Raw genomic sequence first — 144179 nt, 5'->3', positions numbered from 1 at the left:
CCACGTACAGAAAATAGTCTTCCTCGTGGTTGTCCTAGGGGAAGAGGTAAGACGACGGTTTAGAAAACATAGTCACATTCATCATCCCTAGGATTCAGAGCCTCACACAACTCTGTAAGGTAGGCAGAGGAGGTACCATCAGTCCCCATTGAAAAGAGCATCGAAGAAGCAGCAGAAGTGGCTGGGATTCAACTCTGAACTCTGAGTTCACAAAAACCTTCGTGGAGAACACCATACACACCAGGGATACAAACATGACCCCTAAAAGGCTCACTCTGGCAAGGGGAACACAGATCCAATGTAACTATAGGTACTGGAATAAAAACTAATAGAGAATGTATGCTGTGGAATAAAAATGAGAGGTTATTAGAAAAGTTTGTGCAAGTCACTAATGGGACACAAAAAGAAGGCAGTATTGTGTGAAACCCTTTAAGGAATAATAATGCAGTAACAATCTTAGGTGATATAGCACGATAAAGTCCTTTATTATAGTTTTCTCATCAGATTCTGACAGTTTACCAATTAAACCAAATAAAAACACTCAAGCTATTCCCTCCAACTGAGTTTATCTGTGAAGACAAATGAATCCATTTACAGACTGCCGTAATTTTAAATTTCATTTTATCTGGAATTTTTGCAGTCAGAAACCACTTCCTGCTGTTTCAATAAAGACGATCCAATGTTAAAACACTACAGCAAGGCAAAACTAAAAAGAGAATTCAAAGGGACTGAATCTAGTGGGCTGCTCACTCCGTAAGGGACAAGTGGCATCTGATCTCCCAGAGCCTGACACGGCCTCATGAAAGGAACCTGATAAACAACACCTCCTGCCCCACTTCCCAGGTATGTTGGTAACACACCTGGGATGTTGATAACACACCTGGGACAAAAGCTAGAGAAGGCCAGACTGCACAGTATTGTCACCAGGACCATTACCTCATACAGCTGGCCCATGGTCGCGCTAGTGGGAGGGATGGTGTTGTTGACAAAGAAGAATAAGGCGTCTTCGGGTCTCAGGTGGATCCTCTTCCGGATTAAGAAGTAGAACTGGCCAACTAGATGAAGGAAGGTTTTAGAAAAGGAAGGAAAGGAGGAAGAAAATGAGAGGTTAGCAGAACGGTAAGATCCAGAAAAAAAATCCTACTGCACCTGTTTCCAAAAGTACCAGACTTACGTATCACCTGAGCAGAGCCCAATACCGTCCTACAGCGTTAGGAATAAAAAGTGACACTCAGAGAAGCCTGCATATTTCTTGACATGCCATCGAGGAGTTTAATTCCTCAATCCTTCCCCACTTTACTCAATTTCAGACCTAATGTTAGCATATCCACTCAAGGCCTGAGGACACCTCTGAGGGAATACAACGTGTCTCCAGACTGAAACACTCCCATCATTGTCTAAATTGGACTTGAAACACACTTCCAGGGAATTCCCCGGCAGTCCAGTGGTTAGGACTCTGGCCCTTTCACTGCCAGGGCCCGGGTTTGATCCCTGGTCGGGGAAATAAGATCCTGCAAGCCACGTGGTGCAGCCAAAAAGAAGAAGAAAAAAACAAAAAGAAAGAAAGAAACACACTTCCCACTCCCACCTAAGACAAACTTGTGACGGGAAGCGGTCTAATAGACTGCAGTAATCTCAGCACAATTAGTCACCCCAATGTTGGGGCAATGAGTGGGGTTCCATGCGTTACCCTTCACTGAGCACACTGGAAGATTTCTAGAAGGCTGATATGCAAATCGAATAACTCTGGAGCAAACACATCTACAAAATCTTTCCAAGTGCCTCCTGGATGCACTGGTTACTCCATTAAGAATCAACGTGAAGAATGAATGTATCCTATCCAAACAGTATCTACAAGATGTATTAACAAAAAACTGTAGCTTGAGACAAGGTGTTCAGCTGAGAATCTCTAAAATGTGATTCTCCCAATAAACTAGTCTGGTTTTCCTTCTGGAGTAAATTGGTATCACAATAACAAAGCTGAATTTTAAGCGGTTTAAATAATGGACGTCGGATCTCTTCTTTCAAGCTTTCGTACTTTGCTGCATCTAAATCAAACAAAGCACTACCATGGGAAACGCTTAAGGAAATGGGTGATGGGAAAGAACTATGACATCACCGTTGCTGAATCACCTAACTCTCAGGAGAATCCCACTCACTCTCTTCAGTTCTACTTCCTCTCAATCCCACAGTCGCACGCACACAGGAAGGACTGGGAATGCTTTCCCATGGGAGGAAGTTGTCCGGGGAGGGAAGGAGCATTACCAGTGAGGTCAGAGGGCACTAGGTACTTCCTCTTGTCCAGATCAGGCACCCTGGCCTTGGGAGCCTTCTCCACGATCACCTGGGAGGAGAAGTAGAAAGTGGGGATAAAAACTGCAGAATCCAACCTAGTATTTTCCCCTCTACATCCTACAGTTGCCCTATCTGAAGTGAGTTTGTCTGGGGCCGATACAGCTCTTCCATTTCTTATTCCCCCTTCCCCCTTCCAAAATGTATGAGAAAATGGACTTTCGTAATAAGGTTATGGTTTTATTACTGCAATAACAAGAGGATGAGGAGGGCATGTTATGAAAAGTAAAGATTTTAAAACCTTGATTTTAATTACGAATTACCTGTAAGGTATACTATAGGATATATACTTTCTGGTATTTAGTTAAAGCACCAAGAAGATTGTTTGAATTTTCTCAGATGGTCCTGAGTACCTATTAGTTTTATTCTTTCATATAAATGCTATTTATTAAAGGTACAGATAATGTGGTTCAAATTTTATACTTTATCAAAATTTTTGAGAACAGAAAAAAATATATTCAAGACACTATTAACTGAAAAAAAAGTATTAAAACAGTACTTATATTCTTTAATATGATGTCAGTACAATAACTAACCCATTAGTCAATACTGATTATCTGTTAGGATTTTAAGAGATTTTTCAATGTCTGCATTAAATATTTCTATAATATTTCAAGTTTTAGAAAGATCATATATGGCTGTAACGAAAAGAAAAAAAGATATGTAAAATTTAAAGACTCTTTATACATGAAGATTTATAAAATAGAAAATATCTTATAAATAAATTTTTAATATTAATTTAAATATACTTAAATATAAATATTATATAAATATATTTACTATTTATATATTATATGATATAATATTTAATTTCATTTAAAAATATTTAAAATCTATTGTAAAACCATCAGCTTTAGATTTTTAGTTTAGAAAATATAATCACTCTAGGCAGAAGATATGGGAAGTACAGAAAATTTAAAGAAATAGAAATATACACTGGACAAGTATCCCTAGTAGCTTGTGACCTTCAACAGGTCACTTAACCTCTCTGAGCTTCAGCATTCCAACAAGTAAATGGAAGACGATAACTTTCAAACACATCTTTTACAGAGGCATGGAACTGATACAATGAACTTGAATAATCCATAACATTTTAAGTGGAAAGGCTTTGTAAATTACAAAGATCTAAACATAAGGATTGATTTGGAGAAATCTGAAGCTTTTACATTTAAGGGGAGAGAATAACAAGTGAAAAACCTACTGATTTTTGCACAGAAAAAGAATCCTGCACCTGGAAGACCAGAAGGACGTGATCACACTTAACAATAAAAATAAATCCAGTTGCAAAATAAATGAGTCACAGGTACAAAATGTCTAGTGTGAGGAATATAATAATAACTAAGTAATATGGTGACATACCATAACTAACTAGACTTATCACGGTGATCATTTTGAAATGTATAGAAAAAAATCACTACGTTGTGTAACAGGAATTAACACAGTGTTGTAGGTCAATTACACTTTGAGAGTAAATCCTAAGAGTTCTCATCACAAAAAACAAAATTTTTTTTCTACTTCTTTAATTTTTTATCTGTGTATGAGATTATGGATATTCACTCAACTTACTGTGATCATCATTCCATGAGGTATGTAAGTCAAATCATTATGCTGTACACTTTAAACTTATACAGTGCCATATGTCAATTATATCTCCATAAAACCGGAAGAAAAAATAAATAAATAAAAATCAAAACTGCAGCAGTGATATGTGAGTCAGAAATTAAAAGAAAAAGTAGGAAGAGCACAGGAAGAGACCAGTGATGGCGCAACAATGAGGATGGACAGGAGGCCGCAGGCACATAAAATCAAAGGGAAGGAGGCTGCCTTGTGTCACGCAGGAGCTCTGAGATGACGTGGCAGCTCCAGCCCGGATTAATAAGACATGGAAACCATGTGGAGGGAGCAGAAAAAGAGAGCGACAAAGCCAAGTGCAACTGTGACATCGGGAAGAGAGGGTTGGATGTGGAGGAAAAGGAGGGGAGAAGGAATCATTAAGGCCTTCGCTTACCAGAAAATATTCAAGTTCCCAGGAACCCTTCAGTTACAGTGGGCCCTGGGCCTAGATGCTTTGCCTGTTTGGGTCTCAGTTTTCCTCCTCTGTGAAATGTGACTAATACTCCATAGGGCTGCTCATGAATTTCAAAAAACAGGCAATCTCTTCCTAACAGTTTCCTGCTATGTTGCAGGTTTTCAATACACTGTAGCTAGAAAGGTGACTTCAAAATCCCATGAAACTCTGTCTCAAGGCCCAAGCACGCCTATTCTTTTGGGTGGCAGCTACAGATGTGCTCAGGCTACACTCAAGTCACGTAAGCAGTCAGGGCACGCGACTGCTTTAATGACACCAATGGTCTAGGGGGAACGGGCTTTAGAAATCATTTAGTCTAACCCTCTTCTCCGTGAACACAACACTTGAGCACAGCAAGATTCAGGGCTCTGCCCAGAACTTGCACCAAATCTCAGGATTCAGAGGGTAGAGATCCTTTTGCAGCACAACTAGAAAGAAGGCCACAGGCTGAGCACCTAAGGAGCAGCTAGAGGCTGACCACTGGTTAAAACCTAACTGGAGGAATCATGAGATCTAAGTGAGAGTCATAATGGCTTACAAACTATCACAGAAGTAAAACATTTAACACCAAACAATGAGCAGAACAAAAATAGGGGGGATTAGCTGAACTATTCTGGGTGAATGCATGTAAATGACTGAAATGGAAAAGACTGTTTTGAGGAAACGTATGAGAATTTTAACTAGATTTAGGAACAGGTACAATTCTGAGTTTGTGACTTATACGGAGCTTCCTGGAACAGAGCCTCATACTTAGCGTTCTGAATAAACGGTAGTCATTTTGCCGACTGGGATGCCGTTCTGGCATCCTACTACCATCTGTGAACTCTCGAAGGCAGCAACAGGTGACTTCTCTATTTCCAATACCTAACGGTGCGAGGCACACACTGCACACTTAAATAATTCTGTTGAACAGAACTGCATTAGAGATTGAGAAACAACATGACATGGAGGGCCCAACAGCCAGGGTCAGAATCCCAGCTCTGCCACACAGCAGCCAGGTGAAACCTTTCAGGAAGTTACTTCAGTTCTCTGTGCCTCAGATCCTGCCTCTGTAGAATGGGATTATAACGGTGTGAGGACTAAGTGAATGAATATAGACAGGGAACTGAGAATACTCCCAGGTACATGGTAAGTTATCAATCAAAGTTAGTTGTCACTTTCAAATATTACTATAAGAGAGTAGGAATGGGTATCACCAAGATTTGGGGGAAACTTTTAAAGCAGTCATGCAAGGTCCACAGACCAAGCAAGCAATCTGTCACGAATCCGTCAGTGGGTAATAGGGCTAGCTCTCCTTTTTAGCTGAAAACCCTTTTGTATGTAATTCCTGGGGAATGGAACAGCCCTAATATCTCCTCTACCCTTATAGGAAAAGGACTGCAAGGGGTTTATACGACCCAGGTCGCTTTTGGCAGCTGTAAGAACACCAAAGTTAGATGAGGTTTGGAAAGGAATTCAAGAGTACCTCTCACCATCAGATAATGGCAATTCCTTTACCTGCAAATTATCTGTAATATTTATCCGAATGCCCCTGCCCGAAGATAAAGGGTCTTCGGGTCCTTAGGGTCTCTAGTCCCCCATCGCCAAAGCTCACTGACTGTTCCCTCCACCACACTTTAAAGCCTTCTGCCTTCCCATCCGGCTGCGTAGCCCACAGTAGAGAAAAACCAGGCAGGAGGCGGGGGAGGGGGAGAGGGGGAAAGCGCCCGGATGCAGCAAGATACCTTACTATTTCTTCCCTCCTCACTGCCTGCACTAGTTTTACATTACGTACGCCAGAGTCCAAAAACCCGAGAGAAAAAAGGTCTCAGTCCTTCCTTATTGTGTCCAGGTACAATGTGTTCAGAATAAATACCGGAGGAAGGCTGGCTACAGCCCCACACGCCCCGGAGCCAAGAATGATGAGGCAACTGCGCGGAGAACGTGACCTTGTTTTCTGGGCCAGGCCTGTCTTGGGGCGCCCCCCATCCCCCCACGCCCGCTCCCTAACCCTCAGAGACAAAAATAAAGGATCCACTGGCTTCCGAACATTTCCCTCCCAAACCCAAGGCTATAAGGGCCAAAGTCAACTTGATTAACGGAGACCCACCTAAGGAGAAAACTGATGGGAGCAAATCCACCGCATCTGTTATTCCCAGAACAATTTCCATGCAGTCTTAAGGGCAGCAAATGAGTAGTCCCAACCTAATCATTCTCGCGCAAAAAGGCCCACATTTGGAGTACATCCCAGCTCACACATCCTCTGAATACTGCTGAGTCACTCAAACGTAGGCTCCGCTCTAAAACTGCGGTCAGCTCTAAAGATGGGGACGGGCCCTGGGGATACGGGTTTTAAAGGGTCCGCAGTGCAAACGTTCCTTCCACTGGCTCTCTCCGTAGTGAAGGGCGTCCAGGTTAAGTACTTTTAGGGACCACCTTTCTGTGCCTCTGGCAGCCATCACGACTCCGCCGCCCCCCCCCCATTCCCTCCTCCCCCTCCCCCTCCACACTCACAGGGACCCGGTCCGGATATTTCTTCCGGATCTTTTCTCCTTCCTTTTTCCGATACTCAAAGGGATGGTCCTCCTTATACTGGAACTTCATGATGGACCGCAGGGTTTCTAAGATCCCCGGACGGGGCCTGCCTCCCTCGCGCACGAAGGCGTCTCTCCCGTCTTGATTCCCTCGGAACAAATTGCAATGTGTCTCAGACCCGCTTCAGAAAGGCCAGTCCCCGTCGCACTGCGGCTCCGCAGAGCTTTCAGATGGGGTCTCGGGGGCCCCCAGTCCAGAGGCACGGGAGGCCCAGGTAAAGAATTCCCGGAGGCTTTTCCCGAGACTCGGGAGCACAAAAACAACACGGCGGCGCGTTGGTCCTGTGACGTCACGAAGCCCCGCCCCAGGCCCGCCCCCCGCGACCCGTGGTCCGCGGGATGGGGGTGGGCAGGAGCTCTGTCCATTTCGGTGTTTTCTCATTCCATCTAAACTTTCCCTGCATAGAGTTCACTGGGACCACGAGCAATTTTCACCTCTTATTTTATGGTGACTGTGACATTAAAGGTGTTTTTCAAACAAAAAAAATGTTCTAATAATGTCTTCTTCCCTCTCCTTCGCAGTTTCTTGGTTGGGCCCCAAAACAAATACAGATGGCGAAAATCCAGCTTTTTTCAGCCTGTTGGGATCTGGAGTCTGGGAACAGATGGGATGGGGGTCCTGGCATTCCTTTGGCCCGTGCAGAGGTGCCCCGTGCTTGCCTTTCGCCCTTCGCTCGTTGGATTGCACTCGCCCGGCGCCTTCGGTGCTAGGCTGGCTGCCTCCGACCGTGACCCCTCCTTCACCACGTTGGCGTCATGTTGTTTAGGTCCTGGCCGCAGGCTGCTCCTAGAGCAGCAGCACAAACAGAGCATGACTAAGGGGTTTGAAGAGACGTATAAGGTGAAGGGCAAGAGGTGTAATCAAGGTCCAGAGAAGTGATGTCAGTCCCGACTACTAAGGGCTTCACACACATTCAGATATAGAAATGATTTACTTTCTCTTCTCTTAACCCAGAAGTAGGATCTGTCTTCGGAAAAGAAAATATCAAGAGATTCAGGTGATTAACTCAGTAGTCCTCAAACATTTTTTTTTCCCCCTAAGGCAAAAATTCCCCGGAGAAGAGTACTCCTCTCCTCACCTGGATACAAAGTGCCACCGGAAGGGCTGGTGACGGACTGGAGGGTGGACCTGGTGCCAGTGTCGCCTCCCTCCGGCCCTCCCCTTTACCTGCTAAGAATCCGAGGACAAAAGGCCTTTCCAACCACTACTAACGACAGTGATTCCTGGGACCTGTAGGGGAGGAGCAGCAGAAATTGTAAAATAAAAAAGAGTGAAGAAAAGATGAAGAACGAGGGGCTGCTTAAACAAGGCCCGGAAGTTCTGAAAAATGTATCAGACAACAGCGGCCCCAGTCACCTGTCTACTTCCAGCAAGGTCTCCTTATCTCTGATTTGAAAAACAAACCCACAAAAGAAAAGAAACTAAGTTTCATTATTGAAACAACGAAAATGAATTGCATAGCCTTTGATGCTCATTATTTTTCTCTATGGCATTTTTCAATCCTTCTCATGTATGAAAATCCAGGAATTCTTTTATCACATTGTATGTTTATAATGTTTAGTCCTTATTCTCAAACTGAACATTTTAGCGCATTTGAGCTTTGACCCAAACATAGCTAAATCTCTCAAAGGAGTACTTTAAAACCAATTGAGAAAAGTAATTACGATGGAGATTAATATTTTTTAAGAGTGTTGTTTTCCCATCAAATCTACTGGAAACAATCATAGCTAGTTTAAAGCTGATTTTAACTTTTATTTTAAAAATACCTAACCACAGTGGCAATTTATATATGAAAACTAATTTGGAGATGAAATATCAGTTACTCTTTCTGCCTTACGGCTTCTCTAAATGCTAATACTTTATCTTAGACTACCCAATCCTTCAACTCCCACAGCTTGCTCTCTACCTTTATTTGTAGCAGAACACTTAAAATATTATATAGGAGGTAATTTTATAAATTAAAACATTCATTCAGATAAAAATATTTCCAAATCCCCCTTTTAACCAAAGGCGATATTGAAAATTTCACATTTCAGGAACTTTCATTCATTGCTGATGAGAGTGAAAAATGTTACAGTCGCTTTGGAAGATGGTTGGTCGTTTCGTAGAAAACTAAACATACGCTTACAATAAAATATAGCAATCAACCTCTTGGTGTAGGGAGAGCAGAATTTGCCACTCTAAAAATATCTCTGGTATATTAATTATTTTAAGCTGGTTGTTTTCTAAGAAACAGCACACATGGGGAAAACTGAAAACCAAGGAGTTACCCTTTTGTAAGTGACATTTGTGTTTGTAAGGAAAATCTCCTTTATAAGGGTGTCTCCCTTGTTGCACCTGGAAGAGGACTGTGGCCAAATCTCTAGAAACTCTTATCAACAGAGAAGCCAAGGACTTAAATCTGCAAAATAATACCCTTGTTTACTGTGTTTTTCCTGGTAACTTCCCATAACTGACTCTCCCCACCTTCAAACATCCATCCTCTTTTGTCCTTAGCTGAGGAAGGTATTTAAGGTAAGGGCTTCGGACATTTTGGTGAGTTAGTTACTCTGTTCTCCTGGGTCTCTCCTGTGTATATGTGTTATTAAACTTTCATTTGGTTTTCTTCTGTTAATGTGTCTCATGTCGATTTAATTCTTAGACCAGCCAGAAGAACCAAGAAGGGCAGAGGGAAATTTCTTCCTCCCCGACATTAGCATTTACCCAAAGAAGTAGAAAACTTCTGTCTACATAAAAACCTGCACACAGGTGTTTATAGCAGCTTTATTCATAATTGCCAAAACTTGGAAGCAATCAAGATGTCCAGAACCTCCTTGAAAAACTAAATCTAGAACTACCATATGATCCAGCAATCCCACTCTTGGGCATATATCTGGAAAAAAACATAATTTGAAAAGATACATGTACCCCAATGTTTACTGCAACACTTTTTACAAGAGCTAAGACATGGAAGCAACCTAAATGTCCTAAATGTGGTACATATACACAATGGAATATTACACAGCCATAAAAAAGAATGAAATAATGTCATTTGCAGCAATGGATGGACCTAGAGATTGTCATACTGAGTGAAGTAAGTCAGACAGAGAAAGACAAATATCATATGATATTGCTTATTGGAATCTTAAAAAAATGGTATGAATGAACTTATTTACAAAATAGAAATAGAGTCACAGATGTAGAAAACAAACTTATGGTTACCAGGGAGTATGGGGGTGGGGGGATAAATTGGGAGATTGGGATTGACATATACCCACTACTTTATATAAAATAGATAACTAATAAGGACTTACTGTATAGCACAGGGAACTTTACTCAGTACTCTGTAATGACCTATATGGGAAAAGAATTTTAAAAAGAGTGGATATATGTACATGTATAACTGATTCACTTTGCTGTATACCTGAAACTAACATGTTATAAATCAACTATTCTGCAATATAAATTATTTTTTTTAAAAAAAAAAGAAAAGAAAAAGATGTCCTGAACCAAGTAGGAATTACCCTTGGTTGGAAGGGTAATTCCAACCCAGATGGAAGGAATGTTAAAGAATTTGTGGACATGTTTTAAAATCACCATTATTACTCAAATCCATTCTTAGTCTTTAATTTTTATCTTTATCGTTTCTAGGAGATAGAGAAAGAAAAAGCTCACTGATACCAGGATAACTATAATAAAACCATATTTCACTGTATCATTTCTCTTCTTAATATCTTTCAGCGGTCAGAGATTCTCCGTAGTCTTTGGAAAAAGTTCAAATTCCTTAGTAGAGAAGTGGAGTACTTAGGATCCGGCTGACGTTTTTCTCACGACCCTCATCTATGGCCATCTCCTATTTTGCTCTCTCTGTTCCAGGCATACTAAGTCACTTAAATTACCTCTTTCTCTAATATTGCCCTCGTTTCTGGCCATTGGATATTCTCAAAGCCTCTTCCTGTGAAAACATTTTCTCCTATTTTTTATTTCTGTCTGATTCCTATCAATCATTCAGGATTTAGTACAGCATCGCTTTCTCCAGGAAACCTTTTTGATTTCACTTGCCTGGATCCTTTCGTATCCCTTCCACCGGCTTCCAAAGCACTGTGTGTTGTCATTGTCACAACGCATTTTGTAATGATGTACATTAGATAATATTATGCCTATTACTTCTCATTGGGTTTTTTTTGGGGGGGGTGGGGCGGGGGATATGCATGGTTTTAGAGGGAATTTCTCGTCCCACTGATACCACATAACTCTTCTAGTAGAATCCACCAATCATAGACCCTCACTGCCTTGACCATTTATAAGGCCAAGTAACTTTACACAAGACTCATCAGAATCTATCCTTAGAACTTCTCATTTGTGACGTTAAGAGAAGTGAGCCTCTACTTTGGAGATGAACTTTGATGATGTAAGATCACAGGTTTACAGGAGCCATGGTTTTAGTCTCCTGCAGTCCAAATGTACCAGTTCAACATAAAAGAATATCTGGGAGGGGTAAATTTCCCCCTCTACCCTTCATGAGTTCTTGCGGCTGGACTAATAAAAAATTGACACAAGGTTGAAGAACAGGAGAAAAAGAAACAAATTTTAGTTAGTGCACACAAAAATCTCAGAAATGAGATCTGAGAAATGGGCAAAGCCGTCATCTTTTATACTTTTTAGATAAGGAAAGAGCACATTTGTGAGAAACTGACAGGGCAAAGAAACAGGTTTGGGGTACTCAATTAACGAAGAATCTAAACAGAGTTTGGGCTTGCAGTGGTAAATTAAAGAAGTAACAAGCTTTGCTTACACAAGTTTCTTGTCCCTGAATTTCCCATATCTGGCAATAAAAGCGTCCTTCTACCTTAGATGCAGGGAGGGCACCTTTCACATGGGAGATTTATTTCCTGCTTTCAGGTTGACAGAGAGGAGGGTCAGTGTCCCTCTTCAGGTAGACAGAGAGGAGGGTCAGTGTCCCTCTTGCATCAGCTGCTTCTGAAGTAACTTTAATTCAAAATAATCAATATGCCATCGAGGCATATTTTGGGACGGCCTGTTCTGGGTTCCAACAAGAGATAGAGAAGATGATATTCGGAGAGGCAAGATATATAGGTAGGGATAGAGACAGATAAAGAGTTAGAGGCAATTCTAATGGCATTTAAGTCCTTAGTTTCAGGTAGTCTCTCGCAGTTGCTTCTGTGCCACTTAATGGCATGTTATGTGTATTTATATTCTCAGTACTTTGACATTCTTTTTTTTTTTTTTTTTGCGGTACGCGGGCCTCTCACTGTTGTGGCCTCTCCCGTTGCGGAGCACACGCTCCGGACGCGCAGGCTCAGCGGCCATGGCTCACGGGCCCAGCCGCTCCGCGGCATGTGGGATCTTCCCAGACTGGGGCACGAACCCGTGTCCCCTGCATCGGCAGGCGGACTCTCAACCACTGCGCCACCAGGGAAGCCCTCTCAGTACTTTGGATACAAAGTAAAGACTCAAAAAATGTGCAGTATGTGATAGTGAAAAGAGTAAAGGGTAGACTTATGATTTAAGATGGTAGATTGAAAAGGATATATTTATCTTTGCTGTCTCTTGAAATTCCACTAAAACAGGGGTCCCCATACCTCGGGCCACGGACCAGTACCGGTCCACGGCCTGTTAGGAACCAGGACCACACAGCAAGAGGTGAGCGGCGGAGGACGGGTGAAGCTCCATGTGCCACTCCCCACTGCTCGAATTACCGCCTGAACCATCCCCCCTCACCCTCCATCCATGGAAAAATTGTCTTCCACAAAACCAGTCTCTGGAGCCAGAAAGGTTGCGGACGCTGCTGTAAGCAACTGTGTCATGGGTTGAAATACATCCCCCCCAAAAATGTTAAAGTCCTAACCCCGGTATCTGTGAATGTGACTTTGGAAATAGGGTCTTTGCAGATGATCAAGTTAAGATGAGGCCATTAGGGTAGATGTTAATCCAATAGGACTGGTGTCCTCCTAAAAAGGAGGAAATTGGGACACAGAGACAGACACGCATAAAGGAAAGAGGATGCGAAGACATTGGAAGAATGCAATCTGCCAGTCAAAGAATGCTGGAGGTTACCGGAAGCTAGGAGAGAGCCAGGAAACAGTCTCCCTCACCACGTTCAAAAGGAACCAACCCTGCTCATACCTTGATTTCAGACTTCAAGGCTCCAGAACTGAGAGAATAAATTTCTGTTGTTTAAACCATCCAATTTGTAGTCCTTATGGCAGCCTGTGATACTGCGATTTATAAAAAGAAATATATATTTGGTCTTCACCCCGTCCCTGGCACAGAGCTCTGAAAACTCTTGGAATTTCCTAAGTGTCGAGAGCAATAAACGTGTCTTTTGTTACATTAATGAGTGACTTCTGGAATGCCCCTAGGTAACCTAAGGATAGGGGCTGGTCACCAGAGGAACCAACCATGTGATTGGAGAGTTGGAACATTCAGTCCCACCCCACCCCCACCTCCAGGGGGGAGAAAAGGGCTGGAAATTGAGTTCAATCACCAATAGTCAATGACATAATCCAGCTTGCCAGAGTGATGGGGCCTCCATAAATATCCAAAAAGACAGGGTTCTGAGACCTTCAGGTGGATGAATTCATGGAGGTGGCAGATGAGTGGCTCACTGGAGAGGAGCACAGAAGCTCATGCCCCTTCCCACATACCCTGCCCTGTGCACCGCATCCATAAGTAAACTGTTTTGTCTACTTATGGAAGAGTCCTGTGAGTCGCTGGAGAAAATCAATCAAACGAGAAGAGGAGGTCGTTGGAACCTCTGAACTATAGTCTATCAGTCAGAATCCCACGTGACAACCTGGACTTGTGATTGGCGTCTGAAATGATGTGTGTGTGTTGGTGGGGGAAGGTAGTCCTGTAAAACTGAGTCCTTAACTGTGGGATCTGGGGAGATAGTGTCAGAATTCAGTTGAATTGTAGGACATCCAGCTGGTGTACGAGAATTGCTTGGTGTGGGGAAAAAACCCACATATGGGAACTGGCATCAGAATCCTTCAGCTCTGCACATGCAGATGGCCAAAAAGCACATGAAAAGATGCTCAACATCACTAATTATTAGAGAAATGCAAATCAAAACTACAGTGAAGTATCACCTTATACCAGTCAGAATGGCCATCATCAAAAAGTCTACAAACAATAAATGCTGGAGAGGGTGTGGAGAAAGGGGAACCCTCCTACACTGTTGGTGGGAATGTAAGTTAGTACAGCTTCTATGGAGAACAGTATGGAGGTTCCTTAAAAAACTAAAAGTAGAACTACCGTATGACACAGCAATCCCACTCCTAGGTATATACCCGGAGAAAAACATAATTCAAAAAGACACATGCACCCCAATGTTCATTGCAGCACTACTTACAATAGCCAGGACATAGAAGCAACCTAAATGTCTGTCAACAGAGGAACAGATAAAGAAAATGTGGTACATATATACACAATGGAATATTACTCAGCAATAAAAAAGAACAAAATAATGCCATTTGCAGCAACATGGATGGACCTAGAGATTGTCACACTGCGTGAAGTAAGTCAGACACAGAAAGACAAATATCATGATATCGCTTATATGTGGAATCTAAAAAAAAAAAAGGGTACAAATGAACTTATTTACAAAACAGAAGTAGAGTCATGGATGTAGAAAACAAACTTATGGTTACCAGGGGATGGGGGGGAGGGATAAATTGGGAGATTGGGACTGACACATACACACTACTGTATACAAAATAGATAAATGATAATAACCTGCTGTATAGCACAGGGAACTCTACTCAACACTCTGTAATGGCCTACATGGGAAAAGAATCTTAAAAACAAAAAATAAAGAATGGATCTATATATATGCATAACTGATTCACTTTGCTGTACACCTGAAACAAACACATCACTGTAAATCAACTATACTCCAACAAAAATTAAAAAAAAAAATCCTTCAGCTCTAGAGAACAAGTACAGACTGTAAAGGAGAAAAGGGGAATCAAAAACTCACAAAGTCAAAGAGAAGAAAATAGAAAACAATATTGGTGTCTAAAAAGACTGACAAATAATAAACGACAGAGGAGATCTGAAAAAGGCCGTCCAAACCTGGTGCCAGGGAAAAGCTAAAGTTCTTTACAGAACTCAAAAAGATTCAGCCATCTTTACCCCCAGATTGTCTCCCCAGCCCTGCAGAGACTGGAGATTTATTTTTGCATGATTAACAAGGTCTGTGGACTGGGAAAGCTAGGGGGGAAAGTGGGCTTAGTAGAAGATGGCTACTGAAAACAGGAAGGTTAGGTGAGAACTTACATACTGACCATTGAATCCTCAACCTTCTTCCTCCTTCTGTTCCCAGAATTCTAGCAGCCCAGCTGGGTTTTTGCTCACATACAGAAATTTCAAATGAGCTTTATAGTGCCTTGTTCTTCAATATGATCAGACAGCAAGGACTCAAGGGTTTCAAAAAAAGATCTAATATGAAGTAAACAATTAGTGAAAAATAACTTGGAGAAAATAAGAAAGACTATTCGGGGAGATAAAAATACCAAAAGAATTATCATTAATATCTTCAGAGAAACAAAAGAAGATATGGCATCCATGAAACAAAAATAGCTACAACCAAAGAGTATTCATATAAAAAAAATCTTAAAAATTAAAAGTAAGAGAAGGAAAACATTCAATAGAAGTATTAGAAGAAAGTTAATGAAATTTCCTAGACAGTAAAGCCATAAAACAGAAAGACGGAAAAGGAGGCCAGGGGAATTAGAAGTCCAACGTTCAAATACTAGGAATCTCGAGAGGGAGATTTCAGAAAATGAGGGAGGGAGGTCAGATTTTATTTAAAGCTAGTTATCCCTACACAATCCTGAGGGGATTTATTTTCTTCCTAGAATTTTATGCAAAGCTAAGCTATTACTTAAGTATGAGGGGAGCACGAGACATTTCATAGACATTGAAGCTCTTCAAAAATTCACTTCTTATGTACATTTTTCCAGGAGCAGCCCCCAAATGAGGAAGTAAACCAAGAAAGGAAAAGACATGGGACATAGAAGACAGGATTTAACACGAGAGAGATGAAGATAATCTTCAAGATAGTAAAAGTAATTGACAGTTATTAATGTATACACGCTTTATATGGAGTATGAATATATGTATTAACCTCCATCATCCTCACACAATAATGTAATGTATGTGTACTCATTTGAAGATCATTTTACAGCTGAAGAAATGGAAGTGGAAAACAGTTAAGTCACTACACAAAGATTGGACCAAAAGGAAGGGAAAGCACCAGATTTTTAACCCAGAAAGACTGGTTTCAGGAACTTAATCCTTAATAGTCCTTTTTCCTGCTTCCCATTATACTCATCTAATCAAAATGATGACATAACTATATTTAGAAAATAGGGGGGCACAAGAAATGTTCAGATGTGTCGTGGTCGCGACGGTAGGGATGGTGGTGAAAAAGGGCCATATTTTCATCTTCCATAATGGCAAGTCAACAGATAATGGTCCACACTGAAAATAAAAATCGAGAATAGACACATATGACAAGGACCTACTATATAGCACAGAGAACTGTATTCAAGATCTTGTAATAACGTATAATGGAAAAGAACATGAAAAAAAATATATATATATATATACACACACATATATATACACACACATATATATATAACTGAATCACTTTGCTGTACACCTGAAACTAACACAACATTGTACATCAATTATACTTCAAAAAAAAAAAGGAAAGGAATAGAAACGTATGCATAGTATTTGAAGAAATGTAGATTTTAAAAAGTCAGCTAAAAAGTAGGGATTACATGTGCATGTATGCGTGTGGTGGGAAGGCACTCCTTTTCTTCCCAAGCCTTGTAGAGCTATTTGACTTTGTAATCTGTATGAAGGTATGCATTTGATTAAAAGGAATAAAAATTAAATGAAAAAAATCAGAGCAAAAGGCTTTTCAGTTTGGTGTTTGAAGTCTGAGGAAGTTGAGTGTGAAGCCAGCTCAGGCACTCAGCTCTCCACCAGTTACATCACTTGTCTGCAACTCAGCCTCCAAAGCTGACTAAGGGAGCACACAGTTTGGAGAATGAGATGGGGCACTGAAGGCATTCAAATGGTCATGATTACTTACCCATTGTTTGACTCCTGGTGAACTTTTGTCCCCTTTGAATTGGATGTACATTTATCTACTTTGATATTTCCTGAGTTTGGATTTACACTCTTTTTGGGGAGAGGGAGAAGAGGGTACTCAATCCTACCACCCATAGTAATTAGAATTAACATGGGAAGAAAGAGCAGGTGCTAAGTCTAGTGCAAGAGGATTGTACAAGACAGATCCTATGTAGGCAAGTTTGATATACAAAATGGGACCCAAGAAAGTCCAGACACTAAGAACACTGATATCATTTGTGAAACAAGGACAGTAATTACCAAAGGGCCACATCAACACTTGGATGAGTCCTACCAGGAAGCTGAAACACAGTGAAGAGGCTTTACATTTAGTCTGCCTTATTCTATAACTTTGCCTATAACTAAGCTCTTACGGAAGAAATTGGAGTGTTGTCTGTGGGGTAGCTGAAGAGCCATAATGGTGTCCCTGTCCTCTACATCTCACTTCTCTTATTCATCCTCTAGTGACAACTGAAGCGTCTTACAAGTTACATGATCTCTTTTCCCTCTTCAGAAACGTTCAATAGCTTTCATACAAGGCAGGATAAAGCCGAACTGCTTAAGCTCGTATGGTAAGCAGCTCCTCTGCCTCCTTTCTTTTGTCCATCCCTGTTTACTTTAGACCTTATTCATAAAGATGAGGTCACTAGGCAACATTTAACTTAGCTCCTGAGTTCTGCTTTACTAAACATACACAACACCTTCCCTAACCTGTTGATTCCTTTCCCGGATTAGAAGGAATAAAATGAAGAATTAAGTAGTTAGAGAATGACTGACCTTCTACCCCTAGCTTTCCCCTAGTAAATTGGCAGGTGGACCTCGCAGGTAGAGGCAGAGCACGTGGGCAAGAGAACATCCAATTGCAGGTGGACCATATGAGCAAGACGGCGTCCCAAGATAGATCAGAAGAAGTCAGCAGGTTTGCACACAGTGGAAAGATGATGAAGAATGTGACCTTCTGCCTTAATGATTAACTGAGATTGTTTTCCCTTTGAAAATCGTCATGGCTGAGCAGAATCTTCAGAGTTGGTCTCTGGACATAAGTCCACCATCTCCTCAGATTGCCGGTTTTTCTGAATAAGGTAACCTTTCTTCTCTACTGAAGCTTGCCCCTCAATTCGTTATTGGCTGTGGAGCAGCGAGTGGCCAAACCTGCACTTGGTTACAATATTTAATGCCTTCCATAAACAGATGTCAACTTATCTTTTCAGATCCATTCCTTTTCTATCACTCTTGGAATTTTTAACCTTCTCTATGATTCACGTTCTCATCTTTCTCATCTTTGCTCATAGACAGAAAATGCACTTATAATGTCTATTTGACATTTAAAGTTCTATGATCCTTCAGGTTTCAACTCAAACACGACCACTTTCATGACACCCTTTCCAAACTCTACAGTTACGAGGAATTCTGAGGTGGGAAATAGTGCAATTCTGGCTTAGCTGAGGTGGAGGTGTCAACAGAAGGACACTGGCCAACATTATTCAGACACAGCTTGTAAAATATTTTCCACAGTTGAATGCTCAATATATCTTGGACTATCCATAAATCACAGAATTTTTTTCCCCAGTCAGCTTGTTCAAGGGCAGACTTCCTATCTTGGCTTTTTTATTGCCTTCCAGCCAATCTGCTTAACAAATGGAAAGAAAACAAAACTCACTGTTCCCAGACTTTGCAGTTTTTCTCCCCTGCTTCTTATATTTGTTACATAAATTCCATTTCTGCTTTATGTCCATGCTCTCATATACAAGTACACTCCTAATGCATTAACTAATCAGACCGTCTAATAAAGGTCTCATCGGCCAGGCCCATAAGGCCAACTCAACCAGATTCTATGCTCTAGCTCTTGACCTAGACCTGGATCAGAAACAAGCCACTGAGAGGTATCTTGTACTGTTCTATTTGCCTCCAAACCTCAGACAAAACCAGTCATCACAGCCCAATCAATCTTCTCTCAGACCCATCTTCCTGCAGAAAGGAGTGCCTTTATTATCCTTGTGTAAACTAATCCAGGCCCATCTTCCAGGTCTCTCACAGATTAGGGACTTCATGCTTTCAGTCTTTTCCTCTTGCTATGTAGATATTAACACTTCCTTTCAGATACTGGACATAGCCCTGACTGTAAGAATTTCAGTTTTGGCAAGTAAAAAATGATTTTTTAAAATGTGGGTTTTTTTTTTCACTAGTGTAATCACCCCCAGAAAACCCAAATTAAGCTGTAGAGAATGAATAGTGCAGCTTCACAGCCAGGCTGCAGGAGGTTCATATCAATCCACATTTGTGGCATTCAGACTGAGAAAGAGGTAGCAGAGGTTCTCCACTGCTTAAAATTAGAGGAAAGACCTAGAGAACAATGGTGTAAAGGTTATAGTTCCTAACCATTTTGTTATTCGTTTTTGCAATTTGAGCACAGCTCAGAGCTCTGCTGAAAAGAAGAAATGATTATCATTCATTTCAGCACCACCACTTCCCGCCCAGCTTCCCATTCATTTTCAGGCTCTCGTCAGTTTTGACTAGGATTTTTAATACATGCTCCTGGCTGGAAGCAAGACCTGCCTTCTTCACACTTCAGCTAAGACCTCAGACATTTTCATCAGTGTCTTTCTAAAACATTGACTGCATGGATCTCTCCTGCTAAAAAACTTTCACGGCTGTCTTCAAGCACAGTGTCTGAATAATTTAGTACCAGGCTTAACAACGTGATACTTTTCTCCTTCAGATTATGCTCTCCTTTCTTTTTAGAATATATAATGCATACTAAAATAATGTATACTAAAGGGAAGAAACTAATAGAAAGTGAACAATCAAAAAATAAGCAGGGCTTCCCTGGTGGTGCAGTGGTTGAGAGTCCGCCTGCCGATGCAGGGGACATGGGTTCGTGCCCCGGTCTGGGAAGATCCCACATGCCGCGGAGCGGCTGGGCCCGTGAGCCATGGCCGCTGAGCCCGCGCGTCCGGAGCCTGTGCTCCGCAACGGGAGAAGCCACGACAGTGAGAGGCCCGCGTACCGCTAAAAAAAAAAAAAAAAAAAAAAATGAGGAGGGAGAGTTATCTCATTTATACCCATATCTATAAATATACATTTTAACTCGATGGCTTGCAAACTCATATCCTCCTGTCCAGGCCCCAGAGTCCCAAACTGGCAAATCCCAATCATCTCTGGGCCATTCCCAGTGGCTTATTTTACAGACACTGCAAAGTATCAAGATCCGATATGGAATTTCTTTTCCTTTTTTACAGATTGAGGCTTTCCTCATTCCATCTCGAGGAAAATGATTTTTCTCATTGGCGCACCTGAACCTTCCTTGCTGCTTTCGTGTATTAGGCATCATTTCAGATTAACTTGGTTTATATTTTGCCACAAAATGCCTTTCCCCCCATTTTAGAAATCCCTGAATGTAATTTCCCCCTAAATCAGGTCTCTGCTAGTCTTCGCCATCCTCGTAAACAGCTACACCTTCTGGCCTCGGGTCATTGATCTAGGAATCATTTTCCTTCGCTACATTTCCCTACCCAATCCGTTAGCAAGTCCTGATGACACTGTTCCCAATGTCTCTTTCAGACTGCGGCACTACTCAGGGATGTAGGCTTTGGGGAGAAATCAGTTAGCATCACTGAACCAACGGTTAAAGTTTGAAGGATGGGTATGAGGAAAGTTAAAAGGAGTTAAAACTGAGAACAATGGTGAAAGGGACTGAGCTGATGAACAGACGTCTTCCTCTGAGTAGAGAAAGATCAGCTCGGTGCTCTGTGACCACCTAGAGGGGAGGGATAGGGAGGGTGGGAGGGAGGGAGACGCAAGAGGGAAGAGATATGGGAACATATGTATATGTATAACTGATTCACTTTGTTATAAAGCAGAAACTAACACACTATTGTAAAGCAACTATACTCCAATAAAGATGTTAAAAAAAAAAAGAAGTGAAACCAAGTGGCTGCTGATTGCTTGTGATGTAATGCTAAGCTGACTGTGTGAGGAGAGGGCAAGGGGGAGGGGCAAGTGGGGCGGAGAGATCTCTTTAGAATAAGATCCTTACAGGCAGGATTTCTTTCAAGATCTTGTTATACCCAAGGACATTTTAACTCCTTTAAGACTGTAGTATTTTGAAAAATGAAAGGGCCTAGAATATTTCATGGAATATGTAATAATGAAGAGATTCATTTGGCAGTGGCAAAACAAGGTCCCCTCGTGTGCTATTAACAAATTCATGCATTAACGATTTCCAGAGGCAATGTCTTAAGTGACTCAGAATAAATTCAGATCACCAGCAGGTTATACTCGCTTAGAACATTTTCCCTCCTGGCTGAGTGAGCATCCCAAGAAAGTATTTAATGAGGTGGTGCGTTAATCAGCCATCCCTGGGTCTGTATTGCTCCCTGAGAAATGGACCTAATTGCCTAATAAATTTTTCTCAAATATTTCTTACCTCTACAAAGGATATATCAAGAGGAATCACATGTCTTCAGCTGTTTACCTCAATCAACAAATATTTATTGATGAAATAAAGCTACATCAGGTGTGACTTGGCAATAACATAGCAGGCTGGCCGGCAAAAGGACAAATCAGAACATAGTTTTCAGTAGAGTCATAGCAGGCCAATGAAAATTAGTTGTCAAGAGTAAGAGTAGGTTTTCCTGGTGGCGCAGTGGTTGAGAGTCCGCCTGCCGATGCAGGGGCCATGGGTTCCTGCCCCGGTCTGGGAAGATCCCACAGGCCACGGAGTGGCTGGGCCCGTGAACCATGGCCGCTGAGCCTGCGCATCCGGAGCCTGTGCTCCGCAACGGGAGAGGCCACAGCAGTGAGAGGCCCGCGTACCGCAAAAAAAAAAAAGAGTAAGAGTAACTAATGCACGTGTATAATAATTTACAAATCTTGTCATCTACATATAGCTTATTTGATCTTCACAACAATCCTTGGAAGTGTTATATCTCCTAATTTATGGATGAGAAAACTGTGCCTGAGAGTTCAATGACTTTTCTAAGGTCACTGGCAAGCAGTATTTCCCCAAATACACTTCACTTCCTAAATTTTCCAATAACAGTACATTTTGGAGGTAGTATGTTATGTGGACAGCTTAGCACTACACAGTATGATCGTGCCCTGGGAAGTTTCCCACCCAGTTAGTGCTCCAAAAACCAGAGAGGTGCGCAGACGGGCTCCCACAGGAGAATGCATTTCTACCATGGCTCCACTAGGTGGCAGTGAAGACCACCACTAGAAGCAAGTGTTTGTCACTACTGTAGAGACATTTGGTCAAAGCAGGAAAGAGGAAAGCAGCAGAGCGGCACTATTCTTTCAGAGTTAGAAAAGCGTGCGTGTGTATATGCTTGCGTGCCTCCGTGTGTGCGCGTATGTTTGCAGGGCAGAGGAACTAAAAAATGAATAGAACTGTTACTGCATTCTATGCGGTTTCCCCTACGGCTGGCGGGTAGAACCAGAGTGAAAGAAAGACCTTGATATTTGGCCCTTCAGTACTCGGCTGTGTCCTCTAAACCCAGACCTGCAATCCCACCCCTGGATTCTGGATGTCCAGTGAGGCATTACGTGACGTACAAAATTATCATTGTCATTTAGCGTAAAAGTGAGTGCTTTCTTGAGAGGAAGCATGTGTGAATTCAGTGCATGAATGTCTCTGGCTGTGCCTGCGGGCTGGTCTTTCTCCACAAGTGTACATAATCTGTTCGCTGGTAGAGAAACCAGCAACTTGCAGCATCCTATGGGGAAAGGAACTCAATAGCTGAAGGAATGCAAGATACCTTTGATGCTTTCCTGTTCAGTAGTAATCAGCATTGCTACAGTTTAATTGCAAATTGTGGCCACTGGATAAAGAAGAGTTCTCGACTAGAGCATGCCATAGCAGAAAATATACGTGTCTGGGTTGGAATCCATCTTTGCCACTGAATGTTGTTTAGATGGCCATCCTAAGCCTTCTGAAAGTTAGGGGGTAAAAATGTTCCATTTGTCTGTGAATCGCTACCAGCTCTGGGGAAACCCCCAACCCGTTGATCAAACCAGAGTTCCCATCAATTAGAACAGTGTTCGATTGGAGGCGACTCCTTTGCCGTTGGGGACAGCTGCTTTTCTTCTGGCACTGGGGGTAGATCAGGTGCTTTCTGGCCACACCTGGAAACAGTGAAGCGAGTCATGTGAAGAGCTTCTTCATACCCTGGGAGGGTGTCCAGGGAGGACGGCAGCTGGCTCAGGGAGCTGGGGGAGTGAGCCACGGCCAGGATTCTTCGAGCCGCAGGGCCAAACACTGACTGCAGGGCTGGAGAGGAAAGAAGGACTAGAGCTCAAGTAAACGCGGCGTCCACAGAAATCAGAGACTTACGGCACACTCAATCCCCTTTCATTTTAAACAAGTGTCCAAATTCATCATCACTCTTGGCCACAGATATTAGGAAAATCCTGTGAAGCTTGTTCAGAAACCAGCTTCACTCTTTGCTAGGAGATCCCATCTTCTCTGGATTCCTCCAATTCCAAAGTGGGCTCCCATATCTCACAACCCTGTCCTTTTCCCTTTACGGATTTGGACCCCTTTATACCAACACACTTAAGTTGCAGACTCCTTAGAAATAGTTGTTTCTGCCTACTTATCTTTTCCCCAAAATGACAGTGAGAAAAGAAAAGCAGGATAGGTGAACAACGTGCTATAGTGTTCTCTCTTTTCAAAATAAATATCACAGGGTATAATCACAGGGCATAATTTATCACAGGGTATAAATATCACAAGGCCTGCTGTTCTGCCTTGTATTCACTCTCCAATTTTAGCAAAGAATGTAATGCAAAGAAGAGAACAGAGGGAAATAAAGGAAGGTGTTTTATGATCATCCAGTGTTGGGTTTAATATCTAATGGTTTAAGACCTGGTGAATAAAGAAAGTACACACAACTCATTTCTCAAAAGATAAAAAAAAAATTAGTATAGATAATAGAAAGCGTATGTTTTCACAAAAATCTAAGACATTTTCGAAAAAGGGATATGTTCAGAGCTTCAAATGGTTTTATCAAAATAATTATTTATAAACTTGGGAATTCTTCCTGTAAGACATTTCCAATATTGTCTCCAACATTCCATTTCTTTCTTCACTCCATTATCTGACCAAAAACTGAAAATACAGCATCCATGGGAGACCAGGTCACTGCACCATCAGGCTTTGGGAAATTAAAGCTGCCCTAAGTTTTAGAATCTTTAACGCTATTTGATGAATGTTTTTACACCATTGCACTGTCCTAAGCGATCGTTTAAACCTGGGTTCACCTCCCACGTCCTACGTCCGTGTACTCACAAGTGATCGTGCTCTGGAGCGTGTTGTCCTGGTCAAAAGCGATGACCGTCACTTCATAGGGTGGCCGGCCCTCGTCTTCCCCATTTTGCTGGTGACCCAGACAACAGCGGAAGCACATAGAAGTGAGGCCACACAGGAGAAGCAGCGCCCCAATGACCACCAGCAACCTGTAAGGACCCCACCGAGCAGTGAGAGCTCTGTGGTCTGGCGTTTTTCCCAACTTTGGCGTAATCAGTCTTCAGTGTCTCCATTTTGATTTTTGTTTGAGTATTTCATAGAACGACTATCAGATTTTAATTCCCAGGTTTTCTCTTCACGTATATGCTTCCTTATTTTGCCAGCAAGACTAAGTCAGTTCACTAGAGCAATTCATGACAGATTTAAATGTGGTTTGGAGGGGCTAATTTTTACTGAAGTAATCTCCTCTCTGTGGCTTTCTCTAGAGCTGACCCTGAGAAAGTACACAATAATCCGTCCATGTTGGCCCAGGAGATGGTATTGAAATAGGAAATCCTGGTATATTGTCACACAGGTTAGTGACGGGGTAAAGAAGCTTTACTCCACGAGATGCTAGGAAATAGGCTGGATGTCTCAGTTTCTTTTCTGCTGTCAATATATTTAAAAACTAAAATAAATAAATAAAAGTAATACCCCTGAGAAAAACTCCCTTTTAAACATCTTTCTGGGTAATATAGCTGAAACTTACCATATATACCAGAGATGTACCCAATCTGTGGTCAGGCAACTATGGAGGAAGAATAAAGGTTTGTTTGCAATAAAAATATAGTCAATGCCTGTTATCATTCCAGAATCAGAAATACAAGTTACAACGTATGATACCTTGTTATAATAAAAGCATCACAGGTTATATTAACTTCGATGTAACCAGCTGAATCTATTATGAAATGGGATGCCTTCAGTAGTGATTTATACTATACATGGCGTTGTGTAAGTCATTATGAGATGGACTAAACTAGTGATTATGAAAATAATGTTAATAGAACCTGTAACCATGACCATTGTAAACAGTTTTGATGACAATTACCAAGAAAGAACTTTCAATGCAAGTTTACAAAGAGTGGAAATAAATGTGAAAGTTAAGGTTTGTATGTATTTGAGGTCAATAAAATTTAAACATAAAGAAAATTTCAGTTATAAGCGTGATAGTTTGTAATTTATGTTTTGCAAGTTGTTGCAAAAAGGGCCACCATATAAACAACAAGGTCCTACTATATAGCTCAGGGAACTATACACAATATCCTGTAATTATCCATAATGGAAAAGAATATGAAAAAGAATATATATATATATATATTTGAATTACTTTGCTATACATCAGAAACTAGCACAACATCACAACCCTGTAAATCAACTATACTCCAAGAAAAAAATAAAAAGCAGAAAAAACAAAAAAGGGCCACCATAAAACCATAAAAACTCCCACCGTAAAAAGGGCTTTAAATGTTCACATCCAGGATCAAAACAGATAAGCATATCCCTTGAGGCCAAACAAGGAGGGGGGAGAAAATGTAGAAACCAACTTCCTCATGACAAAAGCTAATTAAATATTCTGAATGAACTAGGGCAATTATCAAGTTTCTCTATAGAATGAAGAAAATATGGATGGCAAGGGAGAAGGAGTGTGGGATAAGCTGGGGAGTGTGAAGGGGACGGGAAGGAAAATATCTGTTTGTCACTGAAGATGAATACATTTACTACTTTATGATCTAGTGATCTGTTGAAATCTACTTCTATATCCTCTCTGCTTGCACAGTTGTAGATCATACAGTTTTCTTTTTCACTGAACAGTGTCTCTAGGTGTTCTCACATTCCCCGTTTGTTCAAAGCCCCTTCCAGTTCTACAATGTTACGATTCTGATTCTATTAAAAATAACCCTCCTATGGTGGTAGGTGTCTAAAACCGCAGAGAGCTCGTGGCAAGTAACCAAGGCCATCACCATTTCCTTTGGGTTTAACAGACTTGGCTGTGGGGAAACTCTTCCTGTGGCTGAATGTGTGTTTCCTTCAGCCTAAGTAAGTCTTTTCATTCAAATTGTCCCTGCTTTCTTAAATAGTTTACCTCCAAGAGGAAGGAATCTCTTCCCTTTTCATCTTTGTGTCCTCTGTGTCTACATAGGACCTAATTGTGACAGGTTTAGATTGAGGGATAACTACCTCAAAGTGATAGCTAAATGAAGTCTGCAATAAATATTAACATGCCCTGAAAAATAGGAAACGCTTTGCAGATTTGAAACGGCGGTGCTGCGTTGGCAATCACCCAAGTATATCTGCGTGTCAGTAGTGAATCCTGTCTGTCTCGGTGACTCTCTGAGAGGCTTGGGAAAGAAAATCTTTTGCAAGTCACCGTGACTGTATAAACTGAGATTAAGTCTGCTGTTTTGACAGGAAGATTGGCTTTGGAAAAACACCATCAGCAGTGTTATCTTGAGTACTTAGGATGACACAACACCTGTTTTTGGATAATCTGTCTTTGAGATCAGTGGGTTGATGCCATTTAAGTAGAAATAAGGGAAGTCAGAGATATCTAATGACATTTTGACCCTGTTTTGGGTGTTGATGTTTTTGTCTGTCTCGCTTTCCTCCCAGTGTGGACTCTCAGATACTTACTGTTCAGGATTGACACAGTTCTCCTCACATCTTGCCCAAGGAAGCTGTAGGAAGGGAAACAATCTCAGACAGGGAAATGGTCTCATCTGCTGTGCTCAGCAGTCTATGAGTCATCCCTCATGACTGCGCTGTCAGGTCAGTCGGTGACAGCAGGGCAAATACAAGGACAAGATCATGGGGTCAGTCATGTTTAGCACTGTTTTCATCTCTCCTCTACCTGATCTTTATTAAGTTCACAGTGGGAAAACCTGGAAGAGCAAATACCTGATCTGTTTCGGTTTTGGTTTTGTGGTGGTGGGTGAGCATCACCGCCTCTGTGAACGAGAGGCAGCATTTATACCAATTTGTTTGTCCTAGAAACTTCCTGATCTGTCTCTCAGGATACAGTTCTTGTTCTCCTAATTCTCTATCAGTTAGAAATTGAATTCAACCCCACCGCTCTTCTTTATTCCCTCCGTACATCAATAACTCACCGTACAAGAGAAGAAGAGGGGAAAGGGAGGGGAAAATCTTATTGATTGAATAGCTACTCTATGCCAGCCAGATTGCTAAGAATTTTTAAGATTTCATAACATTTCATCACAATAACCATGCTGGTGGGTACATTATTTTGAAACGTTAAGAGACTAAGGCATAGAGGTTTGGGTAACATGACCAACTGCATACACCTATTGAATTGGCCAGAATTCAGATCAGACTCTCTCATGTACACGTGTGGAATGAATCACTAGAACCAGGGACAAGTCTGCTCTAACAGCTGTTGACATTGCTGTCAGGTCCCTTCTACTCCCAAAAAAGGAATGTCCCACTCCTTCTTTTACCTTATATTTCAGTTGACTTTCTCCTTCAAAAACCTCTCTAGGTAAACTTCTGTTCTAGAAACTGTCTCTCTCTTCCAATAACTTGGATGACTTGATATTTCAGAAAATCAACAACAAAGGCCACAAAGTTACTCTAAAAAGAGGGAAGAATTTGTACTTCTTGGGAGTTTGTGGGGAGGGTGGAGGCAGGCAGGGGACACACCTGCATATGACATTGGGTGAAAAGGATTTGTAAAAGAACAAACAGCTGGTCTCTACAGAAGACATTTGAGAAACTCCTGGTTTTGTTTTAGTTTAAAATAATTGGCCACTAAGGATGACAAAGTATGTGTTTCCTCAACCCACCCCTGGTACTTCGCTTTGTTTTCTTGACTAAAGTTTAAAAAAAGCCTAAAGTGCTCAGCCGATAAAATGTCTCTTTTCAGGCCTGTTGCAAAAAGAGAAGAAACGAGAAAAGAAAGGAAGGGAACGACAAGGAGGAGAAGAAGCAGTAAAAAGAAAATACAAGAAAAAGCAAGAAAAGGCTATGGTTTCAGACATTCCGTTAACTGGTATATAGGAAGTAAAGAAAATAGCACCCTCTCTGTTAGGAGCTGTTCAGGAATCTGAAACCAGCCCATTTCTTCATTTGCTTTTCTTCTTAATAGATTTCATATCTGTGTAAACGTCCCCTTGAAAGTGATCCAGAATTCCTCAGTCCAATGACTCTTTCTCAGCTAATGAGTTACTCAGAATCTTCTGCTTCTTAGTGGGGAGAAATAAAAAGTGCAAAGTATTTTAAAAGAGTTTTCTTTCTCAACTTATCTCTTATCCAGAGGCACCTAAACTGCTAGAGTAGTATTAGGGCTGATATGGGAAACACTAGGGGAATTATGTACTTGGTTTTAATAATTTACTTGGATTTTTTTTTTTTTTTTTTTTGGCCATGCCACGCAGCTTGTGGGACCTTAGTTCTCTGCCCAGGGATCGAACCCGTGCCCCCTGCAGTGGAAGTGTGGAGTCCTAACCACTGGACCACCAGGGAATTCCCAGTAACTTACTTGGGGTTTTGAGGGATAGGTGAAGAGATGTTAAAAGAGAGAAATATACATGAGACACTTCTAAATTGTCATTGCTCTCCTACTAGTATATATGTCCTTCTTTTCACTGATGTCATTAGTCACACATGCACTATATGTAACCCTATAATACTAAGGGAACATTCTAGTTATTCTTTTCCCTACCATCCCTTTGGTTCTATAAATGTCTCCCCCCTCATTCATTTCCCTCCAGGTTCTTCTGAGAGTTGATTTATCTGAGAAACAAAGAAACAAACAGAGGTCTTATGTCTGCGTTTTCACAACTCACCTGGATGAAATACACCAGGGCAGAAGCCATCAGGGCTCGGGATTGCCCCCTCATCGGGCTGCACTCCTACTTCTCCAGGTCACGCACTGGGCGTTCGTTGCCTCCTTTCCATGCTCTGTGCCATGTCTGACTTCTTGACCTGAAGGACCTAAGGAGAGAAACTCTTCTCAGCAATAAATCGGTTTTTCCTCCTCTCTCTTTCTCTTCTCTTACTCCCTCGGGCTGTTATTTTCTGTGGTTTTTCTCTCCCCTTTCATCCTAGCTTCTTTCTCTATTTCTATTCCTGGTTTTAAGGTCTCCACGTTTGCTTCCCTGTGTCTTCTCTTCTTCCATTCTACTCTTAGCCCTTTCTAGATGTCTTTAAATTTCTCACACTGCCTCCAAAAAGAAGACGTTCAGGAGGGACACATCAGTCCTGTGAATTAGATATTTTTCTAGGCAGTGCTGGGAAACTGGACTTGAAGGAGGATCAAAGGCACGTTGAGGGTGACCACATAAGTTCTCTTCTCCATCAGAAAAGGAGTAATATTCTTGGTCCTTCACCCAAGCACTCCAGGGTGACTGTTGCCAGTTGAAAGTCACCCTGCCAATCTCCATTCACTCCCCTCTCCGTGTGACTAGCTCGCCTGTCTTGCTCTCCCCTTCAGTATGCAGGCCTCCCCTTCACTATGTTGATAATCAACTCTCCTGGTTCTGGGTCATTTATTCCTAGACACTGGAGTAGGGCTGAGAGGTTGCCAAATGAACTGGAAAGCTATAGCATCTTTGGAGAAAGCAGGTGGGGAGATTAGAATTTCTATGTGCTATCCATGAAATAACCCTCCACCCTGGCTTCAATTCCCATTGAAATAGTTAAAGAGACATTTTTAAACAAGATTCAAGATCTCTCTCTCTCTCTCTCTCTCTCTCTCTCTGTCTCTCTCATATAATGTAAAGTCAGAGCAGGAATAAGCACACATGGAAAGGACATAGAAACTTTGTAAAGACGCATCTCTATAGGAACAAATGAATGCTGTATAAATGATGTATGCTTAAGCCAGTAATCTTTTAATTAATACAAAGTATTAAAATTTTTTAAATACAAAGTCTTTCGTAAGAAAATTGGACATTTGCTTACAGTGATCTATCTTATAAACATTGGGAAAAAAACAACTTTCAGATACTAACTCTGAAAATCTGATTTTACTGAGTTGTTGAGGGGAGTCCGTTGGGCGGGGTTGATTCTAAAAGCCCTCCCACCGCATAACAATGTGATATGAGAATGGAGAATGTAAACTTAATTTTATTTCTTTTTTTTTTTTTTAAATAAATTTATTTATTTATTTTTGGCTTTGTTGGGTCTTTGTTGCTGTGAGCGGGCTTTCTCTAGTTGTGGCAAGAGAGGGCTACTCTTCGTTGCAGTGTGCGGGCTTCTCAGTGCGGTGGCTTCTGTTGCGGAGCGCGGACTTTAGGCGTGTGGGCTTCAGTAGTAGTGGCTCGCAGGCTCTAAAGCTCAGGCTCAGTAGTTGTGGCACACGGGCTTAGTTGCTCCGCGGCATGTGAGATCTTCCCGGACCAGGGCTCAAACCCGTGTCCCCTGCATTGGCAGGCGGATTCTTAACTACTGCGCCACCAGGGAAGTCCCCTTAATTTTATTTCTTAGCTAAGGAAATCAAATAGTGAGAGAAAAATCTGGTATGATACTGGTGATTCAAAATCATTCATTTCCAAAAATAAACGAACACTACATTATATTTGTAAATGTAAGAGTACTTTCCAAATTTTAGCAGAGAATTGGGCCAGGTAGGAGGTATTTTACAGGGTAAGAGAGCAGAATTCTAATCTAAACCCTCCACTAAATTATTATATAATTTCTTCAGTTCTCAGTGTTCCCATTCATTAAATAGGAGTGGAATGCCCACTGGACCTGCCCTAGATGTTGCTTTATGTTGCATCATGAAGGCATTTTGATTGGAATATTTCTAGTCAGAGTGTCATGTACATGTTCATATAGCATCATTAAGCTTGCCCTTCTCTTTCTCTTGTCAGACAGGCAGTAGGGCATCATGGCTAAGAATCCAGCTTGGTTGTCTGGGATTAAATACAATACTTACTTGGTCACTTATAAAGTGTGGCATCTTAGGCAAGTTATTACATCTCTCTGTTGGCTCAGTTCCATCCTATATAAAATGGATAAAATAATGTTACTTCATACACTTATAGAGATTAACTATGTTAATGTGTATGAAATACATATCCTAGCCCTGATATAACAAGTATTTTGTAAGTGTTAACTAAGATTGCCTTGATTTCCACTCAATTTTAACAGTAACTTTTCCCTTCAATATGCTGGTAAGTGATGTCCTCCTGCCTCTCGTGTGTATTGTCACCATGACCTTGTTTTAGCTGTCCTAGCATTCCCGTTCTGGAGTATTTCCCCTTGCTATCCTGGCCCTCTCTTCTCCCAGTCATGCCAGCCTTCACCTGCATGAACAGGTTTGCCCATTAACATGACTTTTTCCCCCCAATTGCACTTTTCTGCCATGTGTTTGCCCTCCAGCTTTCTAACAGGTTAGAACAAAATGGAATTCTGTTCATGACCTTCCTGTTACTTTTCTTTCTTAGAATTACTACTGCCCCTTGCCCTCCCCCGACCCCTCCCTCCACTGGATTATTCCCAGGAGAAAGAGAACTTCTTGTTTATCCTAATGGAAGTGATTATGCCTTGTGGCAGTTTTAGCTCTGAGCTCAGTCCCTATCAAAGCATCCCTGTAGGGAATGATGAGACAGGAGAGAGGCTTAGGGTGGGAAGACCGAAGAGGTCCACCCTGGAAGGGCAGGTGCCTGAGGTAGAGGGGCATGAACTCATTACAACCCTACACAGTCTTGTGGCTCCATTACGCTTGTCAATCATTAGCTTGTACCCAGGTTGTTAAGAACATGGAGTGGAACCAATGGAGGGCACTGTACCAAAGACTTTTCACCTATGCTTCAGGGAATTGTTATACAACAGTGATAACAAGTGGGGCGAAAGAATTTCTTACTTCTGGTTCCTTTGATTATTCTCCTTTTGACCTTGCCTAGGTCAGGTGACTCACTGCAGGTTCCCTTCCTCTCTGTGCTTCAGTGAAATAGAGGCTAGGACTTTTATTCCTCTGAGACAGCAAGAGTGAGCTATGAAGAGCTGACAGTGGGTTGGACCACAGCCATGGCTTCAAAAATAGCTAATACGCCAGGAGAAACCAGTTTTATCTTGCATCTACTGGAAGCTCCACTAGGAAGACATAAAATAATAGTGTCTCGACTTTATGAATCATGATTGCAGCCTAAGTTTTTTTTTGGCCATACCACACGACATGTGGGATTTAGCTCCCAGACTATGGATAGAATCTGTACCCCTGCAGTGGGAGCTCAGAATCTTAACCGCTGGACTGCCAGGGAAGTCCTAGATTTTTTTTTTTTCATTTTGTGTAAGCAGCTTAAGTATTGAGTGGGAACCTCAGAGGCACTGAAAGTCAGTGATAGGATTAGATTTAAGGAATTTTACAAAACAGGAGGATTAAGATTATTAACTTTATATACCATGTAACACATTACCACAAATTACGTAAGCAGCAATGTAAAATGACACACATCTTTATCTCACAGTATCTGCGGGTCAGAAGTGTGGGCACAGCTAATTTGGGTCCCTTGCTTAAGGTCTCACAAGGCTACCATCCAGGTGTCTGCTGGGTTGTATTCTCATCTAAAGGCTTCACTGGGGAAGGATTCATTTCTGGGCTTCCCTAGGCAGAATTCATTTCTCTGTGGCTGTAAGATTCATGTAAGCTGTTTCTTTAAATACAACCAGGGAGAGAGAGAGAGGGAGAGGGAGCGCACAGGGAGAGATCCATACTTTAGTGAGATAGGCACTACACCTATGTAACCACATATATGTGATCACGGACATTACATCACCTCTGCTGCACTCCAAGCCACAGATCCCACCCACACGCAAGAGGAGGAGATTACACAAGCAGGGATAATGAGAACCACTTAAGGTCTGTCAAGTCTGTCCAGCTATCTGCCACGTAAAAATTGTAGAAATTATTCCCATGGGTGTTTCAAAAACAGAAGAAACCCAAATGTCCCTCAGTGAATGAATGGATAAAGAAAATGTGGTATACCTATGCAGTGGTATATTATTCAGCCTTAAAAAGGAAGGAAATTCGGACACATACCACAACATGGATGAACCTTAAAGATATTATGCCAAGTGAAATAGGTCAGACACAAAAGGACAAATACCATATGCTTTCACTTGTATGAGGTCCCTGCTGTAGTCAAATTCACAGAGGCAGAAAGCAGGATGGTGGTTTCCAGGATCTGGGAGGACAAAGGAATGGGGAGTTGTATTAGTCAGGGTTTTCCAGGGAAATGAAAACAATAGAATTTGTATATATAGAGAGAAAGGGATTTATCATTTAATTATGGAGGCCGGCAAGTCCAAATCTGTAACGTGGGCTGGCAGACTCAAGACCTAGGAGAGCCAATGGTGCAGTTCCAGTCCAAAGGCTGTCTCCTGGAGAATTTTTTTCTTTTTTGGAGAAACGGTAGTTTTTTGTTCTGTTCAGGCTTTCAACCGATTGGATGAAACCCACTCACATGGGGAGAAATCTGCTTTATTCTACTGATTAAAATGGTAATCTCATCCAAAAACGCCCCTGCAGAAACACTCAGAAGAATGTTTGACCAAATATCTGGGCACTCTGTGACCCAGTCAAGTTGACGCATAAAATCAACCGTCGTAGGAGTTCTTGTTTAATGGATACAGAGTTTCCATTGGAGAAGATGAAGAACGTTCTGGAGATGGATAGAGGTGATGGTTGCACAACAATGTGAATGTGTTTAACGCCATGAAACTGTACACCTAAAAATGGCTAAAATGGTAAAAATTTTATGTTATGTAAGTTTTACCACAATAAAAAAAGAGAGGAATAGCTTAAAACCTACAGGCTAGAATAGCAAATAGCAAATAGAATAGAATAGCAAATAGAATAGCAAATAGCAAATAGAACAGCGAAATATGGCCATGTTGAGGGGCTAGATCACCCAGAAGATGGTGACTGGTCTAGTTTTCACACTGTCCGTGTTGTAGCACTTCTGCGTGAGCTTCTGTTTGGAGGGACATCAAGAAAAGATTTGAGGGTGCCCCTGATGTGGGTATCCTCTACTGCATACCACATTTAAAGTCTACTATGAAGTGGATATGCTCTGCCTTGGTGATCTGAAAAGTCTCTCACTGAATCCTTTGAGAGAGATTCATACTGCGTTTATGCTATCACTTAGAAGAAGTCACCTATGTCTTTCATGATCTGGCATAATTGAAAGAACAGTGAACTGAGTTCTTGTCTAGCATCAGGTAGAAAAGAGATATTCAGTAAACCACTTAAATTTGGGGGACTTTAGTTCAACTTTCTCAAAATAAAAGAATTGAGATAGATTTTTCTTCGATTTCTCTGTAGTTTAAAAATCCAGTTTATGCTGGTGATGTCTTCACAATTAAGAATCTCGTGTTAACTGTCAACCGTCTGTAGACTATTGGCACAATTAGTATGGTATGCTAGGGTGGTAGAAAAGAATGAGATTTCCTTAATAGAAGGGGATCTATCCTTACTTTTAAAGGGCTTATAATTTAGTTGGAGAAATGGAATAACATTAATGAAGTTGAAAATCAATACAGGGCATGTTAGAGTACATAAAATGAGGGGAGAAAAAGAAACTGATGATGACAATCCGACCTGTAGGTGCTAAGGTGAGAGGATTTTTTAAAGAAAAAAAAAAATTGTGTGTGAAGGAAGTATAGGACTTGTAGAGCTCACCACCAAGTCCTGGACTGTTAGGGAGATTCCTGTGAGTGTTGACCCAAAGGACAACGGACGATTATGCCCTCCTGGGTCTCATGGGTGAAGTGTGGAGGTGAATATCAGAGATCTGGGCGATCTAGCTCAATCTTAGGCCTTCTGTAAGGAATGTATTTCTTTCTGGTCTTGTGTCTTTCTTTGGGTAATTTTTTTTTTTTTTTTTTTTTTTTTTGCGTTACGCGGGCCTCTCACTGCTGTGGCCTCTCCCGCTGCGGAGCACACGCTCCGGACGCGCAGGCTCAACGGCCATGGCTCACGGGCCCAGCCGCTCCGCGACATGTGGGATCTTCCTGGACCAGAGCACGAACCCGTGTCCCCTGCATCGGCAGGTGGACTCTCAACCACTGCGCCACCAGGGAAGCCCCTTTCTTTGGGTATTTTAACTACATACTCACATGCATCCTTCTGAGATACTTCTTCCTATAAAAAGCTATGAGGATGTGATGGGCTCACAAGAAATATGTGTCATGTCCATTTCCTCAACAGGGGTACCTATATGTCTCATCTTAATCCACTAGAATATTGATGGCATCTGAAATAGCGTCGCTGTGGGAAATGATAAAGTGTCCACTTCACTGTGGTATCATTTCAGTATTTATTAATCATCATTAAAATAATTTCCTGAGATCCTATTTATGTGAAAGTCCCCATGGCAAATGCAGTTATGTATCTAATCTTGCTTCCTGGCACTCACAATCAAGGGAGGTGGTGTGGGGCTTGAGGGATAAAGGTAAGTAACATTGATTTGTTACAAGCTGATTGGACTAGGATATATTTGCGAGTTGCTGAGCCTCCTTTGTGATCTGTCTCATAGAGTAGCACTTTAAATGGTCAACTATTTTCAGTTTGGCCTCAGATACCCTGCACAGAAAAGGGGAATAAAAAAAATTTAGGGAGGAGGAGAGAAACGGAATCCTAGTTAGGCTTTCATTTTGGTGAAAAATTACTGGTGAAAACTATTCATTTTCCTAATAGTTTCCTAGATTTTGTTTATTTACATATTTTTCTCCAATCTTTTATGTATTCCCTTCTTTTTATTTTTCTCCTGGTATAGTTTAAAGCAAATACTAGCTATCATATCATTTTTGCCCATAAATACTTCAGAAGATATCTCTAATAGATAAGGATTTTTTTTTAAAAGCATGTATAACTGCAACAAGATTTTTTTTCTGGTTATGAGGTTGTGAGGGAAAAATAGGTGAGAATTCTATCAATGAATACATATAGTATCTTTACTGGGTTCCCATAGAAGTCTTTGTGACTCAAGGCAGACATATAAAATGTGTTCTTTGATGAGCAATTCCACTGTGTTGAGTATTACTACTGCTAATATTAATAACTACCATTTATTGATTTCTTATTATGTTTGAAGTACAAAGCTTAGCATTTTCACCCAATATCTCATTTGGACACCTATAGCAGCATTATCAACAGTATCAAGTGGACATTATAATGTCCTAATGTATAGCCAAAGACATTCCCCAAGATTAGAGACCAAGGGAATAGCAAAGGAAGGATATGAAACAATCTCCATCTGGCCCCAAAATTCTCTCTGCTGCTATGTTATACGCCATTGTACGAAATAGCACTCCTAACTAAGTTCTAAAATTGCCTAGGTTATCATGGCTAGAGAGATAAGAGTCATAAGTGATTAATCCCCAAATTCCTAAGTCTATAGCTGATGAAAAAAAGTCAGAATTAAAAAGGAAAATGCGAGACGTATGAAAGACTCAGTATAGAGATAGTCTGCTACAGTGAAATAAACAAATATGGATATTGGCATCAAGTAATCTGGTCTAATGCACACTCTTCCACAAATTTACTGTGAATTACCCTTTTAAATTTCAGTTTCCATATCTGCAGCGTGGGTGCAAATTCCTCTCCTCTAATGCTCATGGAAAATACAGTTTTCTCTTTCATAAATTACTTAGTGAAATATCCTGAAACACTATCAGAATCACCACTTTCCCCTCCTGCAATAGACATAACCCAAGAATTTGCGTCAGCCAAGTTCCCAGTATGAAGCAAAGCCTCTCCTTCCTCCTACCAATGACTGAGTCATTCTACTAGATATCAGTAGCTATTTAAACACTCCAGCAGGAGCTCACACATTTTTACTTTGTAGAAGTCCTCGGCTGCTTCACTCTCTCATTCTTGGAATAAATTTGGAAATGACTTTTGCTGACCTGAAGAGCCAGAGTATGAAGGGTCAACTGGATCAGAAGCCAAATGGAGAGAGAGACAAAGGTACTAGGGGTGGATAAATATGTACAGGGACAGAATTAGGTTAGAAATGTAAACTAACTGAATAGAGGATTAGAAGACTACAACACCTGAATGTGGGAAAATATGAAAGAGTTAATAGCACTTACTTAAAGGAAAAACAAGTCAGATGTAATGGTGATAACGAAGATGATGTTGACGAATAAACTAACTTGGTATGAATGATGCTGTAGTAGAGGGTGATAACTAACTTTTATTGAACATTTGCTATAGGCTATTTTCTATGATATTCACTTTACATGCATTATTTCTCTAAATCTTCACACCTCGAGATTAGGACTAATCTTATCTCCCTTTTACAGAGGACTAACTAGGGACTGGGAGGATTAACTAAATTACCCAGTTTTATGTGGCTAGTAAGTGGTAGAGCTAGGATTGATCTATAAGACGGAATGAACATTGACCAGAGAGAAACGTTGATTGAAAGATTTACTCAGATATTTGCCTCCAAGGCTAGGATTGGGCAATTATTTGCAAGACACGTAACTGTCTTCAACTTCTTTTCTGCCAACTTGCTATACACACTTCTGGGAGCTTAATAACTTTTGAATCAGAGAATAAACCACATTGCTTCCTGTCAAAATTCCTATTTTGTTTGGGTCATCTGTAGAGTCTATTAGGAGTGCTTCTGACACGTGAGAACTCTGTGAATATATTTGACCACTGATTGATTGGAATCATCATACCTTCATGCTGGAAGTTTTGTGATGTGACGTTCTAAGTCACATAGCTACTGACAATTGGATTAAAGACCTATGTTTGGATCTTAACATTTGTGTGATCTTAGGCAAGTCACTGAATGGTCAGTTTCCTTGTTTGCATGTAGAGGATAACATTATCAGTGTCTTATTTGTTTATCTAACAAGGTGAGGAGTCCAAATCCATTACATGAAATGTTTTCCCACTGAACCAGTAATATCTGTGCTTTTTAAGTGGTGGACCTCATAATAAGATATTCGTACACCTGTGAGCTACATGATTGATTTATTTTTATAATAATGGTGAATTTTTCTCTTGTAACAAGAAGGCCACAGCTGGTGTGAGTATACGACATGATGTTAATATGAATCAAGGGAATATTGAGATTTCATTCCTATTTTTCTTTGGTCAATAACCCCAGTTCCAAATAAAAATTGAATGGCACAGAATTATGTATTAGTTCTTTGAGGTTTTCTCAGTTGGTTAACTGACTAAAGGCTTATTTGCTTGATATCTGACATTCGTTTATGGTATGTTACTTATAACTGCGTGTGCGTGTGCACATGCCTGTGTGCGTATGTGCATGTGTTTGCACGCGTGTGTGTGCACACGTGCATGCGAGCGTGCGTGTGTGCGTGCACACGTGCGCGTACAGACACATGGTCCCTATTAAAAACATCAGGCTCTCTACCCTGTGGAGGAAGTTAATCTAACCAAGCTGGGCTGAGAGTTTCTTGAAGACTCACTGTGGGGACAGCAGACAAGGCATAAACTTTAGATTCTAGATTTGGAGTCAAATATCTGGTGTGGAATCCTGGCTCCTAGAGTTGCTAGCTGCATGACCATAGGTAAATTACTTAAATTCTTTAACTGTACATAGTTCGCATCTGTACATGTGAATAATGAATTATTTGCAAATCCATTGGGAATACTAGAGGTCAGTAATGCAAAGCCCCAGGTACAGACAGTACTCAAAGAATTGTTTGATCCCTTGCCTCCATCGCTTTTGTCTTTTCTGAATCTATCTTCTGTCACTTTAGGTCTTCGTCTTCTTTCCTCTCGGAGGTGGTACCCTGCTGCTATGGTTCTAGGGATCCTTTGTCTGGGATTACTGGTGACCGTTATATTGCTGATAATCCAATGTAAGTGCTGAAGCCGGGAAAAGACGGAGAACAAAAAATGAGAACTTATAAACATGGTTTATTTGTTGGTTTCATAACAGCTATAAACAGCCTTCATTTAGATAATTTTAGGCAAACTGTTTTAAGAGTGAGTGGGAAGATGAATGGGTATATTGTGCTCTTCCCTCAAATAGATTGAGGCATGGGATGAAGATTATGAATGGTAGGTTTTTGTTTGGTTCTGTTTTCATAACTTCATGGATAAAGCCTATTTAAACCTCAGAATAATGAGGAAGAAAATAATTTGAAGTTACTAATCCACAAGGTCACCCAAGGGACCCAAAAGTAAAAGAAACTTCATTTAGTTCATGCTGAGTTTTAATAGAGATGATTAAATACCAATTTAAAGTTAAGAACCCAGAAATACAGTCTTCATAAAAAAAACATTCAAAACAAAACATTCTTCAAATTTATAATATGGCCATTTAGGAAAGAGGGGATGTTGAGAGGAAAAGAAATGAAAGGAACCATGAAAATGGCTAAGAAAGAAGGAAAATGGCGTTGATTGTCCATCTAATACACCTGTGTATTTAGGTCACAGATCTGAGTTATTCATCTCTAGAATCCTAGGCTCTCTAGAGCCCTAGAATCCAGGTTACTAAGGCCTTTGAAGTGCTAATTTGTTTCTCGGTTGTTTAAGGTCTCAAACAACTTATGTTTTCAATCTATGAACACTTTCAATCTATAAAACTTTTCCTACTGATCTGGGAGAAGAGCCCTTGACTCAAAGATAATCATTGGAAGCGTCTTCCTCTGAGGCTTGGACCACTCTGCAACAGGGTCAAATCTGGCTTTCAACCCAAGAGGTCTACTTTGTACTGAACCGTCAACCTTCTAGAACTGAGATATTGGACCCTTAACATTTGCTGCCTGCTTGATTTCACAACTTTCCTTTCATCTCTACCCTTCCTAAAAAAGCAAAACAAAAAAACCAAAACCAAACAAAAAAAAATAACAAACTAAAACTGAAAAATATGTTTTCAGACTCTTGTGTTAGCAGCTTAAAAAAATTCCGTGGGAGGGTTTCTCAAAAGCGGGGTGAGTGTCACAGTTTTTAACTAAAATCAGGAAATGGGGAAGGGTAGAGAAAGGGCAGAGGAATTAAGACACAACTAGAGTAAGTCATTAATGACAAGTGCTACTAATAGTCACTGAGTCCGGTTTGTGTCTGACTATCTTAAATCGTCTATATTTTATTTATGCCACTCGTATAAGACTTATCCTGTGATTCCTTTTAACTTGTGTGTAACTCTCAACAATGAGTAAAATCCTGTCTTATTTTTTTAAATCACAAGTATCTGTGACATTTCCTCACATTTAAAAAATATTGCATGAATATCAAGTAATTTCCAAATCTGTAATTCCTGAATAAATTTGGGTCATTTTGAAGCAGTTTGTTGTCAAAACAAATGGTTTGATTTAGTTCTTTGATTTCCTCAAAATCCTGTGGAGGAATTTTTACTGGGGTTGGAAATGGAGTCTTAATTCAGTTCTGATTTAGTATCCCAGGTGTCTGATCTAAAGCAACAGCAAGCAAACCTTACTCACCAGGAAGATATCCTGGAGGGACAGATTTCAGCCCAGCACCAGACAGAAAAATCTTCCCAGGAGTCACAAGGGGAACTCAAAGAAATGATAGAAACCCTTGCCCACAAGCTGGATGAAAAATCCAAGAAACTAATGGAACTTCATCACCAGAACCTGAATCTCCAAGAAGCTCTGAAAAAAGCAGCAAACTATTCAGGTATGAGGGAGGGAGGGGTGAAGAGAGACTTCTCTGTAAATCTTAACATTTTTTGGAAATATCTCTAGGCACAAAATTGGCATATTGGTATACGTATCCTTTTTTGTTCATCATGTTCTACACCAGAAGTCCTCTCTTTTTGTCATCCTCACCCTAACCCGTGCCAAATTCTTGAGTTAATCTGATTCAATCAACCATACTTTTTGGTGGATTTAAGTTTTCCTGCCTCACAAGAGCTTCTCTTTCTTTATAACTTTCTGGTTTTGAGATTTTTCTGGAAGAAATCCCTCACCTTTACCCTTTGCACAGATTCTTCTCTCTTTCCATTCCAATGTATCTTAATCATTGATTTCTTTTCCTAAGGGTCTCCTTTGTCCTGGGGACCCCTTCCTCTTCATTAGCATTATTCTATGGGACTGTTTCTCATAAAGCGTACTACATCCATGTAAATTGAATCAATAGAGGTGAGCTGGCTTGTAAGTGTTAAGTAGATACTTCAAATTAGACAAAGTTATGAGAGACCCAGGAAGTCAATGTATATGAGAAGAACTGAGTTGATCTCAGCTGACTAGGTACACTCAGAATCTAGGAGGCAGATAGAAACATTTATAACATGGAGATAATAATGTGAACTCAATATTACAGAAGTGACCTGTACAGTTAGTATAGTTTTTCTACAACGTATAATTAAATCAGGTATGTGCTTTTAATCATGGGGAGAATTTGAAAGTGTGAAATAGAGTCACTTTCAGTGGTACATTGCTTTCTTGGCATTAGTAACTAGCTGTCACTAATAAACAGAGATTTCTGCAGCTTCTTGCTTGTACAGCTCACCTTAATCTCAACCACGTAGTTTTGTTGAATAAAGATGATAAAGGAACAGTTTATAGGTACCCATCCATTTATTTTGTAGAGGAAACCCAGGGAAGTTAAATGATAATAACGATAAGTAGTTTTGTATAAAGTTTTGCAGTTTATAAATCCCTTCAGTATGTACAGGGTTATTTAAATTTCCAAAATTAGCAGACGTTTATAGACAAGCTGATTTTTTAAAAAGTGTCAAACATATATTGAATCTCTTTAAGGAAAGAGCTGTTTAGGACATAAAACCATCTCAAAGAAGGCTTAAAGGAAGGAGGCTAATATATCAAGGACAGGAATGTTTATATAAGCAGACATAGCTACATACCAAAAATGGTTTATTTCACAGGTGGGGCTGTGAAATTAGGCTTGTTTTTATCAGTTGTATGGGAGTAAAATTATGTCAGGATTGTTCAGGCTCGTATCCCAGAGATGCCAAGTGTGGACAACTAATCAAAAATAAAAGGTGATATGTCTCTTGTAGCAGATACACCAAGTAACGTGTTTTCATTCCTTGGCAGTGTCAGATAAAAGCCAATTAGTAGAGATGTCAAATAAAGCACGGCTGTCCATCAAGCAGCTTTGAGAAGATTCTGAAAAACATTAATAATAAAATACTACGCAAAAAAAATTATGCCAGTTTTCTCAAGTTTGAGACAAGTTTTATCTTTCTTACTAACCAGTCTGTGGTCCTCGGTATATGTATGAAGAGGGCAAGACGCTGAGAAATTGGCATATGTGACTTGCTTGAGGTCAGCCAGCTAGAAAGATACAGAGTCTTCAAAGTAACAGACTACATTTTAGCACCTGAATTAGTGGTGGTTCTCAACCCTTCGTGTACAAAATTATCACCTAAGTAGCTTGTTAAAAGTGGCAAGTTCCAGATTTACCCCAAAACCCTGTATCAAAATATCTTGAGGGGGCATCAAGAAATATTTCCTCAGTTAATTCAAACTCAGGAGTTTGAGAGGTAGTGTAATATAGTGATGAAACACACAGATGCTAGCGTTAGACTGCTCGTGTTCAAAGTCCCATTTTCTCTATCTTTCAAATGAAGAAAATTAACCTAACTCTTACATACTGTGGTTATGAGGATTAAATGAGCCAATACATAAAAATGACTGCCAACCATTTTTGGCACGTTGGTTAACACAGTGGTTATTGTGTTTGTTAAATAAAAAAATAATAATAATTAAAGGACATACAGGTGGTTTGAATGCCACATTTTAACATTCATCTTTTTCACTTTTTCATGGCTTGGAAAACCTACCTAGACCTTTCTTTTAGTTCAGGAAAACCAATATACTCTTTCCTTTGACACAGTAAGACAGGACTAGGCAAATTAATAAGTTAGGAAGCTTGCATTCTTTGCTTTCAATCCAGGCTTATGTATAGCCTTCCTCATTCACTTTCTTCTTTCATAGTTCAGTCCCTTCTACTTTGTCCTCTCTGATAAAGCCTATTCTTACAAAATTATCTGATGGTTTTATGCCACAATGAAAATTGAAATTAAAATGTTGCCTTGCTCAAGGATTTGAGGTTTGTTTTTTTTTTTTTTTTTTGGTCACAGCATAGAACAAAGGGCTTTTTTCCCCAGTAAAGAGATTCCAAGTGTTAGTAACACACGGAAGGGATGATGATGATGAAGGGGAGAAGAAGGGGGAGGAGAAAGAGGATTTGGGGATCGTTTAAAATATCTGTAAAACACATATCTTGCCTATTGTCTAAGCCCTGAGTTGAGTTTTTTGGACTCTCTGGGAACTTTCTGCTGAAAACTTTCCCCTACTTTCTGAAATCTTATTTAAATTGAGATGCTCTCTTTGCACCAATATATTGTTCTCCCTAGAACAGTTCTGTCCAAAAGAAATACAGTGTGTGCCACATATGTAACATTAAATTTCCTACTAATCACAGTAAACATGAAAAATAAACAGATGAAATTAATTTTAATGACATATTTAACCCAATATACTTGAAATATTATTTTGACACTAATCAGTATAAATATTATTAATGGGATATTTTATATTCTTTTTTTCATAGTACGTTTTCAAAATCAGGGGTATATTTTACACTTACAGAACATCATCTCAATGCAGACCAGCCGTAACTCAAGTACTCAAGAGCCACATAGGGCTACATGTCCAGAATCAGGAGGCACAGTATCTAAACCCAAATCCATCATTCAAAGACCTGAAGTTTTAAAATATATAAGCATATCTTTTTTAGTAGCAGAATACCTATTACATATTCATCCCCCCAACTCTCACTTCCATGATTCCAAACATAATTTTTAAAAAATAGATCAGATTCTAAAATTACATCCCAGCTCAAGCCTTGCTTTTTAACAGTCTTGCTTTTTAATTGAGTTTTCTAAAATCAGAATGCTTCATTTCTTTTTTCTCCAGAAAAGGGAGCAATAAAGACTCTAGGCTATTTAGGTATTTGCAGAGTCTGGGTGTAATTCTAATTAAGAAGAGGTGGTAGCATGTGAGAGTCCTGAGAGGTGAATTGATTTAAGAATTGTAGAAATATTTTTACTCAGGCCTAACTCACTAATTAAGTGTATTACATTTCCTAGGTCCTTGTCCCCAAGACTGGCTCTGGCATGAAGAAAACTGTTACCAATTTTCCTCTGGCCCATTTAATTGGGAAAAAAGCCGGGAGAATTGCTTGTCTTTGGACGCCCACATGCTGAAGATTAATAGCTCAGATGATCTGGTGAGTTTTTAATGGATGTGTGTTGGCCTGGAATATTGGTTTACAGGGAAATAGGTCAGGTTAAGGCCCTCCTTGAGAATCAGAATATGTACCTGTTTTCTAGCCTAGGCTGGCCACTGGTTACGTGCATGACCTTGGATGGACAGGTTATGAAGTATCTCTAGGCTCCAGTAGACATTTCTGTAAAGCCATCAGGAGGATGTCTAAGAGCTCTTTGGGTTCTTTCGTTTTGTGAATCTAATTTAAAAAGTCCACATCGACTCTTTCATCAACTCAGAAACATGACTTCCCATAGGAATTCATCCAGCAAGCAATCGCCCATTCCAGTTTCCCATTCTGGATGGGGTTGTCTCTGAAGAAACCCAACTACTCATGGCTCTGGGAGGATGGTTCTCCTTGGATGCCCCACTTGTAAGTTTCCTATTCTTTGCTGAACCTACTAGTGAAGTTACTGCCACATTCCACGCAATGTCCTCTTCTTGCTGGAAAGAAGCTTGGGGAATTTCTGAATCTCTCTCCCCAGCTCTCTCACACAGGGACTTGCCCGTTTACCTATTCAAATCTTCTCTTACATTTTCCTTCTCACGTTTACTGCGGACTTGAAGCTTTAAGACAAGGCTAAGTGCCTGACACAAGGTGGCAGTAAATCTAAATTTGTTTTTCTCCCTGCCTGCAGGTTTAGACTCCAGGGAGCTGCTTTCCAGATGTATTCTTCAGGCACCTGTGCATATATACAAAGGGGAGCTGTTTTTGCTGAAAACTGCATTTTAACTGCATTCAGTATATGTCAGAAGAAGGCAAATCTATTGACAGTACAGTGAATGTGAAGGCTCTGGAAGAAAAGGAGAAGACCTTTGAATTTTCTTCTGAAAATTAAGCTATACTTCGTCACTTAGGTGCAAACCATAAAAGCCCTGAGGACTTCCTGTTACTAGCTAAAGTGCAGAACTCCTTAGCAGAGACTGGGGCCCAGCTGCTTGACACCTTGATAGCAAAAGTTTTAATTCTCTATGTATATCTTTTTTCACCTAGCTTCTTCCAAGCCCCCCGCCAGTCTTCAGTGAAGTCCATTTTCCTGTTTCTAAGAACTTGTTGCCTAACTCAAGGTCACAAAAATTTTTCTGCTATGTTTTCTTCTAGACATTTTATAGTTTCAGATTTTACGTGGAAATCTTTAACTTTTGGGGGGATAATTTGTAAGTCACGTATGGATGTATGGAAGTTCTTTTTCTTTTCCTTTTTGCATGTGGATATTCAATTGCTTCTGCAACATTTGCTGAAAAGACTATTCTTTCTTCACTACATTTGCACTTTTGTCAACAATTATGCATACATGTCTGGGTCTATTTCTGGACTCTATTCTGTTCCATCGATCTATTTGTGTATTCTTTGTGCATAACACCATTACGATATTTTGGATTCGGTAGTTTTATAATATATCTTGAAATCACATGGAGGTAGTTCTTCAATGTTGTTTTCGTTAATCTATGTCTTTGCATTTCCGTCTTAATTTTTGAATTGGCTTGTCAATTTCTAAAAAAACTTTTTGAAATTTTGAATGTGATTTCACTGAATCTATAGATAATTGGGGGAAATTGAATTCTTTAAAATACTGATTTGTTCAACTCATGGATTTTCTTTATGCGATGTTTTGTAATTTTCTCTGTATAGATGTTTCACATATTTTATTAGATTATCATCATGTATTTCACATTTTTTATACTACTGTAGACGGTACTGTTATCATTGTAGTTTTTATTTCCAATGTCCTTTGCTATTGTATAGAATTATAATAGTTTTTTATATTAACCTTATATCCTGAAACCTTGATAAGCTCACTTATTTCTTTTAGTAAGTGTGTGTGTGTGTTTGCGTGTGTGGTGTGTGTATGTATTTCATTGGATTTTCCTCATACATAATCATGTCATCTGCAAATAAAAATATTTTTATTTTTTCCTTTCTGGATGACTTTTATTTCTTTTCCTTGCCTGATTTCATAGACTAGAACCTCCAGTAGAATATTGAATAAAAATGGTGAGAGTGCAAATCCTTATTTTGTTCTTGATCTTGGGAATAAGTCAATGTTATACCATTAACTAAGGTGTTAAGTGTATATTTTTCATAGATGAATATTATCAGTTTGAGAAATTTTCCTTTTGTTCTTAGAATACTGAGAGGTTTTATCAGAAATGGGTATTGATTCGTCTAATACTTTTCCTATATCTGTTGAGATGATCATATCGTTTTTCTTTTCTCTTTTTAGTTTAACATGATGAATTAACTTAAGTAGTTATAGAAGTTTAAGCCAGCTTTCGATTCTCGAGCTGTATTATCATTTTAATATATCACTGGATTAGATCTGCTAAAATTTGGCTTAGAATTTTTGCAACTACGTTTATGAACGACATTTCTATGTAATTTTCTTTTCATGTAACAGCTTTGTCTGGTTTAGGTTTCAGAGTAGTACTCCTTTATGCCAATTTTCTGGAAGATTTTGTGTAGAATTGGTATGATTTGTTCATTCAATATTTGAAGCAATTTGCCATTGAAGTCATCTGGGCATGGAGTTTTCTGTGTTTCACAAGATTTTTAATTATTTACTGTTAAATTTGCCCAAGTAGTGACCATTTTGGGTGCTCTTCATCTCTGTTTTAGATCCACATTACATCACGTGATATTTTAAGTTTTCTTAAAGGACTTTCTTTATCATTCCTTATAGTGAAGGTCTGCTTGTGAGGAAATCTTTCTTCTTTTCCATCAAGTTTGAAAAAATTTAAGCTGCTAGGCTATTACCTCTTCAAATGTTTTTTTCTGCCCCACCTCCCGGTACCCCCTCACTCCACCTCTTTTCCCTCCCCCCCCCCCCTATGCACACACACACTGTTGAGGGACTCCAGTTATGTGAATACTGGGCTGCCACAGTGCCCTAATGCTTCTTTCTTTCTTGCTCTCTTCCCTCCCTCCCTCCTTGTCCTTGTTCTTTCCTTTCCCTTTAAAATTATTATCTCTCAGTGTTTCATTTTTGTTAGTTTCTATTGTTATAAAATCAAGTCCATGAATCTTTTCTACTGAGTGTCTATCATTAATATCACACAGCGTATTTTTCATCCCACACTTTGTAGTTCTCATCTCTAGAAGTGTGCTTTAAAAACAAATCCTCCATGTCTCTATGTAGCTTTTTAAATCTACGAACATACGAAGAACATATTAACTATTTTAATGTCTGTGCCTTCTAATTCTGACCTCTAAGTTGTTTTTTTGTGATTTTATTTTTTAACTGGAGTACAGTTAACCCTTGAATGATGCGGGGGCTAGGGGCACCAGCCCCTTCATGAGGCGGAAAATCTATGTATAACTTTGTAGTCAGCCCTCTGTACCTCCTTTCCAAATGTGGGTTGTGTAGTGCTGTAGTATGGATTTAGTGATAAAAATCCACATATTCGTGGATCCATGCATTTCAAACCCACCTCGTTCAATGATCTACTGTATAATTGACTTACAATATTATATTAGGTCAATGCTAGATATTTTTCGTTCCTCTAAATATTCCTGAGTTTTATTGTGAGAACAATTTAAGTTACATAGAAACAGTGAGATGCTCCTGGGTATTGCTTTTATGATGATCAGGCAGTACCAAAGAAGTTCTCAGTCTGGGGTTAACGATTCTCCATTATGAAGGGTATATTTTCTGAGTATCCCACCCAATACTCAATGGGCTATGATCTGGTCCAGTCTTGCTGTTGGGAAAGGGCACTGTTTCCTGCCCCACGTGAACTTGGGCATTATTTCCTTCGTTTATTTTATTTTATTTTTTTAATGATATATCTTTCCATTTATTTAGATATTATTAAAAATTCTCTGCACAGTAATTTGGAGCTTTTAATATAACACTCTTGCACATTTTTATTACATTTATTATTGTATTTATTATTAGGATATTAATAGTTTTCTTGCTATTGTAAATGACAAAAAATTGTCTATTTTTGCTGGTATATATGAATACAACATATATTTGAATATGGAGTTTTGTATCCAGTAAAGTTGCTATAGGCCATGAAATAAGATAAGACAAAGAATTAAAAGATATTAAGATTGGAAATGAAGAAATAAGACTGTCATCACTTGCAGATGATATCATTAAGTGCTTGGAAAATCCCCCCAGATCTACAAATTATTAGAATTAATAAGTAAAAATAGCAACTTTACTGGAAACAAAACCCCTTTGTTTATTTTTGACGGTTCTTTCCCAAACCCTCTGGTTACCCCCTCACACTCTGAGCTGTAGGAGATTCTCTGAGCTCTCTGGGGTTCTCTCTCTGTGCAGCTCTCCCCTCTCGTACTCTCGCCGGAACACTTGCTGCCTTTGTCTGTCTCAATTCTGGGGTTTCCCAGTAATCTCCTCAGTTCCCCTTCCCTGTGTGTGGCCTGCAAACTCCACAAGTGTGGTAAACTGGGGCAATCCCGGCACTCACCTTGTTTGTTTCCATCTCTCATAGATCGTTGTCTTGCTTTGTTGCTTGATATCCAGTGTTTTGAGAACTGCTGATTCATGCATTTTGTCTGTTTTTGTTTGTTTGTAACTGTCAGGTTGGAAGGTAAATCCAGCTGTTGACTGAAAAAAAAATTGCACAACGTGAGTGTTGTGAGTTAAGTTTTATTTGGGGCAAAATGAATATGTCGTCCCAGGGGACGACATTTCAGATAGCTCTGAGAAAGTGCCCCTAAAAAGTAGGGGGGAAAGTCAGTGTTATATACAATTTTAGTGAAGGGGGGACGTGCAGGCAAGCACACATTTTGGCAGAGGGTGGCTGCTTGTCACGAGGAGCAGACAACACCATCGATGATTTTAGTGCTTTTCTAGGTACGAGGAGATGCAAGAATTGGGCTCATAAAATTTCCTCCTGAAAATATCTAACTATCTAAAAACCTGTTCTGCCCATTTTTCCCAGAGCACAGAGGGCCTCATTCCTGATCTCCATCCCGAACTCCTTTCAGGGGTGTTGAAGGTCAGCAGCTGCTGTGGCTCATGATTTAAACCTTGTAGAGGTAGATGGCAAGTGCCAATTTGTAGGTGGCACGGTCCTTATTACCCCATTTGGCTTTGAGCAAACGTCCAAGAGAAGGATTTTGTAATTAGGGACTTTAGTTTCTCTTTCTGTTGGAACTACTGATATCTCTAAACAAAAACATCTTAGGCTGAAAAAAAAAATCTAGTCCAGATTGGAAGATGAATTTCTTGCCTCTGTGTCTGGTATAGAAATTTCAAAGTTGATAACAGAGCTATCTTATTTTTATTTATTTATTTATTTATTTTGCGGTACGCTGGCCTCTCACTGCTGTGGCCTCTCCCGTTGCGGAGCACAGGCTCCGGACGCGCAGGCTCAGCGGCCATGGCTCACGGGCCCAGCCGCTCTGCGGCATGTGGGATCTTCCCGGACCGGGGCACGAACCCGTGTCCCCTGCATCGGCAGGCGGACTCTCAAGCACTGCTCCACCAGGGAAGCCCCAGAGCTATCTTCTTTAGCCAAGCTGACAGTGCCAATGAGTCATCGTTCAGTCACTTTTACTATTTCTGTCTCCAATTCTTCCGGACGTTGGCAACATGTCTTCCTCAACCTTAGGTTTGGAGGAAACTGCCTTAATCTGATCTATCTTGGGGATATATCTCTCAGTTTATAGACTGCTGCTTGATCCCAAAGACATAAATATTCTTATCCTTACTTGTTACTATTTAAACGAGGGCTACAACTACAGCCTTGGGCTACAACTGCAGCCTTGGCCTGCAGTCTATTTATGTATGCCCTGAAAGCTAAGACTGGTTTCTACATTTTTAAAGCGTTATTAAAACAAATATGCAGAAGAGACTATAAGTGACCCACAGAGTCTGAAATATTTATTCTCTCATCCCTTGCTGGAAGAGTTTGCTGACCCCTGTTGTAAATACCTTACGGTTTAGGCCATGTTTATTTCCCATTAAGGGAATGAACTCTGAATTTGGACTGAGTTCAAATCCCAGTTTTTTACATCTCTGTTATCTAAGGAAAGTTACTCAATATCTTTATTACCTTGATTACCTTAACTGAAAGATAGGAATAACACTAGTAGCTCATAGATCTTCATTTTATTTCTAGTAGGTCATAGATGTATGAGGATTTAATGGGATAATGTTTATATAATAATTCATGTAGTGCCTAGGATTCGGTTAGAATTCGAGAAATGTTAACTATTCTATTAGTTCATTTTTTCCTTGTATTTATAGTGTCCTACGAGTGTTTCTGGTTTTGGTAGTAGGTTCTTAATCTCATACAGCAAATTGACCAAATAACTCCTTAACTTAGTTTAATGGTGTTTATAAACATTGTTTAGGATTCTTTTTTGCTGTTGTTGTTGTTGAAATAATGTCCTGTGGAATACCTCCTGACTTGCCTCTTGTTTTGTGAACCATAAAGAGTATTGTCCAGCATTTCTTCAGTTTCTTCTTTGTGGAGATTTTCTGAGTTTATTAGGGCTTGCAGGGCATTTGGGTCAATGAGCATAGATGGTATTCTATTATAGAATAGATGGTATATAAGTGAATATTATTTAAAATACCGAATTATCTTAGAGTATTTCACAGAGTTAGGCTGTTCTGGTTTGGAAAGATGAGCAGAATAGGTATGCTTTCCTGCATCTATTGTTCAAGTTTTTAAATCTTAGCAAGTAAAATGAGCAAATTTAAAATATCTGATCTTTATACCTTAATGTCTCCAAATGTACCTTCTTTGCACCTATATTTACTTCCAAAATCCCCTCCATGATCAGTCATCCTCATCCCAGTGATGTGCAAGGTATTAACCCATGAAGGATGCCATGAACCAGAAAGTTAATGAACTACTCGTTTCCTGGGAGCAAATTTTAAAAATGAGAGAGAAGTACATGGTCCTGAGCATTTGCACAGTTGCGAAAACATAGAATTTTAAGTAGGAGGATTAGGTATTTGACTTGTACCTGAACCATAAGGAAATCTCAGTGGCTTTGAAAATTATTAAATTGGCCGTTTGTAGAACCCATTAAACTTAGTGGTCCACATTATACTCCAGTGAAGAGCCACATGCCTCAGCTCTTCCCTAATTCTTTACCCCATTAAGAGCGCAGCTGACAGATGATTTATAATTCTACTCTTAGAGAATATACATAATTTAAGCTTAGTAAAGCCTCCTATAAGACAGATAGCAGGAACCTGAATATATTCATAAACATATATGTGTTTGCTAAGCTCTGTTCGGGGATCTGCTTCTACAGCACTAAGTCTTTTACTTATTTACAACAGACCCCAAACATTAAAAAAAGTATAAATAGACAACTTTTTCTCAATATTATGCCCATCTTATTAAGCATGTGGGTTGTATATTGGAAATGAAGTAGGATGCCTAATATATAATTTTCAAACACCTGCTTATATACCTCAGTAACCTAAACATCAAAATAACAGTATCGGGCTATTTTACTTTCTCCGAGTTATTCTAATTTGCTGTGACAGAGATGTGGATTAGAAATTTTTCTCACTTTTCTGGGGTTACACATTCACTTATTTAACAACTCTCACTCAGATGCTTTCTTTCTTTAGTCCTAACAGAGTAGGCAGTAATTAACATACAGAGAGCCTATCCTTAGGGTCCTTACAGTCTCGTGTGTAGGAAGAAAACAAGCAAATTAAAAATAGCTACATATGTACAATTTTATTCATTCATTTAATATGTGAAGCGCTACTCTAGATGCTGGGAATTTGTAGTGAGCAAGACAAATTTCCTGCTCTCCAGGAACTTATGACACACTGAAAATTAAAAGTATAGTAAACATATGTGGTTATTATTGAAGGAATCCAACGGCTGCTCACAATAGAATAACTCCCAACAACTACAATTTCTTAGGAATAAAGTAATACAGATGCCTTTAAGCAGAGTGAAAGTCACGTTTTTATTATGAGTCAGGTCCACCCTGCAGAAATGCTTCCGTTTTACTCACAAGTGGATAAAACAGAATAACTTCCTCTAATTTGCCTTGAAATTCATAATATAAAGCAGCAGATGGCGCCATCACCTCATTCACTTCTGCCTGATTTTGCTAAATCTTTTTAATGAATTCGTATTGACTCAGCTCAGATCACACCCCACAGGAACTCTGTTTTCTTTTTTTAGTTACCCTATATCTTTCTTATTTACCATCCAAGGATACTAGCTGGGCTTAAAGACCCATCATCGTTTTGCTGGTGAGGAAACAAGCAGAGAAAATGAAACAATACATCTAAAGTCACTCAGTTAATCCAGTGACAGAATCAGGAGGGACATGGTTCATTCATTAGCTAGAATGTGGACTTTGAATTTAGAAATTCTGCCAATAACTTGGAGATTTTTTCCCCCTCTGCAATTCAATTGCCTTATCTCAGGTTGTTTCCACTTTTAAAAATAAATGAATAGAATATACCAGGTGAATAGCTTCCAAATATTTTATGGGTTCAATAAAATTATGTACTAAATTCCCAGATATAAAACAAGTAAAATCAGGGATGCTCTGGTTGTATTGATACTGGGACAGTCTAGACACTTTCCTGTTTGGCTTGTGCTGCACCACATTTTGCTATATTTTTCTTCCTATTAAAGATGATACAGAGTTTAAAGGTACAGGAAAAAAAGAAAATATAGTCAATGTATTTGACCAAAACATGACTGGCCAATACTGGGACAATGCCACAGGTAACCTAAAACAAACAAACATACATATGAGAAACACCTCCCACTTGAAAATAACACCCACCATTCTTTGTTTTCCCCTGCTCTCCACAGTCAATTTAAAGACAACTTGGGTGTGATTTGGGACTAGAAATTGGAATTACCAACAGTTTAGCTCTTAGTTCATAAGAAGTATAATTGTTAGTGTTCTTGCCTATTTCCCCAATAGACAGGACCGTTAAGACACTGGTCTAGACATTGGGCATAGAATACCTATAGAGACAGAATACTTGTCCTTTTGGAGTTTATAAGCTGAACCAGACAATAGCATTAGGAAATTTTAGGCTATAATATAGGTAGGCACTTATATATATTTTGTACGTGTATTATTATTTTTAAAGTATTTTTGCTTACTTCTCCTAATCTTTTATACCTATATTTACTGATAACCTGCAATGAATCAGAAACTAGTCTAGGTTCTTGGGATATATGTGTGAATGAGCAAGGAATGAACAAGCAAGGTTCCTAACTCCTGGGGCTTACAAACATGGAGATATGGCGAGTCTAACTACAAACAGATGAGATGTATTCCAATAGCATGAAGTACTTCAAAGAAAAAAAGAAAAGCTGTCTGATGTGATTCAGTGTGATGGAGAGGTGCTGTGATCATATTCTACGTCAGACTGAATGATCAGGGAAGGCCTACCATAAAGAGTGATATTTGAACTAAGAACTAATTATCAAGAAAAACCCCACCACGCGAAGTTCTCAAGGCAAAGCGTATTAGCCAAAGTATAAGCACAAAATTCCTGAGACAGGAACAACTTGGTGTGTTTGTGTGATCAAAAAGGATATTATATGATATAACTTATATGTGGAATCTAAAAAATAGTACAAATTAACTTATTTACAAAACAGAAATAGACTCACAGACATAGAAAATGTCTGTGAGTAGAAAAACTTATGGTTACCAAAGGGGAAGGGGTTGGGAGGGACAAATTGGTAGTATGAGATTAACAGATGCACACTACCATATATAAAATAGATAAACAATAGATAAACAGCAAGGATTTACTATATAGCACAGGAACTATATTCAATATCTTGTAATAAACTATAATGGAAAAGAATAAAAAGAAAACGAATATAGACACACACACGTATATACATATATCTATGTATCCAAATCATTTTGCTATATAAAACTTCGAGGAAAACATAGGCAGAACACACTTTGACAAAAAGCGCAGCAATATCTTTTTCTATCCATCTCCCAGAGTAATGGAAATAACAAAAATAAACAAATGGGACCTGATTAAACTGAAAAGCTTCTGCACTGCAAAGGAAACCACAAACAAAATGAGAAGACACCCCACAGGAAATATTTGCAAATGATGCGACCAACAAGGGATTAATTCCCAAAATTATTACAAACAGCCCTTGCAGCTCAATACACAAAAAACAAACAACCCAATCAAAAAAAGGGGCAGAAGACCTAAATATTTCTCCAAAGAAGACATACAGAAGGCCAAGAGGCACATGAAAAATGCTCAACATCACTAATTATTAGAGAAATGCAAATCAAAACTACGAGATATCACCTCACAGCAGTCAGAATGGCCATCATCAAAAGATCTACAAACAATAAATGCTGCAGAGGGTGTGGAGAAAAGGGAACCCTCTTGCACTGTTGGTGGGAATGTAAATTGGTACAGACACTATAGAGAACTGGATGGAGGTTCCTTAAAAAAACTAAAAATAGAGCTATTATATGATCCAGAAATCCCACTCCTGGGCATTTATTCAGAGAAAAACATGTTTCAAAAGGATACATGTACCCCAATGTTCATTGCAGCACTCTTTACAATAGCCAAGACATGGAAACAACATAAATGTCCATCAACAGATGAATGGATAAAGAAGATGTGGTATATATATATATATATATAATGGAATATTATTCAGCCACTAAAAAAATGAAATAATGCCATTTGCAGCAACATGGATGGACCTGGAAATTATCATACTAAGTGAAATAAGTCAGACAGAAAAAGACAAATATCATATGACATCGCTTATATGTGGAATCTAAAAAAAATGGTGTAAATGAACTTATTTACAAAACAGAAACAGAGAATGAACTTATGGTTACTAACAGGGAAGGGTAGTGGGGAGGGATAGATTAACTAGATTACTACCGTTAACAACAGTTTAACATATGTAGAAATGAGAGCATGACCAGGCTAATTCAGCGGTACTGAATGCAGTTCTTTAAGTAGTTTTATTGGTGCAATATTCAATCTAACTCTTGATTCAATTTATTGTATTTTTAGTTTATAAAACATGTTTTCACTTCTAAGAACTTTTCTCAGATTTCTCATTTTTCTTTGAAGAAAAAACTTGCTGTATAAATGCAATTTTCATTAAATCTCGCTGAGAATGTGAATTAGTTACTTGTTATTTGCTGGGTTTTGTTTGTTGTTTGGTTGGTTAGATTGGTTTGTTTTTCACCTGTTTCTTACATTACAGTTTAACCAGGGGTATTTTTCTCAGAATATGCAAACTGTCTTTCCCCACTCCCTCCTGCCATCTTTTTTTTTTTTTTTTTTTTTTTTTTTACTTTGCTGCACCTCAAGTCTTGCTAGCTGGATCTTAGTTCTCTGACCAGGGATCGAACCCAGCTCCTGCAGTGAAAGTGTTGTTGAGTCCTAACCACTGGACCACTAGGGAATTCCCCCTCCTGCCTTTTAAAATGCTGAGGGATTATTTTTCCTAGTTTGTCATTGATTTGTGTAATCACTGTTTAATTGTTTTAGTCCTGGACAAAAGAGAAGGCTAAAGTCTACATTCACTGAAAATTTTCTTTGACAACTTAGAGAGTCAGTTGTTTTTGTAGGATTGTGATTAAACAGAGGACTGCAGTCAAAGAAAATAAAAGTTATTACATAAAGATTCTCCCATTGTGCGTGGGGGGTCTGAATCAATAGTAAAAAGCTTTTTATTACTGCCTAGAAGGTGCTGCCCTCATTCCTGTTCTCTAGTTCTACTTAGTTGACTGACCTTTCTTCCTTAAGCCAATTTATTCACTCTGAGAAAAAAATCCCTTTCTTTCCAGCTCTCCTGCTTTCCCAAGGGCTGCATTAGCGAACTGAATGTCTGATGGAGGTCGAGATTAGATCCACACCACTATTTTGTGTCTGTGAAAAGTTAGTAAAACTTTTGTGGCAGGCTAGGTAAGACAGTGAATTTTATTTTTTTTCATTGACCTCTCTTCCATGTCGATATGTATTAATGAGAACTGTAGAACTCTTGGAACAGAACAACTCCATCCAAACCTTTGCACTAAGACATTTGACAAACTCTAACATGGCTTCTAGTAGTTTAAGGCTGTGTCCTGGAATGATCCCAAATCCCTTTAAAATGTCTGCCTGAGAAAGTTCATTGCTGCCAGGAGAATTTACTGTTTGTTCGTGAGAGAGTGGCATGGACATATATACACTACCAAATGTAAAACCGATAGCTAGTGGGAAGCAGCTGCATCGTATGGGGAGATCAGCTCAGTGCTTTGGGACCACCCAGAGGGGTGGGATAGGGAGGGTGGGAAGGAGGGAGACACAAGAGGGAGGGGATATGGGGATATATGTATATGTATAGCTAATTCACTTTGTTATAAAGCAGAAAGTAACACAACATTGTAAAGCAATTATACTCCAATAAAGATGTTAAAAAAAACACACACATACACAAAAAAGTAAAATTAAATTAAAAAAAATAAAATCCTCTCTCTGCCCTTTGAGGTGTAAAGCTACCACCTAAAACTTTCCTCAGGGTTCTGAGAGCCATCTCTGAAAGCAAACAGGGAATTAGTTAGGGAGATAACCTGCCCTCTCCCAGTCCCCATGGGAGGGTAGGGCCCTAGCTTCAGTGGGGCACAACCTTGCTGCAATACGCAACACTGTCTCCTGTCCAAAGGATGAAGAAGCTGTTTTTCTTCCGGAGAAGCACCAATGAACAAATCCGCATGGTCTAGTCACATGGATTAACCCTCCTAATACCACTCAGTGCCTTTCCCTTAGCACAGCCCAGCCTTTAAAAAGTCGCTAGTCTTTTGTTTTGGGGAAGTTGAGTTCAGTTTACGCTGGGCCCTCCTCTCTGTTATAATCGTATTACTGAAGGAAATCTGTCCTCACCAACTTTTTTTTTTTAACATCTTTATTGGAGTATAGTTGCTTTACAATGCTGTGTTAGTTGCTACTGTATAACAAAGTGAATCAGCTATACATATACATATATCCCCATATCCCCTCTCTCTTGCATCTCCCTCCCACCCTCCCTATCCCACCCCTTTAGGTGGTCACAACGCACCGAGCTGATCTCCCTGTGCTATGCAGCTGCTTCCCACTAGCTAGCTATTTTACATTTGGTACTGTATATATGTCCATGCCACTCTCTCACTTCGTCCCAGCTTACCCTTCCCCCTCCCCATGTCCTCAAGTCCATTCTCTACATCTGCGTCTTTATTCCTGTCCTGCCCCTAGGTTCTTCATGACCATTTTTTTTTCTTAGATTCCATATATATGTGTTAGCATACAGTATTTTTTTTTCTCTTTCTGACTTATTTCACTCTGTAGGACAGACTCTAGGTCCATCCACCTCACTACAAATAACTCAATTTCATTTCTTTTTATGGCTGAGTAATATTCCATTGTATATGTGCCACATCTTCTTTATCCATTCATCTGTCAATGGACATTTAGGTTGCTTCCATGTCCTGGCCATTGTAAATAGTGCTGCAGTGAACATTGTGGTACATGACTCTTTTTGAATCATGTTTTTCTCAGGGTATATGCCCAGTAGTGGCATTGCTGGGTGATATGGTAGTTCTCTTTTCAGTTTTTTAAGGAACCTCCATACTGTTCTCCATAGAGACTGTATCAATTTACATTTAATGAGTGTCTGGTTTTATCTTTGACAACAGCCAGTAGTCTCTTCCATTCTGCTTGCTTTGAAGTCTTGTGAACAGATGGGTACCTCTCTAGTTTCTAGCAACGATAAATGTTTTTCCATATCTCATTAACTTGGGTATTACTGTGGAAATTGGCAAAGAGGAAACATTAAGCATTTAACATAGTATTTCAGTTCCAGAATTCTCCATAAGCTGTTACTTGCAATATAAGTATACAGAATGGTGAAGGGGGCAGGGTAGCATAACAGAAAAGATCATGAGTTTTGCAGTAAGAGTGGACTTCGGTTTGATTCCTTGCTTCATTATTTTTATTTGTTTCTTAAAACTGAGCAAGGGAGTAAAATTTCTGTCTCAGTTTTGTCATTTGAAAATAGGACTAAACAACAGGGTCCTACAGTCTAGCACAGGGAACTGTATTCAATATCTTGTAATAAACCATAAAGAAAAGAATATGAAAAATATATATCTGAATCACTTCGCTGTACACCAGAAACTAACACAACATTGTAAATCAACTATACTTAAGAAAGAAAATAGAACTAATAGTGCCTATCTCATAGACTTCTTGGAAAACTGAGATTGTATAAGAAAACACATGCCATAGGTAGTACTTAGCTCATAGTCATCGTTGAATAAATAATTTTCTACTTTGTATTATAAATCTCTGACAAGCCCCAAAGAGATTTGTTTCCTCTCTCTGTTGTTACAACAATGTACCTCCTTATGGTGTCCTTCATGAACCTATCTGTGGGTTTCCTCCTTTACTCCATAAGCTTCTTCACAGGTATCATTTATCCTTTTATCCCCACCTCCTGTCAATCGAAAAGATGGGCATTTGATACATGTTTACTGAAAGAGCAGTACATGAATGAATGAACAGTTGTAACAAAGTATTGGTGAACTCAAGGGACCAAAATTGTTTTAAGTTTACATAGGCCAAGTCAATTAACGATGTCCAGTTCGGTTGTGAGAATAATGAAAGCGGCATAAGACATTAATGGTTTCATTTTTCTTATGTTTGACCTGAAACAAAGATCTATCTATTGTGCTACCTTATAATTTTCTTAAGATTCATCAGTCTCAGAAACAGGATCTAAAGGTACCAATGGGAAATTACCATTGCACATATTTCATTTCCTGCTTTTGGGTATCTGGTTGGACTGCTTAAGCTCAACTTGTTAAAGCCTAGTAAATACCTCCCCCACTTGACTTGACTCATAGGTCCTCTTTTGCCCACAGGCAGTTGTCTTCGGAGAAGAGAAGAAAGAGCTCTCGTATGCTGAGGCAACTCAGGAACTCAATAGAACAATGGAACACCATTCCATAGAAAATTTGGATGAAGACGGATATACTCAATTAGACTTCAGCTCTTGCAATATCATCAGGAAACCTGTGGTCTCAGAGAAAGGTATATATTTTTCTTTCTGACTTCAACATTTACATTCTCATCAACTAAAACTGGAAGTGGAAAAAATTGGAGAGACTTGCGATTTGTCGGGCTTTTATTAATATATTGTAAAAGGTTTTCAGAAGTCACTGAAGATAATTTGAACGGGCACTAAGACTTTTGGTAACCATTCAGGGACTAATCATCAGTACAGCTGACCCTTGAACAACACGGGTTTGAACGGCACAGGTCCACTTATACATGGTTGTTTTTCAAAAGTAAACACTACAGTACTACACGATCTGCTGTTGGTTGAATCCATGGATTCCAAACTGTGGATATGGAAGAACTGAGATACAGAGGGCCAACTCTAAGTTATATGGAGATTTTTGACTTTGGGGAGGGGCGGTGCCCCTAATCCCTGTGTCGTTCAAGGGTCAACTATGTTTAAGTTAATTATTATGATGATAGAAAATACTCACAATTTCTCTGTTCTATAGGGACAGACACTTCAAAAATAAGAAGTTGGTAATAAGTGTGATGAAATGCAAAGCTGAAAGAATTTCAATAGGAGTGACTTGTTTATTTGACAGAAAAGAGTAAATTGCAGAATGGAGGTCAAAGAAACACAGAAGTGTAAATGAACAACATCAGGATATTGGAGATAAGAATGAAAAGATGGAAAAAACAACTTGTGATTTTATGGAAAAGGCCAAAGGGAAGTCAGAAGTCATAGGGTTTAGAATCCTGAGCCTGTTTGTGTGTGTGTGTGTGTGTGTGTGTGTGTGTGTGGTAATGAGATTGATTTGGAATTTTTTTTTTTTTAAATAAAAGGGAGTTCTTTTTATGCCCGTGAAGAAATATATATGTATTAGCCAAAAAGATCCCATTATCAGGACATGAGTCTTAGACATAACGTAAAAGAGGTGAAATCTGGGGAAGGGCATTAAAAGATTTCTCTCTTCACTGAATGAGCAATTTAATCTCCTCTATGGTTCCCCTATTTGACAATTCTCTGAAATGCTTTTATTGCTTATTCTCAGTTTTTAAGTGGTGATATTAATATAAAGCGAGTTTCCTGTTATCAAGAGATTATTCACAGGTTTTGACGGCAGAATTTACTCTCTTCTGCTTCTGTTCATTCCCATTGCACAATCATTTTCCTCTTGTCACTTATGCAATTCTTTTCTTGGGCAACCTGATGGGGAAGAGTGGAAAAACTAGATGATGCAAGAGGTAGGGAGACATGTGTGTGTTTATAGATGTGCGTGGACAAATTGTGTTACCTATAATGTGTTAGTAGTCCCTAAACTAGGTACTTTTACATATGTTAACTTAATGCCCACAATAATCCTTTGAGGTATTATTAACCTAATTTTTCACAAAGAGAAATGGAAAAACAGAGGAAGTAATTTGCCCAAGGACGTGCAAGAAGTAAGTGAAAGGGGAAGATTACCCTTAGTAACCAGCATTATTTCTGCTACATTAAGCTATCTCTTCTAAGAATAGGTAGGATTTCTTGAATCCTGGTAGTGTCAAGAACTATAGACATCAAAAAAAAAAAAAAAAAAAAAGAACTATAGACATCAATGTGGAGCTGAAATTAGGAGTGCATAGATATCAAGTTTCAGAACCTGAAGAGGTATGCTAAAGGTGGAGAAAAATTCAGACTAATCCTAGATGACTAGCTTATCTGGATATCAGATTTTGATGAACTGTAGAAATAAAGTGCTCTGCGATCCATCATCCAATTTTTTTATTCAATTTCTGCTCCCTATGGCGCCTCAGGATTTTGTGCTGCATCCCCTCGTTGGCGTCCCATTGCTGTGACTTTGGGAATTTTATGCTTGGTAATGCTGGTGATAACTGTGGTCCTGTGTACCATGGGTGAGTATTGGTGGGAGAGATTAACAACAGACATTTAATAAGCATTTATACTGTTCCAGGCACTCTTTTAAGAGCGTAACATAATCTAATTGAATCTGTATATTAACCCTATTGAATTGGCGCTATTAGTTCTCATTTTATTTCTAGGGTCATAAACTAGTTATTGGTAGGATCATGATTAGAAAGTTGGGTGATCTGTCCTAAAAACTCATACTCTTAACTGCATGCTCTCCTTGAATAGCTGGTTTCAAAGCTATGGAATTCCTAGGATAAATTAATGAAAGCAAACCAGAGGAGGTAAAAAGGAAGTACAATTGGTGCTTATCTTCCTAACGAAATAAATCCTCTAAAGAGACTATAAGCTAATTTTTATGTCTCATGATTTAAGGAAATTATTTTATACCTGATCTTTACTCTAAACTCCTTTGGATAATATCAGGAAATACCTGAGGCACTTATCAAATACTAACTAGTTATTTTGTGACAGATGAATAAATTTCCATAGATTTTATTGCTCATGCATTCAAAATTGAATAAAGTATTATTGTACCTTCAAAGAGGCTATATGAAAGATTTTTTAAATAGACAAGTGTTTATTGAGTACATTCTATGTTATAGGCACCAGGCAGGTTCTCAAGGAACTCTCATTTTTAAATAATAGAAGAAAGATAGAAGATTTATTACTTTTTCAAATCATTCATGGTATCAATTGACTGTATTCCATTTGCTTCATTTTTCTCTTTTGTATTAAACCTTCTTCATGGAAGTTATTTCTTTTTTCTGTATATTTCATCTATCATCTATTCTATCTATCTATCTATCTATCTATCTAGCTAGCTATCTATCTATCTATCATCTAACTTTACCTCTCCATCAGCAATGTATTATCTATCACTAATCAAGTATGTATCCCTTTACATTTCAACAAAAATATGGTTTTGGGGATTTTAATTCCCAAACATAGCAAAATGACTTTTTCTTCTGTAATTACTATTGTTGTTGGTATATGAAGCTATCTGGAGACCCAGTTCAGGGAACAATCTGTTGAAGGATAACAGCTTTCTATCAAGAAATAAAGAGAACCACAGTCAACCATCTTTAGAAGACAATGTGGCTCCTACCAAGACTCTCACGACCACAGGCAAGGCAGAATTAAAAGATTAATAAAGTCCTTAATTCAGAAGGGTTAATTATTGGTGCTAAGGTTTGGAGCAACGGGTGAAGAAAGTACTTTTATGTGCGGTGATTGTGCATCCAAGGAAAGCCCACAGCAGTATTGTCTCAGTAAAATATGTCCCCTGTCATATATAAAGTGATATCATAAATACCTTATGAACTTAGCTGAATCTCCAACTTAGTTGGATTTTTTTTAAATCAGTAACTAATTTATCACAGGATATGTATTTAGGCTTATAGGAGATTGTATAATTTGATGTGAAGGAACAAAAAGTGTTCTCATCCCTTAGGGAATTGACATTTTAAAATGATATAGTTAAAATAGGAAATAGGACATCAGAAAAGAAAAATGGACAGAAAAAGGAAAGAAGGGAAAGTGTTGCTAAGAATTAAACGTTTACAAAAGAAATAAACCTAATAGATATGTTTCTGAAAACTCTGGTTAAATTTGTTTTTCTTTAATCCTGCAAGTTCATTTATTTAATTACAATTTTATATACACAAAACTTCAATTTCTAATTGCATAATTATTGACTATGACAACATTTTGTCTTCAATTTTCCATCTCTGGACACATACCTCCTCACTATTTGTATCACATTACTCTATAATGTGAACGATTGCTCTTATACTTTTCTTATTTGGAAAATTGCATTCTGAAATGGATCTCACACTTGTAAAATAAGTTAACATGAAATTACTGTATATCTCAGTGATTGATTTTGAATTCATTTATTAGTTATCATGGAGAAAAGGAGTTCTGGTCTGACTTTGAAGGAATAGAAGACAAGTCAAGAAGGAAAGGAGGGTTCACTGTCTAAAACACTGTTTATAGCCACTCAACTCATTTTTTAATTGTAAATGAATAAGGGGTTTTAATGTAGCCTCTTCTGTAAGGTTGTATCCATATAGTTTGAATTGAAAATGAAATCTATTAATGGTAATTCATTGTTTATTTATCAAGTGTCCTTAGGATGAATGGTACTTGCACTGAAAGAGGGAATTGGTATAGTATGAATCTCATTGTATTTATCTTTTATTTCCAGGAGTTCTTTCTAGCTCTTGTCCCCCTAACTGGATCACACATCAGAATAGCTGTTATCTATTTAGCACATCATTAGATTCCTGGGATACAAGTAAAAGACGGTGCTTGCAACTGGGCTCTAATCTCCTGAAGATAGACAGCTTAAACGAGTTGGTAAGTGTAGATTTCAGTTATAATTATCTGTGGTCTATATTGAACAGAAAAATAGAGGTAAGTTCCAGGTAATGATGATTTTTCCCTAAAAGAAAGTCATTTTATATATCCTCCATGATTATAATAATAGCATATATTAAGTGAGTAAAGTGCATAATATATGCTTCTCTCTGTAATTAATTAATTAAAATATGAACACAGTTTACTTTGAAATAAACCCTTTAAGCACAACTGCACGTTGACTATAATAGTCAGGCCACTACTCATTTCTGTGGGCTTGGATTTCAGGTTGTAAGTGTGGTGGAGTGAAATAGAAAAATCTTCCCCTTGTTATCATAATTATCAAGAGAAACAGCAGCTATGATAATATATATTTATAAATCATTTACTCCTTGCAATTATACTAGGAAAGGCAAAGAGGTTTAAAAAGTAGGCTTGTTTTAGCAGTGCTCAAATAATTTGTAAGAAAATAGAAACAACTCAGGTATTTTAAGTAAAATATCTCGTACCGGCCACAAGTGCCATAGAAATTCAGGGAGATCCCCACTGACATAAACACTTTACAGAAACTGCGCAACTTACGATGCATCTTGAATGAAGGATAGAACTCAGATGAGCCATGAGAAGGGGTTAATAGTCAGGAAACATTCTATACTACAAATCTAAACAATCTATAACTTCTATACTTACTTTCACTACTCTCAATTTTTTTTCTATTCTGTCTTACCCAACAGTTATAGTTCACATAAAAATGAATGGAAGTAGATGTATGATTAAAAAAAGAGCATAGGACTGGAAGTCTGTCTGACTTTTAGACCTTCCCGTAATTGCCGCTATGTTGTGCTATATTTGTCAACGATTCACATATGATCTTTAACCTCCAGATTACTTATGCATAACTCATGCAGTGGGACTAAACGACTTTAAAATTGTCATCTCACTCTGAGAAACATTTCTTGACAAAGGTCATGTAAATTTATATTTTCTGTTAAAATTGTGGAGAAGATAGTGGCCTGTCATCCATGGACATTGCCTAGGATATTCTGTCGCCCTTGGATTTTGTCAGGTAGGTTGAATGCAAGCAGTGCAATGTTGACATTAAGGATGCATTCTTTATTGGGAAATTAAACAATACGACTCTGAAGAAATGAGATACGACTTTTGAGACACTCAATGGCATTCAAGAATTGGCACTTCTGTCTAAGTTGACGCCAGTATATGTGTACATCCTCCACCAAGGTGACTCAATCTCTCTTTCTCAAAATCTCCAAGAGTCTGTTTCTGTATCTTCTTTTTATCTCTATCATCTGTCTATCACACTCTCTCTCTCCTTGACTTGTATTTGTATTTATGTTTCCTTACAGGAATTTATATCTAGGCAAGTGTCTTCCCAACCTGACCATTCATTTTGGATAGGGCTTTCTCGCCGTCAGACTGAAGAACCATGGCTCTGGGACGATGGTTCAATGTTGTTGTCTAACTTGTAAGTATCTGGAGAGACAAAGCTTCATACTCCTCCTCAGAGAGGTGAGAGCATGTCAGGCAGTTAAGAATCTGATCTGTTGGCCATAATAAGAAAGAGAGAGAAAAAGATACATAGTGATGGGGAGGGAGAAAGAGTGAGCCAGGAGGAAAAAAGAAAACAAGAGGGTAGAGGAAGACTGAAGAGTCGCAAAGAGCTGAATGGCCATCTCGAGCTGTCAACACAAGTGCTCCCTCAGCTTTCTTACTAGGAGGGCATGTGAGGCTGCCCAGGAAGGTGCAATCACTGTGACTCAGTGTAAAACTGTGCTTAAGAGCAATGCTTTGAAGTCAGTTCTCAGCTTGAGTCAATGATTGGCCCACTCATTGTGTGAAACTGGATGAGTTCCTTAATCTAACAGCACCCCTCTTTCTGCACCTGTAAATGAGAATAAAATAGTACGTACCTCTTAGGATTTTGAGATAAAAGTAAAATCACTTAGCACAGCATCTTGCACATAGTAAATGTGTGATACATGCTATTATTATTAATTTTAAAAGCAACCACATTTCACTTTTTTTTTTTTTTTTTTTTTTTTGCGGTACGCGGGCCTCTCACTGTTGTGGCCTCTCCCGTTGCGGAGCACAGGCTCCGGACGCGCAGGCTCAGCGGCCATGGCTCACGGGCCCAGCCGCTCCGCGGCATGTGGGATCTTCCCGGACCGGGGCACAAACCCGTGTCCCCTGCATCGGCAGGCGGACTCTCAACCACTGCACCACCAGGGAAGCCCACATTTCACATTTTATAAAGCTCTTTTAGACATATGAACATTTGCACGATTATAAATTTTTCCTCATTGTATGTGTACGCACTAATATACACACAATGAAGAAGAATTTACATACGGAGACTTATTATGAGGAATAAGCTCACACATGATTATAAAGACTGAGAAATCCGACAATCTGCCGTCTGCAAGTTGGATACCCAGGAAATCATGTAGTGTATGAGCTTCAGTCCAAGTATGAAGGGCTTAAAACCAGGGGAGCCAATGGTGTAAAACCCAGTGCCAGAGCAGGAGAGGGTGAGATGAGATGAGATGTCGCCACTCACACAGTCAGGCAGGAAGAAAGGAACAAATTTCTGCTTCTGCCTTTTTGTTCTATTTAGGCCTTCAATGGATTGGGTGATGCCCGCCCACGTTGGGGAGTGAAGTCTAGTTTGCTGAGTCTAGTTCACTGATTCAAATGACACACTTGAAAATAATGTTTGATCTGGCTGTGGCTAGTAAAGTTGACACATGAAATTAACTCTCACAAAGTGTTGAAGTCTTCCTCACTGCAGTTGTCGTTCATTTTCTCTTTAATATCTGCAGAATATGAAATTATCTTCCCCTTTTCCATTTCTATTATTGGTGTGTGTGTGTGCTTTCTTCTTTCTTTTCTTTTTTAGTTTTTTAATCAGTCTCATTGGGTGTAGTTTTCAAAGAAAGAACTTGTGGCTGTGTTGATTCTTTCTCCCTCTGTGTCTTTTTCTCTCTCTTTTTTTCCCATTAATTTTGGTTTTCACCTTTATCATTTCCTTCCATTCAATTTCTTTGTGTTGAATTTGCTACTTTTTTTTTTTTTTTTTTTTTTTTTTTTTTGCGGTACGCGGGCCTCCCACCCCTGCGGCCTCTCCCGTTGCGGAGCACAGGCTCCAGAAGCGCAGGCTCAGCAGCCATGGCCCACAGGCCCAGCAGCTCCACAGCATATGGGATCCTCCCGGACCGGGGCACGAACCCGTGTCCCCCGCATCAGCAGGCGGACTCCCAACCACTGTGCCACCAGGGAAGCCCCAAATTTGCTACTTTTTCTCTAACTTCTTGTGTGGACTCATGAAGTTCATCCTTTTTTTTCCTCAAGTATGTACATTTAAGGCTATAATTTTAGTGTATTTTCATTTTCATTCAGTTCAAAATACTTTCTGATTTTCATTATGAGTTGTTCTTTGGCCAATGAGTTACTTCGAAATGTATTTCTTAATTTAGAACTATCTGTGTGTTTACAGTTATCCTTCTGTTTTAGGTTTTAGTTTAGTTCCATTGTGGTCAGAGAACATACTCAGTGTGATGGCAGTTCTCTGGTTTTTGGTTTTGTTTGTTTGTTTCTTTGGCCACACCATGCAGCACAGCTTGCAGGATCTTAGTTCCCTGACCAGGGATTGAACCCAGGCCCTCAGCAGTGAAAATCCTGAGCCCTAACCACTGGACCGCCAGGGATTCCTCAGTTCTCTGGTTTTTATTTGCTTCGTCTTCCCATACTGAGAGAATTATAATAAAATCTTCCACTGTAATTCTACTCACACCTCTGTAAACATTTTTGTTGATGTGTTGAAGCTAAATTATTAGGCACATATAGTTTAGAATTGTTATATCTTGCAGGCTCAGGCTCATTCAATGTACTTTTTCTTTTCTTTCTTTCCTCTTTTTTGAACTTATTTTTTTATTGTTCCACCTTTTCTTATGTTAATTTAGAATTTACTTTTTAACTAATTTTAGCAGTTACGCTAGAGATTTCAACATACAGTCTTCACTCATCAAAGTCTAATATTAATTGGCCTTTTCATGCTTTTCCTGGGCAATATAAAATATTAGAGTATTTCTTTACTCTGTATACTCCCTCCCCAATTCACATGCTATTATTTTTGTGTATTTTAACTCTGGCCCATATTTTCCCACATTTTAGTATCTCTAAAATTGGCATATGTCTTACCACTGCTGGTCTTTTATAATCATTGTCATCCTGCACTAAAATTGAGCTCTGTCAAAGCATAGCATTTGTTTCTGCCAGTCAAAGAGGAACACCACAGACCTGAGGCTACTTAAATTAAACACTCCACTAGGGGTTGTGTGTGTGTGTGTGTGTGTGTGTGTGTGTGTACTGTTATCATAGGTTCAGACAGAAAAATTGTATGAGTAGCAGCTTGTGGGGGTATAATTTTTTCCTCCCGCCTTCCCCCTGGTGGCAAGATTGAGAAATGCACTTTTCATTGTTACTCTTTTTTGTTTGGCAGTTTTATTTTTCATTTACTCCTGCACCGAAATAGTCCTTTGTTTTCCAGCTTCTGCAGGGTTTTCTGTTAAATGCCCATCTCGAATGCATTTATTTCACAGAATTAAATAAATGGTACATCAATGGTTGATGGCATCTTGGATTCAATAAAAGTATACCCCTAGAAAACAATATAGATTTATGCAGTCAGTTTATTAGATTTTCCCACATATTTATGGTTTTCATTGCTTCTTAATCCTCTCTGCCTCTCCTACCTTCCATTTTGAATCATTTTCTTAAATATGAAGAATACTCTTTCATATTTCCTTTAGAGTTGAAATTTTAAGGTCAGATTTTCTGTGCTTGTCTAAAACTGTCTTTATTTCAACTTTTCTAAAAAATATTGAGTATAAAATTAGAAATTTATAGTCTTTTTTCTTTCAGGCATTCAGAGATATTACTATAATGTATTCTATTTTTATTGTTGTTTTTGAAAAGTCAGCTATTTGAAGGTAATATATGTTTTAAATCTGATGTCTTTTTTCAGCTTTGAAAAGTTTTCAGCCACATGCTTCAGATGTTGCTTCCTTCCTGACTTTATTGCCTTCTTCTGGAATTCCAGTTAAATGTATTACAGACCCATTCACAATATCCTATATGTCTCATTTGCTTTTTCCTATATTTTTATCCTTTTTTTTCCTGTAACCTATGTATTTATTTCTCACCTATCTTGCAGCACTTATTTTTCCTCATCTGTAGCTAAATTGCCATTGAAAGCCTCAGTTAAGCTTTTAATTTTGTTTGATGAATTTTTCAGTTTTACAAGTTCTCAAATCTACCCAGTTGCTATTTATAATTCCTAGCTTTCTTCTAACATTCTCAGTATTGTGTTTTAACTCCTAGAATACACTGTATAGTTGTTTTAACATTTGTGCTTGATAATACCAGTGTCATATACTCATTTGTATCTGTTTCTATTATCTTTTTCTTCTAATTTTTATTCATATCGATATATCTGATTTTTTTGATAATGCACTTAACATTATCTCTTAAATGTTTGTAGAATTAATTTGAAGTTTACAGAGAAGCTTTTCATTTGCTTCTGACAAGCACCATCGGGTATGAATAGTACAAACTGAGTATTATCACATTTTGATTTTAATACCACTTAACTATTTCACTTCCACTAGCCAAAGCACAGTGAATTTATTAACAAAGAATCTTGACAAAATATATCTCCTACTTTTCTATAGCCCTTTGTCTTGTGTTTTCTTTTCTGTTTTAAAAAATGAATAGTGGAAAAATGAATTTTAAATGAAATTTAAAATTTAAAAATGAATTTTAAAAAATGAAAGTCATAAGAGTAGGTCCAAATTAACATTTTGATATGTAACTACTCATTGGTGACAGTAATTTAATCTGGCTCTGTACATACTCCAAAATCTCTTAGAGGTCAAGAAAATTTTTTGGAGAAGATCACTGGTCAGAATTCTCCCTAAGGCTGGATCCAAGTTGTTTCATGTCCTTAGTCTAGTTATTTCAATAGAAGAATTCTCTCAATCCTCCAACTCCAGGGCCAAGAAAAGATAGATGTACAGGATGAAAAGTACCAGACCATAGCTTTTATACTGAGGCTCAGTGATGCCCTTTGAGCTTGACTGAATAATTAACACTGCTCTTTTAGGAGACTAAAGAGCAAACAGAACAGAGCGTGCTTCTATTAACCCATGGTAATTCTCATAATCGTCTCTCATTATATTGCAATACAAAGCAAACTTCAGGATGCATTAAAAATATAGGGTTGTTTGAACTGCCTTTAAATGGCTTTGATATCAATGATTCTTCACTTAGTTCTAAATAACTTTTAGCAAGAACGCTTCAACTTGGTCTACTCACTAAACATACCCAAAAATATTTTTGCTAAACTGTTGCTTCATTTGATAAATATACTTCTAGGTAAAAGGTTAAAAGAGAAGTAAAAAACTGTCTATAGAATGTTAAATAGTTTTTCTTTTTTGTCAGTTTTATTTAATTTTATGCAACTAGTAGTATTTCTTAAAATTTTTTGAGTCATTTTTATGCCTTAGTAATGAAGTTATTTTGTTACCACTGGAAACAAATAGAATCTAAATTCAAGTTTCCTTTTTCAATGATACGTACACTTCAGAAACTCTTTTCACCAGTATCCTTACCAACTTATTTCAGCATTGTGGAGACAGTGGACAACATTCCTTATGTTTGTTCTATACAATTACCTTATTGTATTTTATTTTAACAGGTTTCAAATCAGAAAAACAGTTACCAAGCAAGACTCATCTCACAGTTGTGTATGGATTCATGTGTCAGTCATTTACGACCAACTTTGTAGTGTGCCTTCATACAGTATTTGTGAGAAGAAGCTGTCAACATAACGGTGGGGGTGTCGCTGTGGAGGAGCAGAGAGAAATATGTAAGATAGTAAGGAGGGTAGAAAACAACATGTTTATGACCAAAAGCATCATAAAAAAATCATCCAATTCCGTCTCTTTTTTTCTCAAATAGCCGAGAGAATATGTCTGCCATATCTCTGACTAAGAGAATCTTGTAAAATGCGAAATTGTAGGGAATCTGCTGTTACAAGAAAGCTTTCTCCTTTTTAAATACTATCAATCAAAAAAAGATCTGATAATGAATATAAAAAAGTAACCTGTCCTATTGACAGAGGTATTAACATGTTGTAATGCAAAATATGTTTTATTACTTTTTATGATTACTGTTTTGCAGTTTTCAGCAATTCCTCAGGAATGAATTACTGTTAAAAGGTATTATTGGAACATAACTAAGTTCCCTCACATGAGGATTTGTCTCTTTCTTATTTTCTTTTAAACTTTCCCATCGGTGCTATTTATATTTCCAATGGGGATTTCCATATTACTAGAGAGGCATTTACAGCCTTCTTGTATTCATTAATATGTGAACAGAAATTGCATCACGTTCACTGCATTTTTCACTTTAAAATGGTTAATGTTATGCAAATTTCATTTTAATAAAAAATGCTAATTAAAGAAGCTTTGGCCTTTAAATTATGTGCCATGTGTAATTAACACTATCTCTATTTGCCCTCTCTCCAGAAATGATGATGAATCTGGCCCTGGGGAGGAGGTAGTATAATAGGTAGTTTTGTATTGAAGAATAAATGTTGGATCTTAAATATTTAAAAATCTAAAAAAAGAAGATAGAAATGTTTGGTGAGGTTGACTATTGTCTTTTAAGACACTAACTTGTGTTGTCACTATCTGAAAAGAAATGTGGAAGGGCAAAGATAATTCAGGTTGAGAGTTAAATTAAGGCATAAAGCGGGATTTCGAAGCGATGCCGTGCATTTTAATTTTGGTTTTGGTTTAATTGGGTCTCCTGTATCCTCCGAATGGAGTGGATGATTTGAAGAAATCTTGATAATCAAGGAAATAATTCTGTATGCTGAATGTCCAGCTGCACTTATCTAGACCAGACAGGGGAGGCAACAATAACCTATAACTTAAAGATAAAAGCACGACTTTAACAAAAGTGGTGGTGTAAAGTCAGAATGCTCTAGGCTGTCCAAGGCATACCATACCTCACTTGTCAATACACGTGCATACCACAGCCAAAGTGGGAACGTGCATGGGAATGAAGAGAAAACATCCACACTTTTCCAAGAGACAGAAAAGGGAAAATAGCTACTAGCTGACGTTTTGTCTAAAGGGCAAATTCAAGATGAGTAATGATCATGCCAGAGGAAACACCTATTCAAGGGCCACCATCTCCTCTTGCCTGAGTTATTGCAATACTTTTCAAAGAAGTCTCCCAGCATCTACACTTGTCTTTCTATAGTCCATTTTCAAACGTAGCAGACTGAATGCATTAAATTGAAAACAAACCATGCCAGCTCTCTACTAAAACTCTCCTTGACTTCCCACATATCTGAGAAAAAATAAATAAATAAATAGAAACAAAAACCAAAAGACCTTTACAACGGTCTACTCACCAAGACAATTGCTGGTCATTTACTCCTTCGAGCTAAGCTGCTCTTCTCCTCATGACTCATTCCATTCAGGATGATGGTTTCTGTATTGTTTCTCAGCCACAGCTGGCATGCTTGCATCTCAGGGCCTTTGAGCTTCCCCGTCCCTTTACCTGAACTATTCTTACCCTAGATACCTGCAGGACCTACTCTTTTACCTTTCAAGTCTTTGCCCAAGTATCACGTGTTAATGAGGCTGACTCTGACTACCTTATTTAAAATTACTGGCCCACCTTTCTGTACATTCTTAACCTCCCTCACCCTCTGTATATTTCCATAACTCTTATCACAGTATCATCTGTTCTACTATTTACTTACTTATTATCTTTCTTGTATATCATCTGCCTTCTTCCATACAATGTAGGCACTAAAAGTACAGAGAGTTTTGTTTTCCACTGATGGATCTCAGAATCTGAGAATAGTACCTGCAATAAAGTAGGTATCCAAAAAATATTTTTGTCATGGTTGAAAAAAATATTTAAGGACAAGTATTAAAAATGCTAATGTGGGTTGGTAAAAATGATCAAGAATCTACTTGAATAAAGTTTGAGAAATAATTCTAAGTGCTATTTCATTAGAATCATAATATCAGCACCTCCTAAATTATAGCACCTCAGCTGTGACAATTTCTAATATCCTATTTCCTTACTTCATGTTCATATGTGCTTCACTTACCTCTCTCCCTTGCAATTTTTTTTTTTTTTTTTTTTTTTTTGCAGTACGTGGGCCTCTCACTGCCGTGGCCTCTCCCGTTGCGGAGCACAGGCTCCGGACACGCAGGCTCAGCGGCCATGGCTCACGGGCCCAGCCGCTCTGCGGCATGTGGGATCTTCCCGGACCGGGGCACGAACCCGTGTCCCCTGCATCGGCAGGCGGACTCTCAACCACTGCGCCACAAGGGAAGCCCCATCCCTTGCAATTTTTTACTGCTTTCTCTCCTGTAACATTTTCTAATACATCAATCCAATGCAAATGACCAAATAACTTTTGATATCCTACTTTTTAATAGGGCATTATGCAGGAGGAAGGTCTCTTTAGATTTGTTTAATTTAAAATGATCTGATGAACAATGCACAGGTTGAGACACATAGTGAATTCACAATATATGCTTCCTGAGCCATCCCTCCTAGGGCCTGGTTGCTCCAGCCCCAGCATCTTCCACATTCGTTTGTGTTTAGTATGTTTGATTTAACCAAGCTATCTCCCCAAATACAGAAAAGCATTGGTAGAATAGTGTAATTCTACTGTATTTATTTGGGAAAAATTTTTGGATATTATCTAAAGCAATCTTCTGATTTCCCTCTCAGCTTAGGAAATTTAGGCAAAAAATTGTTACCTGGTTTTCTAAAGTCATAGGTAGTAAAAATCCTAAAAGTCCTGACTTGCAGTAATATATGTGATTGTTCATGACCATTGTGTACCAAAGGTGTCGTATACAAAATGTTAAATTGAGTCCACATGCTGTACGAAGAAAGATCATTGAATTGACTACAAGAGAGCATTTTTAAAGCGAATTCTGTCCCTCACCAGCTATGTGCCTTCAGAGCAGTCACTTCATCTAGCTGGACTTCAATCTCCCTTTTTGTAAAATGAAAGAGTAGTATCAATTAGATATACCCCAAAGGACTCTCTTAGGCTGCCATTCCGTGTATATGATGCTTTACACTATGCCCTTGGGGAAAGGAAAAGGCTTGTCCTATAGTCTTTTCTCTTTTCACAAACGCACAGAGAGGTTAAACTTACTCTGAGTGACACAGTGAGCGTGTGATGGGTAAGAACCGGGTGAGGTCCCTCTGACTGGGATTATTGCTCTGCAGAGTCTGAAGGAATCTTCGGCAATTGTAAACTCTTGCCATCTTTTACACTGCAGTTACACAGGAAGTACTAACAAGTAAGCAAAAGAGAGCTGACAAGGGCAACCCCTTCCGTAATTGTTCAGAGACCGCCCAAATAGAAAACACATGCTACTTCCCCTCCCCCTGACCAATTTGGCAATCAGAGTCCAAGTTCACAGGAGAGGGGCCGGGCCTCTCCAGACAGGAACTGGGGTTGGAGGCTTCCTCTGCTACTTGCTCAGACAGAAGAACCTTAGGAATGCCATTCAGTGCCTCGGTTTCTGAGCTGTCTCACTTGGGGAAATCCAACCATCATAGCTCACGGTCACCGCAGCAGAAATCCGGATGCAGGCCAAGTACAGCAGCACGAGGGACATGCTGGACGCTGATGGGGACACCACGATGAGCCTGCATTCTCGAGCCTCTACTGCAACCCAGCGGCCAGAGCCTGGCCACACAGGTACCCTGTCTCCCGTAGTCCAAATTGGCCAAACCCTTGAGAAAGGCACAAGATGAGCCACCTCTCCTAGGAATGCACAAAGTGGAGGAAAGAGAGAAAATGTTTTCATGATTTACAATAACATGTAACGGAGCACTTTCTACAACTTGCCTGCCACATATATGAACGTGTGAAAAATTAAACGTATACGTGTAGATGTTTTTCTAAGATTCTGTCTCTGGCAGAGTGGTTTGCAGCTGAGGGTGTGTTGCTTTCACCAAGCAGTTTCAGCACAGAGACGTGAGACTGTATCTACAATGAGAGCAATGTCCCTTCCCCTTCCTGCGTTCCCATGAAGGCCAGATCCAATGCTGTTTTATTTACCAGCTGTGATCTGATCCGGAAATTTAGATTTATAAAGGCTACCTTTTTGCAAGTTTTGAACTCATGGCTTTAGAGGGGGTTTTCCAAGCAGACACACCAACCCTGATATTTTGTTATAATAGTTCTACATCTTGAAGTTGTGAGGTCTGTGAGAGTCATGCCAACATTAAGTATTTGCTTTATCATCTATGAAGTGACAGGGGATTAAATCAAATGCCTTCCAAGGTCATTCACCTTTGAAATCCTGACTTGTTGATGTAAATAGTGGCCCCAGATGGAATTTACATCCCATCCCATTCCCTTTTGTTCTGTTGACTCCTAGAATATTATTGAGAGGATTGGATTAAATTATGAAAGTATTTAATTTTAGTTACATCTTATGCTTCTATTTCAAATAATTCACCCTTTGACATAGCCATAATATATATTATTACTATGTAATAATATATATTATTGCTATGTCCATAGAAGAGACCATTCACACACATAAAGAAGGATTTTATTTCCTAGGAAACTCAGCCAATCTAAGGCAGAAAGGTGAGTTAAGTTCTAGTAAAAAGACATCAAACTGTAGTAGAGACAGGACTAGGTTCTAATACCAGGGGTGTCACTTACTAACTGTGTGATATTGGACAAGTTACTTAAGTATCCTGTGGCTTCAGCTTCTTCATTTATAAAATGTTAATGATGGTAACCATGTATACAGTGCTTATTATGTGTCTGATATTATTCTAAGCACTTATACATATTAACTCATATTAACTTGACTGACGTTAAATAGAAGTAACAGAACCTCTCTTATCAGGTGGCTATAAGTACTAAGGTTGATAACTAGGTAAAAAAAGTCCTTGGTACGTTGCAGACACATCAAAAATGTTGAGTTCCTTTTCAATATTTCATTCCTTGAGAATTCTTAAAGCGATCTGTTTAAAATTTTTGTGTGGGTCTGCATCAGAGAGAGATTCACGTAGTGCCTGTATTTTCATATGTCCTAACTTTTTGACCATATCCAGATATTTTTCACCTTTTAAAATCTGGACACTCACTTTTTCACTGTTCTCTTCCTTTCCTCCTTTATCAAAAAATTTTAGGTTTTCTCCCCTTTTCTTACTAAACTTTTCCATTCACTTTCTATTCGTTGAATGACCCTCGACCTGAGACCCACTAATGGGGCTGCTTTTTACATTTTTATCTACTTATTAATTTTTACTAAACTATCTATTAAGTTGTGAGGCGGTCCTGGGGATTTCCAGCCTCCTTGATGGGAAGCAAAGTGATAACTTTGGGATGTCAGTTTCTGTAGCCACCAGATATGTGTAATAGGACATGGTATGTTTTCCTCCAACAAATCCTGTGAGGAGTCAGCTGTGGTTTCAAGTGGCTTGTGTACAACTTCATTTCCACCTTTGACTAGAGCTGGGAGCTCTCACAAGGCTTAGCGATCCGCATGATCAGGAACAGGGTGTACAAATAAGTTCTGCTGAGGTTGAGGGTGGAGAGGGGGGTGGGGCAGGATAAAGCACCAGCTGAAACATCTGGCAACCTTTTTGTAAGAATGGAAATGCAAACAGCAGGAATAGGGGTTACAAAGAAGGATCTTAGAGGCAAACACCTGAAAATAGTTATCTTACCCTATGTGTCTAATATTTTGTTTCCATCTGGTGATAATGCAAGTATTTAGAGGAATGTCACTCTAGAAGTCTAATTATCTGTTAGAAAAACAGATCTGATATCATTTTGCTGTTAAAAATAACAGCAACAACTACTCTGGGAATTTTTTGGCAATGCAGAAGATTCAGATTCAACTTAATATTGGGGCACAGCTATGACTAGAAAATATTAATGTTTTCTTTAGAATTAATAAAAATAAATGAGACACATTCACTGATTGTCTAGTTTTCAATTTTTTGATATAAAATTTATGTTTGTGTTAAAAAATGCCAAATAATTCAGAGGATAGAAAGTAAAAACGAAAGACAACACCCTCAGACCTCCTTTCCCTAAATTTATGCTTGGGGTCATGTTATGCCAGGCATGTTGCAAAGTACTGAGGCTACAATGTCAAATATGACATGATCCCTGCATATGAGGAAACTTAAAGTCTAATACAACTGTCAACTGAGCAGCAAGTGTGATACAGTGCCGTGATGGGGCATGAGCTCGGTATAAGGGAGAGCTTGGTCACTTCTGTCTGGTAGGGGTAGAGATCAGGAAAGGTTTGAGAGAGGGAGTGACCGTTGAGTGGACTTGACTTTAAGATGTTCCCCATGATATGGGAGAAGAAGTGGGAGGTTTAAGTGGCTGCAGGCACTACAGGCAGACAGACACATGAGAGGAGAGCCATGGCAATCTTATGTAACTGTTTTTCAGAGGATGTTAACAAACATGTTATGGTGAGGGGCAGAGTTGGAGGGAGAATGTTGACAGGAGGTAAGTCTGGAAAGTTACGGAAGACATTATGTCATACGGAGGTAGTTTGATTCTATTCAGTAGGTGAAATGAGTGAGATTTAAACAGGGAATAACATGATCAATTTTGTGTTTTTAGAAGAACATCTAGGCTGCATGAGGAGTATGAAACTGGATGAGCTAATACCCAGATTTTGCACTAGTCTAAGGATGAGAGGAGAAAAACCTGAACTGAAGTGGTGTGGAAGTGGGGAGGAAGAATCAAATATGAAAGATACTGAGCTGGGAGAGTTTAAAGAATTGGTGACTGGTTACAAGGGGGAAGGCAAGGAGAGGGAGAGCATAGGTGGAGTAGGTTCCATCTGACGACATGTAGATGGTGCTACCATGAAGTGAGCTAGAAACTACGAGAGGAATAGGAAAGATGATGGATTCAGTTTAAGTTTGAGATGCTTGTAAGAGAAGGCACATGCAATTGGAGTTGCCCTAAGGCACTTGTACATACAGCATGTGGGTTGGAGGTAAGGATTCTGAACTGCCTATACAGGTGAGAATTGTAGGCATTTAGGTAGGAATTAAACTTTCTGAGAGAGATCACTGAGGAATGTAAACTGAAAATGAAAATGAAACAAAACAAGACAAAACACCGGAGAAGAGTGCCAAAGAGAGAATCTTAGGGAATACAATTGAGGGACAGGCTAAGAAAGAGACTCCAGTAGGAGCTGCTAAGGATGAGTGGTAAAGAGTGATGATGTAGAACAGGAGAGAGGAAGCTAAGATGCAATAACTTCAAGAGAAATGGACAAGTCAATGGTAATGAACAGTGAATTTTAAAAATAATAAACAGTCGGGCTTCCCTGGTGGCGCAGTGGTTGAGAGTCCGCCTGCCGATGCAGGGGACACAGGTTCGTGCCCCGGTCTGGGGGGATCCCACATGCTACGGAGCGGCTGGGCCCATGAGCCATGGCCGCTGGGCCTGTGTGTCCAGAGCCTGTGCTCCGCAACGGGAGAGGCCACAACAGTGAGAGGCCTGCGTACCGCAAAAAAAAAAAAATAATAATAATAAAAATAGTAAACAGTCAATACGGCAGAGAGTACAAGTATGAGGAAGGCAAAAAACAGCTTACTGTTTTAGAAACAAGAAGGAAAATAGATTATTATATAGCACAGGGAACTCTACTCAATACTCTGCAATGGCCTATATGGGAAAAAGAATCTAAAAAAAAGAGTGGGTATATGTATATATAAAACTGGTTCACGGGGCTTCCCTGGTGGCACAGTGGTTGAGAGTCCGCCTGCCAATGCAGGGGACACGGGTTCGTGCCCTGGTCTGGGAAGATCCCACATGCCGCGGAGCGGCTGGGCCCGTGAGCCATGGCTGCTGAGCCTGCGCGTCCGGAGCCTGTGCTCCGCAACGGGAGTGGCCACAACAGTGAGAGGCCTGCATAACGCAAAAAAAAAAAAAAAAAACAAAACTGATTCACTTTGCCGTATACCTGAAACTAACACAACATTGTAAATCAACTGGACTCAAAAAAAAATTTTTTTTAAAAGTCATGGCATAAATCTCATCTACTTGATTCAACAAATCTTTAATTCATGCCTACTAAATATTAAGCATCACGGTAGCACTGGGGAGACTGTTTTTAGGTGCTTGGAGAAGTGGAAGGAATAATCTGAATCACTAATTAGAAGAACGTCATGCACGGCTATTGAACATATGTAGGAGGCCACAGAAGCAAAGAAGAATGAATCAGTTACTGACCATGTTTAGTCATGTGGGTATTTTTGGACGAGGTGACATTTGACCTAGTCTGTAAGCCTGAGTCCAGGTTTTCCAGGTAGAGCAACTCAGGCACTGGGTGACCTTTCCAGAGTGAGGAACACACGTGCAAAGATAAGAGCACAGAGGTAAGTACTAGCTTGCTGCAGTGTACTCCTGGGTGAAAGAAGGAAGACGAGAGTACAGAGGGAAGAGATGAGGTATTGCTTCTGGACTGGAATTTAGATCAGGATAAGATCATTTGGGAAACACCAGCAGAATCAGACAGGATGGCAAGGTAGACTGTCGGTCTGAGGAATGGGTAGTCCTCAAAGAAGGGGTGGATGAGGGGATTTGGGGCAGCTGTGGCTAAAAAGTAGGATGAGAGTCTACCATGGAGGGTTTTACAGCACGCTGAGGGGTGCTCATGCTCCCTTCTCCTTAAGGGAGAGAGTAAATGTAGTAAACTCGCCTTGGTGGTAGAGTGGACAATGTATGATTTAAAATGACTGTTACGAACATATTCACAATATAGAAGTGAAAACTTGCAAGTGGTAAAATGCTAGTGTTTCTGTAATTCCATACGGAACTGCCATATCCAGGCAAATATTAATGTGGGGTTTGTTGGGAGGGTTGGAAAATGATTTTAAACAAGCGCTCCGGGGACTTCCCTGGTGGCGCAGTGGTTAAGAATCTGCCTGCCAAAGCAGCGGACACAGGTTCGAGCCCTGGTCCGGGAAGATCCTGCATGCCATGGAGCAGCTAAGCCCGTGCGCCACAACTACTGAGCCTGTGCTCTAGAGCCCGCAAGCCACAACTAGTGAAGCCCGCGCTCTGCAGGAAAAAGAAGCCACCGCAATGAGAAGACCGTGCACCACACGAGGAGTAGTCCCCGCTCTCTGCAACTAGAGACAGACCGTGGGCAGCCGTGAAGACACAATGCAGCCACAAATAAAATTAATTAATTAATTTTAAAAAAGAAACAATCAGCTCTGGAATGAGAGTGCTCGGATAGAATGTCTGGCTCCATCATTTACTAGCTGTGCAACCCAAAGCAAATTAAGCAGCTCCTGGGCACTGCAGTTTTCGTATCCAAATAAAGGTTAAAAATAGTGCCTTCTTGGGCTTCCCTGGTGGCGCAGTGGTTGGGAGTCCGCCTGCCGATGCGGGGGATGCGGGTTCGTGCCCCGGTCCAGGAAGATCCCGCATGCCGCAGAGCAGCTGGGCCCGTGAGCCACGGCTGCTGGGCCTGTGCTCCGCAGCGGGAGAGGCCGCAGCAGTGAGAGGCCCGCGTACCGCAAAAAAAAAAAAAAGTGCCTTCTTGGCTGCTTCTGGTTTCCAGGCAGCCCACTCTCATCCTTTCTTGGGAGTGTACTTTCCCTTTGCTTAATTTAAACTTAATTAAAGTAGCAGTTTACTACTTAAAACGCTCCATGCCTCTCATCTGAATTCTTTCCCTGGAGAGGACAAGAACCAAGGAAATTGCTGTTGCGCAGTGTCTTTCACAGAGCAGAAATTTTAAATTTTAATGAAGTTCAGCTTATCGACTATTTCTTTCATGGATCACGCCATTGGTGTTGCATCTAGAAAATCATCACCAGTACTTCCAGTGGAATAAAACAGAATGGAAGCTTGCCACTTGTGACAACATGGATAGCCCTTGAGGACATTATGGAAGAATTGTCACCTGGGGAATGCCCATGAGTCTCAACCCACCGAGTTAAACTAGTTCAAGGGCTTCCTGGTACAACAGCTGCTCTAAACCTTGGCTCTCCAAGAGGGGGGAGCAGTCACCACAGTGTCCGCTGCAATTCCAAACAAAAGCAGAGCAAAAGTAACGTCAGTTACCAGCAACAAAAACACCTCAAACTACCTGGTACTTTCATTATCCTGGGCAGCTTTATTCTCGGTAAATGTACCTTTGCTGGACTTTTCATTTATTAAAATGGCTTCCAAAATTTCAAAAAAAAAAAAAAAATAGAGCCCTCTTGAATAATTATTGGGAGATTCAAATGAAATACTACAACATATATAACACACTCAGTAAGTACTATTATCAGTTGCTGTGTGTCCTTGGGTAAGGCAACTAAGCTCCCGAGGTCTCAGTTGCCTACCTATAACATTGGGATTATAATAGCATCTACCTCATAAGGTATTTGTAAAGATCGATGAGATAATTCATATACAACTTGTATCTCAGTAACTCAAGGAATGTTAGCAATTATCATTAATAGTAATGTTATTTTTGAATTATGTTTCAGAAACAAAACCCCTTGACGGGATAAACAATGGACTCATGTAAATTTTGCTCAAAAGGAGAAGGAAAAATACAATTGGCTTTCTAATTGCTGTGAATTAGAAACTCGATATTCTAGAAATAGCTTATATGTTTTTAGAAGTATAGTCTGTTGAAATTATAGGAGGAGTAACGCTCATCTACTTTGAGAATGAAAATAGCAAATATTTGAAATCAATTCATAAGAGAAAGGAAACATGCATTTTCACGAACACTGAAAACTATGCTCAAACCACAGAACCTCCAACCTTTTCCCATGAGGTTTACTGTGCACCCCATGCTAGGATTAAGGAAACAAAGTTGCTAAAAAGACAATATTTAACATTTAAAAATATATCCAAAAGTCAGATATATAATCAGCAATGTCTCCTGATTGAAAACTGTTGTCAGTCATCTAAAGGATGAGGCAAGTCACTTCTGAAATATTATATACCTTGTCACCTGTTTAGCCCCATGTCTCTGTGAGGCTGGTTCACAGGAAGGGTACAAACTGATGTGCTGTGGCTCACAGGGAAAGGTACAAACTGAGGTGCTAAGCGTGACAATTTAACCCTGGCTCTGCCACTAGTTTGCAACGTGGCTTTGTGCAAATTATTTAAATTCTTTGTGTCTTTTCAAGCTTTTACGATCCTTTCTATTTCAGAGGCATATTAATAGCCTACATTTGGTAATGTTTGTTTCATTTCTTAGAAGGCCTGGGAGTGGAGGTGTACAAAGTGTTCCTTCTGATGCCTGATGAAGGGCAGCTGGTCAAGTATGACAACTCTCTTCGTCCACAAAGTTTCGCATGACTACAAAGGGATTTATATTCAAAACTTGACCTTAGCCCTGTAGCGTTTTATAGTATAGTTATAGTAAGAGGATACAGGAAAGGGGTGTTTTTTTCTATGTATATCTTATTATTCCTAGGGATCTTTGTATCATTCCTTGGCCCGTCCACACCTTTTTCTAAACATGCCTCGAGACAGCATAGGGGTTCTCTTCCAAAAACTAAAACCACAAGAGAGCCAAGCCAAACTGAATCACCTCCCAGGCAGCTTATTTTTTCTTATTTTAGGGTGGGAGTGGTCCCTAGAGAGAGACCTCATTATGATCAGGGCACTTGGAATAAAACTCAGGAACGGTAAACCCACAGTCAGAAAAGAAAATACCTAGAGGAAAATACAGCTTCAAAGAAAAGGAAAAAATAAAACTTTCAACACTATATAGCCTCTCCATCATGGAAGCCTGGTTTCCTAGGAAAGGATCACACCTGCTGTAGAAACTCCCTAGGGTTGTGTTTCTCTGGGTCTTTAGTTAAAGCAGGAGGGCTTGTGAATATTGAAGCAGGGAGGGAAGGAGACAGGGAGCAAGGAAGAGGTAGAGAGAGGAGAGTCCGGGTAAAGACATTTCCAAATGATCAGGGAAAGATAACTCCTTAGAAGGGAACTTTTAAAACTTTGTGTCCTTTAGCAGAGATACACTACACTTCTTTCTTATTATGTCCTAGAGGCAGCCTTAGGAAGGATCATGTATTTATTCTTTGCATGGATATAATTATTATTAAATAATGTTCTAATCCCTAAATTCCATCCCCTCATTTCACAGTAAGGATTTAAGTCCGCCCTTGTTGATCCTTTGGGCAGAAAATCAACATCTCCCTTGCCCCAAATATTATACAAGGAAAAGTAGGTTTCTGGAGGTATAAATGAGTTGGTTGATTTACATAGTTCTTCTTCTCCTTTACTTTCTTCTTATTTCTAATTTTGGCTGGGGAATTGTTAATCATAAAAAAGGGACAGGATCTTTTAAAATTTTATGCCTTTGAGATGTGTATTAATATGAATAGGTTTCAGCAGGAAGAGCCAAGTATATAACAGATATTTATACATACTAAACACATTCATTCATTCCATTTTAACTGAACTTATTTCAACTGATGTTCTAGGTGCCGGAACTGATGTTCTAGTGACTAAACAGACAATAGTCTTTTCCAAGAAGGAGCTTATTTTCTCCTGGAGTAAGACAGACATAACCCCCCTTCCCTCAAATAAGTAAGATATAGAGTATATTTGATGGTAATAACAGATGATGGAGAAAATAAAGCTGCCATGGTGGTGGGCCTACATATGTACTTTCCTCTGGAGTCTAGAAACATCCACCTGTTTAATTTTCTTGGGCTATATAGAACTTTAAAGAGACATAGGGTTTTGGAGAGGATGTCTAGCTTAAGCTATATTCTGCTCTATGATCTTATTCTTTTATGTTCTGCTGATTTGAGATATTCTTAAGGACAATGCTGTGAGAAGCTAGCAATTTCCAGAAAAATTTAGGCCAAATCAGATAAGCCAGCTAATGGAAGGATAGGGGAGAAAGCAGATCTCTATTATATCTGTTTATGATTCAGAATCTCACATAAGTCAGTGTATAGCAACCAGTTTGGCCAGGAATTTAGCTGAGTCGGCCCTGTGCTGACAGAAATATTGCTGAAAAGTCAATAGATTTTTAAAAAAAATCAACCTGTAAAGTTTAATTTTCGATTACCTCACTAGGTTATTTTAGATGACCTCACTAGGTGATGACCTCACTAGGTGATGGGCTTACTCTTGACCCAGCAGAGCCTCTGCAGTCACCACAAAGCTCTGTGCCTCTGTAAAAATTACATAGTTAGGTAATATTAATTTTTCATAATTTCATTCTTCATTCATTCACTCGTTCAAATATGTATTCAGCCCTTATATGCCAGACACTATTTTCAGTACTGGAAATACACTGTGAACAAGATAGACAAGATCATTGTTTCAATGGAATGTACATTCAAGGGGAGGTGATAGACAGAAACAAAGAAAAACCATGGAAATATCACTTAATAATCTTATTTTTAAAAAGCATACATAATGCGGTGATGTGCTAGAAATGGACTTCCAAGGACATCTTCCAACGATGCGCCATTTAAGTGGAAAGCTGGGTAACGGGAAGTAGGCTAGCAATAACCCATCTGAGGACTGATTAATGCAAGGGTATAGGAAGAGCTAATGCAAAGGTACCAAGACATGGACACACTTGTTTAGATCAAGGATAAACGGAAGCCCACTGTGACTACAGCATTTGAGTGAGAGAAGAAGAGTTCAGAAATGGATGACAAACCTAAGTAGGGCCCAGGTGAAAAAGATTCTTGTAGAATTTTATTCTAAGTACAATAAAACTACAGGCAGTTTTTAAATCACAACGTACCATAATAAAATGTCCACTTTAAAAAAAGAGCCATCTGGGTCTTAGGAAAAGTGATGGAGATTTTATTCTAAAAATAATGCACACTATTGAAAGTTTTTATGAAGGATATGGTTATAAAGTGAAAATAAGAGTCACATTTTAGTGGCTTCCCTGGTGGCACAGTGGTTGAGAGTCCGCCTGCCGATGCAGGGGACACGGGTTCGTGCCCCGGTCCGGGAAGATCCCGCATGCTGTGGACCGGCTGGGCCCGTGAACCATGGCTGCTGAGCCTGCGCGTCCGGAGCCTGTGCTCTGCAACGGGAAAGGCCGCAACAGTGAGAGGCCCGCGTACCGCAAAAAAATAAAAAGATTCACATTTTAAAATATATCAATGTCTGTATCCTGATTTTTACTTATTTTCCCTGTTAGAGTGTAAGTCTCAGAGGATAGTGATCATATTTTCTATTTCTATACTATCTTTGCTAGTTATCATTGCCCATTTGGAAATAATGTTTGGCACAAATTTCTGTACCTGAAATTTATCACACAGAGGACTTTGCTAAAGAGGAAATGAATTTCTGTGTCTTTAATCTTTCTGTTTTCGAACCAGACTTGAATTCCCAATGAAGTGAAACTCACAGGTCACGAAGAGACCAGGGTTTGTTTGAGAGTTTTACTGTCCCTTTATTTTAATCACAATGCTAGAGGATACCTGCAGCTGATTGAGGGTCTTCCTGATCAGATATTGCGGGCTATTCAGATTGATAGTTGACCTCACTAGGTGATGGGCTTACTCTTGACCCAGCAGAGCCTCTGCAGTCACCACAACGCAAACCCGTGGGGCGTGGGCAAAGGAAGGATGCTGGCTACAGTTTTTTTTTTCTTTTTTTACTTAACAGGTACAAAGTTGAGATCACTTAGATCCATCCTTGAGAAACTGATGATCGTGTTGCTTTTATAATCTATTTTTGGAGCTATAAAATCAAATGAATGAGCAAACAAAATCCTTACAAGAGAGAGACTTTTGACAAAGAAATCCCCCAAAAGAAACAGTAAAACAATCCTTTCTCATTACTGATAGGCAATTTGCTTTTTCAGAAGAACCATATGGGAGGGGGGGCGTTTTGCAAAGCGTAACAACAAATTAATTCCGCCTCTTCTCTGACGATGTGAAAAATTGTTCTTTGTTAAGGCATTTTCGTGAGAGTCTCTTACAACTCTAATTTTGACAGAAAGGTTATACAAATAGCCGTATGGAGATGATGGTAATGCATAACTTGATTCAGTGCGAAGTAGGACTGGGTGGATGGGGAGGGTAGGAGTGGGTGGGGCTTGTGAAGGAAGCCAGCCGTGGTAAGTGAGGCTTGGCGTGGAGCCTTGTGACAGTGTTTCCTAGGACAGAGGGAATGTTATCTAGCCCCTGAAGACGGTTGTCCTGTACATTTTGCTCCTTTCTGGAACCAACTCCTCTCACTAGCTTGCTGCTGATATAGATCCAAGAGGAAGAAAAGTGTCTTTTCTTTTGTCCCCTGCAGAGCCCCGGCGTCCCTCTTCCGCTTGGCGTCCAGTGGCCCTGATCCTGCTGACTCTGTGTTTGGTGCTGCTCATTAGCCTGGCAGCTCTGGGGCTTGTGTGTAAGTCTGCACTCTGACTTGGGGGAAGATCCTGGTTCCAAGGTTTGTCTAGGATGAGAAATACTTGTTATGATATTCTTTTTTTTTTTCTTTTTTTACTTTGATTCTGGAGCCTGTGAATAAGTCCTTATTGAAATGCAACTCTGTAAATGATGTACCTTATTCTAATGCAACTCTGTAGATCACGAGCATAGTGGAAGAAACATTAAAATACAACAGTCACTTACCAGCTAGACTTTTACATTCTGAGATAAGAAGGTTTTTGTTCTTTGTTTATATATCAATATTGTTGTTTGTTTATATATCAATATTTAACATCAGCAGTTTTTAATGAATGCATACTTCAGCCCTCTTCCATGCCACAAAAGACGACAGCGGCTGTGGTTTTTGCTTTTAGCATTCACGGCTCAGTGGGCTAATCAGAGGAAAAGATTTCATTTATATCCCACCCCCTCAATATACGGAGAATAGACCAGGTCTTAATCACTGTAATATTTTTCAAAAAGTCCAGGAAGTTATAGAATCATTTTGCAAAGACTCATGAAAATCAAATAAGGAAGAATTCACGTATAAAGTCTTTAAATTTCAAACTAGTAAGGACAGAGTAAAAAACTTAAAAAGGAAGTGAGTAAATGGGTTTCATCAGATGGGACCCTACAGCAATATGTCCTGAACAGTTGAAGAAGGTGGTTCAAGGTAAAAGAGCACATAGAAAAGCAGGTTCAAATGTCAAAATTGGATTTCTTTATAGGACATTTTAGAACTTGTTTGTAATCTTAAATTTTAAAATTAAAAAAAAATGTATCTTAGTGTTTCTACCCTGGCTCCCAAATTTTTACTTCATTTTGATATAACTGTTCGTTTGCATAAACCATTCTTTTTAGTGGTATAAAGCGACTCTCATGATTCATGAAGGATTTTTTTTACTTAGATTTAGAAACCTGGAGTTTAAAGCTAAGTGTTGAAATTTTCTAGCCAAGTGACGTTGAGAAAGTTACCTATTCTCACTGAACCCAATTGCAAAGCTTTAAAAATATAGAAACAATAACATGACTCTTTCAGTGACTGAATGGGATAACAATATATGGTACATTGTCAATATACCGATCAATAGATAAATGGATTTATGATTTTAGGTTGAGTAACGGTTTGACAGTGTACACAGAAAGATTTATTGAGCAGTAAATATGGTTAAGGAATTTATCCCTGAAGTCAGGAATCGTCATTATGACTCCATATTTTCAGATAGGGAAACAGAAATCAATTTGCCCAAGGCAATACAATTTATTATGTACTATAGTCCAAACCTGGGTGTAGGCAATGCGCTCAGAGCCTGGGATCTTAAATAACATACTGTTGCCGTCTTCCCCAGATGTAGAAAATAGAAATAGAAATAGAAGTGAAGAATATAAGGTGTCCAGTCTGACTTGGTAAATTGGGTTAGTTTTTCAGTTCTACCAGCTCTCCAACACTCAGCAAGAAAACATTTCTCAAAAGGAAGAAAGGCTGGGGAATCTCTCCCGACAGCTTCAATCTCTCCAGACTCAGAAAAGGAGGCTTGCAGAGACTCTGCATCACGTGGCTGAAAAACTCTGCCGTGAGCTCTATAACAAAACAGGAGGTGAGTCCTGATCGTTGAGCTCCCCTTTGGGAGCTATACGGAGCGCTATACAGCGCTATACGGAGAATCAGTCCGTATAGCGCTGATTCTCCCATCAATGTACCTGGGAACCATGTATTATTCAACTAGTTGTCTGGCAAACTTAGTAAAGAGTTCGGACGTCCAGATCATCCCCGGTTATTGGGATCACGTAGTTCAGCTGTGTCTGTGTTACAGAACGTGAAGGGATTCAGCAAATTCAGACATTTAGAATAATAAATACAATTAACTTCAATTAATCAGAATAACACTACAAGTAAATAAAATACAGGTTTTTTTCTCAACTGACCTTGGCACCTAAATACCTAAGAGTAGGATACATTTCCTAATGTATTCACAAATCCTTCCTCATGAAGAAGTTAATGAACTCATAACTATAGTTTCTGGATTTTAAGAATCATATAGGAATCGAGTTAAAAAGACAGATAAATGGAATCAGGCTCTAGTTATTTTAATGTAGTATGACTTGTCTGGGTACCAAAAATCTGCATTTTATTAAGGACCACCTATGATGACAATGCCAATTTTGTTTGTTTGTTTGTTTTTGCGGTACGCGGGCCTCTCACTGCTGTGGCCTTTCCCATTGCGGAGCACAGGCTCCGGATGCGTAGGCTCAGCGGCCATGGCTCACGGGCCCAGCCGAGGTATGTGGGATCTTCCCGGACCGGGGCACGAACCCACATCCCCTGCATCGACAGGCGGACTCTCAACCACTGCGCCACCAGGGAAGCCCGACAGTGCCAATGTTGGATGAACTGTGCTTTGGTAAATACTACTGGACAAGCCTAGAAGCATCACCTTAGTTCTTTGTCTTCTTTTTCTTCTATCCTTCTGGGTTTCATAACACCCAGCTCTATTCAAGTCTGTCTTCTTTTCTGTTCTCCCTATTATGCGTGCATAGGAAGCCAGATACATTTCCAAGTCCCCGATTTGTCTTGCGGGGACTCTACAGTCAGATGAAGTCTCCCAGTCGCCCCCACACAGACTGGTTTCCACACTAACCAGACAGCCTGATTTCATGGTTACCCAGTAAATAACATCAACACGCACACTTCCACTTCTCTAAGTGATTCTTTCCTACACGACTAATGATCTCACTGGTCATAATTTTATTTATTTTCTTTATTCTTCTTTAACTTTATTGAGGAATAATTGACAAATATAATTATATATATTTAAAGTATACTACATGATGAGTTGATATACACATATATTATGCAGTGATTATCAAGATCAAGATAATTAACACACCTACCAGATTACTCATGGCATTAAGGGACATTGTAAGGGGTTTGGCTTCTATTTTTTTTTTTTTTTTTTTTTTGTGGTACACGGGCCTCTCACTGCTGTGGCCTCTCCCGTTGCGGAGCACAGGCTCCGGACGCGCAGGCTCAGCGGCCATGGCTCACGGGCCCAGCCGCTCCGCGGCATGTGGGATCTTCCCGGACCGGGGCACGAGCTGGCGTCCCCTGCATCGGCAGGCTGACTCCCAACCACTGCGCCACCACGGAAGCCCTTGGCTTTTATTTTGAGCAAAAGAAAGATTCATTTCAGGACCCCGAGCAGGAGAAGTACATGTCTGACGTGAGTTTTTAAAGGCTCATTCTACAAATATGTTGAAAATAGACTGGGAGAGGGTAGGAAGGATAGAAACAGAGAAATCACATAAGAGATGACTATCGCAATAATCCAGGAAAGAGGGAATGGTTCCTCAAGCTAGGATATTATTGATGGAAATGAATGCATGATGTAATAAAGTGGGGTGTGAGGGGTATGAGGGCGATAAAGGAGTCAAAGATAACTCCAGAGTTCTGGGGCAAAGCAGAAATGGGGAAGAATTCTGTGGTCATGAGGGGGGAGGTTAGGAACCAGGGATGCTGTTTTGAGCATGTTGACTTTGAAAATATCCCTTAGATATGTGTGGTGATATGAGTAGGCAGTTTGATATATAAGGAAAAAGGTCTGGACCAGAGATATAAGCCAACTTTCAAAGCAAATCTCCCAAATAATTGATTTATTTAAAACCTCATTTTACCTTATGAAATATTTTAAACAGTCAGAAAAATACGAACAATAATGTAACATCCATCTGTGTATTGACCACTCAGATTTTCACATGTTAACATTTTGACACTGGATTGCTTTTAAAATAAAGACATTTTTGTGGAATCATTGAGTTCCCATCTCACCGTACACCGACAAGGGATGTGGATACAGGTGCCCAACTCTCAAAGGCCCAAGGCCATGTATCCACAGAGGTGATAAGACCATGGTTCTCAGGGCCTAGTTCCTGTATTTACGATCATGACCCACTCAGTCCATCTCACCCTTGACCTGTGCACTTATTCCTCTGACTTTGATGACCATTTCAATTTCTGACACATGGAGATTTACCATCTTAACTCATGCTTGGCTTGGTATTGTATTTATGTGATTTTTTTCTAAAATTTTATTCACTTATGCTTTGAATGAAAAAATAATCCAGAGCTTCCCTGGTGGCGCAGTGGTTGAGAGTCTGCCTGCCGATGCAGGGGACACGGGTTCATGCCCTGGTCTGGGAAGATCCCACATGCCATGGAGCGGCTGGGCCCGTGAGCCATGGCCGCTGAACCTGTGCGTCCGGAGCCTGTGCTCGGCAACGGGAGTGGCCACAGCAGTGAGAGGCCCGCGTACCGCAAAAAAAAAACAAAACAAAACAAACAAACAAAAACAACGAAAAAATAATCCAGATCTTATTGATATATATTTCATTAAAAAATGCTTTTACTACCATATAAGTAGATTTTGAGGAAGAAAATTATAGAAACTTCAATGGTTTCCCAAATCCAATGCATATTGAGTTTTTGAACAGATGAAAAGTTCTTTATGAAATTGAATATCCTCTCTGTATGCTGAATTACACGGGGCAAGGAACACTGAATTTCCAATCATTCACTACTAGATTCCATTGTCCATAAAAGCAGGTAGTGTCTATTTTGATTCCCACTGTATACCCAATTATAATTCCTGGCATATAGTGGGTGTTCAGTAAATATTTGTAATTATCATTGGGCAATTAAATATCTAAGAGCTAGGGAATCAATTCTTTCTTGTGTCATCAAGTATTATGTAATTTCAAGAGAACAAAAACAACAGACCTAGGTAGAAGATAACATTAAATTCGGTTTCTTTTCAAGAGCACAGATGTAGCCCTTGCCCAGAAAAATGGAAGTGGCATGGGGACAAATGCTACAAGTTCTATGAAGAAAGCAAGAGTTGGCAGGGTTGTGAATATTTCTGCATTGCTGAGAACTCGACCATGCTGAAGATTAATACACAGGAAGTACTGGTAAGGTCCTGAGGCTTGGTCAGTGTTTGAAGTACACTCAGAAAGAAATCTTTAAAAGATTCTAAGGAGTCGAAGCCCACAGATTCTCCTATTTATTGCAATCAAGGCCTAAGTCTTATTCCTATTGCTTTGAATGATCTCTTGAGGTCATCGTTTGTGGAATGATCTCCACAACTATCCACCCCTTAGCAACAAGACCTTCAAGTTCCCCATCAGTCAGGAATCAAATGAAGAAGGTCTTAATTTCTTAACCTCTTTGGTTTGGGTAGGAAGGGAACAATATTGATACCACGTCAGAGACATGAAAATAGCACTTCCTGTCTTTCCATGTGAAAGTGACAAAACTTTTGATTGAAAAACATTTAATTAAATCATTGCCATAATCTGCAAATAAATATCTAGCCTTCCAGAAGTTTACACCCTAACATAGACTGGACAAGGCAAATATGAAAATGAAATTGGCATATATTGAGTAAGTACATGCAATTAAAGTTCACTATTAAAATGGCATGATTGTTCCCTTTTACATTTATTATTGTCTTTGGATTTTTCTTTTAAACATCTTTATTGGAGTATAATTGCTTTACAATGGTGTGTTAGTTTCTGCTTTATAACAAAGTGAATCAGCTATACATATACATATATCCCCATATCTCCTCCCTCTTGGGTCTCCCTCCCACCCTCCCTTTCCCACCCCTCTAGGTGGTCACAAAGCACAGAGCTGAGCTCCCTGTTCTATGCGGCTGCTTCCCACTAGCTATCCACTTTCCACTTGGTAGTATATATAAGTCCATGCCACTCTCTCACTTCGTCCCAGTTTACCTTTCCCCCCCCCGTGTCCTCAAGTCCATTCTCTACATCTGCGTCTTTATTCCTGTCCTGCCCCTAGGTTCTTCAGAACCTTTTTTTTTTTTTTAGATTTCATATATATGTGTTAGCATATGGTATTTGTTTTTCTCTTTCTGACTTACTTCACTCTGTAGGACAGACTCTAGGTCCATCCACCTCACTACAAATAGTTCAATTTCATTTCTTTTTATGGCTGAGGAATATTCCATTGTATATGTGTGCCACATCTTTATCCATTCATCTGTCGATGGGCACTTAGGTAGCTTCCATGTCCTGCCTATTGTAAATAGTGCTGCAATGAACACTGTGGTACATGACTCTTTTTGAATTATGGTTTTCTTAGGGTATATGCCCAGTAGCGGGATTGTTGGATCGTATGGTAGTTCTATTTTTAGTTTTTTAAGGAACCTCCATACTGTTCTCCATAGTGGCTGCATCTATAGCCTTTGGATTTGATTCCTCAAACGGTATGACCATTATTTATTTATCATTGTTTTAGCAGAGGTCTTGGCACAGAGTAGTTTATCAACAGAGTTATTTAATTGAAGTTAATACCCTGCTAACTGTGCAAACTCTTAACATCTTTCTAGTTACATCTTAATTCCTATCCACTTCCTGAAATCTGTGATGAATGAAACTCTGCAATCTCTCTCAAACCTCTAAGATAATCTTTTTCATCCTTTCTTTTTTTTTTTAACATAATTATTGGAGTATAATTGCTCTACAATGGTGTGTTAGTTTCTGCTGTATAACAAAGTGAGTCAGCTATACATATACATATATCCCCATATCTCCTCCCTCTTGCGTCTCCCTCCCTCCCTCCCTATCCCACCCCTCTAGGTGGCTCTTGATGGCTCAATTTAGGCAGAAAAAGAGGCGATTTATTTGACTAAGCCCATGTATCCCAGCATAAAGCCTCCTAATTTTTTTATTCTCTGTTTCCTCCACCTCCAGCACAAACAGGATTCAGATATACTAGATGCAGTGGTTAGAAGTATTATTATGAAAGTTACATAGTAATTTTATCTTATGCACTTCATATATTTGCATATATTTAAGTCACTTTCATATGATTTATTTATAGAACTTTTAATGTGAAGGGGCCACCATTCTGTTGGAAACACTATTTTCAACTACAGTTTCTTTGATATGCCTATACTGTAACTATCACTTAGTGATAGTTTCATTTATATTTCCAGTAATCTTTTATTGAACCAACATGTGCCATTAATTATCCAAGGGATTGAGGATGTGAAAATGAATAAAACAAAGTATATGTCCTTAAGGAACTCATAGTATCGTGGAAAAGGAAGGTATAACAATGGATAATGATAAAAGATTTAGATAATTTCTGTGTTAAAGAGTGAGATGATATAGAAGGAAATAAATAACTTTAAACATTTTTCAATATGGATAGTAGAAAAGGAATTACATCTATGTAAATACACAAAAATGTAAATGCCTATATATGAAACATTTCTGTTTTCCCTTCTTAGTCTGAGACATAAATCAGCCTTGTAAATTTTTCTTTTACCCTGCTTTGCATTAAAGTATATATTCATTATTCTTTTCTCATTCCTGGTCAGTCCTTTTCACATGTATTCATGAAGATTACTTCCCATTCCTGCACTCTTCCTTCCAGATTCTTCCAGTTTCCAGAATCACTCCACATCTCTACATCCCATATTTTTTATATCAATCTTGTTTAATCCTGTGACTTGAAAATAATGGGTCATTTATAAATCTTGGTTGGTGTGATTCTTGGTTTCGGAACATCAGCATCTAGTCTATGCTTATTAAGAAAAAATAATTCTTTAACTTGGACAAATTAACTGACCTCAGCATGGACACTATTTTTCTTGAATGTACCATCATCTATGTTCTCATATTAAAAGTGAGGGCCAGCCCTACGTATCTCTGTATGTATATAACAATTCTAAAGCTGAATGTTTTCTTGTGTGCCTTTCACAGGAGTTTGCCATGCCTCAGAGCTACTCTGAGTTTTTCTACTCTTATTGGACAGGGCTATCCCGCAACGGCAACGGCAAGGCCTGGCTGTGGATGGACGGAGCCCCTTACTCCCATGAACTGTAAGCCTTCAGCACATTTCATGGGAAAGGCATTTAATAGAGAGCTTTTGCCTGAGTGACAACTATAAATGAAACTATCACTGTGTTTGTAGGAGGACTTCCAAAGGTGTATAAAACATAGTACTTACTCTCAGAATGGCTCATAAACCAGTGAGAGAGACAGACCAGGATTCTCTGAGAGAGAGAGAGAGAGAGAGAGAGGGATCTGTTATGGGTGAATAAACTGAAGCCCAGGTGGTAATGGGTGACCTGCCTAAGGTCGCACAACTCTACAACTTGTCAATACCCAGAGGCAGTATAAGACCTCAGATTTCTTGGCTCTCTGTGCAGTGAAATGGGGAGCACATCTTTCAAAATACAGTCTCTGAGAATAGATTTACTCACAATATAAACAGTAATATTATCAAACATTAGTTTTACTTATATGAGCATTTAGATAGGCATGTGTATGGTATATTGTTTGAGATCGGTAAACGTAATATCTATATCAAAATATATTACAGTTTAAAGGCTTGTTTGAGCAGACACCTTTCTATATACCTATATAGGATTTATTTTTCCAGGAGATAGTACATATTCAATATGATTATTTTTTACAGTTAAATAAACTGAGTCACAGAGAAGGTAGATAAGTTTTCAGATGGCAGTAAAATCGAATGATAAATTGGATTATAACGTGTATTTTAATTTTAGTTAGAAATAGTTTTTGTTGTTTTGGGTGAGCTGATGCTTCTAAGAATGCGTATGGAAACTGAGGGGCTGAGAGGAAAGAGTCTGGTGACCCCATCTTTCCAGTAGACTCATTATGGGTGTCTATTCTATAATTTTATCAAGCTTAGGACACTCCCTGTGTACTTTTGTGTTTTAGAAGTAAACTATGATAAGATGAACTTTTTCTTTCTTTTTTGAGGTTTGAGATTATAATAGATTTCACCAGCCTAAGAAGTAGGGACTGTGTGACCATCCTCAATGGAAAGGCTTTCTCCAAGGACTGCAGGGAGTTGAGGCGATGCGCATGTGAAAGAGCTGCGGCCACGGTGAAGCTGCAGAGGCTCCGTGAGCCTCTCTGAGCCGGACATGGAGGCCAATGGTTCTCCAACTACAACTGCAACTGCAGGCTCCCTTCAGAGAAGTGGAAGATTTCTGCTCTGCAGAACAAAAGTCAAGTTCTTTATGTGCGCCTGGCCTAGTGTGGTTTCCGTTCCTTTTCCTTCCATTTAATCCCTGTTTATACCTTCCAGGTACTGAAGATTTGATAATAATAAATGTAAATAATGGAAAGTGTTGGTGGTTTTAGAAAGGACTTGTGCTTTGGGGAAAAATTCCAACGTACAGATGCTCTTCAAAACGTGAGAGCAATCAGTGTTGTGGTTGTGTGTGCCTTATTGAGAGTTTGTGGGGACTCTACAAGAGTGCTGATTATTTCATTATTTGAGAAAAATAAGAAGTCTTGGAGAGGCATGCTGTCTTCAAGGGGATGGTTTTAACATTTTAAATTTTAAATCTTTTGAGGCACGTTTATAACATCAATGTGTGGCTAAAGATGAGTCAACCGAATTGTGATAGGGTGAGTTATCCAATCAGGTCATGGCAAGTGAAAGAGACACTCTGACATCTGCATACACAGCTGGCTTCTGTGCAGGTGCCGCTAGCTCAGGACAATATGCACGCACGTAACAAATCGTTGCAAATAACACCATCACAGCCACTGACTTCATCGACTTAGAGATAAATCAATTTTAGGGGTTTAACACTAGAAAGGCTAATCTATGATCATTCTTTGTTTTTCAACAGTGGAAACTAGGATGCTTCAGTTTTATTTTCAGTAAACATCTATCTCATGGTGAAATGACATTGAATTAGCAAATACATGATAAAGGGGAGATGTTTGTATTTATTCCTGTAAGACTGTGTCACTTATCAATCGTTGCTTGTAGACTTCTTCCTTAAGAATTTTCCCTTCAATTTTCTGTTAATTAGTTAGGAAATTTCTTCAGCATTGAACAAATTTTGCATCGATTTATTGTGTACTGCAAAAAGAACTGCATTTGTGGCCATAAAATGAAGTTTTAGATCCTGTATTGTAATTTATTATCTGGCAAATCCCTTCACTTCACAGAACTTATTTCATCAAGTATAAAGTAGACATATTTAGTTTCCTCAGGGTGTTCTTGTTGGCTGAAATGAGGTACATGTGGAATTAGTTTCATAATCTACATTGCAGTGTAAAATGTAAAGGATATTAAAAATATGTAGAAAAGCAGAGGAGGGATTTAGTTTTTAAAAGTAGGGAAGCGAAAGCAAGCATAAACCACCTTCTTCAGAGACCTACATTCGTGAACAAATTATAGAGAGGCCCCTACACTGGGGGCCTGTGGATGTTACTAAATATTTTCTATGACGGGTGCAGGTATTTAATGAACGTGGTTGATATAATAAGCGCATAATGAGAGACATGGATTAGACCTTTAGTTAAGCAATTAAGTGTTATTTAAGCCTTGTTACTGCAGCAAGAAAATATGGTTAATCTGAGAAAGTCAAATGATTTTGTGAACTAAATAAAAGTGAGGTGGCACACATTAAGTTTTGACCCCTGGCATCTTACGTGACTGCGGACTAGCTCAGGGCTGGATGACGGGTGTCTCTTTAAATGTCATTGCTTTAACAAGTCTAGCTGCCTGGTTAGTGGGTGATGATTAGTGTTTTCTCTCCAGATCTGCAGCCTAAGGGAAAGTGTCACTTTGGATGGCGAGAAAGGAAAAATAACAGCATGTTATCTGACGTTTGTTATTCTTTTTTTTTGCGGTATGTGGGTCTCTCACTGTTGTGGCCTCTCCCCTTGCGGAGCAGAAGCTCCAGACGCGCAGGCTCAGCGGCCACGGCTCACCGGCCCAGTCGCTCCGCGGCATGTGGGATCTTCCCGGACCCGGGCACGAACCCGCGTCCCCTGCATCGGCAGGCAGACTCTCAACCACTGCACCACCAGGGAAGCCCTGACGTTTGTTATTCTTGAGCTGATTCCTCTCCATCTTTGCCCTCAACCTCCTCATCTACCTAATAAAATCCACAGCACTGATCACGACATGAGCAAGTATTTCCGAAGAACAGAAAGGAGTACGGCACAGCATTCAGTCCACAAACTTTTTTTTTTTTTTAATTTTAAGAGTAGGCAATAATCCTAATATGACTTTCTGAGAACAATTTTCCGTCGAGAATCAGACAGGGTAGCACACCGTGAATGGGTTTTCCAACATGAGAAAACTTTTGTTCTTCTAGGCTCTTGTGTGTTTAGGTAATTCTGAAGAAACTGGGGGGAAATGTTAAATGAGGAACGTGGCCTTTCCTGGTAGACCCGAGTTCCCCAGGGTACACAATGAGCTATTTCTTTTCCTGAGGATATTAACCAGCTCTTAAAATTTATCAACAGGAAGCAGGTCAGGGGTCTTGTAACAGCAGGAAATGTGAGAAGTGTGCTGGGAGCTTTTACTTTGGAGATAGTAGCAGATTGTGAAATACACAGAAAGGTCTAGAAGGTTGCCTCAGGGTTGCCCTCAATATTTGGGAGTCGAATACTTTCTAATGGAATTCTTGCAGTTTTCGAAGAATACAAAAAGCTGCATAATCTGATTTCAAGTGTACATACCTTCTTTTATTCATTGTATGAATAGATTTTTAGAATCTAATGATATTATTATTCTATCAATATTACCAGAGTTTTTCTTTTCATACATGTAATGTCCTTTGGAGAGAGCATGTTAAAAAAGCCTCTTTATGTTGATAGGACAGGGTTTTATTTTTCCTATCCTTTCCCTTTTTAAAAACTAATCCGGGACTCCGTGAGATAGATCAGATACCCAGTTCATTATTGGTGGGACTAGGATATGAAACTGATTATCCCGGTGTTAAGGTCCAGTCTTTTACCACTGTGTTGAAAAAGGCCGTGCTTTTCTGGGCCAAAAGCAAACGGCAAGGAAAAATCTCCCACCCGTACCATCTGTGTGGAAAGCAATATTACCACTGAGGACATCTGTAGAGGCTTATGCCAGCTGCTCTGTAGATAAAACTCGGACTTGTAAATACTGCATCACATGCTGGCGGATGACGTCAGCTGTAGGATGTTTGCCTCTGGCTTCATTGTACTTCTTCTGAAAAGAGTTATTAAATGCTTCCTATCCTTTCTCTAAATACAGCTCCATGACAATACTTTGAAGAATCTTGAAGACAAACAGTCTTTGCTACTAAAATTTGCTATTATTTCCCCTTTATTCCAGGTTATTAGATGGAGCTGCCAGCTGGAAAAACCAGAGCGGACAACTTATACTGTGTTTTCTTTGCTATTTTCCTTTTCTAGGTTCAGCAGAAAACTAGAGAATAATCCCTTTTATTGACATTCCCACCATTTAAGCTCCAAGTCAAGGGTAAATAAAGAAATAAACACAAAAACATGCCCTTCCCATTCCTAAAGGAATGTCTCCTTCAGAGGTCATCTTTTACAATAGGCTTCCAGGTTCACTTAAATGATTTCTTACTGCCTCAATTAATTAGGTTTTATTTCACCTTATTTATTTAAGTGCTGTCTTTTTTTTTTTTTTTTTTTTTTTTTGCGGTACTTGGGCCTCTCACTGTTGTGGCCTCTCCCGTTGCGGAGCACAGGCTCCGGACGCGCAGGCTCAGCGGCCATGGCTCACGGGCCCAGCCGCTCCGCGGCATGTGGGATCTTCCCGGACCGGGGCACGAACCCGTGTCCCTTGCATCGGCAGGTGGACTCTCAGCCACTGCGCCACCAGCGAAGCCCTCAAACAATATTTTGAAGCAAGTTCTATTATTGTTTTTCAAGGAGGACATTGAGGCACAGAGAGATGTAGTTAAAAGTGCTGGAGTATTAACCTTGAGGATCCAGATAATGGGTCTTTTGATTTGCGAGTGGTGGGGATGTTCAGTGAGAGGCAGGAAGGAAGCTCGCCGCTCTTCTTTACTGGAGACACGCTGATATCGGCAGCCTGGCTATTCCTTCCACTTACGTGTAGCTCTGGTTGTTCATCTCTCCAGCAGAATTCTGCAGTCCGAAAAATGGTATTGTCTTACAGGCAGCAGATAGCAGCCTGTCTTCCTTCCAATTTGAAAATCCATATCTCTGTCCTCCCGTCCTACTGGTCCAATAACATAATGCCTGGAAACCCAGCAAATTCACAGAAAGATCTGGCAAACGGTGAGTTTAAAAGATCACATTTATTCATTTATTAAAAACAGTATCAGTCAGCTAAAACTGCATCATCTCCCCAGTGACTTATAGATTTTTCTGTCGAGTTCACGGTCACTCTAAGTTAAAAAGAGAGAGAGAGGAAGAAAAAAAATGACAAATAGAAATGATTTTTCTTCAGCTTGTTTTCCACTCTTTAGGGTTTTGTCCTCTGTTGCTCTAAACCAATTTTATTCTCGGTAATTAATTTGAACAATGTCAAAGGAACATCTGGAAAATGTTGAGGAATATTACCAAGTGTAAATGCAAGATAGGTTTTGTGTCTCGGGTAGCTGGTTTCACAACCCTTGCACTGGTTTACTTCTGCGCTGACTCTTAAACTCATTGTTACAGGTTTTCCAATGACCTGTTGCAGGTATTACCATAATGGAGCAATCACTTCAAGCAAACTGTCTTTCAGGTAGAAGATCTTAACGCGTATTTCTCACAGATGAAATATTTCCAAGTGCGGCAGTCAGCGGAAGAAAGGCCGTTGTTTCTGAGGTATCCACAGACCTGGTTAGTTGATTGGAGTCCCTGTATTGGTGACCTGGAGACGCAAGTCAGTGTATCTGAGGTTAGGTGTTGGGCTTACGGGAATGTCCTCTGGGCAATAAAATGAGAGATGTACAGCTTTTCCTTTTGTTTTAATCTGTCACCCTCGCGGTAGTTTTGCCCTTCTTCTTCAATAACAGAACTATTTTCTCTCAATAAAGTATGTAAATATTACTTCAACAAGCAGCACTTTAAAAAAAAGAAAAGCTTGAATACAAAAGGATAGGCTCTAATTTGGAATCTCTTTTCTGATTCTTAATTCTCAAAATACAAAGGCACTGCTGACCAGCCTCCCTAGCTCTTTCTGAAAGCTTACTATGGAAATTGCCTAATAATTACTATAGTCTCTTGCCCTTAGCACTCTAGCCTTTAAAAGACACAAAGGAAATGTATGTGATAATCACATAGTATTGTTCATTCAGACTCGAATTTTGATGTGAATGTGCTACGGTGTAATGGCAGTGGGGCTGAGACAGAAAATTTAGAAGTCATGTAGCCATTCTTAAATTATCTTGGCTTTGATTCCAATCAGAAGCCTGTGAAATTATCATGCTGGTTATGTCTTCTGGAGGAAATGTAAGATATAAAATAAAATGAACTTTTGATTTCCCCCCTGTGTCTAATTCTTCTTGGAATGTTTCCCTCAGAGACTTACAGATCAGGGGAAGGAGAGGAGCCATCTTGCCAAAGCCAAGGTTGGCTGGACCCATCCTGAGACAGTCCCACCCAGTAATCATAGTTTCTTTTGATCTTCCTCAGGCTGCCAGTGATAAAGTCCTATAAGAAACAAGAACAGTGAACTGAGGATGGGGTGGGGGGTACTACCAGAAAAACCCCAATAAATGACTATGAAATATAAAGTGTGGTATTTTGTTTCCACAGAAATAATTAGAATTTGAGAGCTGGAAATAGAGAGAGAGAGAGAGGATTTTTAAAAGAAAGGATACCTTTTTCCCTATTGCTAAATGATCAATGTGGTGTTAAGGACTATGGAAAAAGTAGGCATCTGGTATCAAAATAGTTTTAACAGATTCAGAATTTGGCATATAGTATATGACTTTCCCAGGATATTTCAATGTGAGAAACAGTTTAGAAGATTCCAAAAGCAACTTAACTGTAGGCATATTTTGTGAGAAGAAATATTTCTAACTTTTGTCAATAAATTTGCACAGAAAAAATAATGTGAACCCATAATTGTAATAAGTTAGTCCAAGTTGCCTTGGTTTATTACATAACCTTAACAAATTGTTCTACTGTTACTCTTACAAAAAGGAATTTTGATTAGTTACTGAATATAGTAGGCACACATTTTTAATAAATTCAGAAATGTGTAACTATGTCTTCTACTTCGCACATAATTTATGGGTAGAATGATTTCAGGGAAACATCTTACTGTTTGCTCGTTAAGATGTTAGTAAACTAGATTTAAGGTCAATTAAACTTTTCATTTAGCAAATGCTTATTTTCATAAATCTCTCCATTTCATGACAACACCTCACTTTTTATACTTCTACTTTTCTTGATAATTACAAAATTGTTATAGCTTATTATACATCCCTACAGCATTGAAAATAAGACATTTAAAACATACATACACTTATAATGTATGCATATCTTGGAGTGGGTTACCATGTTACAAAACGGTATTTCTCTTACCCTTTCCCCTTTTTGATTAACCAAGGACATAGAACTAACATATTCTCCTTGATTTTTGAATAACCATCTCGTTTTTTGTTTCTCCAGTTAAAAGGAAACTAAGCCATGCTAATTCTTACTTTGTGTGTTAAACCTTTTTTTCAACAAATCTACCATTGTTATAGAGTATCAAGGAATTCTGTCTTATGAGAACCAGTCTTTTCTTTTAATGGGTAATATGGTATTTTCAGAATGATGTGAAACCATAAAACAGTGTTTACCATTTCTTCTTTGCTGTCTATTTGTAGAAGCTTAGATCCCTCCTTCAAACAATCCTCTCTACTGGTGCGCCAAACTGTCCAGCTTTCAAAGACACGGTAACAACTTTCTCCATTGCGAATCCAGTTGTCTGGACAAGGACTGCAGTTATGGGCTAAAAATATAAACATTTTATTAAAGTTATTGTAAAAATATTAGTAGCATATCTTCTCAAAAGAACCCTTGTGTCACTCCCGGTAAAGCTGGACTCTTTAACCCAATGGTTCATATGATGCAGTACTTGCCAATTTCAGCTGCTCTGAGGCTGAATACAGTAAGATTTATACAATTATTTCCAACAGTTATGGGCTTCAAATATAAACATTTTATTAAAGTTATTGTAAAAATATTAGTAGCATATCTTCTCAAAAGAACCCTTGTGTCACTCCCGGTAAAGCTGGACTCTTTAACCCAGTGGTTCATATGATGCAGTACTTGCCAATTTCAGCTGCTTTGAGGCTGAATACAGTAAGATTTATACAATTATTTCCAAGTGCAGTAGGTCTCTAAGAATTAGTTTAAGATAAAATTAATTTGAGAATATCTATTCCCAAATTGTTCCTCCTCTATAATAATTGATCTGATTATTCTATTTTTAGAAATCTTTCCTCCTTTTAACTTTACATCATTTATAATCTTCATTTGTTTGCTTATTGTTTCATGTCTTTTAATCTTATTGACCCAATTTAATTGGGAATGTACCAAGCATAATAATAAGTACATTCCCAATTAATTAGGTGAGTAACATAATAAACCTCAAGTTGATGTTTACATTCTGAGAGTTAAACATGAAAATTTTTCGCACAGAATGGAGAGAACAAACAATGCACCTTGAGGAATGGTTTTAAAATTTGTGGGTGAGGAAAAGTGAACAAAAACACAACTGACCAATATGTTTATTTTAGGACTTTGATATAACTAAGAAGTAAGCCACAGTGTTTAACCAGTTTTACAGAACCTGTGTTAAGAAAGAACGTATTCACAAAAGAAGGATGCTCCAATGTATAAAAGGGGAACCAAAGAGCAGGAATTTGACCAAGTGTTTCTGGCACAGTTTTATAGAGGGAAAGACACTGCCAGATCACTAGTCATTAGAGAAAAGCCTTCTACTTAAGGTCAAAAATGGTTCATTATCAGTTTCCATGGCACAGATGTCAAGTTATTTAAGGCTCTTCAATATCCTTTGTTTGAAATACACTCTAGTCAGTATCCTGAATATTGTTAAAGTCATAGCATAAGTAGTGTTGAAGTGACAGTTGAAAGGTGGACAACATGCTGGATTTGCAAGTCTCCAAAATGGATATCGTCACTGATTTAAGGTTGATGGCTCAGAGGTGGGCCTAACTCATGCTTTCAGTAATCCGCTATATTGAAAAACATTGATGTTTTTAAACATTTACTTGACAAAATTTCAATTAGAAGGAGCTATGGTAGGTTTTTGACCTCTCTTATTGACAATTACTAAGATGATATCCACTACAGGGAAGTTAATTCTCTAAATTTTATGTATTAGTATTATTAAACACTAGTTAAGTAACCGTAGAGTACTTGACACACTATTAACAAGTAGAAATAGACAGGTTTAAAATGCCTGTAAGGGATGAAAAAGATAAAACCAAAGTCACTTAATAGAATTTTTAAAAATGAGCTGAACCCTGCATTGTTATAATTTTTGTAAGTCCCTGATTTTCAAAATGAATCTTCTGCTTCAAGAGATATCTACATTTGAATCTAAAGCAAGATCTAAACTAAATAAATTGAGGCATTTGGAGCTCTAATTCAAGATACGCGTAAATTTGAATGATTGGATAAAACACAATATGTTGCTTTTTTTGTTGTTTAATCTTACCTACTAATCTCACACATTCCATTTTGACATTTGACTGTATATTTTCCTTATCTGTATTTCGTGGAACCTCAGTATTTTCCACATACTATTGATATATATATATATGTATATATATGAGATTGAACTGAAGTGTAGATCAAAAGTATGTCTCTCCTATTATGAAATCCTGACTATAATTTGACAAAGAATAAAATGTATGTCACTGGTTTTTTGTTGTTATTGTTGTTGTTTTGAGGAATTGGTGTATCCATGTGTATCCACACAGTGGAAACTGATTTTGTATCAATTACCTGAACTGAAAGACTTCTGCATCAACATTTGGCAATATTTCATCTGCAGGCCATGGTTTCTCTTCCACTGTGTGAAATTGAGCAGTGCTCTGTCCTGTTGGATGAGTTTTTGTTGCTGCTTCCTTGCAGTAGTGGACACCTGGAACACTTCAAACAATAACAACCATTCCTGATAAAATACTGACATATAACAAAGTAAACCTTCAACATAGACTAAAGAGAACTACACATTACTGATTATATTTGTGATTAAAACCTACAAAGAATGCACAGCAACAGGCTCTTTGCCATTCCTGTTTCCTTATTCACCCAATTCCAGTCTCCCAAAGGAGTCGGGTTTGCCAATTTCTTTTTTATTCTTCCAGAGATATTTTGAACTTTGCATGCAAATGGATATAAAATCTCCTCCTTCCCCTTTACACAAATGGTAACCATCTTTTTACATGGTTTTTCACTTTTTATTTTAACACTTAAAATATATTTTGGACATAATACTGTGTTAGTACATAAAGAGCTTTTTCATTCTTTTGTTATATAGCATTCTACTGTATGGATAGGTCATGATTTATTTTAATAATTCTCTATTTTAGACTATTTGTAATCTTTTGATATTACTGAAGTACTGTAATAAAGGACCTTAGTTATACATAATCTCACACATGTGTAAGTATATTTGTAAGATACATTGATGGGTCAAAGTTTTGTGCGTTTAAATTGTATTAGATATTTCCAAATTACCTTCCATGTGTGCCGATGCAAACGGCATAGGAAAAACTCAGTTTTTCCTTCTATAAGCCTTTCTCCTGTGAATCATCTTGACTTTTCTGACACTTCTTGTCACCAAATGTATGGTCTCTCCACCACCACCCCCCTCGCCCTTCTCCACAACGCCAGCTCAGTGTCCTATAATTTAATTCAATCTGACACTATCTTCTTGGAGAAAGTAACAATCCCACAGGTCAAGGGCTCAGTCCCAAAGACTGCTCCCCCCTTCAGATGCCAATGCAAGTAGTAGGTCCCCAGGTTTCCACAACTTCTGTTTGATTTGGCTACAAATTGGAGGTTCCCATGACTCCCTCCTGGGTTCAATTAATTTGCTAAGGCAGCTCACTGATAGGGAAATGAGTTACCAGTTTTTTAAAGGGTATGATAAAGGGTACAGATGAACACCCAGGTCAAGAGATACATTGGGAGAGGGCTGGGAGGGTCCCGAGCTCAAGAGCTTCTGTCCCCATGGAGTTGGAGTTGGGTGTGTCACCCTCCCAGTGTGGATGTGTTTACGAACCTGGAAGTTCTCTGACTCCACACTATTGGGATTTTATGGAGGTTTCCTTACATAAGCATGATCAATTGTTTTTCTTTTTTATAAATTTATTTTATTTATTTATTTTTGGCTGCGTTGGGTCTTCGTTGCTGCGCATGGGCTTTCTCTAGTTGCGGCGAGCGGGGGCTTCTCTTCATTGCGGTGCGCAGGCTTCTCATTGCGGTGGCTTCTCTTATTGCGGAGCGTAGGCTCTAGGCACGCAGGCTTCAGTAGTTGTGGCGTATGGGCTTCAGTAGTTGTGGCTCGGGGCTCTAGAGCGCAGGCTCAGTAGTTGTGGCACACGGGCTTAGTTGCTCCGCGGCATGTGGGATCTTCCCAGACCAGGGCTCGAACCCGTGTGCCCTGCATTGGCAGGCAGATTCTTAACCACTGCACCACCAGGGAAGTCCCATGCACGATCAATTGTTAATGCCATTTCCAGCTCCTCTCCCCTCTCTGGAGGATGGGGGGGTGGAGCTGATAATTCCAAGCTTCTAATCATGGTGTGGTGACCAGCCCCCATACAGGAGTCCATCCACAGTCACCTCATCGGAACAAAAGATATTCCTAGTGTTCTTATCACTTAGGAATTTACAAGCGTTTCAGGAGCCCTGTGTCAGGGACCTGATCAAAGACAATTATTAGAACGAAAGATGTTCCTAGTGCTCTTGTCACAGCAGAGTAGAGGGGAGAGACACTAATGTATATCTTCTATTATCTCATACAAATGTTCTCTCAATTTCATTTGAATTTGCATGTATCTTTTTATGTTTGATGTTGAAACTCTTTTCACACATGTATAAATAACGGTCAGTTGTGTTTTCTTTTCAATGAAGTGTATAATTATATCCTTTGTAATTTTTTTCATTGGGTTTCTAGTCTTATATATGTGGTCCTTATTGTGCCGTGAGAATTCATTTGGGCTGGCCTGGAATCAGCATGAGCAGTGTTTTTAAAATTCCTACATGACACTGATCTCCGGACAAGGCATGAAACATTACAGATTAATAGTGTAGCTTTGTTATCATGGGTATGAGGATTTGGGGGGCCAGATTATACTATCTTGTCAGCATTGTTCATTGATGACATACGATTGACGATTTGTCCCTGGTTACAAAGAGACCCTGAGAAGGCTCTGCTGTTGAGGCTAGTTACCTCTCAGGAATATGTCAGGTGGTCAGCAAGACATAAATTCCCAAGCAAGACTTCATTTTGGGCTCCCAAGTACCAAGGTGTCTTGTGTACACATCGGTGCTTCCTGATCCAAGAGAGAAATTGTGTCGTGAAAGGACACTTACATGGAGAGGAAGAGTTGCCTGTTGGAACCTGGTCTTTCCACACACTTTTGTAATAAACATCCTTCCTTTTTTTTTTTTATGCGGTACGCGGGCCTCTCACTCTTGTGACCTCTCCTGTTGCAGAGCACAGGCTCCGGACACGCAGGCTCAGCGGCCATGGCTCACAGGCCTAGCTGCTCCGCGACACGTGGGATCCTCCCGGACCGGGGCACGAACCCGTGTCCCCTGCATCGGCAGGCGGACTCTCAACCACTGTGCAACCAGGGAAGCCACACATCCTTCCTTTAATGCCTTCCCCTGCCCCTCCTCCACCTTCATCTCCACTTCCTCCTTCTTCTCCTTCTTCTGGCTTCTTGGTATCCCATAGTGTGGAGGTATCATTTTTTAATTAAGTGGTCCCTTACTGATAGGCAATTGCATTTTTTTCAATCTTTTTTGTTTTTCTTCCTGTTGCTACATGTGCAGGTTTATCAATAGGAAAACTTTCCAGAAGTGGGATTTCTAGATCAAAATGAATTCATTCAGTTTAAGATAACCCAGAGTTTGTTAAGAACATGATTGTCATGGTTGATCTTAACAGATTTCATAAACTAAACAGAGAAGAAAACAAAATTATGTCCCCATCAGAGAACAAGATTTTTGAGGACATAAAAGTGTACAGTATGATTTTATCAACATCCTTAGTATGTACTATGTGCTTTTTGGCTATATAATAACTGAGATTGGAGACTATAGATTTATTTTTATGTATAAAACAAATTCTACATTCCATTCACTTGACAACATTGTTTCAAGATGTCACACCTTCAGTTATTTTGCTTTAAATTGAAACTGTTCTCTGTACTTCAAGTTTCTTTCATCTTTTTACCCTAAGTAGTTAATATTTATAAAATAACACTGAAACTTGTTATACAGAATGGATACCTGGACCATATCTTTTGATATTTGCAATGTCAGTTAAATATGTATTCTTGCAGTTAGAATGGAACTTGGCAATATTTCATTAAGAGTCCCCAGTTTTTACAGAAAAAACTGGATTATTATATGTTAATTGACTTATATGGTAGTTCTCTTCCAACTCTGCAAATCTGCTTCCAGTATATATGTTTGATAAACAGATATTTAATTGTCAATTTCTTTTAAAAATGGACTAGTATTTTATATATATATAGTATATTATATATACTATTTATGTTTATTTTAATAAAGTACAGAGGGAAGATAAGGTGAGATAAGGGAAGTTCTGACATTTATGTTGGGCTGTGAAATTTTATTTGAGGAGATAGACAAGGTAACAATTATTTCTTGAGAGCCTAGAAATTATTAAAACATTCCTCTCTGAACCGCCAGGAAAATAAGATCATAGCTAACATGAACAAGGTCAAGTTTCCTGTACTTTGTGGGAGCAAACCTTGTACTCTTCTCTTCTTCATTTCAGAACTCCTAATTCTCCTTTGCCAGCTAATTCCTCCTAGACAGAAAAATGATTTGCCAAGATATACAAGAAATAAGAATTATCCAGACAATAGCCTTCCTCTCTGTCTTGCTAAGCATATTTCTCAGTGCTAGCATGAGTGATAATAAAGGGTCTTAGTCCTGTTTCTGGAACCTGCAGTTCTGTAATTGTTACATTTTATAAAAAATTCATTTGCTAGATATAGAAACATGTCTCCAGTTTGGACTAAAACGAATAAAGAAATGTGGTTAAATATTGGCTCGAACAAAGTTCTCACATTTACCTTAAACATACTAACTGGTACCTCATCAAATATAAAGTGAAAGACATATTAAAATAATCGTATAAGTCAAATTTAGAACAAATGTATATTAGAAAAGGAAGAGCCTATACTGAAAACTTACAAATTGCAAGCTTTGGCATACTAACATGATTCATAAATTGAGTCATGATATAAGCAATTATTTGCATCATTTTCCCCAACAGACCTATGGTATTAGATTTGAGTTAAACAACATGCAATTGAACATTAAAAGTTATCATTAGCCTCCGAGTGCTTGAGAGTTATATCAAATAAATGTCCCATAACTTAAATAAGGAAGCCATTATCTTATATCATTTATGTCATTTAGATGTTTCTAATTAATTTGTCTATCCATTTATAAATTACGAAGTTCCAGTTCCACGACATACGTACATATAATTGTATATAACACTACATGAAGTATGTAACCTATCTATAGATTACTTTGAAGATATCCTTTTGTACTTACACTTGACACCCAAGAAAATGGAGGTTGCTAATGAGCCTATGCAGAAGATACATAAAACCACCGTCACAAGACACCATGTTCCTAAACAAGGAATAGAGACAATGAAATTGAATTAGAGAAAGTAGAGGAAAGAGGTGGGTCAGGATAGGACTACACTGAGTAGACTAAGGAGTTAACATTAGACATTCCTTCTAGAGAATCACCGAGGCCTTGTAACTGTGTGTAACAAGAAAAGGTGAACTCAAACTCTTGGAAATGCAAGTCATAACTTGGAATACACTGGATTTGGAAAAATGCCAAATTGAACAGTTTTAATAGTATACTTCTCTTATCCTTATATAACACCACAAACTTAGTAACTAGTTAGGTGTATTCTCTTCCAACAATCTTTGAGAGATGATGGCAAGCCAGGCAGCAGGCTTTAGTTTTTGAGAGCAAAGAGGCTGTCTCCAATCTCATCTCCTGTCAGTGTCACTTGAGCATGATTGGTTCAAAGGTATTTCCCTTTAAACGTATGATTTTGGATGAGGACAATTTTTTAAGGTAATTTTGCAACTATTCAGGAAAGGAAAATGAATGTGTGATTTGCTATATTCTTAATGCTAGTTACAGAAAAATGTATAAAATTTATCGTCGGATAATGTCGTAGGCTGAATAACAGCTTTGCCCGAAATGCCTATATCCTAATCTCTGGAACCAGTAAGTGTTACTTTACATGGAAAAGGAGATTTTAAAGGTATAATTAGGTTAAGGATCTTGGGATGGGGAGATTATCCTGTTTTACCTGGGCACTTATAAGTGAGATTTAGATTAGAGGGACAGACTGCCATATGATGGAGGAAGCAGAGAGACATTTGAAAATGTGCTACTGTCTTTTGAAGATGGAAAAGGAGCCACAAACTAAGGAAAGCAAGAAATGCAGCTCTAGAAACTGGAGAAGACAGGGCATGGGTTGCCCCCTAGAGCCTCTCTAGGGAAGGTAGCCCCATGACTCCTTGGTTTCAGCCCAGTGGAACCCGTTTTAGACTTCTGATCTCTAGAACTATAAGAAAATAAATTTCTGTTGTATTAAGCCCCTAAGTCTGTGGTAATATATTACCTAAACAATAGGAGACTAATACGAATATTAAATTATAAAGACAGAACTGATCCAGGCTGATGAGTGTTTGCCAGTTTTTTCAACCTACGTTTTCTCTTTTACTTCTTAGTATTTATCAGATAATGTGCAGGGTGTTTTTACGTGGGAACTAAAATTACACAAAATATATGATTTCTTTCACTTATTTTCCAAATCCAGGAATTCTTTGTCTTTCCAGCGAGAGGAGAGAGAGAGAGAGAGAAAACCAATGTAATACATATTTGTCAAGTCCATTTCTCTTTTCCTTTTTACTTCTCCTCCATTTCATTTCATTTTTAATATTATGCATATTATAATACTATTGCATATTATGCAATATTATGCATCATATTACGCATATTATACTACTCTTAAGTGGGTTATCTCAGATTAGAAAAATCACCTTGGGCTCCTCATAGAACAGGAAAAAAGAAAACCCATAAACCACAAGGTCTTGGTCTAAATAAGTAGAACTGGTTACCTGAATTTTTGGTGGAAGACAGATGTTTCTGGTAAGGGTTTGGTGTTGGATTATCCCACTGAAGAGAGGTGTATGTTTCTTCCTCCTGCATGTCTGAGGTGCTTTGATAGGTAAGGGTCCACATGAGAAGCTGAGACAAATAACTCCTTTTGTAGTCAGGAGCAGATTAATGGAAGAACTGAAATTAGCTACCTTTTCACACCAGTGGGGAAATATGTTTGAGTTTAAGGAATAGAATAGATGCATCTTCATCCAGAAAGTAGAAGTTTAAGCCAAAGCATAACTTGGTAAAGAAGGAAGTGAGAAAGAAACTGAACTCAAAATGGCCAATAATAGAATAGGTTATTGCTCTGGTTTCTACAATGTAGCAGATGTTGAAGGTGATAGCACTGGATTACTGTTAAAATGAAAAGGCCAGAAGTGCAGAGAATGAGCTTACATTTGGTTTAGGATGTGAAGTGTGGGAATGACCCGGATGGCAAAGATACGAGGATAGCTCACATTGGGCCAACCAGCGTGGAAGGAGTTGTAGATCACTGTACATCCTTAAACAAGAAAACTGGGAAGGATTTCATCCCTCAAATTAATTTACACACTGTGTTATTTGGGGTGATGCAGTTGCTGTGACAAGGAAACCTCAAAATATCAGTCATTTAACACAAAGTTTATTTCTCGCTCACGTAACATTTTAGCTCCAGTAATACTGGTTAGTGGGCAGTTTTCCTCCAAATGCAACCCCGCTCCTTCTATTTTGTGGGTGGTTGGAATGTCATACTTCTAGCCAATGGAAAGAAAAGGAGAAGATGGCATATCCACATCTGCTTCTTAAAAGCCGTAACCTTGAATTATCATGTATGACATTCACATCCACTAATAGTGCCCTGTTTGGATCTGCAGTTTGGTCCTGATAAGCCTAATTTTTGCCTGGCTAGCAAACTTTCTATAATAATTTCACTCTAGAAGGGAAGCATGAATTATCTAGTGGATAGAGGGCTGTTTCTGCCACATCCTGTGACTACAGCATTGGTATTGAGAAATTTGATACTTTAATCATCATTCATATATTGGCCATTTGTCCTTACGGCCAAAAGTAGTGTCTCAGTAATTTACAGTCTGCAGATCCCAACAATCTGCAAAATTCTTTTTGGTCGCAGTGTCTCACTGGATCAACCATTGATCCCTGTAACAGAAGAAAACAAACGGCGCACTCAAGGGGGCATCTGAGGGCATTTAACAAAGACGGTTTTATAAAGATTGGGGAAGGATTAAGGAAACCAGAAAGGGGTTGTGAAATATGCATTGGGGAATGATTATCACACCCAGGCCTGAAGGGTTAAGGGGAGGGTAATTATTGGAACTTTGTGACCTATCTGAAAGGGCCATGGCCTAAGATACAGAACATGAAGTCTTTGCCAAACCAGGGTGTGGTAGGCGACAGCCAGTGGCATAAACACCCGGACCGTTCTCCCCTTTCACCCCCCTGATCACTGCTAGTACCTCCCAACAGAGGAATTAACTGGAAGCCAGAGGCCAAGTTTGCCCAGATATTGCTGTACCTTGGAGTTCTGCCTCCCAAGACATAGGATGGGGCCAAGAGGATCTCAAGAGGCAAATGGAGAATATCCAGCAAATTCTCCAAATATGTCATATGATTTTTAAGTGACCTGAGATTCTGACAGAGAAAATAATGTGACTTAACTCCCTATCGCCTTTACATTGAAATGATTTCTATCGAGGTGAAGAAGAGGAAGAAACAACAAGCACAACAAATATGCATTAAGAGCAACGTCAGGAAGAATGCAGGAACCGAAATTCAGTGGTTGCCATTAATTTCCAGGGGCTCTCAAATTTTATCAGCACTAAATATAATGCTCAGAAAGGTCTAGGTCTCCCCAATATAGTATGCTCTCTGATAAATTTCTTTGGGGGAAACATTGGGCTCTCCCAACCAGAGATTAGTATGTTACTTGTATGATGTTTAATGTTTTTAATCATACTATCTTATTTATTGTTCATTATAGCACCGTTTCAAAGGCCTTTTACATGAATTATTTTGAATCTCAAAATAGCTCTGTGACATAGTTACTATTATTAGTATGTTGTAACAAAATTGCAAATTGAGGCATGGAGAAGTCAAACTATTTTCCTACGTTCACTTCCCTGTGCTACTAAAGTCTATGCTATTCTGATTTTATGTATAAGATGCTTTTGATATGAGTATCAGAAAAAAAGAATCTTTGTAGGTACAGTTTGATTGGTTTACATTTTTTAATTGCACTTTTGCCATCCACTACAATATTATTCTTTAAAATTCAGTCATGAATAGTGATATAAAATGTATGCTTTTCCATTTGGGGGAGATAAAACACTAAATTTCAGAGGTATGGCTGAATTTTGGACAGTTTTCTGAATTATTAGTTCCAATTTGGTTTCTCTAAATAAACAAGTAAAAACAGGAAAATAATGGCATTATACCCCAAAAGCCAAGATCTCAACACATTTGAAGTGGAAGCAGAATCTATATAGTATTTCTATTATTTTTCCTCAGTGCCCCCTCTTGCCACCCCTCCCCTGCCAAATCTGCTTGTTTATTGATAGTCTAAAACAAAATAGATTCAAGTGTCTTTGGGTGTCAGTGCACAAAGCTATAAAAGTTATACATATTCATTGAGTATTAATTATATGCTTGGTACTCTGCTCAATGCCTTACATAATTATATCAAATAATCCTCACAATTACTTTATGAGTAAGGTAATAATATTAAACCCATTTCATAGATGAAGAAACTGAGTTTTAAAGAGACTAACCAATTTACCAAAAGCCAGATAAGGAGTAAGTTCCAAAGTAACACTTCTCGAAATGTATTAAAGGATACTTGTATCAGAAGCAAGTCAGGATGCTTATTAAAAACATAGGACTCTGTCTTCTCAGCCTTCCCACTGAGTACTGTAAGTATTTGTGTTTGAACATCTGCATGTTTTTTGGGGGGGTTTTTTTGTGGGTTTTTTTTTTTGCGGTACGCGGGCCTCTCACTGTTGTGGCCTCTCCCGTTGCAGAGCACAGGCTCCGGACGCGCAGGCTCGGCGGCCATGGCTCACGGGCCCAGCCGCTCCGCGGCATGTGGGATCTTCCCGGATCGGGGCACGAACCTGTGTCCCCTGCATCGGCAGGCGAACTCTCAACCACTGCGCCACCAGGGAACCCCCTGAACATCTGCATGTTTTAACAAGCACCTCAGTTGAGATGTTTGAGAATCATGTTCATAAATTTTATTGCCACGAATTTAAGGAGAAAGAGTACCTTCGGGGAAGCTGTGAAAAGAAATGAAATTTTTGCCTATTATCCTGTTAAAGGGTGCCTCTCCACATATCTATAAATACTGCATGAGTTACTCAGCAAAAGCCAAACACAGAGCTGTCAGGAAAAGAACTATATAAAGCATTTTTGCTTGCTGTTCCACTAGCCTGTGCAACTTGTTAAAAAGCATTTACTCATTTTCAAACCCCATCAGTTTTCTTGCAAACTTTATTTTCCTTCTCTTGGACAGAAAATTACTGCTCTTGAGTCTGACCATAGGGGGGCTTGGAATAGAAATTATATCTGTATAGTGTTTTACTGATTGCTGTGCTTCCTAATGAACTGTCTCACACAAAGAGAAGCAAATATTTTTCTGTTTCCTATGAACCAGGAGCTGTGCTTGCTGGCATAGAATAGAAAATAAGAAAGTCATGGGGTTTGCTTTCATGGAGTTTCTGATATAATTAATACTTTGAAGTTTTTATTTTAGGTTGTGGAACTGTGAGGTATATAAGACAGGTGTTATCCTATTTTAAATACTAGAAAATGGAAGTTAAGAGGCAACATGATTGAGCCATGGTTGTACTTGAGTGATCATGCCATCGAAATTATTCTAGTGACTCCAAGTTTAGTATACTTTCCACTACTTTATGCTGTCTTTCAAACTTAGATATTTTGCATAGTCTCAGACTTAGATATTTTACACAGCTTAAGTCATTTAAGCGCTAACCTTTCTTGTTTCAATGTAAAATGTATATGTTTATGTCTGAAGATGCAGTGAATCGTAGCATGTTGAGATAATTAGGAATGGAAGACAAGAAGAATGAAAATTAATGGAAATTAATTAATGGAACCATTGGGAAATAATCAGCTCATAGACTGGTTTCTGGATGTATAAAGAAGGCACTAAGTTATTCCTCAGTATAAAGGGTTATATAAAGAAGGAACTAAGTGGTGTTGGTAGGAAAGATAATGTAAAGATCACTCTAAGGGGAATAAGGGGAAAATAAGCAATTCTATGGCTAGTGATTCCTTCATCCAGATCTCTTATTGTACCATCGAGCACTTGTCTGTGACGTGCTGTGCATGTCTTTGCATTAAAGTAGTTGGTCCACCTTTGCCATGCCTGCCTTCCTTTCACACATTAAATAATGTTTGTTCTCACAGAAGGTAGGGTGAATTTTCCCATTATGAAAATAAGCACAATTCATATTTTCTGTTGCAGTTCCAGAAAGCTTGAACCTGTGAATGGAAAAGGTAGAATGAGTTCCTTTGAAAGCTAAATAAACAATCAACAATCAAACTCTGTGTATAGTATTTTGTTGCATAAAGTGGAGATAAGAAGTACGAGGCAAAAAATTAAAAAGCAACATTCAGATCATTGAGAAACTTCCAATCTGCTTGGGAGTATAAAGTATGTACATTTGAATAGCTCAGGAGCAATTTAATATGGCATAAGATTAAGCAGACGTGAACAGTAGGTACAGTAGGAGCCCAGAGGAAAAGATGGATGGGTATCTGAAATAATGAGAAAGGCTTTACCTTTTCCTCTTTTCACGGAAGATCATACTTTAGTTCTGCCTTGAAGGAAGGGTAGGATTTAGATAAACAGAGAGGAGCCCTGTAGGACAAGTAGCTGCACAGGTTGGAAATGAGCTCAAGGAAAAATAAGTTGATTAAAAATTTTTGAAATGAGGATTTATGTTATAGGGCAGCTGGATCCAAGACTGTATTGTAATTGCTTGTTATATTTCCTGCTACAGTGCTATGACAAGAGGACAAAGAATGTATATTTATTCATTCATTTGCAAATATCTATGGGATATCTACTATGAGCCAAAGTTGTTTTATGTGCTGATGATAGAGTGGTAAACAAAGACAAGGTCCTTTCTACTGGGGAACTTACATTATAATGAGAGAAAGTTGGTAAGAAGCCAACAAATAAGTAGAAAATTTCATAGAGTGTTAAGAGTCATGATGAAACAGACAGTGTGATATGATAGACTCAAGTGCATGTGGTGGAGGGAGGCTAGGTTAGTTTGGGTAATTAAAGCTGGTCTCATTGAGGAAGTGATGATTAAACAGACGTGAGTGACAAGGAGGAGTCCTTCATAGAGTTCTGGAGGCAGAGCTTTCTAGAAGGGAAGAGCAAGTGCAAAAAACCCAAGACCTCAAATCATGTTTGATTCATTGAAAGAACAGAGGGATCACCAGCGTGCCTGCACTATTGTGAATGAGGCAACAAATGATAAGAATAAAACCCAGGCCTATGAAGAAGCTTGCTTATACTCATAATATTCTTGACTCCTACCCATAGTAAATTCTTAATAAATACCTGTTGAATAAATTAATTAGAACTTTAAGTAATGATCAGATTGTATAAATTTTTAGTTATAAGTTTAAATTTTAACTGGAGAGACATTGCACAAGATTAACAAAAGGTGATTAGAGATTGGAAAACCATATTAAGTAACGCAATGTAATTGGTCCCTTTGCCTGGATTGTCTGTAGAAGGCTACAGACAAATGGCACGAGCTCAAACTGGGGCCGATTCTGGTCTGGTTCTTTCTAGCTGAGGTCTGGGGCCCCCTTTTGACATGAACATTAGAATCACCTTGTGACTGATAATGTGCCTGATTCTTGGATACCCCTAAGGTAACAGATGAGGTAAAATGATACTGAAAAGTCAAAAGAAGCCTCAAAGTAATCACTTTCAACCATAAAATAATGAGGATGATAATTTTGTTCTGAAAATATGTGAAGAGAATCAGATCAAGCTAACAAAACAAAATAAAACAAAACTACATACATAAAATGTTCCAGTGGTGAAGTTAAGGGTAGAAATGAATGGGAAAAAAGTATCAGGAATAGAGGTGGATTGCGACTTAGATAAAAAGCAGAGGAATGGGAGAGTAGGAAAGTAGAATCTTATTATAAGTGCTCTCTTGTTAGGATTATGGTGTAAGTGACTCAGCCAATGCTTATGTAACACACAGTAAAACACAGAGCCACCTCCCAACTTTTAAGTAACCTGTACACAAGAGGGTAGAAGACCTCAGGACTCAAAATTCCTAGTTGTGCCTTGTATTCTGAGCATCCAATAACTTACAAATTTTTGGAGGGAACTGAGCCGTCTTCCCACATCCAGACGTCACTGGGTTTCTGGCGGGACAATCCAACCCAACGAATTAATCCAGTCCTGCTACTGATGTATTGCTATTGCAAACACAAGTAAATGTAATGGTCAGAGTGTTTCTACAGTTCTTGTAACGGCATAAAGGCAAAGCTTCATGATAAGACGCTGGACATAAAAAGTGGATTATATGTCAATATTAATACTAATTAATTAGATTTGATATTTAGAATTGTTCCAAGTTCACTTGTTTTTGCATAAAAATACTTGCAGGATACAGGGAAAACTGTAAGCAAGATAGATAATATTCTAATATCCCTATGTGTTTATCTTCCATCAATTGAAGGTTAGAATCCCAAATAAAGTATCAAATATGGCTCTTAAATGAAATAAGTGGTAAACAGCTAGAGAAGGAAAACGAAAAGAAATACATTGTTGATGAAACTTTATATTCCCTAGAATTAAGCTCTACTCGCTTTGGTTTCATTGCTTAGCTTGCCTACAGAATCTTGCATACAGGAATATTCATTTATTTTAGTTGACTGCGTAAAAGAGAGTTATACAATGTCTTTCTTAAAGGGATTTACAAATGACGTGCATCTACTTTTTCCTACTTTGAAATTATCACTATTTACTATACTATATACTATACTTGTTTATTTTGTTCTTTGCTTATTGCTCCAACTGGAATAAAGTTCCATGAATTTAGGAATTTTTGTAGGTTTTATTAACGCATAGGTTCAGGTCCTGGAATAGTTCCAGCACATATCTGTTGAATTAATGGATGAATAAATCAGTCAATCAATCTATCTATGGGTAACAGAATTAAAAAGAGGTCAAATGTTCACGTACTCGCACACCTCCCGGAAAAAACAAGTGAGGACACATTCTTGGCAAATAAAAAATGACTTGAGCATCTTGGCAGACATGTGAGACACAAAATGGCATTCCATAAGAGATGTTCTTAAAGCTTGATCTACCTGTCACCTTTCTGTTAATTTATGGGTTTTTTTTTTAAAGTACATCCATATTGTATATTTCACTATAGGACCTGACAGATACAGTCTACCTGAAATTTAACTGTTTTTTATTTCTCAAAAATTACATTACTTCCTCTTTTAGTTGTTCATCTCCAACCTGATATCAGCCTAGAGTAATAAGATTCAAGACTTGTTTAGTCTCCAATTAATCTCTTTGTAATAGAATTGAGATTTCAAAGCAGGTACTCTCTTATTTTGCCTGATTTGAAAGAAGTTAATTTATCTGAATATCTTCTCTATGAGTCTGAGCCACAAAAAAAGTATATGGTACAGCAAGTTAGAATAACAGGACACCCAAATGAGCGTGAACATCTCTGGGCTGATTTCCTCATGTCCGGTCCACTACTGGTTACTTCAGCTCTCAGTAAGGTACAAGTCAATTTTGCTGATTACCTATAGCAGTTCTGTAGAAAATGGCTTGCCTGAATATTTGAATTCTATTGAATTTCTGTCTGCATAGAGCCTGAATCCTGATCTTCTATTCCAATTTATATTTGCATTTATTTTAATATGCAAAAATGTGAATAATTACTATATTAGAAATTGTAGGATAAGTACAATAAATAATTTCTGCCTTTTAAAAAATATATGTTTTGACAAACTCTTATTGGGTAGAAGGGAGACTCCAAAGCTTGGTTCCTGGCTTGCCTCAGGATTTATGAAAAAGCAAAGCTACATTCAATAATATAGAGAGAGTGCAGTAGTGGATGTGAATGTACATTGCTTGAAAAGAGAGCTTTTGTTAGAAGCTGTCAAAAAGGGAAATATAGAAGAGGAGACATGTTTAATAAAAAATTTTCAACTGAAATCCTGTGTGTTGTGCAAATAAGATTGTGCCCCAAACTACATCTGGGAGGGCCTATGGAAAGATAGAGTTTGCCTCATGGTTCGTTCAAAGTGTCAACAATTTAGCAAAAACTGAGAAGGCATGTAATGTTGGGATAACACTGATATTTATATTTTCCAATCATATTGAGTTTCTTTATCCTTTCAGATCCTGTTTTGAATTAATAAACAGAGTTAAGGAAGCCAAGAAATTATCTTAACTCTTGTTGCAGAGGTAAGACCAGAACTCAAAGTTTCATTCGTTCTATTTCAGCACTTTCTACTCTCAAATGTAATTTTTACTGAGCTTAATAAGGTTCTGAGATTAGCACAAACTGCAAGACATAAAAATGTAAAAAAAAAAAGGCAAGTGTTTCATTTGAGATTTCTCTCCTTATGACTCCAAAATATTTGACATAGAAATATTCTTACCAGCGTGTCCTCCCTGGTGATCTTCAGAAGAGTAGCATTTACATCAGCACAATACTTCTTACTGTCTTTCCATGTCAAGTTGTGCCTGAAGAATCCATAGCAACTGTCTCCATAATATCTCCAGTTTATGTCACATGGGCTGCATTTATGGCCTTAAGGAGAATCCAAGCATAGGATCCCTTTCATTCTGAAAGGATGGGCTTACTTTTTCCTCATATTCAATGTTTCCTGAAGATCTCAAGATTCCTGACAGATAGCATCACAAAAATACTCCAGAGTTAGGGGAGATGAAGAGACTAGCAAATCATACTTACTTCCCTTTTGTCCTGATTGTTGTAGTAAATCTTGGCAGAACTTCCTTGCTAATTGTTTCAGAGTTCCTGAGAGATGTTCGTTCTCAGCTTGTAGGTACTTTTGCTGCGTGACAGCTAGATGTAAAAATTAGATCATAATTTGTAATTAGGATAATAAGGAGTGATGCAAAAAAAAAAAAAGTCCTCTCAATGAACTTTACGTTCAGCAGAGTTGTCAATCTGTGAAGTGTTTACTAGATACATTATGAGTAAAAGAGTGCTGAAAGGGGATCAGGGTAAAGGGGTTATAAAGAAAACATTGTGCCAGGCAGAATGACAACCGAGAGTTCTCCAAAACAATAGGTGAACTATTTGAAGGAGATGACCACAAGTGAGAACATGCCGTAATCAAATCGCATGCCCAAAGCAGCTGTTTTGACCTTTCCTTGAACACAGATTTCTAAGCACATTTCACAGAGGTGAATGACCTCTGCTATTATGTTTTCTATGTAATGCCAGAATATCCATTCACTTAAAAAATACATATTGAGGGCTTCCCTGGTGGCGCCGTGGTTGAGAGTCTGCCTGCCGATGCAGGGGACGCGGGTTCGTGCCCCGGGCCGGGAAGATTCCCACATGCCGCGGAGCGGCTGGGCCCGTGAGCCATGGCCGCTGAGCCTGCGCGTCCGGAGCCTGTGCTCCGCAGCGGGAGGGGCCACAGCGGTGAGAGCCCCGCGTACCACAAACTTAAAAAAAAAAAAAACATATTGAGGACTTCCCTGGTGGTCCACTGGTTAAGACTCCGTGATCACACTTCAGGGGGCACGGGTTCGATCCCTGGTTTGGGAACTAAGATCCTACATGCCCTGTGGCGTGGCAAAAACCAAAACAAAACAAAACAAAAAAGTATTGATTTGTTGTGCTCGAAGTACTGTGATATTCAGGTAAATCAAAGTAGTGGATGAAAAGTTCTAAAATATCTTATGAAAAAATAAACAAGTATCTGAACAAGCAACAATTATACAAATGATAATGTGACGTTGGAGGGCTTTTAGATGTATAGGAAGAAAAAATATTTATCAATTAGGTGGGATATGAATTGTCTCAGTGGAAGTAAATACATTCATCTTAAAAAATGGGAAGGAGGACATTTTAGGAAGCGGGGACAGAATCAGCAAAATCTCAGGCAGGGGGACATAGGATTTATTTGTGAAACAGAAAACTCCACGTTGGCTGGATTTTAAGATGCACAGAATAGGGAGGAAAAAAAGAAAGTTTCAAAAAGTAGTGTGGATCTATACTGAGGAAGATCTTAAAGACCAGCTTAAAATTCTTAAACAATCATTTTTAATTAATTTTAAAAACCTAAAAGGAATTTTAATCAAAAGGTAGAGTTCAGAGCTCTCCTTTATCGAGAATATCCTGGCAGCTATGTATAGGATAATTGCAGTAGCGATGAATAGATAGTGACGGTTAAGCTTCACGGCATACACCAGGACACTTACGTATTGCCTTCCTCAGATCAAGTCATTGGCACTAAGTCAATACTTACACATAATCCCCAGAGCCACCAGCCCAGCAGCTATCCCCATGCTCAAGATCAGCAAAATCAAAGCCATCACACGCCACAAAGAGGAGGAAGCAGGGTCACCTGTGGACATACAATAAAGATGTTAGGCGGCAGGCAGTATGGCATCGTTTTGGGGGACAGCTTCACCCCCATCCCCTGCCCTCTCAGGATTATCCAAGTGATATAAACAGCTTCTCGGGCCCATCTTGCCTTTGCTCCCTTGGTAATCACCAGCAGTAAACACAACCCACTCCATCCCCACTCCCACCGGACTTCTCTCTGAGTCAAAATGTAACTAGCAGCTAAGGTCTTCTGTGTTTGTGTTTGTTTTATTTTGTGCTCACTCCTCTAAATAATGGTGTTTATAAGCCACAACTGTGGAATCACACCCACTTGCTGACATCTTAGAAAGTGGAGTTTTCAAACATTTTCTCCTCTTATCCCTTAGATTTCTATTCCCTCCAGCATTTAAACCTATAAGCCTTAATGTAATGTGCCCTGCTTGTATCATTTGTTGTTTATATTCTAAATAACATATGTAGCCCATGTACATACCACTCAAATGATGTAGGGAAAGAAGGTCATTCAGGAAAATAAAACAACACTACGTATGCTATCACTAGTAGAAAAAAGGAAACTAGGGTGGATCCCTTTCAACAGTTAATTTCCAAATTGCTGCCTCTTGGGCATTCTTACCTGAAGTGAGAGCTGGTTTTTGAGTTTTAATATTTAAGGTGACGTATCCGTCTTCATCCTGCATGGCTTCCCTTGGAATGAAAGTGAACTCAGCATTCAATGACTTTGCAAAATGTAGTGTCCACCCTTATGATTTCAATGTCTACCCGTCTGTGACCCTCCTCTCTCTGGTAAGGTGGAGACGTATGAGTTGGGGCACATGATTTTTTGTTTTTTGTTTCTTTCCAGGAAGCCCTTTAATAGCTGCTCAGATATACATGGACCTTGAGCACCAAAACACAAAAATAATAACTTGTGGTAAACGAGTAGATATGGCATTTGTTTCCTGTTTCCTTAACTTCCACTCTGACGGTTCCATCGTGTATATCCTTTCAAAGAACAGAAGTTCATGCTTCATCGTAACCTTGGCAGAGTCTAAATCATGTTGTTTAAATGAACTTATTTCTGATGAAAACTCACGGATAACACATCAACAGATATAGAGTCTATCTCATTGTGGTGTAAGAGTCTAATATAATTTGATCTAAGATGAGCTATATTAGATGTTTCATGGTCTTGTGTTAGAAGGTCTAATTATGACCTAAAATTCATCCAAATTCTTGCATGTTTTGCAAATCAAAGGGTTTTTTTTTTTAGAGTAATTCATCCATCCATTTATTTGATTGCATTAAGTTGAAAAACTGAACAAGCTGATATTTTAAGTAATGAGTCAAGGATATTCAAATTATATTATACTCTTTAGTCCCTGCAAATCAAAGTTTTAAAAAAGTTGAGAACTCCACATGAGGCAGGATTTATATGGCTTACGTTTAGGCATCAAAGGAAAACAATCTAATAAAGTGAAATAATACAAAGTTAATGTCTTGATGTATTGCCTTTCAGTAATGTTTTCACTTTAAAGTAAATTTCCAGGAATGGCTTTTGGATCTTTGATAACTTTAACCATAGGCTGAGTGTCTTGTGGCTGGATCTATGCTTCATAAAAGTATATTTGCCTTTATTTGTATCCATCAAGCGTGACTTTGTGGTGTTAGAAATATGCTGGGTAAGTACAGAGGCTGTCAGGGTCAAAGGAGGTCCTGATAACATGAGTCTTAATTCTGCTTCCTCTCTCCACCTACCCCATAAATACAAGCTGAGTTACTCAGCAAAAATTAAGCAGAGAACTGCAGGAGAAAACGATAGATACAACACAGTTTTCTTTTCTCTTTTCCGAAATCCAGAGGCTCTTCCAGCTATCTCTCAATCACCCTATAAGGCCTATCATTGACATTTTATTTCTACTTGCGTATTTTATCGCTCCCTCTTTTCTCGGCTCAGGAAAATATAGCTGAAGAAGTCTTTATTCCAAATACCCTGATGAGTTTGAATTTGGAATAAAAACCTCTGTTTAATATTGTAGAGGTTGAGTGTTACATAAGTTATCCCTTTTATTTTAAAGCAAATATCTCATTAATTTAATTATGTGTCAGACACTGAAATTAATAGCAAGTATTCATGGAGAAGTCATGGCACTAGTCCTTATGGAGCACGGAGTCTTAGACTTTAGGTACTTAACCTTTGCCTCTTAGTATTTAGAACAACTTTCCACTCCACCCCACCCCAGGCCACATTTTTGTCCCTCTTTCTTGTTTCACTCTTTTCCATTGCATATATGTGAGGGTGTGTGTGTGTGTGTGTGTGTGTGTACATATATATATATATAACATTTTTGTCATGTATACTCACAGGAATGTATTCTATGGCTCTGAAACAGTGACTGACATACAGTTACCACCCAGTAGAAATTTGGTGAAGGAATGAATGAATGAGTATATGTAAAATGGGCACTTATTGGAATATTACACATGCAGAAAGCAATTTAGGGAATCTTGGGAATTTTCTATGATCATGCTTTTTGCAAGAAGCCTCACCATCTACCCAGTTTCCAAGTTCCTTCCACTGTACTATGACGTCTTTCAAATTTAGGTATTATCCAGACTCCGTTTTCTATATTTATAGCCGAAGAACCAGTAAAAGACACTAGGATCACAATGACAAGGTATAGATACAAAAACAAAGGAAATTAGTGAAATGCATAGCATGGTGGATAAGACTGATCAATATATAATGATGGCTAGAGGACGTGTAAAAAAGAAAGACAAAAAGAAAATGATGTTGACTAGTATGAGTGTTATAATAATGTCTCTAAACTGAAAAAAATATAAAGGACGTCAACATTTTGCAGTTAGCGATATCTTTTTATAGACCTTTTACTGTACATCACCTTTAAGCTAACCCTTAGGTGCATTTATCAGTGATATCCTGGTCCCTCTCTCAGTTCTCTGAATTCAAATTGTTGGTTCACTTCTGACTCTCTAGCCTTCTACACACATATCAAATACTGTTTGTCTTTGGGAAAGGCTAGAATTTCCTGTCATGGAAATAATGCTTAATTAATATTTTCTCTTTCATTTTCAGAAAGCTTAAAGCTGTGGACTGAAAAGTGGAATGAGCTTTATTAAAAGTGAATAAACTAAATGTATAACTTTCAGACAACAACTGTGGCAGAGCTTTTGGTTACAAAAGAGTAGATAAAATGAAGGCGAAAATTGTGTTAGACCACATTCACAACACTGAGACGTTCATCATGCATGTGCATACAAAATCCCTGTAAGTAAGAAAGTCAGACAATATCCAAATGGAATAGGTAAGACTTAAGATTTGACAGAAAGGCGAAGATTGCATAAGAAGAGGGAGGAAAGGGGAATATTTATCGGGGGGGCACACATCTGAAACAAAGTTAGGGAAGTTGGAATGAGTATGCTGTGATCAAGGAACGTGAACTGATCAAGCATATTTGAACTGAGTATTCACATCACAGTATATTGGGATACAAGGTGTCCTATTAAAATCACTGTAAAACTTACAGTTCAGGGACAATTAACCAATCAGTTATTTGAACATGTATCTATTGATCACTGTGTATGTCCCAAGCACTATCCTATTTTCTGGGGATCAGGTGGTGAACGAAACACACAAGAGTTGTGCTCTTATTGAGCTTATGTTCTAGTGGAGAGCAGTGAACACAGATAGCAAAGAAGAAAAGAAAGAAAAGAGCAAGACAATTTCAGATCATCATAAATGCTATGAAAAAAGTCATACAGTAGACCTTTGTTGGTGGGGCTTGGAGCAGCCCTGTTTGTGCTCATTTGAACTGGTTTCTTTAACCTTTACTAGAAGGGGGTGGAGAATTGCAGTTTTCTTCCATTTTTTAAAATGGAAGTATAGTTGGGCTTCCCTGGTGGCGCAGTGATTGAGAGTCCGCCTGCCGACGCAGGGGACACGGGTTCGTGCCCTGGTCCGGGAGGATCCCGCATGCCGCGGAGCGGCTGGGCCCGTGAGCCATGGCCACTGAGCCTGCGTGTCCGGAGCCTGTGCTCCGCAATGGGAGAGGCCGCAACGGTGAGAGGTCCACACACTGCAAAAAAAAAAAAATTGAAGTATAATTGATTTACAATATTATATTATTTTTCAAGTGTACAAAATAGTGATTCAATGTTTTTATAGATTACATTTCATTGAAAGTTACTACAAAATAATGGCTATATTTTCCTGTGCTGTACAACATATCCTTGTTGCTTACTAATTTTATACATAGCAGTTTGTATCTCTTAATCCAATATCCCTATCTTGCCCCTCCCCCACCCATTGGTAACCACTAATTTCTTCTCTACATCTGTGAGTGTGTTTCTGTTTTGTTATACACATTCATTTTAACTTTTAGATTCCACATACAAGTGATATTTGTCTTTGATTTATTTCACTAAACATAATACTCTCCAGGTCCATCCATATTGTTGCAAATGGCAGAATTTCATTCTTTTTTTATGGCTGAGTAATATTCTACTGAATATATGTACCACATCTCCTTTATCCATTCGTCTGTTGATGGACACTTAGGTTGCTTCTATATCTTGGGTATTGTAAATAGTGCTGCTATGAACATTGGGGTTCTGTATCTTTTCAAATTAGTGTTTTTGTTTTCTTCAGATATATACCCAAGAGTGGAATTGTTGGATCATATGGTAGTTCTATTTTTAGTTTTTTGAGGAACATCTGTACTGTTTTCCGTAGTGACCACACCAATTTACATTCCCACCAACAGTGTAGGAGGATTCCCTTTTCTGCACATCCTTGCCAACATTTGTTATTTGTGGTCTCTTTGATGATAGCCATTCTGACAGATGTGAGGTGATATCTCATTGTGGTTTTGATTTGCATTTCTCTGATGCTGAGTGATGTTGAGCATCTTTTCATGTGCCTGTTGGCCATCTGTGTATCTTCTTTGGAAAAATGTTTATTCAGTTCTTCTGCCAATTTTTTAATCAGATTTTTTGTTTTTTCCATATTGAGTTGTGTGAGCTCTTTACATAGTTTGGACATTAACCCTTATCATCATCAATATTTTGCAAATATTTTCTCCCATTCAGTAGGCTGTCTTTTCATTTTGTCAATGGTTTCCTTTGCTGTGCAAAATCTTCCACTTTTAAGAGCATCCAAAATAATTTATGCTTAATTCTGATATAATAACAATGATACCATTCATTATTGCTTTCATATGCTTGTATTAATTGCCTTTGTGGTAGGCGTTATACTTATGCCAGTTTTACTAAAAAGAAAAATAAAGCACAGAGGTTAAGTGACTTGCCAAAAGTCACTGGACAAGTAAATGTTGATCCAGGATTTGAATCAATCAGTCTGTCTTCATAGTCCTTTATTTTAAACAGGATATTTTATTACCCTGATTGGATGAGTCTGTTGATACATTTCAAAAATAAACTCTTTCCTATATTCATCCTCTGGCTCCTCCTTGTGGTCATTTGTTGTTGTTGTTTCTGCTTTTATCTTTTCTTTAGGTCCTCTGGTACCTCCAGGTTTAATTTTCAATTTTCTCCATTCCTTTTTGTAAATAATTTTGAATTCATTCCTATTCTGCTCATTGGGTACTATCCAATATAGGTCCCTCTTTGAAAGTGTTCTCTGACATAAGCATAATATGTGGGAATGGAATGATTATTGAAGAACAAAGTGAGAATACAACTTCCCATTGTGTAAACTCATTATTTCTTTTAATGTATCCCAGGTGAACAATACTTCTCTATTTAAAGCCTGTGTTCCCTTATTTTCTGCAATGAACAGTATTTTCTGAAGGATTTAATTCATGTGAGAGCAGCAAGGGAAGTCAAAGGTGATTTTAAGTTTTTGGCTGAGGAACTGTAAGTGTGAAGTTCTCATTTACTGAAATGGAGAAATGTAGAGTGAAATGATTGGAAAAGGGTTGTTCATTTTTTTAACATGTTAAGTCTGAAAATTCTATCACATATTAAGTGAATATGCCAAGTCTCCATTCAGATACCTGAACCTGGCGATCAAACTCTGGCATGAAGATATCCATTTGGAGGTCATCTATGTATAGCTATTACTTGAAGCCCTGAATCTGGAAGAGCTCATCCGGCAATGAGAATACACAGAAGATAGAGGGTCAAGGACTGAACCCTGGGGCTCAAAAGTATTTTGAAGTCAGCTAAGGAGGAATCAGCAAATCTGATGGAAGATTAGGTAATGAAGTAAAAGAAAAACAAGGTAATGGTGTCCTGGAGAGCAAAGTATTTTGGAGAAGAATTTTAAATTAAAGGGAATAATCAGTTATGTCAAATGCTGTTTATAGGTCGAGTAAAATGAATCCTGAGAAATAGCCATTGATGTGTTGATATAGAGGTTAACAGTGACTTACTAGCATCTTACTAGAAATAGTGAGGGGAAAAGCCTGATTAAAGTGGGTTCCGGAAAACAGGAAGATCCAGCAGGCATGGACAGCTTTTGAACCCTTTTGTTGTTAAGACAATTAGAGAAATGGGGTGATAGTGTGTGTGCGTGTGTCTGGCAGGGGTGTAAGCAAACATTTTTTGGCTTATTTTTAATGGAGATATTATACCATGTTTACAAGTTAAGGTGAGTAAACCACTAGAGATTAAAAAAATGATGATTCCAGAGACACAGAGAGATATTTACAAGTTAAAAATATTTGACTAAGCAGATGGAATGGATTTCAATTTGTAGATGGAGATCGACTGTAGATGAGAGTGTGTAGAATTTAACCACAGAAAACGGTTGAAAATGATATTGCTTTACATATACAGACGTAAAATATTTTTTGTATATATGCTCATGGGGCAGAGGAAATGCTCTTCTGATATTTTGATTTTCTCAAGATAAGAGGCCAGGTTTTTAATTGAGTTTGAGAAAGGAGAACAGAAATTTGAGAATTGAAAAAGAAAGAGAAATTGGGAGTGATCTTCTAGCAGATTCACAGAATAGACTGATTAGTAAGACTGCTGGCAAATTATCATTCAAAAATGTAAAATAAGACCAGAGAATGCGGTCACATTTAGCTGCTCGTACGCAAGTACAGAGTAGGTAGAGTTGGATTCACTGGGATGCATTTTCCAGATAGGTACGATGAAGGAAGGGACAAGCATTGAACTTGTAGCTGTACATAAGGAAGTGATCATTATAATTGACCCTGATGAACGGTCTAAGCCAGGTAAAACAGGAAATGAGACATGAAGGATTTAGGACAATGAAAAGGTGGCATGGTCACTGAATTTGATATCCCAGGGGGCATCAAAGTGCCGTAGGCCATAGACTCACTCTAGGGAATGAGCTGGAGAGAAAGGACTTGGTAGTTAGAGAGTAGAAATATAAAACTGAAGTAATAGAGGGGGTGCTCACATTGGTAATGAAATTGTCTGGATCTAGTGCAGCACTGTCCAATAGAATTTTCTGTGATAATGGAAATGTTATACATTGTGCTGTCCAGGTCCACAGCCAAGAGCCCCACCTGTGGCTACTGAGCACTTGAAGTATGACTGAGGAAATGAATTTTTCATTTTAATTCACTGAAGTTTAAATAGTCACATGTGACTAGTAACTACAATAATGGAAAGCATAGCTTTAATGAATGATCACCATAATGAGTGGTCGATTTGTGGTGTGGTCAAAGGTGACTGGAGGTAAATCCAGGACCTGAGAGCACAGGGTATTGGAATTTTCAGCTGCAAGAATACTGAAATTAGTGATAATCATGACGGGAATAGAAGTGAACAAGGAGATTTAAGACGTTTGAAAAAATGGTAAAGAAATGAAAAATGCCCTGGAATTTGTAGATGCTTGCAATGCATTGTGTTATTTGATAGTATAATATGATATAATGTGCTACAGAGGAGCTGGATATTTTTAAGGGGGAAAGTATAGACAGTAGTTTCTAAAATCAACTAATAACAGATAATATAGCATTTTAGGATCATAATAGTAGAAAGTGTGTAGGAAGTATGATCAATCTTCTTTGCTATAGAAATAATTAGGAAACAGATGAGATTCCTCATCATGGTTTTACCGAAGCATTATTTCTTTTTTATTTATTTATTTATTTATTTTTGCGGTACACGGGCCTCTCACTGTTGTGGTCTCTCCCGTTGCGGAGCACAGGCTCTGGACGCGCAGGCTCAGCAGCCATGGCTCACGGGCCCAGCCGCTCTGCGGCATGTGGGATCTTCCCGGACCAGGGCACGAACCCGTGTCCCCTGCATCGGCAGGCAGACTCTCAATCACTGTGCCACCAGGGAAGCCCTGAAGCATTATTTCTTATAAGATAGTAAGAAATTAAATACTTTTTAAGGGAACTTTAAGGCATATGAAAGAATTAGGGAAATGAAAATGAAAACACAGTCTTTGCAAAATTAAGTGAAAGACCAGAACAAAGCAAAACACCCCTGAGTTCTCATTTTGTTTTAATGGTCAGCTAATTTTTTTTTATTTTTTTTATTTTTAACATCTTTATTGGGGTATAATTGCTTAACAATGGTGTGTTAGTTTCTGCTTTATAACAAAGTGAATCAGTTATACATATACATATGTTCCCATATGTTTCCATTGCTGGGGTCTTCTCTGAGACTCCAAATCGCCCCCTCTGTCCCCGCCAGTGAGGGGAGTTCCCAGTGTGTGGAAACCGTTCCTCCTTCACAGCTCCCTCCCAGAGGTGCAGGTCCTCTCTCTTTCTCCCCCTTCCTTTTCTTTTTCCCTACCCAGTTATGTGGAGATTTTCTTTCCCTTTTGGAAGTCTGAGTTCTTCTGCCAACGTTCAGTAGATGTTCTGTGAGAGTCATTCCACATGTAGATGTATTTTTGATGTATCTGTGGGGAGAAGGTGATCTCTGCGTCCCACTCCTCTGCCATCTTGATCCACAGAACTTTTCGTTACAGCACCTATAAAATTTTATTCAACCAATATTTATTGAGCACCTATTACGTATCAGGCATTGATTTAAATGATAGGGATGCAACAGGTTTCCAAACAGGAAAAAAACCCTGCCTGTATGGAACTAGACAAGGAGACAGAAAACAAAATGTAACATTTTAAACTACAAAGAGAAGCAAATTATTTGGAAAAGACATTTTTATATTTGTCTGATTAAATTATTTTATTAATGTTTATGAATCAGACTAGAACATAAAGTCCATTTCAAACTTTGGCAGAAATGGTTATTGGTATTCTGCTGAAGTTATTATCATTAAAAAATAACAACAACAACAACAAAAAAAAAAACTGCAGACCAGCAAAGGGTTGTGAAGATTAAGAATACAGATGTCATCTTGACTGGTGACTCTCATGAGTAGTTCTGAAACAATTAGACCATCAAAACAGGAGACTATAACCCATTGAACAAAATATGAAAGTGGAAGCCCACAAAGGTATACATATAAAAATGAATAAATTGAAATTTTGATGATGAATGGGATATTCACAGTGTTTAAAAATACCACCTATGAAAGTGAAAATTGCACAGAACAATGTTACACAGGAAAGGAAGACTTTATTCAAGATTATTGCAGTAGGGGAAATAGACCAGAATTCAGTCTGAACTAAAAATCTGCTGAAACAAAAAGCAATAAGCTTTTAAAGAGATGGGGTAAAAGGGGGATCACATACCATCTATATGACTTTACTGAAAAGAAAATTAAACTTTCTCAGATATTCATAATAGGAGGTAGTTTCACAACTCGGAGTTAGGCACCCACTGAAATTTGGCTCCTACCCTCTCAAAGAAACTGAGAAACAAATGTGCAATCTTTCTTGATGATTGCATTTCAAAAGGATGGCTCCCAGGTCCTGGCGAAAGACATTTCTGGGCTGTAAAATATTTAAGAGGCTTCTTAAAAGATTTACATCTCTTCGGGGTAGAGAAAGAATTTCCAGTAGCAAGTTTCCTAGAGAAAATGCTCTAAAAAGGGGGAAGTCAAGAGTGCATCATCAGGAAGAATGAAACTTGTCTAAAGTTTAGTCAAGCTCAGGGGAATGTTAAGGCCATCTTGGTCTTTCGCAACAAAATATTAATTGATTACAAAGGGAAAAGAGAAGCTTTCCAGTGAAGTCTGGTAGGCACCACATTAACCAGGTGAATAAAGTGAGCATCATCAATAACTGCATCTTGTGAAAAGTTGCAGTGAGAAAAACAAAGCTTCGCTGCACGATTGCTCTGCTATTCGATAATCAGACAAATGTAAACTGAAGAACATTTTACAGAACATCCAGCTTGTAGTATTTAAAAGTATCAGGTCATGAATGTCAAGGAAGGCTAAGGAACTCTTCTAGATGCTGAGAGACTAAAGAGACAAAATAACTAAATGTAGAAAATGATTCTGATCTGGATGTTTCACTCCAAAGAACATTATTTGACAACTGGCAAACCTGGTAGAGAGTTAGAGATGGTAGCACTGTGTCAATGTTAATCGGTTGATCGATAATTGTATTGTGATTAAGTAGGGGATTTTTTGGGTAGGAAATATACACAAAAGTATCCAATGATACGTGAAATTTTATAATGAAATTCATCAAATTGGCAACTAATTCTCAAGAGGTTTGGAGAAAAGGTAATTTTTTTTTCCTGTACCTATAATCTTCTTATAAGTTTGTGATAGTTTCTAAATTAAGACAAACGTTGTATAAAGCCAACCAACAACATTTTTAACACTTTTTACCCAGAAGGTCCAATTTTAAAGTTTACATCATAGAAATAAAAGTGCTACTATTTAGAAAGATATTCAGAATATTTATTGCAGCATAGTTCATCTAGCAAAAATCTGAAAAAAGTTAATGCTCATCAATAAAGGAGTGAAAAATGTATGAATCCACACTATAATGCAACTCGGAACTATATGAAATTTCCATAGGATATTGTTAAGAATAAAAGAAAAGCAAAGTAACAGAAAAGCAGACATAATTTGTTCACATTTGTTGTAAAAGAAAAGGTGAATTAAATCATGAATATAAATGCATGGGTTCACTCTGGATTACATTGTCACATAAAGCATCAGAGGGGTATATTTTAGATTGCTAACATGGGTTATTCTGTGGCTAGGAACCATGAAGATGATCGAGGGAAAATAGAAAAGTGAGGCTAGTGTTTAACTGCAATTTTAAATTCTTACTCCTGAAGATTAATGTTAGGCAAAAGAACTTTTATCCTTGATTATTCCACTATCACTTTTAAAATTTTAATATTGGCGAATCCATTTGAAAACCCTATTGCAAGTTTCAGAGTAAATTCTGTTTTCCTTGATGGCAGCACAGCTATTTTCTTTAGTTGGTCCTTTTATGAAGAACCTGCAGAAGAGAAGATGAATACTTAGTTAATCGTTGTTGCTGAAGACATCCATTTGTGTTTTCAGTTAATACCCTCCCTTTATTAAAAGGTAATTCAAATATTCGAGGAAGTTTCAAATACCTTGACTCATTAAACATTCCAATATCTCTGTAACTTAGTATTACTGTCTGTGATTGGCAGACAGTTCCCTGAGGGTCTGTTTGCAAATGACAGAGCTAAGAAGAAATTTGTGCCCATAATGCTATGCTAGTATTCTTTCCATTGTTCCATGTCATCCATTAGATTAAAAACAGATTGAGACACGTGAACTGCTCACTTAACGTTTCTTGGCTTTTCATATCTTATTGTACAATAGTGATAATAATATTTATCTCATGATATTGTTATAGAGATTAAATGAATTGATGTTTGTAAAGAACTCAATACACAAACTGACCCATGTAAGCCCTAAATAAATTGTACATTTGTTGCATTACTTATCTATAAAGCAACATGTTAAATACAATAGTAAAGTTATCTCTAAAATACTGTAGTCTTAGTGATTTATTCTGTTAGGAATTTATTTAAACTTAGAAAAAAAGTTCAAGAAGGTATCATGGAAAAGAGACCCATGATCATCATCATGGGTCATCAAAGCTCCCAGAATAATAATAGACAAGTAAGTATTGGATTTTCATATTGGAAAATACACTGTTATATTTGAACTTATGCACCTTTATATTTGAATTTTGTATAGGTGGTGTTGAGTGAATCTGGCATGAGGAGAAAACCCAGGTTAGCATCTTCATAAGTAGCCAATCAGGTCATGTCCAGTGATAAAACTCTACCCTTTCTACACACATCCATAATTTTATTCTCCATTCCAAAGATGTCTTCAGTTGACTTCCTTAGATTGATTAATTTAGAGCAGTGAGATAGAAAATAAGTAATATTTAATGATGAGATAGGAGTGAAGGGAAAATCAGTTTTGCGAGTTTGTTAGCATGTCTGGTACAAGCAGTCTAGTGTCCATAGAATTGTTCTTGGCATATATACTCTCAGTTAAAATTAAACAGGAATGATCATATTTTAGCATCCTACTAGTCATTCAAATTTACCTAATGTTTACTGAGGAATTATTACATGCCTGACACTGTCCTGGGTATTTATTTCAAGCAAACTGTTTTTAAGGTAAAACTTTCATGAAAATATAGTTGAAAAATTTAACATATAGTCATTAAGTTTGTGATTCAGATTCATTGTTGTGGGGAATTTAATCTGTTTAATTAAATGATATATAAAAGATATGCCACATAGTTATTCTAACTGCTCATTAACACAGCTCCCTGAAATTTCTGGAAACTTGACTTTCTTTCAGGTTTAGGAACCCTGAGTTTGAGAAAATACTTGGACCACGTTGTTAGCTTGGGAAAGCTCAGGTTAAGCATTAAAATTGTGTTCATATCTGAGCATACTACCTGAGTCATATGGTATAACTCCAAGAATAATGAAGCCAAAAAAGAGGCCCCTGGAATATATCATGACTGGCCTGAAAGCAGAATTTTTCTTAGGGAAGCACCTGCATGGTTGTAGAAAGTCTATCTTGATACTCATTCATTCAGATGGTATCATTTACAACTGTGGGCTCAGTGATACTTAGGGAAAAAAAATCTATTCCTTGATCTGGCCTGGAAAAATGTTACTAATTGATCTTTACTTTATTCTCCTTTGGCACACTTTAAATAAATATATCCTGCTTGATTTTCTCGTGGGGTATTTATGCCTGCTTTTGCACAAATCCATATCTACAACCGATATTTTTCAATATAGTAGTCGTGCAACAAGCGAAAGTAAATAGTTTTGTTGTACTAAAAAATATTAGATTAACATAATACTGAGCTTTGAAAGAAGAACTTGATTTTTAGGAAAAAATCTAATTTAAAAGAATAGAACTCATCCAATATCTGCTCTCAGGTTGCGATGGAATTAAACTAGATATCATTAAGAAAGATAACTAGAAAATCCCAACTACATGGAGATTAAACAACACACTTCTTTTTTTTAATTTTATTGGAGTATAGTTCAGTTAAAATGTTGTGTTAGTTTCAAGTGTACAGCAAAGTGGTTCAGTTATACATATACATATAGTCATTCTTTTTTAGATTCTTTTCTCATATAGGTTATCCCAGAATATTGAGTAGAATTCCCTGTGCTATACAGTAGGTCCTTGTTGGTTAACTATCTTATATACAGTGGTATGTGTATGTTCATCCCAAGCTCCTAATTTATCCCCCCGCACTATGTTTCCCCTTTGGTAACCATAAGTTTGTTTTCAATATCTGTAAGTCTGATTATGTTTTGTAAATAAGTTCATTTGTTTCATTTTTTTTAAAAAAATAGCTTCCACATATGAGTGATACCTTTGTCTTTCTCTGTCTGACTTACTTCACTTAGTATGATAATCTCTAGGTCCATCCATGTTGCTGCAAATGGCATTAGTTTCTTCTTTTTTCATGGCTGAGTAATATTCCATTGTGTGTATATATATATATATATATATATATATATATATATATATATATACTACATCTTCTTTATACATTCCCCTGTCAGTGGACATTTCAATTGCTTTCATGTCTTGGCTATAGTAAATAATACTGCAATGAACATTGGGTTGCATGTATCCTTTCAGATTATGGTTTTTTCCAGATATATCCCTTGGAGTGGGATTGTTGGATCATATGGTAGTTCTGTTTTTAGTTTTTTAAGGAACCTCTGTACTCTTCTCCATAGTGGCTGTACCCATTTACATTCCCATCAACAGTGTAGGAGGGTTCCCTTTTCTCTAAACAACACACTTCTAAAAGCAGTCCTTAGAGGGAAATTTATAGAATTGAGTGCATATATTAGAAAAGAAGAGAAATTTAAAATAAATAATCTAAGTTTCCACCCTAGCAAACTAGGGGAAAAAAGAGAAAATTAAACTCAAGGTAAGCAGAAGAAAAGAAATAATAAGAATTAGAGCAAAAAAATCAATGAAATTGAAAACAGAATGTGAATATAGAAAGACAATGAAACCAAGAGTGGGTTCTTTGGAAATATCAATAAAATTCATAAGCCTCTGGCCCAGCTAACTAAGAAAAAAAAGAGAGAAGACACAAATTACTAATATCAGAAATGGAGCAGGGGATATCACTACAAATGCCACGGACATCAAAAGGATGATACAAGAATATTATGAACAATTCCATGCTAACAAATTTGATTACCTAAGTGAGATGGGCCAAGTCCTTGAAAGATACAATCTCCCAAAACTCACAAATGAAGAATGACTGGATGGGAAGGTAGGATTTGGCAAAAAGTATTCTGTTGGGCGAAGGAAGGTGTTTTCAGGGAGAGCAACATGAGAATCTTCGCTTCATTCTCCACCCAGATGTGTTTATCTCACAATCACATGGTAGCAGGCTCTTTCTTTAAGCCCTCACATTACCACTAGAGTGCACCAGTTCACAAGTGGAACTGAGGTCAGCCAGGGAGAGTCCTCGCTGGAACAGAGAAAAAGAAGGCTGAAGGCAGTATTGTCAGAAAATCAGCCTGCTGATTTCATTTACTCCTAGGTAGTAATTTGAAACACAAAATCATCAAGAAGTGTGCCTTAACTCACTGACTCCCTCGCATCTATTAATTAATCTAATTCTTTTCTTGAGGCATGCAGAAACAATCTAGTTATGTTTGTTTAATATTGAATCATCATCTATACTGATCTGGTCATTGAGCTCAGTACTGTCACATACTATCTATTAACATCTTCCTTCATTCTCCAAGTCTATTAGGCAGGGACAGTGGATCATTCTTTTAAAATTTAGTTTTTAGGACTACCTTCCCTACCAAAAAATTAAAATTATTAAAATAAAATGAACTAAAGTAACAGATTTAGAATTTTTCTGTATTATTTAATACAACATGAGTTAACTGAATATGCATTTCAAGTTTATGGCTGAAAATAATCCATATCTATGCTATTGATTTAGTAATTTCATTGTACTAAAGCCAGCTTCCCTGAAATCAAATCATTTCTTTTTTTCAGTTTTATTGTTTGAAAAATATATATGCCACAAATAAATGTATTGCTTTATAAACATGTTTCCTCTTCAGAACGCTACTTACAAAAATAAACACCAAAAAACTTAAAAGAAAATAACTTACAAAAGCTTAAATTGAGGGCTTCCCTGGTGGCGCAGTGGTTGAGAGTCCGCCTGCCGATGCAGGGGACACGGGCTCGTGCCCCGGTCGGGGAAGATCCCACATGCCGCGGAGCGGCTGGGCTCGTGAGCCATGGCCACTGAGCCTGCGCGTCCGGAGCCTGTGCTCCACAACGGGAGAGGCCACAACAGTGAGAGGTCCGCATACCGCAAAACAAAAACAAACAAAAAAACAACAAAATAAAAGCTTAAATTGAAATATCATCCGTGCCAATCTGTTTTGGAGACCCTATGCCAAATACCCTTTAACAGGCCTGAAGACTCTAACATTATCGTAAAATTAATACATTTTCTCTCTCTCTTTAAGAAGTAAAAAATGGAATTAATGAATTGTGTGTTAGGTATTGAGTCAAAGTAGGTCACAGTAAGAGCTATGTAAACCTTTGCTAAAAAGTTACATTTCAAAAATTGCGACAAATGAAAATATGTGATGTTTTCTTTTTTCTGAGAAGTCATTGTCCTAAATGATGCTGACTCCCTGTTTCATGTTCTACTGAGAAAACAAAGTAGAACATGTTCCAGCCCAAATAATATCTGAATGTTTAACATTCTTTTGAATTGAAATCAAAACAGTGAAAAAAGAAAACAAATCTATATCTAGTTCTAATTTATTCAGAATCTTAGAATTTGACATTTTTATCTCATTTTTCATTTAAAAATAAATAAAAATTAGGACTATCCCAGTAAATGGAGAAATGGAGATATAATTCTGGCAATGGAAATATATATATATATATATATATATATATATATATATATATACACACACACACATACACACACACACATACACACACATATATATATGGACACACATACATATATATATACTTATGGGAGAAAATTAACAAAAATCTCACCAGTGAGTATGAAATTTCAATGCAGACTCATGAAAATAACATTCTACATAAATCCTCCACTGTCATTTCAGATCACATAGCAGGCTACATATTACAATTACAAATATGACTAATCTAAATATAATAAAGCTTCCAAGAAAGTTCATATGGGACAAAGAATAACCTTTATGCATATTTCACATGAGAAAAATGATAGTGGTGGAGTCAGAGGGAGTGCTAGAGGTAGTGAAGATGGGAATTTCGATATTAATGATATTATTAGTCCTACTTCTCTAGCAAACAAAGAAAGTTTATAAAGGAAAGGATAAGATCATTATATCAAATTCTTCTGAGAAGTCCATTAAGAAGAAAATTGAGTACCGAATATAGAATATAGCAATAGGTCAATAATGACCATGACAATATTGGAAACATGATTTTAAGATTTATCCAGAAGAAGACAGCAGAAAAGCCAAGATTACTTTCCCCCTGAAGAAATAACATTGTAGTATCTTCAGCTATCAGATATTAAATGATAATAATAACAACACCGATAACAACAGCAATAATGTTAATATCTTCCCAAATTAAAAAACGATCACCATATAGGTCTCAGCTCAATTTTTAATTTTTGAATAGTCAGACTGGTTGTGAAGACTAGACGTCAATCAAGTAGATCTGCCAAAAACTCATGCAAAGGCCAACCTGTTCATCACACAGTAGGTCAGCAATCTACATACCACTGCTCCTTGAATTTCTATCATTCTCCTATGAAAAAGGTATGAAAAGTCTTGAGGATAGAAACTTAAATTACAATAAATGTTTGGTGGTTAACTGACACAAGAAGAGAAATCAGTGCAATACAAACCGTATGAAAAACTTTGATTACTCAGACTAGATCCCCTGCAAATCCACCAGTATCATCTGCCCAGAAAAAAAAAAAAAAAGAGTAGGAGATTTTCCACAGGCTCAAGCTGGGTATATAACGAAGCATTGGTAATGAAGTTGTTTGGGAGATACAGAGTCATGGCATCTTTCAAAGCAAGGTAGAAGTGAAAAAGCACATGGCACCCCAAAGCTAAAAGGCTTCTGTGTCTTATTCTTGGACTTGGTATTGCACATTGTTTCTCCAGTGTCTGATTCTTTCCTGGGCCCTACTGTAGCCACAAATCTGAAGTCTAGAAGAAATCTGAATGATTCAGAGAAGTCAGCTTTTCTAATATGACCACCCTCAATCTACTCACTTTGTTGCTATCATATGCACACATTGATTTATTAATTAATTCAAAAAATAATTAGTGAACATCTATTCCCTGGCAATGTTCTAGGTACCGGGGATGGAGCATTGAATACAACAAAACTGATGATCTCCTGCTGCTTACACGCATATGGAGGGAAATAAGCAATAAACCAACAAACCAACCAAACAAACAAAAAACTATATAATTGATGAGGAAATGCCTTGAAGGAAAATAAAGCAAGGTCCCAGCATAAAAATGGGCAGTGGGTTTGCAATTTCTGCAAGGGCAGAAGTTGAAAGATCACAATTAAAAACCTGTTACAATGACAGGCAAGAGTTGGTTGAAATACAGTGGTAGCACTGGAGCTGGAGACTGTGTGTATAAAGGAAGAACTCACAGATGGGTTAGATGTAGTATTGAAGACAAAGAGAGGAGACATTGATGCTTCAGGATTTTTTGGTCTGAGTTACTGGGATGAAAATAGCATTAATTGAGACATCAATAACTGGAAAATGACCCTGTATGAAAGGCAAAATGTGAAGATTAGTTTTGAACATTTTAAGTACAAGATGCCTATCTGACTTTGAAGTAGAGAGGTTGGGGGAGCAGTTGATGGAGAGGTATGGAATGAGAATGTAGGCAGCATTTAGGCTGAATGGGCTCATCTAAGAAGCTGATGAGTATTAAAAGAAAACAAAAGAGGAAAGAAAGGATTCTGCAGATAGAAGAAGTACCCAGTAACTTAGAAGCAGAGAGAGTTTCATGCAAGTCAAATAGAGAGAGGGAGTGAGAGAGAGCAAGGGAGAGAGAAGGAGGGATGGAGAGAGAGATAAAGAAATCTAGAGTTGTATATACTTCTAAAAAGAGACATTCCAATGTGGTTTTGTGTTATTCCCCAGCTAGATAGATCTATTCAGGCACAGGTAAAATGTAGGCACAAAAGTGGATTAAATTACAGAGGAATAACCAAATTATATTGGTTAAGTCACCTAGCTATGACAAGAAACATGCAAAGGTGATTCTGTTGTTACTAAAAGAAATTTACAATCCCAGTTTGTGCTCATACAGATACAAACATTTAAGAAAAAAGTTTTTTTTTTTTGCTTCACTGGATTTTAAGGTGCATTGGGTTCTATATTTACACTCCTTATCATCCTTCTCATTTCATTATCCTTTCAATTAATTCAATTATTTGCTATTTTGACCTATGTTTTGCATTAGGGTTTAATTATAATAGTGTTGCAAACTGTAACTTATTATAATAAGTTATAATTAGAGTTACAAACTATGACCTTAGTTACTTCTTTATCTTGAGATTTGAATGAAATTGTAAACTTCCAGTACCCCTAAAAAAATACCCTTTAAATGTGTAACTTCTTGTTTCTAAGAAAAGAAGTTCAATTAACTTCCTATAAATTACGTAGCTTTTGTGGTGAACTCAAGAGAAACATGTAAAGGAAACGGAAGTGTAGAAGTTACATCCTTATTTGAGCGCAAATAAATTCTGAGACTTTAATGAAAAATGAAAGGTGAGTTTTCCTAAAACCTGGCAACTTGAAAAGTTGTTCCAACATTGAAAGCAAGATTGTTACCTATATTGTCTACAACTGGTTTATTATACAGCCCCTTAGCAAGGCTTATTATTAAACCTCTCCTTTTTACCAACTTGGGTAATTATGTCATTTTAGAATTATACTTTTGCAGGTAAAATGATTTATTTATAAGGTTTATATCTTAAATTGGACTATAGATGTCCAGGGCAGGGACCATGGCATTCATCTACTTCTCATGGTTCTTATTTTTCTGATATTTTTTGAGAAGCATGGGACACTAGTGCTTTACAGTTGAAAATCGGGATAAATAAAGATATTTCCTATTTTATTCATCAATTTAATATTGGATATGTTCTGTTGTAGTTTTGGATATTAGGTTCTTATTGACTTTACCATTCAATCATATTCAATTCAGTCCACCTATCATTCAAACCAATTAGTCACTTGGTCAATGAAACAAATTTATATAGATATGTAGCCTCAGTTATGATAATTATAAACATAAATTTTGTTTTCCCAGCATTTTTCTTCCTATTTCTTTGGAAAAATCATCTGCACACATAATATGGCCTTGGGAGGTTGTCAGCCAGACTATACCATACTCCTGGTTAAAGTGATTTCTTAAAAAAGGGCAGATGACCAGTGGGTACGTGAAAAGATGCTCAACACCACTAATCATCAGGGAAATGTAAATCAAAACCACAATCAGATATCACCTCACACCTGTCAGAATAGTTATCAAAAAGACAACAAATAACAAGTGTAGTGAGGATATGGAAAAAAGAGAACCCCGGTGCACTGTAGGTGGGAATGTAAATTGGTGCAGCCATGGTGGAAAACAGCATGGAGAGTCCTCCAAAAATTAAAAATAGAACCATATGATCCAGCAATTCCATTTTATCTGAAGCAAATGAAAAACTTAATTTGAAAAGATGTATGCACCCCTATGTTCACAGCAGCATTATTTACAATAGCCAAGATATGGAAGCAACCTAAATGCCCATAGATAGATGGATGGATAAAGAAGATGGAATAGAATATTAGCCACAAAAAGAATGAAATCTTGCCATTTGCAACAAGATGGATGGACCTGGAGGGTATTATGCTAAGTGAAATAAATCACACAAAGACAAATGCTGTATCATTTCACTTATACATGGAATCTAAAAGAATAATGAACAAACACAACTAAACAGAAACAGAGTAATAGATACAGAGAACAAACGGTTACCAGAGGGGAGGGGAGTGAGTGGAGGAGTGAAATTGGTAAGGAAGATTAAAAGATACAAACTTGCCTCACTTTGGTGTACAGCAGAAAGTAACACAACATTGTAAATAAACTGTACTCCAATAAAACAAAATTAATTTTAAAAAGACACAAACTTTCAGTTGCAAAATAAATGAGTCACAGTTACGAAGTGCACAGTGTGGAGAATATAGTCAATAATTACGTAATATCTTTGTACGGTGACAGATGAAAACTAGATTTATCATGAGGGTCATTTTGAAATTTATAGGAATATTGAATCACCATGTTGTGTACCAGAAATTACCGTAGGGTTGTAAGTCAACCATACTTCAAAAACAAACAAACTCATAGAAAAAAAGATCAGAATAGTGACTACCAGAGTTGGGGGGTGTGGGGGGAAAGGAAATTGTATGAAGAAGATCAAAAGTTACAAACCTCCAGTTATAAGATAAATAAGCCCTAGGAATGTAGTGTACTACATAACAAAGATAATTAACACTGCTGTACATTACATGTGAAAGTTGTTAAGAAAGTAAATCCTAAGAGATCTCATCGCAATAAAAAATATTCTTCTTCTATTTCTTTAATGTTGTATCTATATGAGATGATCAATGTTCAGTCAACCCATTGTTGGAATCATTTCATGATGTATATAGGTCAAATCATTGTATTGTATACCTTAAACTTATACAGTGTTTTATGTCAATTATATCTCAACAAAAAAGGATGGATGAAGCTGCTGATAAGAAAAAATATGGATCTATATATTCTGACCTCAGTAAATAGAACCATGTTTGCTTTTCTTCTGTATGAGTCATTTTTATATTTTCTACAAATGTGGGGTGTTTCATGCAAAAATATGCATTTCCATGTGTTTATTGGAGAGTCAAAACATTCATTGTAAGTATCCTCCAAAATGTCAAATGCAAGAGAGTTGGAGAAGCAGCTATTGTCAAGATACAGGCTACAGAAAAATTCTACATTTTCTCATTCCTTTGTAGTATTGCTCCCAAGAAGAAAAGATTACATGAATCATGCAAAAAATAAATAGACCAAGGATGAAACTCCATTTTTTTTTTGCTAAGCTTTGCCCCCAGTATTTCTTCAGACTGTGTTTCAGGTCAGTTTCCTCAGGAAACAGACTCTCAGATGGAGGTTTGCATACAGGACGTTAATTCGGGAGGTACCTCCAAATCAACACCTGTGTGTGAGAAAGAGAAACTTCTGTTTGGGTAGAGGGAAACTTTGAACTGTGATTCATTTCCAACAAAAGCTTCAGTTGCCACTATAGGGAGCTCTGAAACTGAGTGGTCCTTTTAATTTGTCCTGATATAAGGCGAGAGGTCTAGGTGTTTATAGTCTCACATGAAATAGTCATTTGATGCAGTTGTTCCTGAGGGGGGGAGCGTGACTTTGAGAAGGTGGTATCTTTTGGCAAAAAGCCATACCATAGAGATTCAGCTGAAGACTCTGAGGTGCCAACTCCTATCAACTGAGGGAGTGAATTCTTCAGTCGAGAATGGGGCCATGACACTGCATCCGCTGCAGATAGAAAATTACTTTCTAAATCAAAAGATAGAAAAGTCGGAACATATATACATATATATGTGTGTGTGTGTGTGTGTGTGTGTATACACACACACATACATATATATATAATTTTCTTGATTAGAATCCTTTGCTTAGGGCTAGAACCATATATCTAAATGTCTATTAAAAATACCCAGGTGAATCCCCCAGAGTCCAGAAACTGACCTCATCACTTTGATTCTCCCCTGAGTCCAATCTCTATTCTCTATATTATTTAAGGAATACTGCCCACATTGTCTGTATCAAAACACGAGGACCATATCTGACCTTCTATTTCTGCATCTCCTCTCCTTGAATTCCCTTATCCAGTTAATCATAGACTGTTTTACTAATCGTGTCTTTAATTCGACAACTTTCCTTCATCTCTACTGCCACACACTTGTCTTGAATACAATCACCTTTTTATGGCAACAGTTTATTCCAGTACATCCTATATTACTCAGCCTGAGTGATTCCTCTAAAAATGAATATCCGATCCCAGTTAGTACCCGATTTAGAATACTTTAGAGACTTACCACTGTACTTAGAATAATTCTAAACCATTTAACAACATTTATTTTGGTTCTTTGTAATTTAACTCTGTCCTCTGCTTCACTCTCTCATCTCACTTCATTCCAGCTTGTTGGATTTCTGTCAGTCCCTCTAGTTGGCTATTCCTCCTCCCATATTTGAGATTTGTACTATTTGTCCCTGTTTAAAAGCTCTTCTTCTGTCTTATTTACCTGGAAAATCTATGTTCAAATTTACTCCTCATATTAAATACTACTTTTTACATAAAACTATTCTCATACTTGAGAAATTCCCCAATATGTTTCTATAGCTCTCT

At 38.5% G+C, this 144179-nt stretch overlaps 7 protein-coding genes and 1 long non-coding RNA gene across 12 annotated transcripts in view; 3 read left to right on the top strand and 5 right to left on the bottom strand.

The window, feature by feature from the left end:
* Positions 1–7291, bottom strand: part of GABARAPL1 (GABA type A receptor associated protein like 1) — an 8615-nt gene extending 1324 nt beyond the window's left edge. The window contains exons 1-4 of the mRNA XM_067695674.1: positions 6914–7291; positions 2266–2344; positions 937–1055; positions 1–34 (exon numbers count right to left, since the gene is read on the bottom strand). The exon at positions 1–34 is cut by the window's left edge and continues 1324 nt beyond it. Coding sequence (XP_067551775.1) covers positions 1–34; positions 937–1055; positions 2266–2344; positions 6914–7003 — 322 coding nt within the window. The 5' untranslated portion in view covers positions 7004–7291. The remainder of the gene's footprint in view (positions 35–936; positions 1056–2265; positions 2345–6913) is intronic.
* A 15875-nt stretch (positions 7292–23166) lies between these two features.
* Positions 23167–29281, bottom strand: TMEM52B (transmembrane protein 52B). The gene is made up of 5 exons (XM_067698625.1): positions 29228–29281; positions 27060–27103; positions 25138–25176; positions 24432–24598; positions 23167–23411 (listed from the first exon to the last, which is right to left on the bottom strand). The coding sequence occupies exons 1-5, from the start codon at positions 29279–29281 to the stop codon at positions 23167–23169; spliced, it is 549 nt and encodes a 182-aa protein (XP_067554726.1).
* Positions 29282–37146: 7865 nt separating this feature from the next.
* On the top strand, positions 37147–46554 carry OLR1 (oxidized low density lipoprotein receptor 1). The gene is made up of 6 exons (XM_067695673.1): positions 37147–37356; positions 39132–39233; positions 40774–41016; positions 44459–44598; positions 44894–45009; positions 45275–46554. The coding sequence occupies exons 1-6, from the start codon at positions 37281–37283 to the stop codon at positions 45417–45419; spliced, it is 822 nt and encodes a 273-aa protein (XP_067551774.1). The 5' UTR covers positions 37147–37280; the 3' UTR covers positions 45420–46554.
* A 13014-nt stretch (positions 46555–59568) lies between these two features.
* CLEC7A (C-type lectin domain containing 7A) lies at positions 59569–71343 on the top strand. 2 transcript variants are annotated; one of them, XM_067698623.1, is made up of 6 exons: positions 59569–59680; positions 61448–61546; positions 62559–62687; positions 63769–63920; positions 65285–65403; positions 70693–71343. In XM_067698623.1, the coding sequence occupies exons 1-6, from the start codon at positions 59581–59583 to the stop codon at positions 70823–70825; spliced, it is 732 nt and encodes a 243-aa protein (XP_067554724.1). In that variant the 5' UTR covers positions 59569–59580; the 3' UTR covers positions 70826–71343. The 2 variants fall into 2 exon arrangements, with proteins under 2 accessions (XP_067554724.1, XP_067554725.1); XM_067698624.1 differs by lacking the exon at positions 65285–65403.
* LOC137202756 (uncharacterized) lies at positions 68428–74336 on the bottom strand. Its single transcript, XR_010932770.1, has 3 exons — positions 74200–74336; positions 72775–72881; positions 68428–68595 (listed from the first exon to the last, which is right to left on the bottom strand). It is a non-coding gene; the product is annotated as an uncharacterized lncRNA (long non-coding RNA).
* A 122-nt stretch (positions 74337–74458) lies between these two features.
* CLEC1A (C-type lectin domain family 1 member A) lies at positions 74459–102050 on the top strand. Of its 4 annotated transcripts, XR_010932262.1 has the most exons (8): positions 74459–74751; positions 86308–86406; positions 87851–88027; positions 91243–91394; positions 94215–94333; positions 95244–99542; positions 99994–100091; positions 100775–102050. XR_010932262.1 is itself a non-coding variant. In XM_067695670.1 (6 exons), exons 1-6 carry the CDS (start codon positions 74637–74639, stop codon positions 95401–95403), a joined length of 822 nt encoding a protein of 273 aa, XP_067551771.1. In that variant the 5' UTR covers positions 74459–74636; the 3' UTR covers positions 95404–99567. The 4 variants fall into 4 exon arrangements, 1 of the variants encoding a protein (XP_067551771.1); XR_010932261.1 differs by having other exon boundaries at positions 99994–102050; XR_010932260.1 differs by lacking the exon at positions 100775–102050 and having other exon boundaries at positions 99949–100075.
* Positions 99981–110848, bottom strand: CLEC9A (C-type lectin domain containing 9A). The gene is made up of 6 exons (XM_067695671.1): positions 110648–110848; positions 109050–109130; positions 104220–104366; positions 102044–102195; positions 100783–100904; positions 99981–100122 (listed from the first exon to the last, which is right to left on the bottom strand). Exons 1-6 carry the CDS (start codon positions 110769–110771, stop codon positions 99990–99992), a joined length of 759 nt encoding a protein of 252 aa, XP_067551772.1. The 5' UTR covers positions 110772–110848; the 3' UTR covers positions 99981–99989.
* Positions 110849–112909: 2061 nt separating this feature from the next.
* On the bottom strand, positions 112910–122046 carry CLEC1B (C-type lectin domain family 1 member B). The gene is made up of 6 exons (XM_067698622.1): positions 121935–122046; positions 121221–121319; positions 119690–119803; positions 119376–119527; positions 117055–117161; positions 112910–115187 (listed from the first exon to the last, which is right to left on the bottom strand). The coding sequence occupies exons 1-6, from the start codon at positions 121996–121998 to the stop codon at positions 115043–115045; spliced, it is 681 nt and encodes a 226-aa protein (XP_067554723.1). The 5' UTR covers positions 121999–122046; the 3' UTR covers positions 112910–115042.
* Between the last annotated feature and the right edge of the window lie 22133 nt (positions 122047–144179).

The sequence above is a fragment of the Pseudorca crassidens genome, chromosome 11 (assembly GCF_039906515.1).
Source record: "Pseudorca crassidens isolate mPseCra1 chromosome 11, mPseCra1.hap1, whole genome shotgun sequence".
Lineage (NCBI taxonomy): Eukaryota > Metazoa > Chordata > Mammalia > Artiodactyla > Delphinidae > Pseudorca > Pseudorca crassidens.
This window is presented reverse-complemented; position numbering and strand designations above follow the sequence as displayed.

Excerpts from the sequence above, each read along its gene's own strand:
- OLR1 (XM_067695673.1), top strand. The coding sequence starts at position 37,281 with ATGACTTTTGCTGACCTGAAGAGCCAGAGTATGAAGGGTCAACTGGAT. Across the intron at positions 44,599-44,893 it reads TTAATAGCTCAGATGATCTG|GAATTCATCCAGCAAGCAAT; the intron begins GTGAGTTTTTAA and ends GACTTCCCATAG. Across the intron at positions 45,010-45,274 it reads TCTCCTTGGATGCCCCACTT|GTTTAGACTCCAGGGAGCTG; the intron begins GTAAGTTTCCTA and ends CCCTGCCTGCAG.
- CLEC1A (XM_067695670.1), top strand. The coding sequence starts at position 74,637 with ATGCAGGCCAAGTACAGCAGCACGAGGGACATGCTGGACGCTGATGGG. Across the intron at positions 74,752-86,307 it reads GCCAGAGCCTGGCCACACAG|AGCCCCGGCGTCCCTCTTCC; the intron begins GTACCCTGTCTC and ends TGTCCCCTGCAG. Across the intron at positions 94,334-95,243 it reads GCCCCTTACTCCCATGAACT|GTTTGAGATTATAATAGATT; the intron begins GTAAGCCTTCAG and ends TTCTTTTTTGAG.
- CLEC9A (XM_067695671.1), bottom strand. The coding sequence starts at position 110,771 with ATGTGGACCCTTACCTATCAAAGCACCTCAGACATGCAGGAGGAAGAA. Across the intron at positions 109,131-110,647 it reads GTCTTCCACCAAAAATTCAG|GAACATGGTGTCTTGTGACG; the intron begins GTAACCAGTTCT and ends TTCCTTGTTTAG. Across the intron at positions 100,905-102,043 it reads TAGACAGCAAAGAAGAAATG|GACTTTATCACTGGCAGCCT; the intron begins GTAAACACTGTT and ends TGTTTCTTATAG.
- CLEC7A (XM_067698623.1), top strand. The coding sequence starts at position 59,581 with ATGGAACACCATTCCATAGAAAATTTGGATGAAGACGGATATACTCAA. Across the intron at positions 59,681-61,447 it reads ACCTGTGGTCTCAGAGAAAG|GATTTTGTGCTGCATCCCCT; the intron begins GTATATATTTTT and ends ATGGCGCCTCAG. Across the intron at positions 63,921-65,284 it reads TAGACAGCTTAAACGAGTTG|GAATTTATATCTAGGCAAGT; the intron begins GTAAGTGTAGAT and ends GTTTCCTTACAG.
- CLEC1B (XM_067698622.1), bottom strand. The coding sequence starts at position 121,998 with ATGCAGGATGAAGACGGATACGTCACCTTAAATATTAAAACTCAAAAA. Across the intron at positions 119,804-121,220 it reads GGTGGCTCTGGGGATTATGT|CTGTCACGCAGCAAAAGTAC; the intron begins GTAAGTATTGAC and ends TTTTACATCTAG. Across the intron at positions 119,528-119,689 it reads ACAATCAGGACAAAAGGGAA|GCCATAAATGCAGCCCATGT; the intron begins GTAAGTATGATT and ends ATTCTCCTTAAG.
- TMEM52B (XM_067698625.1), bottom strand. The coding sequence starts at position 29,281 with ATGAGGGGGCAATCCCGAGCCCTGATGGCTTCTGCCCTGGTGTATTTC. Across the intron at positions 27,104-29,227 it reads CCCTGGTGTATTTCATCCAG|CTTCCTTGGGCAAGATGTGA; the intron begins GTGAGTTGTGAA and ends CCCTTCCTACAG. Across the intron at positions 24,599-25,137 it reads GTACATCTCTGGTATATATG|GTTGCTGGTGGTCATTGGGG; the intron begins GTAAGTTTCAGC and ends GGGTCCTTACAG.